This window comes from Xenopus laevis, chromosome 4L (assembly GCF_017654675.1).
Source record: "Xenopus laevis strain J_2021 chromosome 4L, Xenopus_laevis_v10.1, whole genome shotgun sequence".
In the NCBI taxonomy this organism is placed as follows: domain Eukaryota; kingdom Metazoa; phylum Chordata; class Amphibia; order Anura; family Pipidae; genus Xenopus; species Xenopus laevis.
Window position 1 is genome coordinate 20,065,903 of NC_054377.1, and position 115,666 is coordinate 20,181,568.

Here is a 115,666-nt window from a genome sequence, read left to right on the forward strand (position 1 = left end):
AGGATTTTAGTTCCTAGTCGAATATTGAGGGTTAATTATCCCTCAATATTCGACCCTTAGTGAATCGGCCCCTTAGTGTAATTCTACTAGGGAATAGTCCAAATTTGATTTGAATATAAAAAAAAATTTGAAATTCTAATTTCGAAATTTGTTATGTACTCTTTGAGAATTTGAATTCGACTATTTGTCATCCAAAACCTGCTGAATTTGTGTTTTAGCCTATGGGGGACCTCCTACAACCAATTAGGAGTCATTTGGTGAAGTTGAAAAAATTCTTCATTTTCATCATTTTCAAATTTGATTCAAATTCAATTCAAATTTGCAGCTCGATCTTATTCACTCAAAAAAATTGATTTTAAATTTTAAATTTTGATTGGTAATTTTTTTTCCGAATTTGAGTTGATGGGAGTTTTATAAACTCCCATCAACTCAAAATTCAACCCTTGATAAATAAAATAAAATACAACAAGTCCTGTTGATTTGAATTATTATTATAGATACAGCATGATCTAGGGCAGGTCCATCTTGCACCCATCAACACAATGGTAGGGTAGATCATGGTTGGTTAAGGAGTTAGTTGTATTAAAAGTACAAGATGGGGACCAAGACTATGATTTTTGGTGAGCTTGTAGTGTAGAGTGGGAATGGAGTGCCATGACGGCAGCAGAGGCATTGAGTCTTCTAATGCAGCTTATGAATGATAAAAAGACACGTGGATATGGAAGACAAACTCAAGGTACAGGATTGGGAATCCTAGGACCACATTCACAGTTATAGTAGGCTATGGTTAGCAATAGGTAGGGTAATAACATATGCTGTACATTTAGGGGCCCATTCACTAAGTTCGAGTGAAGGAATAGAGGAAAAATAGTTTGATTTTCGAATGTTTTTTTTGGCTACTTCGACCATCGAATTGGCTACTTCGACTTTTGACTTCGAATCGAACGATTCAAACTAAAAATTGTTCGACTATTCAACCATTCGATAGTCGAAGTACTGTCTCTTTAAGAAAAAACTTCAACCCCCTAGTTCGCCACCTAAAAGCTACCGAAGTCAATGTTAGCCTATGGGGAAGGTCCCCATAGGCTTTCCAAGTTTTTTCTGATCGAAGGATAATCCTTCGATCGATGGATTAAAATCCTTCGAATCGTTTTATTCGAAAGATTTAAACGATTATTCCTTCGATCGTTCCATCGAAAGAATTGCGCAAAATCCGTCGACTTCGATATTCGAAGTCGAAGGATTTTAATTCGCCAGTCGAATATCGAGGGTTAATTAACCCTCGATATTCGACCCTGAATACATCTGCCCCATCATGTTCTGTATTATTATCGGTTATTTTGAATTCCTAGCATAAAACGTAGAGTTGTTTATTTATTCTAGATCATACTTTTTGTGATTTAATTTGCTATTACTATTCAACAAAACAAACTGTGGGGTCTGTATTATAATGAGTAGGGATTTTATGGGGGCTAGGTCAGTAAAAAGGGGTGATAAGAATCTAAAAGGAGAAAACAACCTCTGGACTTGCTTAGTCATGTAGCATGTCATTATGACATGCCGTTTTCTTATCCCCGAATGTCGAAACTAGCATTAACTGTTGTTTATACACACATGACCTATCTAAGTGTGTAAGTGGAAAGGTCACATAGGTGTAAAGTTTGTTTAAGCATAGGTGTAAAAATTACAATATAGCTGTCAACACATTTTTAAGTTAAACATATATGATAAACTTGGAAATGGCAAAGAATATCAACTTTTTTGGATAGAGTGGTAAATAATTCTGACATCTCTCTTCTAAAAATGAATGTAATGATGTTTTAAAACTTGCTTCGCAGAATCATATGGCTTTAGATGACCTGTTAGCAGAGTTAGGTATAGTGTGTTTCCGAATAAAAGAAGAGTGTTGGTTATATTTACATGAATGATTTTGAATCTACAAAGGAGGTGCTTTTGGCAAAGTTATTAGAGTAAAAAAAAAAAACTTTTGATATTGCTAAAGATGGTTTTAGCCCCTTTAGATAGTTAGGTAGTATAGGAGATTGGTTGACTTTATCGTCACCTTAAAGGGATTTTGTCATGATTTTTATGGTGTAATTTTTATTACTAAATTGCACTGTGTACATTGCAATAAGTAATTCTTCTATTTAAAATTTGATTCTTGAACCAGTAAATGTATTTTTAATAAATAATGATGTGTTAGAAGCCATCTCAGGCCATGGGGCCTGATCCTGTAGTTTTAGAAATGGCCAGCCAATCATTGTGCAACTGCAGATACTGTAGCTTTTGTTTTTCTTATTTAATGTCATCCTGATGTCTTGGTTCTAGTTCTCCTGCGTAGGTGCTATTCTCATATCTACCATCAGCTTGGGGAATTTTTAGCAATGCAAACTAATGTAGGGAAGTGTTATTTGCCCTTTCCCTAACTGCATAACCCTGTGACTTTAAATCTGGAGCCACCAAAAACATGGCTGCTGCTTGCACTGCAGTGAGACAATTTTCAGCAACAGCCTGGCCAATCAGCAAAAGGATTTGCTTTTGACCTTGACCAGGAAGAAAAGAAGAAGAAAGCATGGACTCTGCACAGAACTACTGAGAGCAGCCTGAGATTTATCCTCTTTGCTCTGAGTGTTCCTGCTGATTTGTTTGAGTAGGAAGCTATATATATGGCTATGGAATCCCATAGTCAAAGTGCAGGGAGTTAGTTAACCCTTTCTATTCAGCCATCACAGTGAGTGGAACTAGTGCAGCTGCCTGAGCTATTGCTAGGGAAATAATCCCTGTAGGATACCTGTAGATAGGACTTCAGACCTGTAGTGAATTGCCAGCGTGTACTCCGGATCTGGACTGTGGATTTCCCATAAGCCTCAGTGACACTGCAGTGGAGCTCCTGAAGGAATTCAGGAAGCCTTCTCTTACTCCAGCAGTTCAGTTTGGATTAAAGCTGCCAGACTGCTCCCCTTCATCTGCTCTGCCTCAAAAGATTTATTTCTCTTTCACTACCACTGGGAGTTGGCAAGACTTTACACACCCCGGGGTGCATCAATCTGGTGTTACAGCACATAACTCTGATCATACTACTTTGGTATATCCTGCAGACCCTTAGGGGCAGATTTACTTAGGGTCGAATATCGAGGGTTAATTAACCGCAATTCGTTCGATCAAATGATCGAAGGAAAAATCAAACGATTTGAAGGATTTAAATCCATCGATCTAACGATTTTTCTTCGACCAAAAAAAAAAAGCTTAGAACCTTCCCCATAGGCTAACATTGAGGTTCGGTAGGTTTTAGGTGGCAAAGTAGGGGGTCGAAGTTTTTTTTAAAGAGACAATACTTTGACTATCGAATGGTCGAATAGTCGAACGCTTTTTAGTTCGAATCGTTACATTCGAAGTCGTAGTCGAAGTTCGAAGTAGCCAATTCGATGGTTGAAAAAACACTTCGAAATTAGAAGTTTTTTGCATTCAAATCCTTCACTCAAGCTAAGTAAATGTGCCCCTTAGTGTGCACACTCACCACTCTTAAAGTGACAGTGGACATTTTCTTACAAGGGGTGATGCTTATATTGTCTAACATTGTTGTTGTTGTTATTTAACTGTTACTATTGCATTGCATATATTACATTTCTAACATTACAAATGCTGCTTAACTGCTGAGATCCAATGTGTGGAACTTTAGTCTCCATGTTTGCTATTACCCCAGAAGGAGTTAAAATGTGGGCTCTACAAGAAGATATTAAATTGCCCTGTGCATTTGCACATGACCATATTCCCCTACACTATTTTTAATTAACATAAAGCTAAAACCTTCTCCATCCTTTTTGGGTCTGAAGTTTGACTCTTCTTATCAATTAATGTCATCTATTGGGGCATCACCCAATGTATATCAGATCACTGAATGTAAAATATATTACTTTCAGCAATCCAGTTTAATGGCTGGAAAAATACAAAAGCAGGTTTCCCCCCATGATTAAACTGGATCGACGCTCGTAAGATGTTTGTCATGTGGCAATCCAAATGTTAGTCAAGGATGAAGTATTTTTGGAGATTTGTTGCCTGCAAGAAATTGCTAATATTGTGGGCATCTGGTCTCCTCCTTAAAGGTTTTGGCACACTGCAAAGTTTGGCACTCGTAGGAAATTTGCACCAATGGGTGACAAATCTCTCAAAAATATTTTTGATGTGTGATATGCAGACAGCAGTGATGGGCAAATCTGACCCATTTCACTTCACCACAATTTCAAAAGAGAGAGAAAAATCAACCAAGATGCATTGAAGTCAATAGGTGTTTTTTTCTCGTGAAAATGTTTTAAACCGCACAACTTTTTTTGTGTGAGCTTCTCTTTTTTCATATGCATGTGGGTGACTGCAAGAAAATGAACCTTTGTGTTTTAAAGGCATGGCAGTGTAAGATGTGACCATGCATATTCCCATGACAGTAGAAATGCATCATCGTTTAATGAACCAGTTTACCTGACCTTGGTGAAGCAGCTCAGTGTACCTACTCTAGTATAAACGTGGCACATGAGTCAATGCTAACTAAATCCACATGGTTGCTTTTATAATGCGTACAATTTCTATTTGACCACAACCGAGCTGAAAAATCCTCACTGCATACTGTATGTTTGATGTCCTGGTTCAAAAAAAAAGCTCTCTGAAACCTGTATGTTTGATTTCCCGGGACTGGCTTTTATTTTTCATTCTAAGGAGAACAGAAAGGGCTGGTTCTGAAATGTTGTGAATTAACCCTGCAGCACAATTATTTCATGGCTTCTGTATAAATACATACTGTCAGTCAAAGGTAACATTCTTTTGAGGGATTTGGGGAGAACTGAGACAGCAGTAGTAATGCTTTATATATTTAGGCAAAAAAAGCCAAATTCTATTTCAGTATTGATGACCTATTGTGTTATTATTAGAAACAAAACTGTCAAAAACACTAACATTTCCTACAGTGCTGTACAGTACAATTGTGGTGCAATTAATTAGAGCTTACATAAGACAAAAAAAAATGACTTAACATTCTCTCTCTATATTGTATGGGTATTCACTCAAATGTCAAACTTTTTTATTTATTTTATTCACAGCAAATTTGTTTTGCCCACAATGTAAGTTTCAAAAGCACATAACATTTACAAAAGACAACTCAAATCAGAACGGAGTGGATCAGCAGCACACATATATAGGATCTGCTTCATAATATTGCTTAAAGGAGAACTAAAGCCTAACTAAAGATGTAAAGATGTAGCCTATGAGTAAGTGCCCCTATAGGCACGAAACGCGTTAGGTCTTCATGTCCTAATCAATTTTTCTACTTTTTACATTTGCTTTTTTATTTTTGGAGACCCTCACACCCTTTGGATACAGTGTTTTTGGTTTTTGCACCTTGGGACTGAGGTGAACTGTGAGTGTTTTCTCCTTATTATTTTTTCTACTTTATATTTTTGTACCTTTACTTATCTAATATTTATTTGTTGAGTGGTACCATAGATATATTTTTTGCTATGTGGCAGTAGCACAAACCAAAGTATTTTAACTAAAGATGTAAGCTAGAAATGTTGTCCATTATGTTTTGGGCTTCTCTACAAGCCCAAGGCAACTACAGCCCTTTAACGGGAAAGATCTGTGTCATAGTAACATAGTAACCTAGTAAGTTAGGTTGAAAAAAGGCACACGTCCATCAAGTCCAACCTTTGAACTCCATTTGAACCTGCCTAACGGCTAGTTGATCCAGAGGAAGGCAAAAAAACCCATCTGAAGGCTGAAGCCTCTCCAATTTGCCTCAGAGGGGGAAAAAATTAGCTATGAGCTAAGATTAACTAAAAAATTAACTAAAAAATTAACTATGAGCTAAGATGTCCCCAGTAGCTCCCCATCTTCTTTTCTGCTGATTCACTGCAAATGCTCTGCGTGGCTGTCACTTACTGAGCTTAGGGGATGGATCAAAACATACAATACACAAAGAAATATAAAATTAAAGGGATACTGTCATGGTAAAAAAATAATTCAAAATGAATCAGTTAATAGTGCTGCTCCATCAGAATTCTGCACTGAAATCCATTTCTCAAAAGAGCAAACAGATTTTTTTATATTCAATTTTGAAATCTGACATGGGGCTAGACATATTGTCAATTTCCCAGCTGCCCCAAGTCATGTGACTTGTGCTCTGATAAACTTCAATCACTCTTTACTGCTGTACTGCAAGTTGGAGTGATATCACCCCCCTCCCTTCCCCCCCAGCAGCCAAACAAAAGAACAATGGGAAGGTAACCAGAAAGCAGCTCCCTAACACAAGATAACAGCTGCCTGGTAGATCTAAGAACAACACTCAATAGTAAAAACCCATGTCTCACTGAGACACATTCAGTTACATTGAGAAGGAAAAACAGCAGCCTGCCAGAAAGCATTTCTCTACTAAAGTGCAGGCACAAGTCACATGACCAGGGGCAGCTGGGAAATTGACAATATGTCTAGCCCCATGTCAGATTTCAAAATTGAATATAAAAAAAATCTGTTTGCTCTTTTGAGAAATGGATTTCAGTGCAGAATTCTGCTGGAGCAGCACTATTAACTGATGTGTTTTGAAAAAAAACATGTTTTCCGATGACAGGATCCCTTTAATATTATAATAAACTACACAATAATAGGCTGTTTAATAATTAATACAGATAATTACTACATGGCATCTCATAAACCAATGCAAATAGCATCAGAATTTAATAATCAGCCCTGTAGCATCAACTTATGTTACAGGCCAACCTTATTTTCTGCTTGATAATTTTCGACAACCCAGGGGGTGCCCAATCCCCCTCGGGGCCTGCCGGAGGGTCAGTAAGTAAACTGCACATCTAGAGGGGTGGCCAGGTGTCTACTAAAGTTGCTTTGTGACTGCAAGCTGATACAATATAAACTATAGGGGCATCAGGAATCTCACATAAATATAAGACATATTGTCAACTGAATACCCTAAATAGGCAAATGACCATAAAAAAGCTAAATATTTCAAGGGATGAAAACCAAATGTTGCCTTTTTATAGGTCCCTGGTAAGGAATTACCTTGGGTTCCAGTAATTAAGAAGGATATTAATGAGCTTGATATAGTGCAGAGACGTGCAACTAAACTGACTAAAGGAAAAAAGGATTTAAACTATGAAGGTAGACAAGGTTAGCAAAGTTGAGGGTTTATTTCTAAAGAATAGGTGTTTGCCAGGAGACAAAATTACTCTTTACACGTACATTAGAGGACATTTTATGTGGATTCTGGGGGATCTTTTTTCCCATAGTTTCTGGTGTTTTTAAAGGTTTCCCACTACTAATAGGTCTGTAGTTTCCTGGCTGCACACAAGACAGCTTTTGAAATAATGGTTGGGCATAAACAAAACATTCATCTCTTTTACTGTATCATAGCATGAAAGAGTTTTTGAATTTTGTTATTTATTTGACCAACACTGAACAAGTTCTCTAAGAACAATGCCAGTAGAAGAAACCATTTGGGGGGTTATTTATCAAAATCCTAATTTTATTGATATTTTATTTAGAAAAAGTCCAACCAAACTAGAATCCACAATGTCACCTTATTTATTATTAGAAAAAGTATGATTTAATTGTCTCGGGGGCAAACTCGATAAAATCTAACGAAAACCAGAATTGTCCGTTTTTTTTAATTTTTTTCCAGAATCTGAGTTTTTGGCTTTTTTTACGAAAAGCCTAAATTTTTCTGATTTTTGCCCCAAAAGTCCAAAATAGTTGGATTTTCGGGCTAATTCCAGCACAGACCACAGAAAATTCCAAATAGGATAGGGACCTCTTACATTGACTTACAAAGTATATACAACCTCAGCAGGTCTGAGATGCCAGATTTTCGGATTCTGACTTTTTACAGCATTGGGCCTTAATAAATCCAGAAAAATTCAAGTTTTCCACTAAAAACTAGATTTTATAGTATAAAAAAACTCGGATTTTTGCCATTCAGTCTAGTAAATATCCCCCTTGGTTAAACATACCTTCAAATAGCTTATTTTCTTCTTTAATTCAGGCTTTGTTTTACTCTGTTGTAAATAATGTATCACAATAAGGACCTAATTTATATAATCCATGGAGCACCCTAATTTGCACTCTAAACCTTGAACAGTGCTGTAGGCACAAGGCAACCCTGTATCTCATACCTGACACTGGGCTACACAGAGGTCTGCACCCCATGGGTATACTAGTAGCACCTACTTGAAGCCAACTTCTAGGGGTCTGTTTACTAAAGTGCGTTAAAAATATTCGCACAATTTATAGACAGAATTTTCGCCAAATATGCTATCGCCAGTTTACTACCCTGCGGTAAATATAAATTTGCGAATTTTCTTGGCAAGAATAATTGTTCGCCAGTTATCGCATTCGCTGAAATTAACGCTACGTACACATTAACGCTTGGTTTACTAAACATCGAAATGTGCTAAAGACAAAATTAACGCCAGAATATTCGCAAACTTTTACCGCCACCTATGTAGTGGCATAAAAGTATTTTTTTCGCCAGAAAATTCTCAAGGGGCAGAAAATATCCCATAATACTGGTTTTTTTTACCCATCATTCTTTGCTGACAGGAGACAGATCTGTAGCTATTGCTGACAGGATGTTTTGGCTTCTGCTTCTATCTGGTGCAACAGCAGCAGTTTCAGCTCAGAGTCGTATTATTGGCAGCGGGCATCAAACTCCAAGCCTCTACGATTTTTTGGTTTCATTGTGATTGGCTACATTAAACTATTCTATTGGCAGAAGGGTTTATATGATGCATAAATGTTTGATTGGTGTTACTCTGGTAATGTTGTTGGATGGTATAATCATCAGTCAATAAAGTTTATAAGTTTTGAAGATGCATTTCTGGCCATAAATGTCACAGTAAAAATTTGCCATAATAACCGCCATAAAACAAGACTATTTTATAGCATAAATATTCGCAAAAACTTAATTTTACGCCAGAAAATTCGCAACTCGCTAAAATTACCGCTAACGTAAGCTGGATCCTTAACGTAGTTACCGCAAGTGATCGCAATGACTTCTGAGCGTATCGCTGTTTAGTAAACTTAATCGCTGCGAATATTCTGGTGTAAAAATATTCTCAGCGATAACATGCGGAAACTTAAAGTCAGATTTACCTCACTTTAGTAAACGTACCAGCTAGTCTTATGAATACATTACTGATAAACACAGATAGCCATGGATTCATAGAAAAGGACAGCCTTTCATTTCATTACATTTTTAGAATCAGGTACTCGCTTTCAACACTGCGTTTTGCTTAGTTCATGCTCATCATGCATGGATATTCAGTCACTTATATAATGTTGACAGTCTCATAGCATGACAAATCTATCAGTTTGAGATTAGTCATACGTGTAAATTGTGAATCTGCTTTATTTTCATATAAGTTGTGAAACTTTAAATGATCTCTTATTGCAGTGGACACCAAGGTCATTTCTATAGATCTGATAGCAAACCAGGTTGTTGTTTGTAAACCACAAAATGGAAATTAATAATTTTAGTGATTATGTGTGTCTGACTTCATTTCTTTACAAACAATCAGTATTAGACAAGTTTAACTTTTCAAACCATTTCTAGGATATTTTTTAAATAGATAAATACTGTATTGGAAGGGTGAACATTTGCTATTGTTAATAATTAACTGTGATCAAATAGTAGATAAAACTAATAAGGGTTATAGTCAGAGATACCGTGGGTCAACATATATAACCACATATTTATAAATGAAGAGAAAGCTGTAGAATACTACAAATAAAAACCTATAATCAATATTCACCCACAAATGCAAATAATATTAAAGGGGTTGTTCACCTTCCAACACTTTTTTCAGTTCAGTTGTTTTAAGATTGTTCACCAGCTTTACACTCCTTTCTCAATCCTCATTTGTTGAAAAGTATACCCACACTTGTAAATAGTGATGGGCGAATTTATTCGCCAGGCGCGAATTTGCAGCGAATTTGTGCGATTCGCCGCCAGCGAATAAATTCGCGAAACGCCCACGAAAAATTCGAAAAAACGGATGCCGGCGTCAAAAACGGGCGCCGGCGTCGTTTCGCGAATTTCGCGCGAAATTCACTAATTTTTCGGCGAAACGGTGCAAATTCACCCATCACTACTTGTAAATACCAACACTTTTAAAAGCCCATCTCCATCCTTAGCCCCACACACAACCTTAACTCCTACAACACCACACTGAATCACAATATTGACTTTTTACAAAACACAATATCCATAGTTCACAGGTAATCCTCACCACTAACAACCTCCTAATGACATACATTTACATCACATACTTATAGTATAATTAGACAAATGGTGCTAAGTCATATTCCTGATTCAAGTGTCTGCAGTGTGTGGAGCCAAATTTTTTCATGCTTCTGTATATATAAAACCCTATTACCACCTCTTCTCAGGGGATTATGGCCCCTATTAGTAAAAACCTAAAGGATGCAATAGAATGTCTACATTCATGAAAATGAGCTAGCAAAGGCAACTTTAGATAGTTAGTACAGAAGGCTAATCCTCCAATAATTATCTTTACAGTAATAGGTTGTCTTTCGTACATAAAGTAACCCACGAGGACACTTTAACAAATATATTACATATTCTGTCACGTATAGTGGCCCTTACTGGCATATTTGCGACCTGAATATGGATGTGTAAAATACGAGGTCTTAATCACATTTTAACACTGTTTGCGTTGTAAGCACGAAAACATACCATTCTGTATAGGCACCAAAACCCACTGTTGGGGGATTTCACTCAATCCCAAATCTGCCCTCACTAGAAGATCCCATACATTATTGGGTTGTCTGTGCGACATGCTCTTGACAAAAGGCCCCAGTGTTTATTAATAATATGATGTATTTTCCCATAGATGTCTGCACAATAAGTTTCTGATTAGAATCTTTCTGTTCAAAGTCAGTTAGTGGGGATACTCTATTTATCTGTCTCACTCTTTGTAATCCATCATGTAATGAGTAAATACCATAGCTGGATGAAATGTCTGCACAAATGGAATACGTTTCTAATCTTTTTTGCTTAAAGTCAGTTAGTGAGGATACTCTATCGATCTGTAATTCATCATGTAATGAGTAAACTTCTGGGCCAACTCATTCATTCTCTATTACAATTGTTCTTCCTCACTAACAATTCTCCTAACAATAAGGGGGTTATTTATTAAAGTCCGAATTCAAAAAACTTGGAAAAAAATGTTTGTTTTTTTACTATAAAATCAGAATTTTTAGTCGAAAAAAAAAGAAACCTTTTTTTGAGATTTATTATACCCCGAGGATGGAAAAAGTCAATATCTGAAAATCCTCTATCTCAGACCTGCTGAGGTTTTATGTAAGTCAATGGGAGAGGTCCCTATCCTGTTTGGAAGTTTCTGTAGTCTGTGCTGGAATTAGCACAAAAATCTGACTTTTCAGGCTTTTCAGGCGAAACATCCAAAAAATGTTGATGTTTCAGGAAAAAGGCAGGACTATCGAGATATTAGGGGGGGAAAAAAACAGGAGAAATTGTACAATTTTGATTTACACTCGATTTTATCGAGTTTGTTAATAATAAATCGTGGATTCTAGTTTGGACTTTTTTTTATTTTAATGCTTAGAAAAATTTGGATTTTGATAAATAAGGCCCAAAGATTGTGACCTAGGTAATGCATGTCTTAGGGTAGAATAAATTATTGAGGTCAGTTTCTTACACAAATAAATCTGTTAGAATCTTCCCATTTCTTACATAGTATCCAAAAACGCTATCCAAAAATGTGACTTACATGGTGCTCTATATGGGAATTCTGTTGCTCTGTTCCATATATGATCAGAACAAAAAGGAAATCAGATGACACTCACAACAGCAAAATGTGATAAATATTCTTGGTTTATATTTTTGGAGGTCTACTCCATTTCTCAAGAACACTTGAGAAAAGGGGTAGATCCCATGAAACGTTGTGTGAAGATCTCAATAAATCAAGAATATTTAGCATATTTTGCTGTGTCATCTGATTTCCTTCTTCTTCTGATTTCATATCATGTTACATAGCAAACTGTATAGAAGGCAAGTGTATATAACCTCTCTTTAAACTCAGGGATACATCATGCTCCCCCCTCCAGACCACAATAGATTGTCTATATAGTGCCACCAATATAAACAATTCTGGAATAAAGGATGTGAAAACACAAATGTTTCCTTACAGAAATTCATAAAAATATTGGCATTTGCTTGGGGCTCCATTAAATCCCATTGACGTGCCTTGTAGTTGAACATACAGTACCATTGATGTTGGAACATAAAGAAATTATTGAACAACTCTAGATTACACAAGGAAAGGGTTTTTCTTGTAGTTTATGCCTAAATTTTCACCTTCAATTGATCAGGTCATGTAGAGGTGTAATTACTAACCATAGATTATCCAGAAAAAAGCAGTAAACCCCACACTATCTGATTAGTTTTACCCAGAATTGATTTAAATCATTAAATAACCTTTAAGGTGCATGAATTAGTGGAAAAAAAGTGCAATAATGTGTAATCAATTCAGTGCTAACACCTCAAATTCAGTGTAACTAAGGCAATAAATGGATTATGAATTCATTTTAAAAACCATCACTGCTGTCCCAATTTCTCCCAATTTCTATCTTGGCCCTGGGACACAACACAAGGGAGAAGACAGGATGCTGGGGACTGTGGTCTCGATTATTAACTATGTCTCAATCAGAAGAACTACCTAAATCCACAGTGCCTTAGAGTAAAAGAGATTGGTAGAATGAATGCAGCTTCAATGTATTAATTCAAATCTTTGTACAGCTTCCAATACCGAAGCTTAATGCTAAAAGGCTTTTAAAAGTTTTTTAAAAATTTACAAAGAACAGAGGTTTGCCGACGTGCGTTTCACATACGCTTTCTCAAGGCAAATTGGGCTTGCTAGGCTTTGTATCGCGTTTTAATGGCTTCCGCATATTGCGTCATCAAGTTATCATGGGAGGTGCGCATCATCGGTTGCGTCGGCACGCAACATCATTACACGCATTTGATCTACATACATGTCACTCCCCCTTGCTAATCGATTCAGGGGAGTTGTTCACACACATTCTACCCTCCTCTTCTAAGGTGGGTAGAAGTAAGGCACCAGGGCTCGGTTTACCTGTCAACCGGTTTTGGCTGTGATAGCCACTAAGAATCTCCTGGAGGGGCCAAAACTATATTGAGGGGATTCATTATTTAATTTGGTGGTCACAGGGAGCATTAAATAAAGGCATTTATTAAAATGTTCCCATTCCTTATGCCCAAATTAATTTTCTCAATGGTCCAGAATTTTAGACCCGCTGGGTTCATGTTATGATGTTGTTTAAAATGCCATGCTACAGTAAAGAGGTTTGTGTCATTTTTCTATATTTTTCCAGCATCGCATATGGAACTGCAATGTTGCTGTAATTGTGTTTTAACCATTTGTGTTGTCATTTTGTTACAAGGGCATTCTAAGCAATAGATCACCCTCTTTGATTTACAATTAGGGGCAGATTTACTAAGGGTCGAATATCGAGGGTTAATTAACCCTCGATATTCGACTAGGAACTAAAATCGTTCGACTTCGAATATCGAAGTCGAACGATTTAGCGCTAATCCTACGATCGAACGATTAAATCCTTCGAATCGAACGATTCAAAGGATTTTAATACAACGATCGAAGGAATATCGTTCGATCAAAAAAACTCAGGCAAGCCTATGGGGACCTTCCCCATAGGCTAACATTGACTTCGGTAGCTTTTAGCTGCCGAAGTAGGGGGTCAAAGTTTTTCTTAAAGAGACAGTACTTCGATTATCGAATAGTCGAACGATTTTTAGTTCGAATCGTTCGATTCGTAGTCGTAGTCGAAGGTCGAAGTAGCCCATTCGATGGTCGAAGTAGCCCAAAAAACACTTCGAAATTCGAAGTTTTTTTAATTCGAATCCTTCACTCGAGCTTTGTAAATGTGCCCCTTAATGTAGCTGTTAACATCGTGTTTTTTGCCGAATCTATCAGTGACATTCGATATTTTGAGTATTATTTCACACATTCACACGAAACATCCCCTGTTTTTGTGGGTTTATTCTGATTTTGGAAGTGACTCCTTGATAATATGTCTTTTAGGTTCGATATCTTTTGTAGCAAACAGCAACTCTCTCCTGTAAAATGGGGCTCAGCGTTTCATCTTCTTTAAGAATTGGCCAGTGTTTATTTAGTATGTTTTGTATGTTATTACTTTGTGTATTATACAGTATGTGGTGATAAATCTCACTATAGCTTCCCCTGCAGGTTTTTCTTTTATACTTAGCAGTTTTGAACGCTTGGTACATAGGGCTCAATGGTATGCCTTCTTTATCATTTTACCCGAATATCCTCTTTGTTTTAACCTTAACTTAAGTTCCGTGGATTGCTCTTTAAAGAATCCCAGATATAGTTACGTTTTAGTGTCAGAAATTTACCAGTCTGACTGTTTTTTTTACTGAGTAAGGATGGTAACTGGAGTAGTTGAGAAAGGAATTTGTAGCTGTTTCATTTCTGCAACTTTTTGTAACAAGTTTCCCTTCTTTTTTATGAATGATCATTAAATCCAGGAAGGATACTGCGGAGTCAGAAATATTTACAGTGAGTTTTATATTGAGGTCATTGAGTTTATCTACAAACTATAGGGCTTCTTGTTTGGTACCCAGCCATAGCATATAAAGATTTGCTGGAGACATCATTAACATTTAAAATGTATGTGTATTAATTAAAATATGGGAAGTACAACTACCAGCCATCTACTCACTTCTGCAAAACACCATGCTTGTCAGTTGTTGCTTGAGCAATACATTTATACAGACATACTATGAGCCACCCTCGCCTTATAGCTTTTTTTTATTGCACTTGGCTTAAACCTTCATACCCAGCCTTTATTTACTTGTGCTATGTAGATACCAACCCCTTATTTGCACTATATAGACATAATATGCTAGAACGGACTGTCAACTTCTGGTTCCTTCTCAATTGCACTTTACACTGAACTTGTTATACGATATTATGACTGTTCGGGTTGAGTATGCAGTGCAAATGTCAAGGGACTGGTAACTGACAGGTAGCAGGACAGATGAACTTACTATGCAAGCAGTCAGGGTCTTTTTATGATGGAACAACATGTACTGTAGTGATGAGCGAAATGTTAACCAAGTTTCGCAGCAAAAATCACTCCCTTAGATTTATGATGAAGCAAAATGGCTCAGATTCACCCATCACTTTATTTCTTCTTTAAAAAGCCTTATTTAACAAAGCTTTGGCTTAGATAATGAATGCAACCTTTCAGGCCTTCTGTATCCTTCAGGATCCTTATCAGAATAATAAATATGCCAGTACAGGAACAGGTATGGGACCTGTTATCCAGAATGTTGAGGCCTGGGGTTTCCGGATAATGGATCTTTCTGTAAATTGGACCTTCATACCTTAAGTCTATAGGACCTGTTATGAAGAAAGCTTGAGACCTGGTGCTTTCAGGTGACGTACCTTTCCGTAAATCGGACCTTCATACCTTAAAGGATTTTTTTATTTTGCACCACCTATTTATTTACCCAATTTATCCAGTTCTTATTTTTACACTAAACTGTTCCTTTAAGTCTACTAGAAAATCATGTAAACATTAAATAAACCCAATAGGCTGGTTTTGCTTCCAATAAAGATTAATTTTGGATCAAGGATCAAGTACAAGGTACTGTTTTATTATTACAGAGAAAAAGACAGCCTTTTCCGTAATTCAGAGCTTTCTGGATAATGGGTTTCCGGATGACGGATCCCATACCTGTACGCGCATACTTCACAGACATATACACCTCAATTATGTAGAATTATAAACATTAATACAAGTTCAAATTCTCAACAACATGGGTTAGTCTTCCTAAGCTAAGTAGATATGTAACAGACTATACAATAAAAAGACAATTAACCACAATAACAGGGCAGTTGTTGATTGTTTAAGCAATACATTCCCCATTACCCCATTTCTAGGGCATTTTCAGCATCTCGGACCCCTTGAATTACTCTGTCTTTTATCTTAATTGGGTCTGTTACATGAATGATTGCAAAATATTATCATTCATACTTTATTTGCTAACAGAATACTTTTCTAATTGCAAATTTTTAGGATTACTTAGGTCCCGTCATCAGATGTGATATAATACAGAAGCTGAATACAGAAACTGATCTTTTAGATCCTCTTTTATGTACAAACATCATCCCATATAAGAAAACTGCTGTTAACATAAAGGAATTGACTGCCATATCAATATTCTGTTCAAGATGAAGTAACTTACAGATGGGGGCACATTTACTAAGGGTCGAATATAGAGGGTTAATTAACCCTCAAATTCGACCCTCGAAGTAAAATCCTTCGACTTCGAATATCGAAGTCGAAGGATTTACCGCAAATACTATGATCGATCGATCGAAAGAAGAATCGCTCAAATCGAATGATTCAAAGGATTTTAATCCATCAATCGAAGGATTTTCCTTCGATCAAAAAATCCTTAGAAAAGTAATGGGGAAGGTCCCCATAGGCTAACATTGTAGCTCGGTAGGTTTAAAGTGGCAAAGTATGTAGTCAAAGTTTTTTTTAAAGAGACAGTACTTCGACTATCAAATGGTCGAATAGTCAAACGATTTTTAGTTCGAAACGTTCGAATCGAAGTCGTAGTCAATGGTCGAAGCAGCATATTCGATGGTCGGAGTACCCAAAAAGAACCTTCGAAATTCGAAGTTTTTTTTACTTCGAATCCTTCACTCGAGCTTAGTAAATGTGCCCCATGGTGTCCACATTAAGGGGCCGATTCACAAAATTAACCCTCGATATTCGACTGGGAATTAAAATCCTTCGACTTTGAATATTGAAGTCGAAGGATTTTAGCGCAAATAGTGTGATCGAACGATCGAAGGATTATTCCTTCGATCGAACGATAAAATCCTTTGAATCGAACGATTCGAAGGATTTTAATCCAACGATCGAAGGAATATCCTTCAATCAAAAAAACTTAGGAAAGCCTATGGGGACCTTCCCCATAGGCTAATATTAAGTTCGGTAGCTTTTAGATGGCGAACTAGGGGGTCAAAGTTTTTTCTTAAAGAGACAGTACTTCTACTATCGAATAGTCGAACGATTTTTAGTTCAAATCCTTCGATTCAAAGTCGTAGTCGAAGGTCGAAGTAGCCCATTCGATGGTCGAAGTAGCCCAAAAAACGCTTCGAAATTCGAAGTATTTTTACTTCGAATCCTTCACTCGAAGTTAGTGAATCGGCCCCTAGATATTCAGTATATAATGTTTATACTGCTGTTGTCCAAACGACTTCTTTTCTCTTAGCTGTATTATAGTGATGGGCGAATTTGTCCCGAAAAATTTTCAAAACGAATTCAAGTCAATAGTTGTCAAAATTATTTTGATGCGCGTCAGTTTAGACACCCGTGGCAATTTTTATACGCCTTCCTATTTTTAAGTCAATGGACAATCGAATAATTTTGCGGATTTTTCACCAGTGAATTTTCTCAGCAGTTTCACAAATACATCGCCCATAACTACAGTATTATTAATATTTTTTAAGATAATATAGTTAATCAAATACCTTCTATTGTAAAATATAAGTCACAAAGGAGTTCCATGACCATAGAGAGGTCATGTAACCGATATTGTACAAAACAGGGTACTTTTATTTATTATAGTAAATAGGTTTGTTTCATGTGTTTCTTTGAGTTTCTTTTAATAAATTACATCACTAAGTACCCATTGTATATAGTGTAATATATGAATCATTTTCTTAGAAGTCCGAAAAACAAAACCACTTAGACTCTTGATGCCATCACTTGCATGCCTTGCATGACAACTTGAGAGATTCAGGTTATCTCTAGGAAAATATGCATTTACTTTGGTCTGTCAGTCCCCTTATCATCTCCTATCAACATTCTGGAAAATATAAATCTCATCCAACTCCTAGAACTCAAACATCCTGGATGTCGATTGAAAAGGATTAGCATGCATGATGAACATGTAGCATGTCGGACAACATCTAACCCAAAACTGACTCCACCTCTTGTAGGGAACATCAGTTAGAGGTAGGATCTTCCACTATAAAAGGTCAACTTAACTACAGTACATGCACCTTCAGTGAAAACCCCCCAGTTCAGTAATAAGTTACTGAACAGAGGAAAAATGGGGAAAAGCATGGGAATATGGAGCTCTATCTATTTTCTCTTGATAGTGCTTCCCTGTCTCCAGGCACAAGGTATGTATTTAATATTTTCTGTATTGTAACTATAACCCTATAAAATATTTAAAAAAAAAATAGTAATATAGTTAAAATAAGTTTACTTTTATGTTATGCTTACCTAAAACTTTTTATTAATTGTATAGAAATGAACAATGTTTCTAAATTATTCATTTATGAGTAGTCTTGCTATTATTTTGAGCACCATTACAGTTTTACCTATTGGAAAATATGGTTAATTTCATTGCTTTATCTAGGAACTCTTCATAGTCTTCAAGAGACTATGGTAAAGCATATTATATATGACATCTCAGCAAGTTTAGCTCTCTTGTGTGCTAAACAGTGCCTGAAAGGTACAAAACACCCAAGAGCAATTGTTATTAAAGAATGCTTATAGAAGGGGAACTATAAGAATTGGAAGAAAGATTAAAAACCACAGCAATTTCACCAATGTTTACATTAGCTAAGCAATGATCCAACCAAAGAGTTATTAAGCCAGCTTAATATAAGGCACACACAAGGACAGGAAATAATTAAAAATGTAAATTAAATAAAAACAGAATACTTTTTTTTCCTGGTGGGCAGTGTGACTTTGGCTTAACTGACATTACTCTTCTATTAAAGGGGTTGCTCACCTTTGAGTTAATGACTAGTAGGATGTAGACAGTTATAGAGATACATTATCCAGAAACCTATTATCCAGAAAGCTCTGAATTTCAGAAAGGCCATCTCCCATAGACTCAATTTTATCAAAATAATCCAAATATGCAATTATTTCCTTTTTCCCTGTAATTATAAAACAATACCTTGTACTTGATCCCAACTAAGATATAATTAATCCTTATTCGAAGCCAAACCAGCCTACTGGGTTTATTTATTGTTGACAACATTTTTTAGTACACTTAAGATATGACGATCCAAATTACGGGAAGATCTGTTATCCGGAAAACCCCAGGTCCCGAACATTTTGGATAACAGGTCCCATACCTGTATTCTGAGACAATCTGCAATTGGTTTTCAATCTGCAGCTCTCCAGTTTCAGCAATTTCAGCAATCTGGTTGCTAGGGTTCAAATGATATTGGATGGCCTTAATTTGAATAAGAGACTGGAATAAGAATAGGAGAGGACCTGAATAGAAAGATAAGTAATAAAAAGTAGCAATAACAATACAGAGCATTCGTTTTTAGATGGGGTATGTGACCCCCATTTGAAAGCTGGAAATAGGAGAAAAAGGGAAATAATTCAAAAGCTATAAAATATAAATAATGAAGACCAATTGAAAAGTTTCTAAGAATACGCCTTTCTATAACATACTGAATGTAAACTTAAAGGTTTCCCACCCCTATAAGTACTTTAGGGGGCACATTTACTATGGGTCGAATATCGAGGGTTAATTAACCCTCGATATTCGACCAGGAACTAAAATCGTTCGACTTCGAATATCGAAGTCGAACGATTTAGCGCTAATACTTCGATCGAACGATCGAAGGATTATTCTTCGATCGAACGATTAAATCCTTCGAATCGAACGATTCGAAGGATTTTAATCGTTCGATCGAACGAATATCCTTCGTTCAAAAAAACATAGGCAAGCCTATGGGTACCTTCCCCATAGGCTAACATTGAGTTCGGTAGCTTTTAGCTGCCGAACTAGGGGGTCAAAGTTTTTCTTAAAGAGACAGTACTTCGATTATCGAACGATCGAATAGTCGAACGATTTTTAGTTCGAATCGTTCGATTCGTAGTCGTAGTCGAAGGTCGAAGTAGCCCATTCGATGGTCGAAGTAGCCAAAAAAACACTTCGAAATTCGAAGTTTTTTTTATTCGAATCCTTCACTCGAGCTTTGTAAATGTGCCCCTAAGTGAAAGAACAAGGCCAATGTGGAAAATAATTGTATTAATGGGTGACAAATAACCACCATCAACATTATATTTGTTTAGCACATATAAAGAAAATATTTCTTGGCACTAACAATGCTGTTTTATGGGGAACATATATTAATACAACGTGGAGAGCCATGAATGAAATGCCACTTTATCTCCACTTAAGTACTCAAATGTTGGCTCTACATTTAATTGCGCTTTGATTTACTACCGGGGTATGAATCTGCTTATTATGTTAATTTTATAGAGGATGAGCTGTTAACATTTAGGGGTCTATTGATGACTGCTCAAGCCTTGTAGCTTAAACAATCTTAAAGGAAAACCTGCATGTGTTTTATTTTACTACACTGGGTTTTGGGCCAAAGGTTATTACAGAAACTGTAATGTCATTTTTTTTATACCACTAATATATGGTATGACAGGATTAAAATTCTGAAATTCTTGATATGAGGAGCTAAAAAGTTGCTGCTTCATCAGCACTAACACTGACTTTTAAAATCAAAGATTTTTTTTATACATTTGTATTTGTTTTGTTTTTCTGTTCAATACACTAAAGTATGCATTTGCTTACATTTCAGGAATATATTCCTTTATTTCACCCATCTTAAATCCCATTTTCACAAGTAAGTGACGTTACATTATTTAGCAGTTATAAAAATATATAAATGTAGATATTTTCTGTATTTACGGTAACACAAATGGATTTAAGATTAATGATCTAAGCGTTACATGTTTGATTTTTAGGCAGTTCCTCTGCCCATAATGGATACGTTTGCAGTACATGGGGGAATAACTATTTCAAGGCTTTAGATGGCGATATTTTCTACTTCCCTGGACAATGCAACTACTTGTTTGCCTCAAACTGTAAAAGCGTCACTGAGGATTTTAACATCCAAATCAGGCGTTCTATTGTGAATGGCCTACCTACAGTGAGCCACATCGGTTTGAAGATTGAAGGAGTATTTATTGAATTGACAAAAGATACCGTTAAATTCAGTGACCAAGTGTAAGTTTTTCTTTTTTCTTATCTTGCAAATTGTACCATATTGCCTGTATAGTAGTTTATGTGCTGTGAATATAGGATGAACCAATGCTTCAGAGCAGGTTCATTCAACTGGCGCAGTTCAACGTAACAGGATATGAAGCACACCATCCTCAGGCTTTGCTTTTAAAACATTTTATTTCAGCGGAATTTCACTGAAATAAAATGTTTTAAAGGCAAAGCCTGAGGATGGTGTGCTTCATATCCTGTTATTCAAAATAAGGAATTTGGAGGCAGATTGGGAGTGGATGTACCCTGAAAAAAGAAAGTGGTGTGCTGAAGAAAAATCCTATTTGGGCAGTTCAACGTAAAACAGTACATATAAACTGTGCATTGAGGTGACATGGGTCCATATTGCCTGAATTGTCTGAACTGAACATCATGCTTACATTGATTTTGGTTGAAAAATAACAATAGTCCATCAAGTTCAACTTCTCTAAGTGAATGTATATCCACATATATATTTAGTACATTTAATTGAATCACTTTGATATATATAAAAAAACAGGCCACACACCTATACTAAAGCAGCTGACTATAAATCTTGGTTGTCATGCTTGTCCAAGAAGTCATCTTAAAGGAAGATAATAAGATAACCACACCACTGTTAACAAACAGTCACAACAAAGTTTCTGGTGAGGGAGTTGTAAACATTCTAATAATAAACTATTTACCTTGCAATGAGTGTCGCAGTCTCCCTGCTTGTCCTGTTTAGCTCAAGAAATGTGAGAAACTAGTGATAGGTGAATTTGTCCCGTTTTGCCGAAAAATTAGCAAATTTCCTGCAAAACAACGAAAAATTGTGACGCCGTCGAATTTTCTCTTCAGTTTCGAAAATATTTTCAACGGCAGTGAAACATGCCTGGAGAATTTATTTGCCCATCACTAGAAATAACCAAAACATAAATTATTCTTGATGGAACAATAGGCAAAAGTTACATTAAAAGTTATATTACAACCTCTTTTTACTGAACTCAGGAAAAAGAGGGTATACTGCCACTTTAAGATGTTTTTACATTGACCAGTATGCTAATTCCATGAGGGATGTAATCTTCAATATATTGTACAATATATTTGAACATATTTTCTAAATATCTAAAGTACAGTACTGTATGTTGTTTTTAGTTAAAAGCTGAAACCTGGTTAGCAGCATTAAATTAACTCCTTTGTGTAATTTTGGTTCCAGGGTGTCTCTGCCATACAGTCTTTCAGGAATTCAGATTGATAGAATTGGAGCATATATCAGAATAATTTCCAAAGTGGGCCTGGAATTTAAGTGGAATGAAGATGATGCTGCAATGGTAATTAGTTATATGTATTTTAGAATTGTTCTATTTAGTATATATATATATATATATATATATATATATATATATATATATATATATATATATATATACATATATATATATATATATATATATATATATATATATATATATATATATATATATATATATATATATATAATATGTCCAAGGGTACCTGCACTCCAACCACTTATGCTTTCACGGGTGCTTGGTCAAAAACGTATTGTATAATGATCGAAGAATAGACCAGCACTCCAGTTCAAATAAATAACCGTGCTTTTATTTATGGGATGCACGGTGATAAATAAAAGCACTATTATTTATTTGAACTGGAGTGCTGGTCTATTCTTCGGTCATTATATAAATATATATATACACATATTCATTAAAGGAACAGTAACATCAAAAAATTAAGTTGTTTTAAAGTAATAAAAATATAATGCATTGTTGCCTTGCACTGGTAAAACTGCTGTGTTTGCTTCAGAAACACTACTATTGTTTATATAAATAAGCTGCTGTGTAACAATGGGGACAGCCATTCAAAGGAGAAAAGGATCAGGTTACACAGCAGATAAGCTCTGTAGAACATAAATATATATATAAAATCCAAAGGGCTACCAGCACTCTCGACAAAATCAATTTGTATGCCTGGGTGCAGAAACATCAATATTTACGTCATACTTCACTAGGAATCCGCACTCTCAGGACTTATAAAATAAAATAATAATTTATTAACAGAACTTCAATTTGACATTTCGGCCCTATCCAAGGCCTTTCTCAAAGTTAATAAATGATTATTTTATAAGTCCTGAGAGTGCGGATTCTTCGTGAATTATGATATATATATATACATAAGTCCAAAGCATGCCAGCACTCTCGATAAAGTTGTTAAATATGCCTGGGTGCAGTGGCAATAAATTATCTGTAACTGCTGCAAGAAGGTCCGCACTCACAGGACTTGTAAAAGGTAAAAAAAATTCTATTGCATGGGACTAACGTTTTGGCCTCCCCAAGGCCTTTCTCAAAGTAACAAACTGAACACACAACAGCCTTAAATTTACAGGGCGGGAAAAGACAGCTGGTACATGTCACGTGATCAGTATTGCAATCACTAATAGTACGTATCACTTTGAATGTTTGCATTATACAAGATCTACTTTTAAACACACATAAAAACTAGACAATATATCCCCTAGTTCATAACACTAACAATTAAAAACAAGACATTTTGTAACCGCAAGTGTTTTCTATTAAGTTACTTAGACATATGAACAATCTATATTAATAATGTTACAATAATGCCAAAACTAGAGAGTAAATAGCACAATATATCAATATACATAACTCCACTGGGTTATTGGATCCACATTTAATTTAGTTATATGTTAAAAATTCTGTGTTTCCCCATTCCTCATATCTATTCATTAAGAGCTCTCTCTAAATTGTAATACAAGAGTGCCTATGGTTAAACAATTATGTGTCACTGATTTAACACACCTAATTTAATTTAATTTATTCTTTAGGGAATGGGCCCTAACTTAATCGTAAATGGGTCTCAAATATATCTTCGGGCATAATATGCAGATAGGAGGTTGTGTTTTGGGACTATACGTAAGAAATCTACGGTCACGGTTTACTCTATTGTGAACGGGACATAGGATGGAAAAAAACGTATTATTTACATTTATCCACATGTTAGTTATATAAAGGTGCATTCCGACAAGTAAATCCAAAAGTTAATAATAAAATGGAAACCAACTATGGGAATAAAAATTCTGTGTTGAAAGTTAAATACCTCAGTGTCAATTCAGTTGATCATTATCTATGGGTAAATATAGTGTATGACAGCATGCAAAGCTTATATAAGCATTACTCAGAATAAGTAAATAAATCACCCAATACGTGAAAATAAGCCATAAATAAGCAAAAACTCAAAAAAATCTAAAAAAAACAAAAATAAAAATAGCCCTCTTGATGTTAAAAATGTCCCAATCACTTGGATGAAATCCACATCTTTATCTAAAGTTTTAGTCATTTTTTTAAGTCATTTTAGTGTCCATTCACGATCTCACCACTTGAAAAATGTAGTATCATACGAAATACTTGTGCAGTCTTATAGGCACAGATAGAAGATACGGGCCGGTGGTTACACCCCCAATGCGTCGCCACAGCAGTAACACAGTCCACGAGTGTGGATTCTTTGTAAAGTATATATATATTTATATATATATATACACACACATAAATAAAAAGACAGTGTATTTTATTTAATTATAAATGTATGGGTTCTCTTATCCAGAAACCTGATATCCAGAAAGCTCCAAATTATAAAATGGGCATCTTAGAGTCCATTGTAAGCTAACAATTTACATTTTTGTAATTTTCTCTTTATATGTAACTAAGCATCATAAATCCATATTGGTGTCCTATCCGGTTAATGTTTGCATGTTCTTTCATAAAGATCAAAAAAATCCTTTCCCGATAATAATTCTCAAATCTCATATTCTTATATCTTTACTTAAACAAAAGAATTGCTTAATGGCTTGAGCTAATGACCCAGAACAGTATCAAAACATAATGTCCATCAAGTCCAAATCAATAAGTGATATCAGAACTATAGTTGGACCTCCTAGACTGACTCTATTGGTTGTGATGAGAAGAGACTGCTTGCAATAAAGCCAACTGTCTATATCTATATAAGATAGAAGCTCAATGTCAGGCCCATTCCTATGAGACTACCAAGCAATACATTCATTAGGCCAAAGTTGCAAAATTCTCCAATTTTTATTTTAAGTAATTTCTGATTGTCCTGACGATAGTCTTGAGACTTTCCCTATTTAACCGAAGCCACTGTACAAATCCAAGCACTTAAGCACACTTTACATTGTTGGTCTGACTGTGACTGTTCTAAAGTCTTTTACTGAATAAGGCTATATACGTTCAACCTGGGGATGTAACAAAGTGATGGTGGAAGACAGGCTTTTGTAGTTGTTGAACGAGCAACCCTATTGGTAGCTATTTTGTGCAACAGAACTGTCGTGTTATACGTTTTCGCCAGAAAGGATTTAAAAAGATTTAAATTTGTTTGTACAACCAAAAATGTCTTTGGATTTTACAGATTGAGGCATTAATAAATGAAACTACAATAAAAAATCCTCTTCTTTTTTTAGTTGGAACTGGATCAGAAATATCAGAACCAAACTTGTGGTCTTTGTGGGGACTTTAATGGAGATCCAGTTTACAATGAATTCATTTTTGACAGTAAGTCATTTCTGAGCTATTGTTCATTATGGGGCATATTTATAAAGCATTGTGGAGCTTAAATATACCCCACTTTTGTCATAATAACTCAATGCTACACTGTGTAATATCAAGTGTATTTATAACACCATGTAGTGAATATGTAGCTGAGTGTACAATTCTGTGTAGAAAATGGTTTAAATCATAATAGAGTACACATCTCTATAAATGAAACTGATTTTGGCACCACTTTTTACTCAAGGATTCATCCTCACCCAGATTGACTTTAATTTGTTACACCAGCTCTGAAGTGGTTACAAATAATGGGGCACAATCAGCATACTTGATTCTGCCTGCTGATTTCAGAAATGGTGATAGACAGTGTAAAATCAGGAGAGAGGATTAATAAACAGCTTTATAAATATCTCTTTTATTTTATTCCACCTTTTCACATGACTTTATAAATGTCCTTTTGTAAACTAAGGGGCCCATTGATTAAGTTCGAGTGAAGGAATAGAAGAAAAAAAACTTTGAATTTCGAAGTGTTTTTTTGGCTACTTCGACCATTGAATGGGCTACTTCGACCTTCGACTACGACTTCGAATCGAATGATTCAAACTAAAAATCGTTCGACTATTCGACCATTCGAAGTACTGTCTCTTTAAGAAAAATCTTCGACCCCCTAGTTCGCCACCTAAAAGCTACCGAAGTCAATGTTAGCCCATGGGGAAGGTCCCCATAGGCTTGCCTGCGTTTTTTTGATCGAAGGATATTCCTTCGATCGTTGGATTAAAATCCTTCGAATCGTTCGATTCGAAGGATTTAATCGTTCGATCGAACTAACTAACTAACTAACTAACTAACTTCGTTCGATCTAATGATTATTCCTTCGATCGTTTGATTGAACTATTTGCGCATAATCCTTCGACTTTGATATTCGAAATCGAAGGATTTTAATTCCCAGTCGAATATCGAGGGTTAATTAATTGCCCCCAAATGTTTCTGATAATCAATTTGTTTGTTACAGATGTCAAGTTAACTGATAATCAGTATGGAAATCTGCAGAAGAGGAATGGTCCAACTGAAACATGTGCAGATGTGCTAGAGGTTCCTCAGAACAACTGTACTGATTTGGTTAGTATTGTACTGATCTGGTTATCACCATAATGTACAACTCTGAGTTCATTTAAAATATAAACTATAAGGTGGTCATTTACAACAATTTCATTTTCCATGAATCTCTAAAAATCTGTGGTTTTCTAATTTTGTAAGAAAGTGTAAAACCAGGAAAATCACTAATACAAAACTTTGCCAGGTAAAAGTTGTCGAGGCCCTATAGAAGTCAACGGGAGCTCTGCTGATCTTTTTGGGCCGATCTAAATCAATTCAAACTTTTAAAGGTTTTCGTATTTTTCGTCACTAGGCATTGTTAGAATTTTTAGAGGTTTTCAAGATATTCGTATTTTTTTTAATGCTTGATTATTATTACATTTTCCCGAAAATTTGCTGTGCCGTAAAAAATTCACGTTTTTGTTTTTTTGTGTGGAATTTTCACGTGAAAACTTCGGGCTATTGCACGAAACCCAGCGCACATCAAAAAATCATTGGGACTTCTCCCATTGACTTATATGCAACCTCGACAGGTTTGAGATGCAGGATTTTCAGATTCGGACTTTTCCATCCTCAGGGTTTAACATATTCTAAAAATTTTCCGTGATTTTTTGATTCAGAGTTTAGTAAATAACCCCCCTAGAGTTTGTGAGTTTATTTGTGGTCTCAAAAATTTCTAAAACCACTAAAATCTGACCTTTGATAAATCAGGCCGTAAGTGTTCCTAAAGTTTTTATTTTGTGGCTGCATTGGGACTCCAATCATCTTTGGTGCACATTATAAGTCTGAACACCTTATGAGGTGCAGAGAATGACCATTTCCCAGACACAAGTTGTTGGTAATGAACCGAAGACTTGCAATTTTGTATCTCGTAGTACTCTACTTGCTTTTGGAGCATTGTCCAATGCGTCAGATTCCAACTGTATTGCTTTGAACAGTTAAGAGGCCAGCATGGAAGGTGCAAATATTTTTCTCGAAAGTATAAGCAGCAAAGCATATTCTGTGCAAGACACTTTCCTTATCTGTATGCTTTCATTTATAAATTAAAACAAGGCCTTGCATATTGTATATTGCTGGTATTCTAAGAATTGCTTTTCTACTAAATATAATTACGTTCTTTCTTGAAAATATATTCAAGAAAAATTTAACTTTGTGTTAAAATTATTTTACAGAGCAGCATATGCCGGGTGATTTTGTCCAGTGCATCATTTTTATCCTGCAACGTCCTTGTAGATCCTGCTCCATACATAAATGCTTGTGTGCAGGATCTATGTCGATGTGCAAGAAGTTCAACTGGATTCTGCCTTTGTAATACATTTACAGAATATTCCCGTCAATGTGCTCATGCTGGAGGGTTCCCAAACAACTGGAGAACTACTGATTTGTGCCGTGAGTTTGGTTTGGATATCTTTGTTTTATTTTTGCCTCTCAAGTAAAAAATACCTTTGGATTTGATAGAATACATAGGGAATTGGTATGTAATACATTTATACATATATAATATGATGAATAACAAAATGATTTATATTTTCCTAGCTTTACAATGTAATTACAATATGGAGTACAGAGAATGTGGAACTGCTTGTCCAGACACCTGCAGCAACCCTGACCGCTCATTATCCTGTGATAGACACTGTACAGATGGATGCTTTTGTCCAGATGGTAAACTATTAAGAAGAACATTTAATAATGTAGCAATCCAGTCACATTAGTATTTGTTGAACATAGAAAGATTTTAATTAAAACAGAAATTTCATTCATTTTCACAAAATCATGGTAAATTGTATGCAAAGAGTGAAATTATATTAGTCATAGCAAAATAATTTTCATGTAGAACACGTGTGTCTTTGATAGTCCATTATTGTACTAGTAGAGTCTACAAATTGGACATAATTGCAGCATGAAATTAAAAGAAAATAGACATTACTTATATTCTACAATTGATATAATTAATAGTCTATCGATGTAAACGTGTTTACATTATTTCTTATTCTTTTAATTTTTAAGGAACTGTGTGGGATGACATTAACAACTCTGGGTGCATTCCCAGCTACAAGTGTTCCTGTGCTTATAATGGAAATGTATACAGCCCTGGAAGCTCCTATTTTGCACAGTGTCAGGCATGGTAAGCCATCTTCCGTTTTCTTATATGTTCATCTGTGTTCATAAATTTTGTAGTTGTCACAAATTTAAATTGTGCTATAAAAAACTTCTGCTCTTTTGCTATCAGACCTAAGTTCAAGTGACAATATATTTTTTGTTTTGGTGCACTGGAGGGGTCACTTTTCTAAAAATAGGCATACAACTACATGTCTGTCCTAAAAAGATATATGAAAAGAATAGTAAGTATTCTGAAATACTCCATGTGAATTAAATTCCTTATATTCCTTATTAGCACATGTTATAGAGGAAAATGGAAATGTGTTGACCGAGATTGTTCTGGATCGTGTTCAATTATTGGAGGATCTCATATAACCACCTTTGATTTCAAGCGTTACAACTTTTTCGGTGATTGTAGCTACGTCCTGACAAAGGTACATGGCAGTAATAAGAATATTTTAACATTATAAGATGCATGAGAATATATACTTTGCTTATGCTGTGGTTTTTTTTGTATTATATAGGTATATAATTCCAATAATTATGTTCCATAATGTCTTTTTCTTATTTGGAGTAAACTTAGAATCTTATACACAGTCATGCTTCATACAATTTTATCAGTAGATGCACAGCTCACATTACTATTTTTAATGGCATAATAAATACAATACTATTTATAAGTTTGTTAAAATAAAAAGGTGATCACTTTTAACACATATCCTATGTACTATATTACAAATGGAAATACATTCCTACTTGACTTGACTTGACGAAGATTTATATTTGGGCTTATCTTCTGGTATTACTTGAGTCATTTATACAGTAGATTCTAAACTGTGAGGCTGGCTCCCCAAGTAAGATGCTCAATGGATTGGATGACTTACTTCTATCAATGAAAACTGATTTTTTATTTTCTATCACAGACAACTGACAACCAGTTCAGTGTGGTGGGAGAATTGAAGAAATGCGAAATCAAAGACACTACAACTTGTTTAAAAAGTATTGTTATATCTTTAGAGTATGGAAATGAGGTAAAGCAACCAATGAAAATAAAAAAAGAAATATTAGTGGCAGATTAATTGTATTTCCTAATAATACATCCTTTTTTCACATTTGTTAGATCATTGAAATTCAGCCCATCGGCAGTGTAGATGTGAATGGAATCTTCTCCCAGCTACCAGTCTCATCAGGTATATTAGAAAACTCAAATACACCAGTCATGTCATGACAATAATATATTCTGGTTTAAAAAATGCCTTAATAACTTTTGACAATGGGTCCAATGGCAGCTTACAGCAATTTGTACATATATTATGTTTAGATTTATGCAAGAAACACATAGGGGGTTACCTATCAAAGGTTGAGTGTTAGAGTTTTTTTACCACAAATTAACTCAAATGACCTCAAAATTCGAATGGTATCTTATTTAAAGGGATACTGTCATCAGAAAACATGTTCCCAGGGCAGCTGGGAAACTGACAATATGTCTAGCCCCATGTCAGAGTTCAAAATTGAATATAAAAAAATCTGTTTGCTCTTTTGAGAAATGGATTTCAGTGCAGAATTCTGCTGGAGCAGCACTATTAACTGATTCATTTTGAAAAAAAATTTTTTCCCATGACAGTTTCCCTTTAAGAAAAAACTCAAATGGCAAAAACCCGAATGAGTTTGAGTCTGGCAACCCAAATCTCAAATTGATCAAGTTTTCGGAGGGAAAAAACTCAAATCAATTGAATCAAGTTCTTGATTCAAGTCTTTGCCCAAAACCCTCCAAAGAAAATCAAGCTTTAAGCAGGCTGTTAACCTCTTCAAGTGGTTGTAGGGACCTCTGCCATTGACTTCTACAGTACCTAAACAGGTTTTAGGTGGTGTATTTTTGGATTTAAGCTATTTCCATAATTGGGGGTATAATATATCTAGACTATTCAAGTTTTTTTTTTTAAAAAAAAAAACTCAAATCAATCAGGTTTTTTTTTAACCCGAAAATGAGTTTTGATCCAAAAAAAACCTGGAATATTTGAATTTTCATGGAAAAAAATAACTAGAACTTTAATAAATCTGCCACTTTATGTATGAGAGTTGATATTCTTAGAATTAGGTAGAATAGACGGTAAACAAAAACAATTGTTAATCTATCAGTAGTTCAAGAGGTGGTTTCAGTGATAGTTGCTTCTGGTCACTCTTTTTTGATGAAGGCTAGGTCCAAATTATGCAAGCTACTGTACAAGTAAAAACATGATTTTTTTAATATTTTATAATTTGGTCACAATTTGTTTGATTTTTTTTCTCATTTGTGCAATTTGTTTTGAGGCAGGGGTGTTTGTTGCTTTATGTTGCATGTGTTAGTGGTTCCCCGATACACCAAACTGACATACTGTAGTACTCACCTTGTAATACAGAACTTGTTGATAAGTTACAATGAGTGGGGGAGTGAATCATCTGAATATTTCGCTGAATAGTATGTTAGGTTAAAGAGCTCAGTACTAAAATTTAATGCAGTGTATGTCAAAGGAGAAAATTCCTTGGTTTGCTTTTAAATAGTTCTCACGTCATATAACATACATACATTACTGAACATTAAATACAATTTGTCCAAAAAAACCTGTATCCTAAAATGGCAGACTTTTTTTAATGCATTGTATACTAATATTTCTTAGAGTATTGAAGTAGTTGTGCTACTACTTCAGAGGTCACTGATGAAACCTCACTTTAAAAATAATAATCCATTTTGGAGACCGAAAGTTATTAATAAAAGACAAACTATCAAGATGCAGGTAACAAAAGATGATTACTGGCCTAGATAACAAAGTAAAACACGATTTATAAACACAGTTTAATAGGCATACTAGATCTTCCAACAGTTTTGTCTCAAATTCTGCGTTTTTGTACTTTAATTTTTTCATAGCAAGTGTGACCATCTTCCAGCCTTCGTCCTTCTTCATCATTGTGCAAACAGCTGTAGGACTTCAGGTGGAGATTCAGTTAGGCTCAGTAATGCAAGTGTACCTTTATCTTGAGCCAAAGTGGAGGGCACGGGTGTCTGGTAAGTAAATAGTTTGTTAACTAATATGAAATTATTGGCCTATTTATATTCTACATTCAAAAAAACCTTTCCATTGACAGGAATCTGTGGTGACTACAATAATGTTCAAATGGATGACTTTAGAGTACTTAGTGGAGTTATTGAAGGGACTGCTGCCTCTTTTGGTAATACCTGGAAGACCCAAGCAAGCTGTCCAAATGTCTTATCATACTTTGATGATCCTTGCGCACTCAGTGTTGAAAATGGTAGGTTTGCATTTTAATATTCAATTTTACAGTATTTATAGCAGACCAGCACAAAATGGTGATGCAAAATTTGCAAATCTTACAGCAAATTGGCAAACATTTGGACAAGAATTTCAAATTTATTTGTTAACTCTCCCCAAATCATATATTAAGATCACATTGAAATCTTTTAATCCTTTTACATGCATTATAGCCTATAGTAAATGTTCCCCTTCCCATAGATGCCCCATTCAATCATTTCATAGATCAAAATATTTCACTGGCTAGTTACAAACTAATACACTCTAAACCATTCACCATTTGATTTCCTCATCGGCCCAACCAAATTTTAATCCATGAATCATTAAATGGATTATTTACTAAAAGTTAAACTCATCTCCTCTTTTTATTAAACCAAACTCGACCAAACTCACATCCACCATTTTATCTTTTTTATAAATGAAATAACTAGAAATGCAAAAACCAGAATCATACACATTTTTGGGATTTGATGCACAAATTGCTAAATTATCACCTGAAAACCCAGAATTTTTTGGATTATTAGACGAAACCCATCGCAGATCATGATAACTTTAAGTTATAAAAGGGACATCTGCCATTGACTTATACATGACTTTGGCAGGTTTCTGATGGCGGATTTTCAGTTTCTAACTTTTTGCAGCTTTAAGGTATTATAAAATTTTAAAAAAAGTTTTTTTTTTCTATAAAAAATTTGAGTTTTTATTAAATAGCCCCCTAATATTCTTCTTAAAAAGGAATACTTGAAAAGTATGTACATTGAGGGGGTTATTTACTAAACTCAATTTTTTTGTGGTAAAGGTTTTTTTGGGGAAAAAAATATTTTGAGATTTATTATACCCCAAAGCTGCGAAAAGTCTGAATATGAATCCATCTCAAACCTGTCAAGGTCATGTATGTATAAGTCAATGAGAGATGTCCCTTTTACAATTTTAAGATATCATGATCTGCACTGGGTTTCATCTCATAATCCAAAAAATCTGAGTTGTCAAGTGATGATCCGAAAAAATCTAGCAAACTGGGCGTCAAATCTGAAAAATTTGTACAATTCGAGTCAGTTTTTACAGCTGAATACAGCCAAAAGAGACAATTCATTATTCAGTATCTTTCAAATATGAAGAAAAATTCTGTATGACAATTCATCCTAGTCTGATCTAAAAACATTCCGCTGAAAATGATGTTATAAAAGGCTCATAATTTGCATTCAGATTATACTCCAGTGAAGTTTAAAAACAGGTGAATATTTCACCTCTTTGTAAATCCAGCCTCATGTGTTATTTGTATCAATAATAATAATAATAATAGTAGTAGTATTATTATATATACCATATATCATATAAATAATAATATAATGTTGTACTATGGTATTTTTACAGCAAAGTATGCTCAGTTCTGGTGCTCAAAATTGACTGACCCTGCGGGACCATTCACAGCATGCCATTCTGTAGTGGATCCACTACTATACAAAACGGTATGAATATTAGTTATATTCCATATTATAGCTATAAATATCATATTTAATGGGCATAAACATTATAACATTATGGTACAGGTATGGATTATCTCCCACAGACTCCGTTTTAATCTGTTTAAGTATTTCACATTTCACTAAATGATTTCCCTTTTTCTGTGTAATAATAAAACAGTATTGAATCACAGCTAAGCAATCATTTATCATTTTTTCTGGTCGGGCTTTTTGGGGAAAAACTTGAATTTTTCGTGGAAATAAAAACTAGAATTTGTCCAGATTTATTATACCCCGATGCTGCATCTGAAAACCTAGCATCTCAAACCTGTCAAGGTCATGTATAAGTCAATGGCAGATGTCCCTATCCCAATATGAAGATATTGTGGTCTGCACTGGGTTTAGCCCAATAATCCAAAAAATTCAGGGTTTTCATGCAATAAACCAAAAAAACTAAAGAGTGAAGTGTGAAAACTTCGTACGTTTTAGGTTTTCGCTTGATTCTATCAAATTATTTTTCCAAGCCAACTTTTTTGAGTTATTTTAATAATAAATAAGGTAAAATCATGGATCGAAAAAATGGATTTTAGTAAATAACCCCCCAACTGGTATAGTGGTCCAAATTACAGAAAAATCCCTTATCTGGAAAACCACAGATCACAAACATTCTGGATAAAAGGTCCCATAACTGTACAAAAAACTTTCTCTTCATTCCTTACATTTCATGTGGCCATTGTAAGAAAGAGAAACGTCTGTTTCAGATGTGCAGCATCGTATTACAGCACTGCGTAAAAATAGTAAAAAAAAACAAAATTTAACCTCTTCCATATATTGCTTGGGTAGATGTGACTGAGGATTTTTTTTGTCCTATATCTCCAGAACTGCATGTTTGACTCTTGCAACTATGCTAATAGTGAAGACTACATGTGTGCAGCTCTCTCAGCTTACGTGCATGCTTGTGCTAGAATGGGTGTTCTCATAACAGGATGGAGAGATACTAACTGTGGTAAGTTTCTAGCATAGCACTAAGCATTCATTATTACAACAAAAAGAGTATTAGTTGCTATTGTACAACATATATACTTGTCTTTGTACTGTCCTAGAATATTAATATTTTTTTCTATAGTTTAGAAAAAAAGTTATCTCTTCTCAAAAAAGAACTTGGACATTATATATACTGTTAAGTAGAATAGCAGTTTTATTCACTTGATTTGTTATAAAATTGCTCCATGGTGCCTTCTTCATTGTGCTAGGACAGCATTGCTTGGTTTTGCACACTATGGGGCAAATTTATTAAAGAGAACATTTTCACCTTGGTAGGCCTCGCCATACGTTGCCCAACTTCGTCAGATGTTAATTCGCAGAGAAATACATGTACTGTATTGATCAAAATGCACAGTTTCTTCTTGACAAATAAATGCTGGCGTACTTTTACCAGTGAAACTTCATCTGTGTGAAACTTCACTAACATACTTACACTTACGTCAATTTAAATATGACAGGTACATATAGGTCATATATATGTCTTTATTAGTGGTTTGTGAAATTGCTGGAAGTGGCCACTCACTATTAAAAATGTCCAAGGAAGCAAAATAAAGACAAAAGAGATCTTCTATTGCCTTAGCCTTGAGCCCACCCTAAAACAAATGTGTCATGAGCGTCATATGGTAAATAAAAAAAGTAAGAATAAAAATATTTAATGGTTACAACTTTTAAACATAATTCCACATTAAAATATGGAAAAATGCCAGCGTTTTGTCTTTTTTGGCATACAGGATATGATGTCACTGACCTAAGATTGTTCAGGATGTAGCTTCATCTTATCAATATCGCCAGGTATAACCTGACGAAACAGACTCTGACGAAAAGGGTAACGGATTGGAGAGTTCACACTTTGATAAACTGCTGATGTCCCTGTGAATTATCATTTTGGCAAAATTTTGCTAGAAAAACACACTTCACCCTTTAGTAAATTTGCCCCTTTATGGGTGGAATTGAGACAAGAGACATCACTGTGGTCTCATCATTCCTATTGCCATTCAGAGCTGGAAGTCCCACTTATTCTACAACCTTTGGGCTAATAGATAGGAAGTCTGTCTTTACTTGCTATCATATTAGTATTACATATTTTTTTGTATTAAGTAAACATGCCTCATTCAGTAAATGAAATAATGTAATTTAGCTTTGGAAAATTAACAATAGTACAACTGTTTCTAAATCTATACCACTGTTTACATCAGATGCCGCCACCAAATGCCCAAGTAGTCTGAGTTACAGCTACAATGTGACAGCCTGCCAGGCTACCTGCCGTTCCCTCAGTGAGCTTGATGTCACTTGCAATGTCGACTTTGTGCCTGTGGATGGCTGTGTTTGTACAGAGGGTACCTACCTTAATGAGTATGGCAACTGTGTTCCTCGTGAACAATGTCCCTGCTATTTTAGAGGCAAAATATTGAAATCAGGAGAATCAGTTAGGGAACTTGGAGTCTTGTGGTAAGTAAACACTTTTTAAATAACAACAAACAAACTTAAACACAAGCAGAAACACAAATATTATTTTATGTTATAATAATAATGATATATTTTATTTCTACATATTTATTCGTTATTTCCAGTTTCCCAAATAGTAGAACTTCTTTCCAGGATAATTGTGACAGGTGTTAATTATTCTATTACATATTAGACCCAGTAATATACAAAATTTTAATTAAACACACGAAAACCCTTTTGTGTGATATGACAACTTAACATAATCCATTTAGAAGATCACTATATAGTGAATAAAGTATACCCTCTTGTAAAATATAAGGATATTATAAGTTACCGAGGAGTTTCATGACCATATAAAAACACGAGGCCGAAGGCCAAGTGTTTTTATACAGGTCATGGAACTCCGAGGTAACTTCTAATATCCTCATATTTTACAACTTTGGGTACTTTATTTATTATAATACACAAGTTTCAGTGAGTTTATAACTGATGACATCAGAAATCACAGTTTATAAGGATATAATTTACAAGATATTCATTGCTTTTGTGTATTATAATTTAATAAAATACAAAAGGAATGTCTAATCTGGAATACACAAGAACCCCATCAGTAATCATACAGCCCAATACTACTAAGTTTACTGGGTCCCAAATTTACTGGGTCCCAAATTGCCACCTGAGTGGTGAACCCTGTCAAGAAATAAATGGTTAATGAATTATACCAATTCCCTTCACATGATCCACCAAAACTAGAACATTCCTCTACAGGTTCCATCTCTTTCTTGGCCCACTAATTTTCCATCTCTGGGCTCCCCACTGCTGTAACCTCTGGGTAGTGGCACAAAGCTATGTACCATTTTAAATGTGATTTGTAATACATTTTCTACTTTAACTGAGAATTGAGCCTTGGGACATATATCTTCGATATATACATTTATAGTACATTGTGGGTGCCCTTGGAACTGGGGCAAGCCCCTTTGGCTCAGGCTTGATCCACAGGAATCAGTCACATAGACTCCCTATTAAGGATAAAAAATATTAGTGTCACAAAGCTCTCTAGCTCTCTTTTAACATACAGTTTTTCTTGGTGCCTGTGAAATACCACTAGTCTCTGTTGTCAGCTAGCCACATTCCCTCCATTTCTTTGCTTGACTTCTGACAAATATCATGTAATTGGATTTCTATGGGATTGGTGATACTCAAACTTGTGGTCCAGCACATGACTATGTTAGGGCAGACAGGACTAAAGAGGAAATTAAATAATAAATAATAAAATAGTAAGCTTACACATTTGCATTTCATTATATTATTCATTATACAGTTACATTATGAATTGTGTATGTGAACATCATATTTATGGGGGGGCCCTTTAAGGTTTTATTTTATGTAGTCTAGTAAGTTTGCATTTTGTTTAATATAGTACCTGCTCCCTTGGAAAACTAGACTGCATTGGACACCTTAATCTTTCCAAAGGTAAACCATTTTAATTATGGCTAGCATTAAGAAAATATTTTTTTGCATTCAATGTGATAAGGTGATTACTCTTTATTTTCATATTTTCATATTTCCATAGGTGAGCTAAAATTACAAAATTTTAATGGCGAATCCTTAGTTCAAAATGTTTCAGATTTAATATTAATAGTAGTATTTCCTTGAATGTTATAAAACTGTTATACAAATTTAAAAATGTATTAGTGTGCTTTGAATATTTTAAAAGCATTTTGTTTAGCATATAATGTGTCTTTATGGAGAAAATGCTGATAGCCAGTGGATAAAAAACTAGCTTTATGAGAGCTTTTTCAGAAAGGTTTGTTTGTACTGCAAAACAAATACAAGTCTGTTCTTGTTTCAGTTTGACAAATCTACTTAGTTGATAAAAGAAACATGTCTTCATGATTAACACATAATAAAAATAAACAGATACAGAAGAAGGAAAACAAACCTCTAGCAGGTCAACTGGCAATTCATTTCATCGTTGTAAATTGCTTCATTCTCCTAAAAATCTATTAAAAATTTATTAAACTGAGGCAAATGAGTATTGAGGGAGAAGTCAAATTCAATTTATTAATTGAAAAAAATCCTTAAAATTGTAATGAAAATCCTAAAACCATGGAAGCCTCTATAAAAGGCAATTGGATATGACTTTTCATATCCTAGCTATTTCATTATTTAAGTTTTTTAAACCAATTAATTGAAAAGTAATTGAACTAAAAACAAGGTTTTTGTCAAAATGTGATTGGATTTTTCTGATTTCGTTTTTTTTTTTTTGGAAAAATGGTAGAGATTGCAAAACAATATTGGAATTTGAAAACTAACAAGTAATTCACTGGTACTTCATTTGATAGTAAATTCTAGAGCTTTTAGAGACCCTAACACTGATCATGCGGAAACCAGTAATGTCAGAGCAGATGGTTTTATATTGACTGTTTATGTAATCATTTTTTCTTTTAGTTTGTAAGTCCCCTAAGGTCTACTTTGACTGCGCTAACCAAACTGCAAGTACCACTGGCGTTGAATGTGAGAAAAGTTGCCAGACTCTTGATATGAACTGTGTAAGTTCTATAATCGAATGAAATGTGTCAATATTGTTACATAGGCTTACATTTAAAAGAATTATATTTGGTAGCAGCTGCGATATATATAACTACAATTTCCACATGTTCCCTTGTACCATAGCTCTTTTATATTTGGGGGTAAGCTGGCATGAACTTGAATAAAGAAGAGAGCAATAGGAGTATCATTTGACTTGATACATTTTTGGCAGAAGTCAAACGTGTACCAATACATCAAAATCACCCTATGTGTTATTGTCCTAAAAGTGATATATAGGGAACCATTTTCAGTCTTTTCGAACCTTTTACTATGCATTTTAACTGTAACTAATTTTATGCTGATATAGCTGCAGTGTGTGCATTTTTATTAGCAGTCTGCTTAGTTCGTTTTGTAATGTTCCTTACAGTACAGTGCTCAGTGTGTGCCTGGCTGCATGTGCCCTGATGGATATGTAGCAAATGGAACTGACGGGTGCATTAAAGAAGATCAGTGCCCCTGCGTGTACAACAATGATGCCTATGCAGAGGGTTCTACCATTAGAGTTTCATGCAAAACATGGTAACTGTCTCATTAATGAGCAAATAACATATACAGTACATATTAAGATTATTATAATTATTTCATATTAGGAATGTGGTGCCAACTGTATACTCACAATCCTAGCTTCTTCCTTGCTTTTCAAGTAAAAAAAAGTTTTTTATTTTTATGTGTGCTCTGCTGCAATTCCAAGCCTTCTTACTACAGAAACAGGATAGGAACAAAGGCACACTCCACTCAATGTTTCTGCAAAAATGCCAAATCTTCTTTATTAAGGTGAGATCCCAGCAAACATTTCGGGACCAAGCCCCTTCATCAAGTGTAGCACTTGATGAATGGGCTTGGCCAAAAAATATTTGCTTTGATCTCACCTTAATAAAGAAGATTTGGCATTTTTTGCAGAAGCATTGAGTGGAGTGTGCCTTTGTTCCTATCTTGTTTCTATATTTCCAACTGTAAACTTTTAACTAAGTGGTCAATTTATCAAAGGTTAAAAAATGATTTTTTTTTTTTAAAAATGTATCATCTGTTATTTATATAGCACAGAAACTATGTGCAGAAACATTCAGTGCCCCTGCAACCTTTAGACACAAAAAAAATCACAACTCGTACAATTTATTGATTTCTGAATTAGACCTTCAGTGGTATATTTCTTTAATTTGAACTGTTAACGCTAGAAGGATTTCCAACAGATCATTTGTTTACTTTTTACATTTATTAACATTTTCAGGAAATGGGTCCAGTGTGTAAAAGAAATCAATAACTCTAGAAATGTGTTTTTTTTTTCTAACCAAACAATAATTATAGTTACAGTTTGATAAAATATCCCATGTAGTTTAGATCAACCACCTGGAAAATAAAATCGATGTCATCTCTTTATAGTTTTGTTAGGGGGAAACAAATCTAAGACTGGTGAATTTGAACAAGCAAATGTAAGGGGCAGTATAGCTTAAATTTGTTTAGTTGATGAAGACAATAATGGGACCATTTATTTTAAAGTGTTTGTTCTTTTTGCGGTTATCAAATATTATTATTTCCAAATTAAAATGTTTAGTGGTATCTGGTTTCGAGGTTCAGTGACATCTAATACCTAAAATGCAGGTTAATCCTTATGGTAGAGTTTTACTGAGTTTAAATTCACACCATGTTCTATTCTGTTCCCAAACTATACATCTTTTGGTTTGCCATTGAAACCATTTCCTAGTTGGGACCATAGTATTTAGATAATATATTGTGGAAGAAATTACAATTATAGCTAGAATGAAAATGCTCTATATCATTAACATATCTAAAAATGTTTTCTTTTATTTCCCTCTACTCAGCACCTGTAGAAACAGAATGTGGAGTTGCACTGGTGAGACTTGTTTGGCAACCTGCGCTGTGTATGGAGATGGCCACTATTACACATTTGATAACAACAGATATGGTTTCAGTGGAGACTGTCAATACGTCCTGGCTCAAGTAAATCCCACTTCTGTTTTATAGATGTTGAAACCCTATTATTTACACACTCACAGTTCAAAGTAGCAATGGGCGAATTTATTCGGGAAACCGCCGAGAAAATTCGCAGGGAAAATTCGCCGGCGTCATAAAAAAACCCAGTCAAAAACGAGACGCCGGCGCCATTTTGCAAATTTTTTGCTGTTTTCCAAATTTCACAGGAAACGCACCTAATTCACCCATCACTAGTTAAAAGCAACAAAGTGTTTTAATTTGTGCTTCAAGAAGATAATTGCTGGAATTGTATTATTGTATGAAAAGCACAAAAAAGATGGCAAACATAAATATCCTTTTTTTTATTATTCATCTTTTTTTTAAATAGTAACTCTTCTGCTTATTTCCAGCTTTTATGTGATCTGTGAAGCTTAATCCTTATTGTTACTTTTTAAATACTTATATTTTTGTTTAGGCCTCCTATTTTACCAGGGCAGTCAAACTACAAGGTGTTCTATAACTTACAACCTTTATTAAAGTTCGAATGCTAAAACATGAGAAAAATGAAGATTTTGATAAATAACCCCCTAAATGTAGTACTATATAAGCAAAATATTCAAGATTTATGAGAAATGATATGTTAAGTACAGTGCAATTTTATCAGTGATATTCTTCCTCACACTTTACTGTATGTTATGCTTTTCACATTAGGATTATTGTACTGATGCCAATAATGGTACCTTCCGCATCATCACTGAAAATATCCCATGTGGTAGCACAGGAACCACTTGTTCTAAATCCATTCGATTCTATCTTGGAGTAAGTCATAATTCTTATATATCTTTCATTAAATTACCAGCTGATGTCTTTGTTAAGGAATTATTTGGTGTATTTAAACAAATGCATTGGGGAACAACTTAATATCGTAAAATATGGTGATTTTGCCCAAAAACAAAATGTGAAAAAGCATTGCTGGCAAAAAAGAAGAAATGTGCACCCTAGTTGTATCCATAACTAAGCAATTTTGAGTTAAAATATAGAATTGCATTATAAACATATTTAAAGATTTTTTTAAGAAAAGAATTGTTCACATTGAACTATAATTTGGCAGAATATTACTATACTATTTAACATTCAAACACTATTCTATAGTGAGGACACTCTTTGAAATCAGAAAAGAAGGAGAACACATTCTCAGGGAAATTACATTACTGTATTTAAAATTTTTAGATAAGGAAAGAATTTTTTTTTTTAAAAAAAAGTAGTATAGTATTTTTTTATAAAAAAGCATAAATACAAAGTCCCCAAGAGGTGGCATCTCTGCACCTCCTGAACAAAGGGTAGGCAGAAGAGGTACAAGCATAGGCTGCAAACATAAAGGGGCACCAAGCATGGGTATCCCTGGCAGTTCCTGAAAAGGTTTGCTACATGGAACTCCTGCCTCCCCCTTCCGGCCCCCACAGAACTCCTGCCACTCCCTCCTGATGGGTATTACTGAAGTTACCAAGTGAGCGCCAGCACACACACATACACTGACAAGACTGCTCGCACACTCGGGGAGGCCAGCTTGGCAACACTGCTCTGCTTAGGGCACACTAATGACTTGGCCAGGCCTTGCATCTCTGATTTTGTATACTCTACCCATAGCTGTCAGTTGTCCATGTTTTCTTATCTTTTATTAATTTACTTTATTTTTTCTTATATTTTTGGCAGAATAATTTACTCATACTTTCTGAAGAAAAATTTGAAGTGCAGGATACAGGTTCTGGAACCTATGTCCCATACAAAGTGCACCAGATGGGTATATTTTTGGTGATTGAGACTCTGAATGGAATAGTTCTGGTGTGGGATAAGAAAACAAGTATTTATATTAAGCTTCAGCCAGATTTTAAGGTAAGATCAAAATATTTACATTTATTCTAAAGAATAATGATACATTAATGGTACATTAATTGATGTATTTAAATGCATAATCTATTTTTCTAAAGCATGTGATACAGCACTATACAGAAGGTTACTGAAAAAATATTGAGAAATATTGAGCTTCAACATAACATTTGTGTAAAGTCTTGGCTTGAGTATGCAGAAATATATTAATGAGATGGAAAGAGTGCAGAGATGTGCAATTAAGCTGGTAAAAAGTATGGACTATTAAAGCAGTTTTTTCCACTGGAGAAAAGTAGATTTCAAGGGGACATGATTATGCTTTCAACTACATTAGAGGACATAATAGACAGATAGTGGGGGAACTTTTTTCAAATATTAAAGAATAAAGAACATGAGACTACTCGTTTAGTCTTGAGGAACTGAACTTTTCAGTTTTGCGAATTTTCAGCAAAGGGAAAAGGCATATTTAGGCAGATTTACCCATCATTATGTATGTATATATGGGGATTATTTGGAAGACTATTGTGTTTTGATGTATCGTAAATTAACTATTTAATTATGTAATTTTACAGGGCAAAATTTGTGGATTATGCGGCAACTATGATGGAAACTCTGTAAATGACTTCACCACCAGAAGTCTATCAGTTGTTTCAGATGTACTAGAGTTTGGTGACAGCTGGAAACAATCCACAAGTTGTCCAGCTCCTATAACAATTGCGGATTCTTGTGCAGCCAACATATACAGAAAGCCATGGGCAGAGAAAAAGTGCAGCGTCATCATTGGTGCCACCTTTGCAGCGTGTCATGCCGTTGTAAGTTCAGCTACAGATTTAAAAAAATAATACAGAATTAAAAAGAATAGGGTAGCAAACTATCATAATTTTGGTTTAATTAGTCTTACTGTTGTCGAAGCGATGAGGGGCCGTATCTGAGGAGTGAGAGAGGAGGAGCATTCTGTGCTGCATGCCTGTGTAAGATCTGAGCCTGGCAGTGAGATGGGAGGGGGGCAAGAGTGGAGGTAGAGCTGAAGGGAGATGGAAGTGCCGAGCAGTAGCGGAAGTGCTGACCCAAATAAACGGCGCATACTGACGTAGGAAAGTGATGTTTATAAGCAGTGTCGGACTGGCCCACCGGGATACCAGGAAAAGTCCTGGTGGCCCAGGTGTCAGTGGGCCCCCATGCTGCTAAACTTTTGGCCTATTTCATGGCCATTCCATATCTCTATGAGAACAAAGAGGCTAAATAGCTGGAATAATACATGATAGTATGTAAAGAAAAAATACTATGAGAATATTGGTTGAGTGAGGAGAGGAAGAAAATAGTACTGAGGGTGGGCCCCATGTCCAAAAACTTTTGGTGGGCCCCTGGTCTAAGGTTTTTTGGTGGGCCCCTGGTGTCCCAGTCCGACACTGTTTATAAGGATATGATTTACAGTTGGGGTCCATAGGAAAAAGTCATACTGTAGATTATATAGTGAATAAAGTACCCCCTATTGTAAAATATAAGGATATTATAAGTTACCGAGAGTTTCATGACCATATAAAAACACGAGGCCGAAGATGTTTTTATACAGGTCATGGAACTCCGAGGTAACTTCTAATATCCTCATATTTTACAACTGGGGGTAATTTATTTATTATAATACACAAGTTTCAGTGAGTCATGTGACAGAAATGACATCAGAACTCACCGTTTATAACTGATGACATCAGAACTCACCGTTTATAAGGATATAATTTACAGGATATTCAAGGCTTTTGTGTATTATATAAATATACACACTTCAACCATACCCATTTATCATTCACAATTGCATTTTTATTCATATGGATTTGACTTAATTTATTGTAAATACTTTACAAAATGTCTTATTTCCCCCAACAAACCAGGTGAACCCAAATCCATATTATAGCACATGTATTAATGATGCTTGCGCTTGTGATACTGGTGGAGATTGTGAGTGTCTCTGTACTGCCATTGCTGCATATGCCCAAGCTTGCAGTGAGGCTGGATCATGCGTCAGCTGGAGAACCCCAGATTTCTGTCGTAAGTACATGTTTATGTAGCATAGATATCAATCTCTGGTGTGTTTGTGTATGTATAAAAAGTATAGTCATTCTTTCAATTTATACAATTGCATTCACTTATAAAATTTAATAAAATTGCATTAAATGCATTATGTTATAACATTAAGTTATTTCACAAAAGGTATTGGCCTATATGTGATTGGTCTTAGCATATCAGTTTTGCAGCAATAAAAAAAAAAATAACTGGTTACTTTATGTTTATTAAAATGCAGTTTAATTGCTTATGCCAAACCTATTGACAGATTGTATTTATCCCCAAAATAGCTTTATTCTGTGACTACTACAACCTTGAGGGACAGTGCGAATGGCACTACAAAGCATGTGGTGCACCATGCATGAAGACTTGTAGGAACCCCACTGGATTATGCTATTACAAGCTCATGGGCTTAGAAGGTACTAAATTAAAATCAACAAGCTATTAGGTTTTTACACTGCATGGGATTCGTGACCCAGTTTACTGTGCAAAACCAAAACCTTGTAACCTATTTTGTAAATGTAGCTGGAAGTTGTAGACTTGTAGTCAGGTTTTACATGATAATATCTGATTATAATGAGCATATTTTTCACACATTTGCAAACATAATTCATCTAACTGTTTGCTAGCAACATAATTACTGTATTGGTTATCTTTCTTGTTTTTCCCCAGACTGTTCATACTGTATCACCTACCAGTTTAAACAAAAACATCTTCTTGGTTGCTATGAGTTACTGCCCCAAGATAATCTTTGTGCCTTTTATTATATATGGGGATACCACTACTTTAAAATATGAGGCTATTAGAAGACATTTTACAATTCTTTAAACTGGAGCATGGAACTCTTCAGGACCATCTATATCCTTATATTTTAAAAGAGGGTGATTATTCGCTTTATGTTTAAATTGAGCTATAGGTTGGAACAAAATGGCCCATCTAAGTCATCTTTCTAGATGAAGGTGTGTGACTTTGTCATATGTGTCATCAGTAACTACCAAGCATGTACGTTAACAACTTTATACCTATATAGGTTGTTACCCAGTATGTCCACCTGACAGACCTTACTTTGATGAGGAAAGGATGAGCTGTGTGAGATCTTGCTGTTTTGATAGTAAAGGCAGAAATTTCTTGTTTGGTCAAGTGATGCCCAGAGAGCCAGAGGATGCTAACTGTACAATTTGGTAAGAAACAACTTGGTGCTTCATGTACTGTATGTATATAAAATATAGTGTTGAGCGTTAATTGAATATTGAGATATACAATCTCCAAAAATATATTTTACATTTAAGAAACATAATTACGTTTTATAAGGTAGAAATCTAATTTAGTTTAGTCAGGAAAGAAAACTTGTGGTTCTGTAGGTATGTAACTGTGAAAATGTATGGGGCAGGTAAAATTCATGTAATAAAAGGACATATGTAGTATACCACATCTTTTCTTTTTTTCTTCCTATGGATTTAGACTTTCCAGACTTTTTCCAGTTCCACTGAATTCCTTCAATCCTTGCTATTTTTACAATATTCCACTCTTTAAGTGTCCTTTGATATCATATCATTTTTTGGATTTTAAACTTTTTCTCTCGTGGTGTTCCTTTTTCTATCCTTTCTACTTTTTCTTTTAATCCTCCAGATTGATTTTTTCTGTTGTATCCCATTTTCTTTTTGTATGTTATTTCCATGTATATATCACCATCAGTTGTTAAATCTTTACCTGCTCCTAAATGTTTACCCTTCTTGTCCTGCCCATTCCCACTTCCCCAATCCCTTTAGGTTTTGGTTTATTCCTTTCACCCCCTTTGCCCTCTTTTTGAGTTACTTTAGCCATTTACCCCTGCTCCAAAGCATTCCGTTCTAAGAACTGTGAACTGATGTTTGGAAATTCAGTTTGGATTCGCTTACATATAACATAGACAGAGGGCTGTCTATAGTTAATTTAGCAACACAGGAGGCTGCTAGGGGTGAGACAAGGGACTTATTTCTGGATAGGGAATTATGTGCCAATGTATGCTTCTAGGGAGGCTTCATCACTACAAAACAATGACAGGTGAGAAAGGAGCCAGATGGATACATTTTCTAGAATTATTATTGTCTCTGAAGGTTTTCATTCATCCAGATCATGGTTTATCTAGTAGAAGTAAATCTAGAGCAACTGGACTTGCTGTGTAATGATTTAAGACATTTCATTACTCATCTGAGCAGCTCGATCTGAAGAAGCTGCTCAGATGAGCAGTGAGACGTCTTCAATAATTACACCGCAAGACCAGTTGCTCTAGAATTACTTCTACTAGATAAGAATTGTTAAAGATAGAACTATACGGTGACTTTGTGAATACTACATAGTACAATAGGATCATACATCACATTTCTTTTCTTTTTGTTTTAGTGTTTGCACCAGAGGAGGAAGACAATGCTTTGCTGATACAGGTATATTTCTGCTAAATCATCATCTAAATATATTGCAGCATGATCTCTTACATTCTCTCATCATTTTGCATTGCAAAATGTTAGGTTTCAAAAACCATCACAAAGCATTAACGTTCCCATTGCAGTTGAAGAATCATATCTATTATAATTGCTGTCTTATAATATAATTTGCATTACACTAATTATTAAAACTTGTGCGTGAGTAGAAATAATGCACTCCTTACATTATAGTATTAGTATATAAGAAGTAGTGCAGGAAATTAGTGCAGCCCAGGAAAAAGGACAAGATTAGATGAAAAGGTCAATGAGCTGTAATTAATCTGCCAACTATAACTAAATGTAATTACACAAAACACTGGACAATTTTAAACTACAATTTCCACAGGCTGTTGCGAGTATGATACAACATTGTATACAACATCACAACCAATCTACTGTACTAGTGATGGACTTGGAGGAAGTTTCCATGCCATATGTGAGAATGGAACAATCACAAGATACACTACAGATTCACCTTGCACATCAACTCCAGTGACCACCACAAGTATTACTACAGTAACATCCTTACCACCAGGTAAAATCCTGTCTATCTCTTTTAATATATGTGTAATAAATTAAGGCAAAATCAACTGTAAATACTGTATGAGGAACATCTCATACAAACTTGTTTAATATGAGCAACCACTTAGATTGATGCTACTTTGTTAATCAGAATAGTTGATCTATCTTAAGGCCAAAATGTTAATATACTATATGCATAAAAGACATATACAGTATATGCATTTATAAAATAGCATGTTATGTTCAAAAGGCAGCTCATTCTGCTCATTTTGCAGATTGTTTCTCCTACCCGACTCCATACACTTCTCCTGATGGTCACCCTGACACTTCAAATGATGCTCCTCCCTACACTAATCCTGATACTGTTCCCTCTGCAACTCCATTCTGTACGTTGACCCCATGGATTGATGTAAGCTATCCAGAAAATGGTGGAACCGGAGATGATGAATCTTTTGATAATATCAGAAGACATGGAATTTCCATTTGTAATGAGACAATGACTATTATGAGTGTTCAATGCAGAACCAAAGATTTTCTCACTACTTCATTGAGAGACTTAAAACAAACCATAACATGTAACAAAGATGTAGGTTTGATTTGCCTGAACATCAAGAACTACCCTCAATGCAACAACTATGAAATCCAAATCCAATGCTGCAGCCCAAATAGAGTATTAGAACCAACTACAAGAACACCTATAGTTTCAACTACTTGTTCAATGCGTACAACAACTACTACAAGCAGTCCAACAACAACCTCTACAACAAACCCAACAACAACAACATCTCCAACAACCACCACAAGCCAGCCAACAACGACAACAACAAGCCATTCAACAACAACCACAACTCATCCAACAACTACAACAATAACTCATCCAACAACTACAAGTCCAACAACCACAAGCCCTCCAACTACAACCACAAGCCCTCCAACTACAACCACTAGCCATTCAACAACAAGCACAACAACCCATCCAACAACTACAACAACTACTATTCCAACAACTACAAGTCCGACAACCACCACAAGCCCTCCAACTACAACCACTAGCCATTCAACAACAACAACCACAACAACCCATCCAACAACTACAACAACAACCAGTCCAACAACTACAAGTCCAACAACAACCACAAGCCCTCCAACTACAACCACTAGCCATTCAACAACAACCACAACAACCCATCCAACAACTACAACAACCCATACAACAACTACAAGTCCAACAACAACCACAAGCCCTCCAACTACAACCACTAGCCATTCAACAACAACCACAACCCATCCAACAACTACAACAACAACCAGTCCAACAACTACAAGTCCAACAACAACCACAAGCCCTCCAACTACAACCACTAGCCATTCAACAACAACAACCACAACCCATCCAACAACTACACGTCCAACAACAACAACCACAAGCCCTCCAACTACAACCACTAGCCATTCAACAACTACAACAACCCATCCAACAACTACAAGTCCAACAACAACCACAAGCCCTCCAACTACAACAACTAGCCATTCAACAACAACAACCCATCTAACAACTACAAGTCCAACAACAACCACAAGCCCTCCAACAACAACCACAACCCATCCAACAACTACAACGACAACTACAAGTCCAACAACAACCACAAGCCCTCCAACTACAACCACTAGCCATCCAACAACTACAACAACAACTCCTTCAACAACTACAAGTCCAACAACAACCACAAGCCCTCCAACTACAACCACTAGCCATTCAACAACAACCACAACCCATTCAACAACTACAAGTCCAACAACAACAACCACAAGCCCTCCAACTACAACCACTAGCCATTCAACAACTACAACAACCCATCCAACAACTACAAGTCCAACAACAACCACAAGCCCTCCAACTACAACAACTAGCCATTCAACAACAACAACCCATCTAACAACTACAAGTCCAACAACAACCACAAGCCCTCCAACAACAACCACAACCCATCCAACAACTACAACGACAACTACAAGTCCAACAACAACCACAAGCCCTCCAACTACAACCACTAGCCATTCAACAACAACCACAACCCATCCAACAACTACAACAACAACTACAAGTCCAACAACAACCACAAGCCCTTCAACTACAACAACTAGCCATTCAACAACAACCCATCCAACAACTACAACAACAACTCATCCAACAACTACAAGTCCAACAACAACAACAACAAGCCCTCCAACTACAACCACTAGCCATTCAACAACAACCACAACCCTCCCAACAACGACAACAACCCATCCAACAACTACAAGTTCAACAACAACCACAAGCTCTCCAACTACAACCACTAGCCATTCAACAACTACAACAACCCATCCAACAACTACAAGTCCAACAACAACCACAAGCCCTTCAACTACAACAACTAGCCATTCAACAACAACCCATCCAACAACTACAACAACAACTCATCCAACAACTACAAGTCCAACAACAACAACAACCACAAGCCCTCCAACTACAACCAGTAGCTATACAACAACAACAACCACAACCCTCCCAACAACGACAACAACCCATCCAACAACAACCACAAGCCCTCCAAGCACAACCACAACCCATCCAACAACTACAATAACTACAAGTCCAACAACAACCACAAGCCCTCCAACTACAACCACTGGCCATTCAACAACAACAACCCATCTAACAACTACAAGTCCAACAACAACCACAAGCCCTCCAACTACAACCACAACCCATCCAACAACTACAACAACAACTACAAGTCCAACAACAACCACAAGCCCTCCAACTACAACCACTAGCCATTCAACAACAACCACAACCCTCCCAACAACTTCAACAACCCATCCAACAACTACAAGTCCAACAACAACCACAAGCCCTCCAACTACAACCACAACCCATCCAACAACTACAACAACAACCCATCCAACAACTACAAGTCTAACAACAACCACAAGCCCTCCAACTACAACCACTAGCCATTCAACAACAACCACAACCTATCCAACAACTACAAGTCCAACAACAACCACAAGCCCAACAACTAGCCATTCAACAACAACCCATCCAACAACTACAACAACAACTCATCCAACAACTACAAGTCCAACAACAACAACAACCACAAGCCCTCCAACTACAACCACTAGCCATTCAACAACAACAACCACAACCCTCCCAACAACGACAACAACCCATCCAACAACTACAAATCCAACAACAACCACAAGCCCTCCAACTACAACCACAACCCATCCAACAACTACAACAACTACAAGTCCAACAACAACCACAAGCCCTCCAACTACAACCACTAGATATTCAACAACAACCCATCTAACAACTACAAGTCCAACAACAACCACAAGGCCTCCAACTACAACCACAACCCATCCAACAACTACAACAACAACAACTACAAGTCCAACAACAACTACAAGCCCTCCAACTACAACCACTAGCCATTCAACAACAACCACAACCCATCCAACAACTACAACAACAACAACCACAAGCCCTCCAACTACAACCACTAGCCATTCAACAACAACAACCACAACCCTCCCAACAACTTCAACTACCCATCCAACAACTACAAGTCCAACAACAACCACAAGCCCTCCAACTACAACCACAACCCATTCAACAACTACAACAACAACCCATCCAACAACTACAAGTCTAACAACAACCACAAGCCCTCCAACTACAACCACTAGCCATTCAACAACGACCACAACCTATCAAACAACTACAACTCATCCAACAACTACAACAACAACAACAACCACAAGCCCTCCAACTACAACCACTAGCCATTCAACAACAAGCACAAGCCATCCAACAACTACAGCAACCCTTTCAACAACTACAAGTCCAACAACAACCACAAGCCCTCCAACTACAACCATTAGCCATTCAACAACAACAATAACATCCACAACCCACCCAACAACTACAAGTACTAGCATTTCAACAACAACCACATCCCATCCAACAACTACAACAACAACCCATCCAACAACTACAAGTCCAACAACAACCACAAGCCCCCCAACTACAACCACAAGCCCTCCAACTACAACCACTAGCCATTCAACAACAACAAGCACAAGCCATCCAACAACTACAGCAACCCTTTCAACAACTACAAGTCCAACAACAACCACAAGCCCTCCAACTACAACCATTAGCCATTCAACAACAACAATAACATCCACAACCCACCCAACAACTACAAGTACTAGCATTTCAACAACAACCACATCCCATCCAACAACTACAACAACAACCCATCCAACAACTACAAGTCCAACAACAACCACAAGCCCCCCAACTACAACCACAAGCCCTCCAACTACAACCACTAGCCATTCTACAACAACAACCCATCCTACAACTACAACAACCCACCCAACAACTACAAGTCCAACAACAGCCACAAGCACTGCAACATCTACATCCACTACAGAGACTACAACCAGTGTTACTACAGTAACATCTACCAGAACACATGGTAAAGTCCTATAAATAATTTTAATGTGAATTTATATTGTGCTACAGTATAATATATATATATATATATATATATATATATATAAATATAAAAGTCCAAAAGTTTACACGCACACCGATGTTGATATAAATGTTACTTTATTAGGAAGTCATTAATTATATTGCATCAACGTTTCGGTTCGGAATCTAGAACCTTTCTCAAGATGCTTTTGAGAAAGGTTCTAGATTCCGAACCGAAACGTTGATGCAATATAATTAATGACTTCCTAATAAAGTAACATTTATATCAACATTGGTGTGCGTGTAAACTTTTGGACTTTTGGATTCTACGATCTACACACAGCACCCGAGTTCAGCTTTTAACGACGAGTGCGGACGAGTGTGGATATATAGTGAATAAAGTACCCCCTCTTGTAAAATATAAGGATATTATAAGTTACCGAGGAGTTTCATGACCATATAAAAACACGAGGCCGAAGGCCGAGTGTTTTTATACAGGTCATGGAACTCCGAGGTAACTTCTAATATCCTCATATTTTACAACTGGGGGTACTTTATTTATTATAATACACAAAATTTAGTGAGTCATGTGACAGAAATGACATCACTACTCACCGTTTATAACTGATGACATCACTACTCACCGTTTATAAGGATATAATTTACAGGATATTCATGGCTTTTGTGTATTATATATATATATATATATATATATATATATATATATATATATATATATATATATATATATATTTGATATTACTTACTTAAATAATGTTTTGCTATATAGTATATAATAAGGACATATTATAACATTTAAAAGATAGCATGGCATTATAAAAGCAATTCATTCTGCTTATTTTGCAGCTTGTACTACTCCTTCTCCTCGTCTTGTCCCATTCTGTACTGTGACCCCATGGATTGATGTAAGCCATCCAGAAAATGGTGGAACTGGAGATGATGAATCTTTTGATAATATCAGAAGAAATGGAATTTCCATTTGTAATGAGACCATGAATGTTGTAAGTGTTGACTGCAGAGCCAAAGCTTCCCCCAATGATTCACTGGATGATTTAAGACAAAATATAACATGCAACAAAGATATAGGTTTGATTTGCCTGAACAGCGAGAACATTAAACAATGTAACAACTATGAAATCCAAGTTCATTGCTGCAATGGTACTACTGTTATAGAAGCAAAGACAGAAACACCTTTAGAAACAACAGAAACAGTTGTAGAGACAACCACTTGTTCAATGGCAACCACAACAACCACAAGCAGTCCAACAACAACCTCAACCACAAGACCTCCAACAACTACAACAATTCCAACAACAGCAACAACCACAAGCCATCTAACAAGTTCAACAACAAGTCCAACAACTAGTTATCCAACAACCACAGCAACAACAACATCATCTACATCAACAACTCACACAACTTCCACCTATGTCACTATCACATCAACATCTGGGACAACTACTTCTACAGTGCCTACTACATCAATGACTACAACATCCACATCATCTACACCTACTACAACTACATTATCTACAACCATCTCAACTACAAGTACAGAGACCACAAAATCAGAACCCACAACATCCTTAACTCCAACAACCACAGTTTCAACAATCACCACATCAACAAGATGTTATTGCCAAGTACAGACAACCTTATATACCAGTGGTAAGTTTGTTTATATGCGTTTAATATCATAATACAATTATCATTATACAGGTATGGCACAAGTATGATTATAATGATTGGAACCCTGATGGAGGAAGTAGGTAAAAATAATAGTTTAGTATTAATTACTTGGATCTTAACTGCTTTTAATAGTGTAATAGAGAATAAACTGTACGGTAACATAACCAATAAAAATGGCCTGTTGCTCATTCAAAGTGGCCATCATAAGAGTTGCATTAGGAACAGTCCTAAAGAGCAGTTCTTAAGGATCAGGAGAACCAGATCAGGGCTGGTACAATGAACAATGGTTATACAGGTATGGAACCTGTTACTCAGAATGCTGGGGTTTTCCCGATAATGGATCTGTCTGTAATTTTGATCTACTATATAATCATGTAAACATTAAATAAACCCAATAGGCTGGTTTTGCATCCAATAAGGATATATTATATCTTAGTTTTGATCAAGTACAAGGTACTGTTTTATTGTAACAGATTAAAAGGAAATAATGTTTCGAAATTTGGATTATTATGATAAAATTCAGTCTATGGGAGACAGCCTTTACATAATTTGGATCTTTCTGTATAATGGGTTTCCGTCAAACAGATCCCATTCCTGTATTAACGCACTATCCTGCTTATTATGGCAACTTTAACTTGTACTCTTTTCTGGTGCATTTTAAACATACAGTACATTTCTAAATTTTTAGGAGAATTAGGAAATTGTAAAAAAGAATGCTAGGTCTTTAAAGACAAATTGCTGAACATTGTGTGTTTCAAATTACCACACGCTGTGCAGATAGTTTTCAAATCTTGCATCCTCTATGTTCTACACAAACAAAATGTAAAAGGGAAAGATGAATAATTTGCTTCCATTAGAAAAATACAACAGGAAAAATAAAACATGAATGGATAGTAGGCCTCCAACATTTCTTATAGTTACAGAGGTAACTGCAGAATCTGGCATAGCCTGATATATTCTATATTACTCTACTTTTATAGTTTGAAGACTGAAAAATCTAGAATACCTGGTATTATGCTCAACAATTTATTATGAGAAACTTCCAATTTTAAATACATTTTAGTATTTTTATTATTGATTTAACTAACGGAAACAATAATCTTAAATATATGTTTATCTCAGTCTGTCCTTTTCTCCAGAGATACTTTGGCTCAGTATTTATTTTTGATTAATGAGTCACTGTGGTAATTTTCTGTTTCCCAGGATGCAATTCCTAAGGGGTGCAAGTGCTCAACCAACAAGCAACTGCACCCCAGTGAAACTCTGCTACTAATGGCAGACAAATCTGTATGATTGTGTCCTATTTTTGAACTTTGAACTCTCATTTTTAATGTAAATTGCCCTTTAATGTCTGAATGCCGGCTTGTCAAAAGGTACCAATAAACTGTCTTAAGTCTACCATTGAATGCCCATAAATGGTATTCTCCATATTAGGGAAAAATAGTATAAAGAGATTCTATGTTAATATAGGCATTATAAACATTTAACCTGGAAAATATATAGTGGTTCCCAAAATAAGAATTTATCAGTATTCATTAGTTTCTCTGGCATATGTGCATTTAACAAAATGTGAGGAGGAACCATAGTACATATATAAGCCAGACATGCTTCAAACTGAAACACCCCATATATTCATGAGTTCCCTTTAGGAAATGCCCTTATCAAGGCAAGATGTATGGAAACCCCACTCAATAGAGAAGGTGAGTACATAAGAAATTTGTTATATCCTCAGTGTAGTAGAGATAAGCAACTTTTAAACAGGTTATGTTATGACTTATAAAAGGACATATTGATATTAAATGTAAACAAAATGTTAGGCATTAGAACTTGTCTGAAAACAGGTTGCACCCTTTTCAGCTAGTGATTGGCTCTGGAATTTATGGTAAGTCAACATTTGCCAAAATAACAAGTTACTTTTTATACAAATTCTGTGCTCAATCATTTATGTTACAGACAGAATGTCCTTTCCACTTGCTTTTGTTATTTTAAATAGTTGTCTTCTTTTATTGTGCATTTTAATGTAATAAATCTACTTGTCTGTACTAGATATTAATCTCTCTCTCATGATTAGCGTAGGCACCCATAGGGTTAATATTCTCTATGCCTTTTATCCTTATTGGATCAGTTCCCTTAATTGCTAGGCAAAAGGCTCTGTATCTATTTATTTAATTTGCATACAGTATATATATATATATATATGTCATTGGTACAGAGGTATGACGGCCACTTCCTATTACACTTTGATATAATACTGGGAGAAAAGTGGCACTTCCTCTTTGGCTTCCACCTAAGGAATAGGGTGAATGTTGCTGGGAGTCTGGGGCTTAGACCCCATTAAAGGAAACCCCCCAAGAGCCTTTTGTGAAGTTGGGGAGCATGACCCCATGAATACGATATTAGATAGTGGCAGGTGTAGCTCCCATACCAGTACACTATAGGAGTGTAAGTCAGTTTAGTTAGATAGACCAGTCTTGATTGCCAATGTAGGTGTGGCAGATTGGAGGTATCTATACCAGGAGATATTGACTGTAGTTTAAGGATACCAGTGGATATGAACTCAGGATAGACAATTCCTTTAGGTGATCAGGATCAGGGACTACAGGGTGTTGCAGGTAAGAATTCTGTCCTTAGAAGAAGGACAAGCCTATATACACTTATACATTTGATGTTGCCTTTAACACTCCCCTCAGAGAAACTGTACTGCGAGTAATCCATGTGGATGAGAATATAAACCTGGTACCCTTATTTTATATTAATTTATATTTTATATTTTTCTGTATAGCAGTTTGAAAGGCATAATTGCAGAGCACTTACCTTCCTCTTCCACTTAGTGAAGGCATATTCTAAGTAAGAGTCCAGTGTGACCTATGTTCTATTGATACTAGTCTTGGAAGGCACTTATTGAGCAGATAAAGAGGTTACAGTAAATTAGCATTGCCAGATGCATATTATTATCAATAGAAAATACTGAAATTGACACATTTTTACTTTTTTTTAAACTTGTGATATAGGTGAACGTCTCTATACAATCATTGACAAAGCTGGCTGTGAATATTATGCATTATGTAATGATACCTGCCAAGCACAAAGATACATTGGAAATTGTACCACTACAACTGTTAGCACAACTGTCAGCACAACAGAGACCTCAACAACAACTGCAGGTCCCACACCAACTACAACTTGTATTATGTGGATTCCAACTGAATCACACACTCCACCATCAGACTCAAAATCATCAACAGTTACATCAAATCAAGAATCATCTTCAACAGTATCAACTAGAATAGGGTCAAGCTACGCCACACCAGGTACAGGTGTATCATCTACACCTGGAAGTGATATACACTCCACAAAAATAACACTTTCAACATCATCTACACCTAATTCAAGAAAAGATATGTCTACCAGTGTTTCACTTCCACCTGATGTGTCAAGCTCCAAATCAAGTTTTGGATCATCTTCACCTGGAACAGATGACACACACTCAACAGTATCAAGCTCAGTATCCGCTACACCTGATTCAAGAAAAGATCTATCTACCAGTGTTTCATCTCCACCTGATGTGTCAAGCTCCAAATCAAGTTCTTTGTCATCGACACCTGGATCAGGTGATGCACACTCAACAGTATCAAGCTCAGTATCCTCTACACCTGATTCAAGAAAAGATCTCTCTACCAGTGTGTCATCTCCACCTGATGTGTCAAGCTCAAAATCAAGTTTTGGATCATCTACACCTGGATCAGGTGACACACACTCAACAGTATCAAGCTCAGTGTCCTCTACACCTAATTCAAGAATAGATCTATCTACCAGTGTATCATCTCCACCTGATGTGTCAAGCTCCAAATCAAGTTTTGGATCATCTACACCTGGATCAGGTGACACACACTCAACAGTATCAAGCTCAGTATCCGCTACACCTGATTCAAGAAAAGATTTATCTACCAGTGTGTCATCTCCACCTGATGTGTCAAGCTCCAAATCAAGTTTTGGATCATCTACACCTGGATCAGGTGACACACGCTCAACAGTATCAAGTTCAGTATCTGCTACACCTGATTCAAGAAAGGATTTATCTACCAGTGTGTCATCTCCACCTGATGTGTCAAGCTCCAAATCAAGTTCTGTGTCCTCAACACCTGGATCAGGTGATGCACACTCAACAGCATCAAGCTCAGTATCCTCTACACCTAATTCAAGAATAGATCTATCTACCAGTGTATCATCTCCACCTGATGTGTCAAGCTCAAAATCAAGTTTTGGATCATCTACACCTGGATCAGGTGACACACACTCAACAGTATCAAGCTCAGTATCGTCTACACCTAATTCAAGAATAGATCTATCTACCAGTGTATCATCTCCACCTGATGTGTCAAGCTCCAAATCAAGTTTTGGATCATCTACACCTGGATCAGGTGACACACACTCAACAGTATCAAGCTCAGTGTCCTCTACACCTAATTCAAGAATAGATCTATCTACCAGTGTATCATCTCCACCTGATGTGTCAAGCTCCAAATCAAGTTTTGGATCATCTACACCTGGATCAGGTGACACACACTCAACAGTATCAAGCTCAGTGTCCTCTACACCTTATTCAAGAATAGATCTATCTACCAGTGTATCATCTCCACCTGATATGTCAAGCTCCAAATCAAGTTTTGGATCATCTACACCTGGATCAGGTGACACACACTCAACAGTATCAAGCTCAGTATCCGCTACACCTGATTCAAGAAAAGATTTATCTACCAGTGTGTCATCTCCACCTGATGTGTCAAGCTCCAAATCAAGTTTTGGATCATCTACACCTGGATCAGATGACACACACTCAACAGTATCAAGTTCAGTATCTGCTACACCTGATTCAAGAAAGGATTTATCTACCAGTGTGTCATCTCCACCTGATGTGTCAAGCTCCAAATCAAGTTCTGTGTCCTCAACACCTGGATCAGGTGATGCACACTCAACAGTATCAAGCTCAGTATCCTCTACACCTAATTCAAGAATAGATCTATCTACCAGTGTATCATCTCCACCTGATGTGTCAAGCTCCAAATCAAGTTTTGGATCATCTACACCTGGATCAGGTGACACACACTCAACAGTATCAAGCTCAGTATCCGCTACACCTGATTCAAGAAAGGATTTATCTACCAGTGTGTCATCTCCACCTGATGTGTCAAGCTCCAAATCAAGTTTTGGATCATCTACTCCTGGATCAGGTGACACACGCTCAACAATATCAAGTTCAGTATCTGCTACACCTGATTTAAGAAAGGATTTATCTACCAGTGTGTCATCTCCACCTGATGTGTCAAGCTCCAAATCAAGTTCTGTGTCATCAACACCAGGATCAGGTGATGCACACTCAACAGTATCAAGCTCAGTATCCTCTACACCTAATTCAAGAATAGATCTATCTACCAGTGTATCATCTCCACCTGATGTGTCAAGCTCCAAATCAAGTTTTGGATCATCTACACCTGGATCAGGTGACACACACTCAACAGTATCAAGCTCAGTATCCGCTACACCTGATTCAAGAAAGGATTTATCTACCAGTGTGTCATCTCCACCTGATGTGTCAAGCTCCAAATCAAGTTCTGTGTCATCAACACCTGGATCAGGGGATGCACACTCAACAGTATCAAGCTCAGTATCCTCTACACCTAATTCAAGAATAGATTTATCTACCAGTGTATCATCTCCACCTGATGTGTTAAGCTCAAAATCAAGTTCTGTGTTATCTACACCTGGGTCAAGTGGCACACACTCATCTACACCCGATTCAAGACACATTTTCTCTACCATATCAGCTCCTCCATCTTTTACATCCATTCCAGTACCCGAGAGTACACGTGAGTTTAGATTTAAATACTTTTTATGATCATAAAAACTGTTAAGATTCATTACAATATTTCTATAGAGAACATAATCCTACTAAACTCAGTGGCAATTCTCATCTAGTTTTTATAGTTAGAACCTGTATTTTTGGGGTATATAGGCCAGTATTTTTGGAGTATATAGGCCAGTGAAAATTAAAACATTACAATTTTACAGATTAGTTGCCACAAATAAGCTTCCATTAACTGACACATGGCGTATGGGATGATATACAGTATCTTAGGCACTGATAGAAATGCTGGATCACTTTCTGAAGCTACACTTTCTACATCTGGTTGAACTTAGAGAATCTCTTTGGAAAAAAAAGGATAACAAAATATACTGTAGTATTTGATGTACCATATTATTTAAATGGTTGGTAAACAAGCATTTTTTTTCCTCCAAAGCAAGCGAATGTCAGTGCTTTATGCCCAACTGCTCAATAGGCTACCGTGTGGCTGCTGTGAAATCACATATTCCCTCCTGTCCTAATGTTACATGCGGTAAGTGTGTAAAACTACTGTATATATTATATGTATTCTATTTATTTAGGCTGAGCTACACACTAAAATTCAGATAATATATTTGTACCTGTTCATTTCTACTGTTTTAGACATTTGTTAGAAACATGTTATTATTTCATAAGAAACATTTTTGCGGAAATGGGTAAAGTTTTCAAAAGTCTACAAAACAATCTGTGAAGTTTCTTTAAAACAGTGCAAAACAGTTTTTGAATTTCCACAAAAGGTGCTAAAAATATGGGGAAGAGCACCATTATTTTATATATTTTCAACTCTTTAGTGATAGGTTAAGGTTCTGATTGGTTTATATACTTTGTAAGCATTAGGAACAGGATAATAGGTTGGTTTACATGCAACAGGAGAGGCATGTTTTTGAATCTTGACTTGGATAGCAAGGAATGTAATGATCTATTCACTCTAAATAGCAATATTGAAGGTAGCATTTGAGAATTGTAATACAGTTATACAATACACAAAAGGGTAAGCAACAATTTAAATATCTGGAAATATCTTTCGCCATAAATCAGTGTCTGCCAAAGGTATTTGACCATTGCTAGTCATAGCTATAATTAGTGAATCCATCAATACTTTTACAGCTGGTCATCAATTTTATTATTATTATTATTTTTTCAATCAACAGTGCCTGATGCAGTCTGTGTGTATGGAACAGAAACGTACCAGGTAAAGTTTGTGGCTATTGCTCAAACATGTCCACATAATGGTGTTTACCTTGTTAAAATTATTATCAGACAGCAGTTGCTTTTGAAATACAATAGTTATAAATTAAATTTAAAGGGATCTGGTAGATGGGGTTCTCCAACAAATGATGAGTGGGCAGCCCTCGTTCTACATGCGAATATAAGTTTGTACTGTATTACAATACTGAATTATTGAGAATTTCACCACCAATGCCAGTTCCTATTAATGTTCTAACTGAGAAATAAAATGCGTATACACTAAAATTAATTAAAAGCAGAATATGAAAAAACACTATACCTTCATTTTGAAGGAGAATTACATATTTTATATTTTTAGATGAAGATTTAGATTTAGAAAAATGTAGATTTAGAAAAATATTGCACTTTTTTTTTAGGTTGGATCAGATATCCCACAACCTGCAGATTCTTGTCAGACATGTGAATGTTCTCAAGAAATGGACTCAAGATCAGAATTCTACCTAGTAAAGTGCAAACCAACTGTGTGTGACACAACCTGTAGTACAGTAAGTTTCCCCTCTTAATTTTACAGTACATAGTAATTTTTAATTTAGCTTTGCTCAGCTTTAACAAAATACTCATATTTCTCAAATTTTTCTACTTAATTCATAAATTAATCAATAGAAGTTGTTTAGCCTTTTTGGATAAATTGTTATTGCTGAAGTATAACAATTGTATTGACTAGGTTTGAATACACAAAGTTCATCATTTTTGGACTTGTGTCAATACTGAATCCTCCATAAATGATTTTCCCAACTAACAAACAGAATCTGTACCCTAATTTCCATATCAAAATTTGAGCATAATCCAGAAAAATTACATAATCTGGAAAAAAATGAATGTTGGCTTTAGCTGTGAAGACTCTAAGGGGCATATTGATTATGCTGTGTAAAAAATAGCAGGATAATACATTACATATCGCCAGCCTTCAACGTGTAAACGTGTAAAAAGTGACGTAAAAAGTATGCATTGTTAAAGTATGCATTATGCATTTTTTTCTTAGAGTGACTTCAGCCAGAAGCAATGTAAAATAACGACAGTAAACTTGGTGTTCACATGGGTAAAATTGCACACACTATGCAATATTTTACACAGGTTTTTACAGCTTTTTTCTGGATCTGAATTTCGTTCTATACAGGATAATAAATATACCCCTAAAAGTCCCATGATATACACTTATGTAAATACAAAGGCATTTTCACTTTATTCCATAAGACCAAATTATATGTAAAGGTTTTAGAGGCTTATCTTTTTTCATAATTTATATTATTAATATAGTGATGGGCAAATCTGGCCCGTTTTGCGTTGCCAGAAATGTGCACAGTGAAATGCATTGAAGTAAACTGGCAACACATTTTTTATGCATGCATTTCGCTCATCACTAAATATTATTAAACATAATTAAACATTCTGTCTAAAAGTATGATATGTTGTTCAACTTCGAACCTGTACCTAAAATAGAGATTTATAATATCTCCTTGGCCAGTTTTAGTGCAGCTATTTGTGATATTTAAGCAAATTATGACCAGAACTGTATAGCTCAGTGGAAAATTCCTTCTTCCAGAATGTATTCTAGAAGCCAGTGGAAAATTCCTTCTTCCAGAATGTGTTCTAGAAGCCATATATAAAGTTTCATTATATATTGAAGAATAGAACATCTAATTTGCAATATTACTTTGTCAGGTTTAATATTTTATAACAAATTACACATTTTGAAAAATTTTCTCATTAGGGTTATGAATACAAGATGAAGGCAGGAGAGTGCTGTGGAGAATGTGTACGTACTCCGTTAAAATGTACCATGATGGTAAATTATGATACATATGGAAACACAGGAGGCACTGGAAATACAGGAGGCACTGGAGGTTCTGGAAGCTCTGGAGGCACAGGAGGCTCAGGAAGCACAGGAACCTCAGGAGGCTCAGAAAGCACAGGAGGCTCTGGAAGCACAGGAACCTCAGGAGGCTCAGGAAGCACAGGGTCCTCAGGAGGCTCAGGAAGCACAGGGACCTCAGGAGGCTCAGGAAGCACAGAAACCTCAGGAGGCTCAGGAAGCACAGGAACCTCAGGAGGCTCAGGAAGCACAGGAACCTCAGGAGGCTCAGGAAGCACAGGAACCTCAGACGGCTCAGGAAGCACAGACACCTCAGGAGGCTCAGGAAGGACAGGGACCTCAGGAGGCTCAGGAAGCACAGGAACATCAGGAGACTCTGGAAGCACAGGGACCTCAGGGGGCTCAGGAAGCACAGGAACATCAGGAGACTCTGGAAGCACAGGGACCTTAGGAGGCTCAGGAAGCACAGGAACATCAGGAGACTCTGGAAGCACAGGGACCTCAGGAGGCTCAGGAAGCACAGGAACATCAGGATACTCAGGAAGTGCTGGAAGTTCAGGAGTCACAGGAAGTGCAGGTGTCTCAGGAGACTCAGGAAGCTCAGGAGTTACAGGAAGTGCAGGAGACACAGGAAGTGCAGGAGGTTTAGGAGTCACAGGAAGTGCAGGTGCCTCAGGAGACACAGGAAGCATTGATGCCTCAGGAAATACAGGAGATTCAGGAGGTACAGGAGTAATTGGAGGCTCAGGAGACACAGGAAGTGCAGGAGGTTCAGGAATGACTGGAGGCTCAGGAGACACAGGAAGCACAGGAGGCTCAGGGGGCACAGGAGGTTCAGGAATGACTGGAGGCTTAGGAGACACAGGAAGCACAGGAGGCTCAGGGGGCACAGGAGGTTCAGGAATGACTGGAGGCTCAGGAGACACAGGAACCTCCGGAGGCTCAGGAGGCACAGGCAGCATGGGAGGATCAGGAACTTCTGGAGACACAGGAACATCAGGAGGAACTGGAAGCATAGTAATAGACCTAGAGGTAAACTGCTGCACAGTTTATGAGTAATGTAATTGTGAATTACAGTTCTTTAACTATGTTAGATAAGGACAGATATTCTGTCAATATGATATTGCATCCTGACAACAGAATATGTTAGAAATATTATTTTGTTATATTGGTTGGGAAACATACAGCAAAGCAGAATAACTGTGATATGAGTTTTTATTGTGTGTCCACACAGCATTTTGTTTTGGGCATCAAGGGCCCTGTTTCAAGTGTTAAACACACTTGAAAAGGGCCCTTGATCCCCGAAACATGTTGTGTGGTCGACCAATAAAAACTACTTTTGTGTTTCCCAACCAATATAACAAGTAGGATGTCGGAGATGGGGCATCCAGGGAATCACCACAAATACTATTTCCATCTAAAACAGAGGTTTACTGCCAATATGTTAGATATAGTCTGTATACCTTATACATAGGTGCTAGAGTGATTTTGGCAGGTGATGTGGTACGATTAAAGTACTGGCTCAAGAAAACATTCTTGACTGGTATATTAGTTCATGGGCAGTCATCCCTTCATCTCCTTTACTGTGTTCAATGATATATCATTATAGCATTCTACTGGGAAGCATGTTTGGTTCCAAGTAGGTGCAAATCAATAGTCTGTTCCCTCCCAATTTCTAATAGAGATAGAGATATAACAGCCTTATCATAATGAAAAACTAAAATGTTCATGCATTCATTTCCTGTCCTAGTTCCTGGAGTGAGCATAACTACACACATATATATATAATTACACATATGCACATATTACACAAGAACATCATGGATCCATGATGGTGATATCACCAATAGACGCCCAGTCAAACATTCTATTTCTGTGGTGTTGTTGTCCTGTTTAGTTATTCTAGCATGTTATATTCTTAATTGCTACCATGAACCATTTAACACATAGGTACTCTTAAATCAGAAAATATATTTTTTTCATTTATGTTAGCTTGGTGAACCAGCTTTCTTAAAATTGTTCTTTCTATAGATTGGCGAAATATTTCACATTCCTAATAACACTTGCGCCTATTACGAGTGCAGAGAAGAAAATGGTGTGGCGGTTCTCACCAGGGTGGAGAAGGTTTGTCAGCCATTGGATATCTCCCTATGTGATATGGTATGTTGATATTCATACTATTGTATATAAATGGCACATGCATTACATACAAAAGAGTAGGGCAAATAAATGTGTTTTTCTTGGTTGTTTCAGAGTACTCTCACATATGATGATGATAATTGCTGTAGGACATGCACACCTAAAAAACGTAAGTAGGATTTAGTCATCTCTCCCCACAGTTTAGCAATTGAGATGATATAATGTCCAGTTATGACATTTGTGACATTTGAAAATTTATTACAAAGCCAGAAGCAAAAAGAAAAAAAGAAACTCCTATTGCTACTGTGTTATATACTGTATAACATTAAATCCAGTTAATAAATAAGCAACTGTTCTAGTCAATGCGTATTTCCTAGTTATGGTCATGTTCAACTTATTCACTATTCAAGATATGATATAAAATGGCATCAACGCTTGGAGGGAAAAGTAAGGGAAGATTCTCAATCTTTTTCCATAGCGATGTTTTTTTCCAGCAATGTATTTTATTGTTTTTCCTCCCAGAATTTCCCCTTAGACAACTTTACAAAATGTCCCCAAAAAGTGAAAAAAAATGTCAGTGACTTTCAGAATCAAGATATTCCAAAGATCCAAAGATTTGGGAAACACCTACTCAAGATTTTAATCTCTTCAGGGATATCCTTCTTCTTAATCACTGTATATTTATACGGATACCATTTATTTCTACATTATAAAATCATACAGCGCTGCATGTCCTAGCAGCACTATATAAAAAAAGTTATAAATACTGGATATACATACATATGAGAATTCTGCTATTGGGATCAAGAAGGTTCAAGATAACAAATAAATAAATCACTAAGATAAATAATATTCATGCATCAAATAAAACTTTCTTATATTTCTCTTCTTTTAGAATTCATAGTAACACCACCCCCAACAATAGTAGAAGACTGCAGTGTACGTAAGAATGTCACAGTCCTGGAACAAGACGATTGTATACTTGAGGTAGAACTCTCTTACTGTGGTGGACCCTGCATGGGATCTTCAATGTAAGTTACTTATCCAGTGGCCAGTAATTCATTGATAGTGGTAACCAATAATGGGCAAATTTGACCTGTTTTGCTTGGCCTAAATGTTGTGAAACAGGGAGTGTATTTAAAATATTTAAGGACTTCATGTTACTGTATTAATAATAGCAAATTATTCACAACAAAGCTGTAATTGTGTTTTAGCACTGCAATGTATACTGATGATCATTTTTTTTAAGGGATTCTGTTAATGGTGCTGCTCCTGCAGACTTCTGCACTGAAATCTGTTTTTCAAAAGGGCAAATAGATTTTTTTATATTTAATTTTTAAATCTGATATGGGGCTACACATTTTGTTAGTTTCCCAGGTGCACTCAGTCATTGTTTATTGCTGTACTGCAAGTTGGAGTGATAGCAACCACTCTTCAAATTTCTTCCTATCAGCAAAAGCAATGAGAATGTAAGAAGATAGCTACCCGGTACATATGAGACTAGTACTCAATAGCAAATTCCAAGTCCCCCTATGACTCCTTCAGTTACATTGAGTTGGAGAAACAATATTGTATCTGAAAGCAGTTCTATGTGAAGTCCTGGCTCTTTCTGAAAGCATCAGATCAGGCAAAATGGCCTTTGATGGCGGCCTACACACCTATTCTATATAAATAACATGGGTAGGCACATTTATCAAGGGTCGAATTTTGAATTCATGTCCGTTTTTTTAAACTACCATAAACTCCCATAAATTCAAAATTGACCAATCCAAATTGATTAATAAAATCACGTTTTCAACTCGGATGGATTGAAACAACCCAAAAACTCGAATCAAATTCGATCGAACCTGATTCAAATTTTTTCTCCAATGTCAAGAAGGCTGCAAACATCTCCAAATTGATCCCTGGACCTTTCCGATTGACTTAAACAGCAATTCGGCAGAATTCTTACAGGGACAGCGTATGATACATCTCCAAAACCAAATGAGAGTTTTTTTAAAAAAAAACTGGAATAGAATTTGGATAACTCCCTAGTTGAATTTGCAGTTTTGACCATAAAAAATTTAAATGAAAATTTTCAATTTGACCCTTGATAAATCTGCCCCTTGTCGTTTCACAGATACAGGTTTATTATATATGGAGTGAATTATTTGCAGTGTAAACAGTGTAATTTAGAAATAAAAACTACACCATAAAATCATATCAGAATCCCTTTAAGGACTAAAAGGAGATGTTCACCCCAAAAGAGCTTGTGCATTACAAAAGAGAATGTAATTATATATAATATATACTAATTAAAAGTGTTCACAACCTGGAACCAGAGCAGAAAACAGAAATGGATGATCAAAAACTGCTTTCAAATTGCAATTGATTTTACAAATAACCAAAACAAATGAATACTTTTCATTGACATGTAAATTAAATAGATTTGACAAGTACACTTTTGGTCCTGCAAAAATTCACTAACGAGCTCATATAAGACATGTAATTGATCTGTGTATAGTTTTTTTTCTTCAATATATCTCATAAAGTTCTTTTTTTTATTCAGGTATTCAGTACAATCCAACAGTTTTGACCATATATGCTCATGTTGCAAAGAGATGGAGCTTGTAACAAAGAACGTGGAACTGTTATGTGCTGATGGAACGTATAAGAAATATGAATACACCGATGTGTTGAGTTGCGGTTGCGCTGGAGCATTTTGTACTCCCCAAGTATAAATTTCACTAAATGAATTACCAGTCTGTGGAAGCTTCAGCAGAGTTTATGCACTGCAGAATAAGATTCTCCAAAAAGAGCAGCGACTGCAACTTTGAAATAATTGTCCACATAATCAATACCTCTCTATTAGTTGTGATTTTAAAACATTAGCAAGTGCCAATCATGTAATAAAGCACAAACTCCAATATAAAATAGCCTTACCAGACTTTGCTGCTTAGAATCTTGACTGTAAGCTAGAATTTATTACACTGTCTTCTATAAATGTTGAAATAAATAAAGTTTAGATTGCAAATAACTAAAATATGTGATGTAATGTTTATTTGGGGTGTTGGGTGAATGAGTTTAGTATACAGAAAGGGGCACATTTACTATGGGTCAAAGTAAAATCCTTCGACTTCGAAAATCGAAGTCGAAGGATTTACCGCATTTCCTGCGATCGAACGATCGAAGGAAAAATCGTTCGATAGAACGATTAAATCCTTCAAATCGAACGATTCAAAGGATTTTAATCCATCGATTGAACGATTTTCCGTCGATCAGAAATTTGTTAGAAAGCCTATGGGGACCTTCTCCATAGGCTAACATTGAGGTTCGGTAGGTTTTAGGTGGCAAAGTAGTTGGACGAAGTTTTTTTAAAGAGACGGTACTTTGACTATCGAATGGTCGAATAGTCAAACGATTTTTAGTTTGAATCGTTCGATTCGAAGTTGAAGTCGTAGTCGATGGTCGAAGTGGCCAAAAAAAACATTTGAAATTCAAAGTATTTTTTCTTCTATTCCTTCACTCGAGCTAAGTAAATGTGCCCAAAAGTGTATGTATTATGAGCTTTTGAAGTGTGTAATTTTGTGTGGAAACAATGGGCTAGAACAAAGGGGTCTGCTGATTCAGAAGCTGCTGCATGTTCCAGTTGAAAAGAGGGTCTTCTGAAAAATATTTACTGTTGCTCAATTTCAAACTCAATACTTATCCCCCTAGTTTGTGTCATGGAAAGTTCCTAGTAGTTTCTAGTTGTACTTGGGAATGGTTAAAAGCTCCATGGAATAGGTTCCCCTAAATCACAGCATTTACATTAGCCATTTACACTTTACATGGTATGGCAGAAGCAGTATAGTCAGAATACTGCAAAAACCCCTTAATTAAATAAAGCTTTTCTCTTAAACAACTAGGGTGCATCCATCATGGGCACAGATCCCAAAACAAGACACCACTTAGACCCTCCAGATTTTTCTTCCTTAGAAGCTCTCTCTTGAGGAAACAATAACGTTAGTCTTCCACCTATGCAGATAATTTTGAAATCTATTCTATCTATATGTCTTCCGTGCCTGTACAGATCTTACATAAGCAGCTCTAAGCCCAATTAATCAAGTCTATATCTATATCTGGAAAACTACATTAACATTTTCCCTGAAATGGACAATCACTTCCATCTGCTTCATTACAGATTTATTGATACGTTACAGGGCACCAATTGGGTGTTTTAATCTTGGAAAGGAAGTTGTGGTTATATTCATATATTACAGAGTTGCTAGTGAATCAGATAAAAGAGTTTAGGACCCGGAATAATTTTCCATAGTTGGCAAGTTTGAATATAACATTATGGATAAACAATCGCTGCTTGTTTTATAGGGAATGTGTTTTTTTCCTTAACATAAGAATATTAGTGAGTGCGGAGAATCTTTTTTAGCTTATACACATATATAGGATCCCTTATCCAGAAAACTCTGAATTATGGAAGATGGGATGCACTAAATCCACTATTTTGGGGAACAAAATCTTCCAATACTCCTAATGGATATTAAGGGACAGATTTATCAAGGGTCGAATTTCAAAGTTGAAAATATTCGAAATTCGACCATCGAATTGAATAACTTTGACTTCGAATATCGAAGTTGAAGTTTTTTTGCATCGAATTTGGCCATTTGCGGTCGAAGGATTCAGCGATTGCTCAAACGATTTTTCTTCGACTTCAAAAAACTTAGAAAACTTCTCTAGAAGGTCCCCATAGGCTAACATAGCACTTGGGCAAGTTTAATTTGGCGAAGTATTGAATTCAAAGTTTTTTTTAAAGAGACAGTACTTTGATTATCGAATGATCGAATATTATTTTACTTTAATCGAATTCGAAGTCAAAGTCGTAGTATCCTATTCGATGGTCAAAGTATCAAAAAAATTACTTTGAATTTCAAATTTGTTTACTTCGAAAATTCCCTTGAATTCACTTCGACCCTTGATAAATCTGCCCCTAAATGATATTTTTTTTCATGATTTTACAACCTACAATAGACAGAATCAACTCTTAAGGAGTACATTAAGTATTGAGAGTAGATTGGGCACCAGTCCTAAAGATATAGAGCATGATAGAGTGAAGAGACATGCAACTGAACTGGTAATAGGAATGAAATAATGAAACTATAAGGAGTGATTAAATGATGGTGCTATTTTTCCTGAAAAATAAATCCTTATTCTACTCAGGTATTTATTGAAGAAATAAACCTTTTCTTTCCATAATATTAAGGGATAGATTTACAGTTAATCAGAATGAATTATGTTACAGCCAGCCACCTGCTGTTCAATTTCCAACAATGAAATAGTCAAGGAAGTTGTTAGGAGAGAAGAGGACTGGACTGAAGTTCTTCTGGTTAGGAAAGATGTGGGGAAAGTTGTCTTAGGGTTGTAATGTGTTTCCTAACCAGAACATCAGACTAGCCTTTGATGTTGCTCCTGGCAACGTCCTTGACTATTTCATGGTTGGAAATTGAACAGCAGGTGGGGCTGTTGTACCAAAATTCATTCCTATTGATTGTACCATGCAACTGGCAGTCCACGGGCCACATCCACCCAAGCCCCCCACAAGAAAGTTTGGCTCCTGTGACTGCTTACTTTGTGTGAGTTTAAATGGTATCAGTACTGAGAATCATTGAACCCTGAATTGTTCACACCTCATACTCAGACTGTAAGTTCTTGTATTGTTCACACTTGTAAGAGCCTGCACTGTTCCTAAATGTAAGCAAGTTGCGTTGCAATGTTCACACTTGTTCTACTCTGCCTGTGTGTGACAGCACTAAACTGCCTCTGGGAGGTGAGTCTATTAAGGGTTTGTTTGGAAATAGGGATCTCTAAGGTGTTTTTGTTATGTGCTGGGGGTTTCTTTGCTGTTCACAGGGGAGGAAAGGGTTTATGAATTTAAAGTTATAATATGACTTAAAAAAATGGTTAGAAGGAAAGTACCCTGCTTGTAGCCAAAATATCAAATATCAAAGGTCACTTAAAGGATAGTTTCTAACTACTCAGTGATTATTAGCAGTGTAATACTTGTCAATATCCCAACTTGGTAATAACACTTCTCAAAACTTGGGGTATCAAACTAAAGTGCAGTGCAATTAATCCAATTCATTCAATTCGATAGCTAATTAAAAAGATCAATCAATTGTGTTTAAAGTGCTTATTGGAAAGTAAAAAAAACATAGGTATGAATACATTCAAAATTCATCAACGAGCTTAAATAGTAAAAGTAATTCAATAGTAAACACTGTAAATTTGTTCCACTGTTCTCTTACAAAAGGGGAAGAAACATTGCAGACAAATGAGTAAAAACAGAGATATATGAGACAGATAATAGAACAAGGTTCCTAAGTACTCCAAAGTTCGGACTGTTCCCCTGTTTGGGATGTGGGAGTTGCAGTTCCATAATCAAAGGTGATACTATTACACACCCACAGAAGGGTTATAAGATCCCCATAAAAGCCTACCATACTTGCAATTCAGATTCAGTCATTTATGCACTTAAATGCCCGTGCAGAAAAATGTATATTGGTCAAACCTCAAGACAGATAAAAATAAGAATTAGGGAACATAAATACTCTATCTCTAACTATGATCCAGAGAACAAGAAGACACATACACCAGTTAGCAAACATTTTTATTTACAAAAAACACAATTCTTCTATGCTGAGGGGGTTAGTACTAGAAAAAGTACAAGTATCCCAACAAGGGGGAGATAGAAAACGCCTACTTCTACAAACAGAGGCAAGATGGATAGACAGGATGAAAACTGTGGAACCCCATGGGATGAATGAAGCTACGAGCTATAAATGTTTTTTATAACTGAACACATTTCACTGTAAAATACCAGTTAAATTCTGATGATTACTCTTCTTTCCTTTTCAGATAGATCTTGGACTAACATAATGTATTATAATACTGAATTGAATACATGTTGATACAATACTGGTAGGAGAATAGTTTATTACTTTTAAGGATACTTGTATACATAATGTAACCAGGGCAGCCATCAGGGGGACAGGGGGGATAGTTGTAGGGGGCCCTGAGGGTAAGGGGGGCCCGGCCACATCACACTTTATTGATTAGCCGGGCCCCCTGCTTTCTGAGAGCTGCTGACTTTGGGAAGGCAGGGCGGGACCACAAGGGGAGGTATCTTCTGTCCATTACTTCCCCTTATTGGTCACTGAGTTTAAGTCCCAGTTGAGCTGTTTAGGGATTGGATAGCTGAGGTTTGAACTTTTCCTCCAGCTAAACCAATCACCATGCAGCTTTACCAGGACTTGAACATCTGTGACTAATAAAGGAAGAAAATGCTGTCACTGGAAGAAGATGCAGCCACCTGTGCTCTCCTCCTCCCTTCTGTAGTTGGCAGCTCACTGACAGCAGGTGGGCCACACTAATGAAGTAAGTGTAACATGGCAGGGCCCCCCTAAAGGTAACCCTTTGTGGTCCTTGTTGTGTGGTGGGGCGCTGGGCACCAAATTTTTTATAAACTTCTGGGGGGGGGCAAGTTTTTTACATGGATGTTTAAGGGGGGCCCTGACCACCAATTTTCTTACAAGTGGGGGGGGGGGTCCTGGCCACCAATTGTTTTCCCCATGTGGGGTCCTAGCCACCATATATTTTTTAATGGAGGGCCCTAACTACAAATGTTTTTTTTTAATGGGGGGACCCTGACCACCAATATTTTTTTATTTACATGTGGGAACCATAGCCACTAATGTGTTTTTTTTAGTGTGTGGTGGGGGGTGGACCTGTGGGGTGGGGAGAGCAGACCTGTAGGTGGGACTTGTGGTGGGTGCAGCCCAGGGGGCCCAGGAAATTTTTTCGTATGGGGCCCTGCGATTTCTGATTTCGGCCCTGAATGTAACAGGATGTAACACATCATGTATTTGCTACAATACGATTGCTACCTTCTAACGGTGTTAATTTTAAGTAGGCCACTAGATGGCAGTACTCTCTTGCTTTGAATGTATGTTTATACATGGCATGACTATGGAGCGGGTGTAAAGTTGTTAGTGAGGGGTTAAATAGATTGCTACATCACTGTAGTTTATGCACCTGATGAAGGCCGATGTTGTGTAGGACTTTCTGCAAATAAAGAAATGAAATTTTAAAACAAGAAAAACGTGCTCTCCGGCTATTATCTTCTGTACTTGGAATCCTTTTGCATTCTAGCACGGGGTTTGCAGCTCGTTGAGAGGCACAAATATACACATGACTAAATGAAGGACTACCCTTATTTTGTTTGATACTATTTAAGCTAGTCGATGCATTTGATATTTGATATTTTGGCTACAAGCAGGGTACTTTCCTTCTAACCTTTTCAAATTAACTCACTCTTATGTGGGTCAGACCCCTGCAGTAACTAAATGGGTAACATTATAAATAAGTAAATAAGGGTTTCCACGCATCCATTTTCTACACATATGAGTGATGGGTGATATCCCTGCAGTGAGCAGCAAACATTTGTTCTTTTGGTGTGCTACCACCATTAATGTGGATATGGTCTTAAAATTTCATGGGAGTAGTTTAAAGTAGGTGTGGTTTAATTCCGGGCGTGGTTTCTATTGTTGGCCCTCTGCCATGTAGCCCAGAAAAAAATCCAGCCGTCTGTACCACAGAAGTTGGACAGCACAGCATATTACAATTCCTTCACTACTTCATGTGCTCCTACTTATCACATGTGAAAATGCATTCTTCACCCTAGATTTGTGCTTTGTGTAACTGATTCAGGTAACGTTTGGAGAAGAAAGTGCAAACAGCAAAGTTAGACAATCTAACCCAGGAGTCCCCAACCTTTTCTACCTGTGAGCAATATTCAGATGTAAAAGGAGTTGCGGAGCAACACAAGCATGAAAAATGTCCCTGTAGTGATGTGATTGACCATTTAGTAGCCTCCATAAAGACTGGCAGTCTACATGGGCCTCTGTTTGGGAGTACACCTAGTTTTTTGCAACCAAATCTTGCCTCCAAGCCTGAAATTCAAAAATAAGCACCTGCTTTGAGGACACTGGGAGCAACATGCAAGGGGTCGGAGAGCAACATGTTACTCACAAGCAACTGGTTGGGGACCACTGATCTAACCCATACATATTACATAGAAAGTCAGTACCCTAACAGACAAAGCCATAGGAAAATGTTCCATATATTGTTTTTTTTTCTTCGATTTCTCAAGGGCTGCTATTCTACAGGTATAGGACCTGTTATTCAGAATGCTCGGGACCCGGGATTTTCTGGATAATGGACCTTTCTGTACTTTCGCTCTCCATACCTTTAATCTACTAGACAAAAATATAAAAATTAAATAAACCCAATAGGCTGGATTTGCTTCCAAGAAACGATTACTTATATCTTAGTTTGAAGGTATTGTTTTGTTATTACAGTAAATCATTTTTAAAAATGTGGATTATTTTGATAAAATGGAGTCTATAGGAGACAGCCTTTCCGTAATTCTGGATAACAGGTTTATGGATAACAGGTCCTATACCTGTACAAGTTGTCTCACCCTGAACAGTATGAATGGAATTTACAATTACAGTAGATTCGGAATAACATGTGGAAATGAAAGCACATACAATGTTTAGCATTTTGCTCATTACAAGGTATAGGGGGAAGTCACACATTTATTCTCTTGCCCTATCATGAGGATTACAGCAACGAGTCATAAGCAGAGGCCCAAAGCATCATGCAGCGTTCTAATTTCACATGAAGCAGACATTATTGTGATTGGTTAACTTGTACCTAGTGAGGGGAGAATTTATTTGCCAGGCGCGAATTCGAATACATTTTCGAAACTGCCACTGCGTCAAAAAAATGGACGCTGCCACCCAGAACCAGACGCCGGCGTCAAAAACTAGACGCCTGGCATCAAAAACTAGAAGCCCCAAATTCGCCCATCACCACTTGTACACATGCACAAAACACATTTGGAAATATCATTGTGATCTTTATTTTGCATGAAAATAAAATAATGAGAGACATCATTTTGAAATAACAAATGATTTGCATTTTCACCGAATTAATTATATGAATTAAATAATTTTTTGTGAACAACCTTCATTTTGGGATCATGATGTATTTTAAAGGGACACTAACCCCAAATGTTTTTCTGTATGAAAAACTTAATCCCACATGGAAAACAATTCACCAATGAGAATTTGTCTGACTAAAAACTTAATTATAAATGGAAAAAAATTCACCAATGAGAATGCTGATTACCTGAACTATGTCAGGCATCTTACTGTTATATTCAATGGGGACTTTATTATACAACATTGTAATCAGACATGGGGATGTCAAACTTGTTCAGTACTAGGATAGCTGTGCTTAAAGGAAAACTATACCCCCCAAACAATTTACAGTAGGTCTCTATAAAAAGATATCACAGAGCTTCCAACTCCGCATGCAGGAACAAAGAACATGGGTCCTGATTTGAACAGATCAGCTGGGATTCTCATTGGAGGATTGTGTTGCATATTTATTCTGCTGCCTGCCCTGGAGAGATGGAAGAAAGCTTTATTGAGCAATATTGCTGTAAAGTATGGTAAAGCAGTACAGTACTGTAGGGGTTTGTCTCCCTTTAAGTTCAATGGATAGTTTTACTTTACAAATGCATTTGTGCTACAAAATTAGTGCAAATGGCACTGCATTTTTTGAAAACATTAAATATGAATATTGAATTAAGTATGTTACTGAAACCATTAAACCAATAAAACATTATGAGATATACTTTCTTTTGCTCATAATCCCATGGCATAAATCCCATTGCCATTAAAAAAAAACAAGGGATCTAGCCTTTTGTGGTCCTGGTTATAACAACCCCTGGGTAAAAATCTTTATTTTGTTATAACCAGGACCATAAAAGGCTAGATCCCTTGTTTTGTTAATGGTAATAAGATGAGTTATTTATGTCCTCCTGGACACAGCTTTCTATTATCATCTACTATTCCATTTCAGAGTGTGTTCTTGCATCCTTTAAGTGATCATACATGTTTGCCTGGAGAGCCTACTATTCAAAAAAAATCTGATAAATACAGATCACACTGGACTGGGGCTGGTATGATCCTCTTGTAGACTGAGAACAATTTATTTGTATTCTTTAGCCAACAGAAGGATCACACCATCCCCCAGCATTAACAACAAAGCTACATATATCACAAATAAATTTCATGTATCACTGTACCAAAGTGAATTGTATGAACTAGGAAGCAAACCTGTACTTTGTATCTCTAAATGATAAAAATTCCACAGGCCACATTGCTTTAAAAGGCATGTTACTCTTGGAATAAATATTTAGTGAGATGAATACAGTAGACAACTAAACAGTGGTTTCAATTACATACGTGAATAAGTGAGAGTCTGAACAGAAAGATACAGTAAGGGGTTATTTACTAAACTCTGAATGCAAAAATCACGAAGAATTTGTGATTTTTTTTAAATAAAATCAGACTTTTAAAAAAATCACGAATTTTTCGGAATTTATTAAACCCAGAGTATGGAAAAGTCAGAATCTGAAAATCCAGCATCTCAGACCTGTCAAGGTTGCATATAGGTCAATGGGGAAGTCCCAATGATTTTTTGATGTGCGCTGGGTTTTGTGCAATACCCCAAAGTTTTCAGCGAAAATCGGATGAAAAATCCGAAAAAACGTGAAAATCTTTTTCCTGCAAAGCAAATTTTTGGGAAGATTTAATAATAAATAAGTGCAAAAAACCCAGAGTGGATTTAATCAGAGTTTATAGCAGAAAATATTGAGATAAATTCTGACTTTGATAAAAAAACAAAGTACAGGTACAGGTTATGTTATCTGGAAACCCATTATCCAGAAAGCTCAGAATTAGAGAAAGGCTGTCTCCCATGGACTCCATTTTATTTATATACTCCAAATCATTTCCTTTTTTTCTGTAATAATAAAACAATACCTTGTACTTGATCCCAACTAAGATATAAATAATACTTATTGGAAGCAAAAACAGTCTAGTGGGTTTATTTAACGTTTACATGATTTTCTAGTCAACTAAGGTATGTAAATCAAAATGACAAAAAGATCCCTTATCTAGAAAACCCAATGTCCTAAGCATTCTGGATAACAGGTTCCATACCTGTAATACCATATTACAAATATAACAATAACAAGCTATCCTAAAAGTATCACTTTGGTATTGAATTATCAACAATAGTGAATAATAAAACATCTTATCTTACCTTGCTTGAAGATGACAACCTAATGAATAAGGATGTTTACCTGTCTCACATGAGGGAAATATTATTGCATGCCACAATTACTAGGTAAAGGCCCACTTAATGGGTTCTGTATGCCACTTGGCTTGCAGGATCCCTGTAAAGTTATGTAATCTGAATGGTTAAACAAAGGAAATGTGTAAGATTAAATCAACATGGATTGAATGGAATAAATAGGACATTTTTATGCTAGAGCTCAAAAAAATTTAACACATTTTGTGTTCTTACTAACCCACCCTATGTGCCTGAAACATAATTCTCAATAGCCCATTACATTCAGCTATTGGTGATATTGCTGCATTTCTGTCAACTCTTGATGTCTTCTACATGACTGTGTGCCTTATCAGTATACTTGAGTGAGTCAACAGTGTAATACCTTTCCTTAAATAAATCTTGATATACTCTGACTCCAATAATGTCATACTGGATATTTTCTGTGATTATTCTAAAGGTTCCTCTATTCTAGAAGTATCACTATAATCACAATGGTAATGCATTATTATTATTAGCAGTCAAATTAGTATTATTAGTGTAATAATAATAATAATAATAATAATCATGTAGAGGGAATTGGGCATTTGGAGGGGTTGAACTAGACAGACTATTATCTAAAATTAACTATGTAGTTATATTTTGTATATCAAAAACATACTTGTCCATTTTCACTCAATATTAATTAACTTCCATTTTGAAAAAATATTTTAATTTGTCTTTACAGAAAAAAAAGACAAATGTTGACACCAACACATATATATATATACCTTTCTCAAGGATATGGTGCAGTGTTTGTGTTACAACTTAAATACCCCCCCCCCCCACACACATCTGAATTATGGTGCCAAACTGATGTCATCAGTCCATATATAATTCATGGGTTAAAAGACCTTTTCATTCTGTTCTGTGCAATATCTCTTCACACCACCAGGTGTCAGTGACCATTCTTGGTAAGTGCATTAGTGTCCATATAAAAAAGGGAAGAAACGTAATCCATATATAGAAACAATTAAACCATGTTACTTACAGACTTGGACGTTTTTCATATCACATGCAGAGAGATACATTGCATATGTTCCTGTGGAATGAAACGATTTTGATGCTTTTGCTTTTATGTTAAATATAATCTTGTAATTTGGTTTCTGTATGTTCTACTTCAAGTTAGGAAACAGTTCAGTTGCAATTGCCTATTTAAACTTTTGGGGATAACACAATCTAATTCATAAATCCAAAATGCTTCCCCCTTTAGCATTAATATTTTATCATCACCACCCCCTTGTTGGTCTGGATATATGATCGATGGGCATGCATTTATATGTTGATAGATCATGTTTAGTGAGAGTGCGGACATTGTTGGACACTTTCACCTTTATACCACTGTTGTTATGTATCATATCAATAGTTTTACCCTATAAATGCTACTTAACAAATATATCTGACAATCATTGAGGCAGGACCATTATGGTTTCATATAAAGGTTTATGTAAAGGTTAGCATTGTATGTTAGGATACATTTTAATGTATTGAAGTTATCTGGGACAGTTGAAACTTTTATTGAGTACAGACAATAAATAATGCAATCTTAAATAGACAAGCTTAATTAAAGATTGGAAAGGGCTTTGCAGTGAATATATATTAGATATTTTGAATATATGTATATAAATTTTAAAACAAAGCAAGAAGAGTTGGCAAACTTGATATCAGAGGGAGGTAAATTGGTTGATGAGAACAAAGAAAAGGTTTTGCATTCACACAGCTGAATAGTTATTTAATAAAGGCTTCTTTTTTAATAGACCTAGTCGTTTAAGTTATAATGGCAGCTTGATTCAAGGGGTAGATGAAAAGAGACTAAAACATCTAAAAGTACTCATATGTCTAACTCTGTGACTGCCGAGAGATTGGCAAATTGCTATTGTGGTAACATTTTCAGCCTTAAATGATAGGCCTGTTAGTTCGACATTGTTGGTTAGGAAAGCTTTTGGAGGGAGTAATAAGAAATAAAATGGTTGAACATTTCAGTATACATTTACTATGTGCAGGGCATAGCTCATAGCGCACTATTTAGAAATCTGCTATGTTTACTGCACTCTGCCCTGCAACAAAGAACATTTCCACAAGTCTTACTTACTTAGTTTCAGTTATTTTCCCTGCAGAACAAGAACACATTGACCTTCCTTTACTAACATGACTAACAACTAAACATATACTATTAGTGATGGGCGAATTTATTCGGCAGGCGCGAATTTGCTACAAATTTGTGCGTTTTACCGCTGACAATTCTGACGCCATCGACAATTTCGATGCTGGCGTGAATACACAGACTCCCATTGACGTTAATGTGCGTCAAATGTCGCCAAATTTCAAAAATGTCAAAATTGTCGCCAGCGTCAATTTTGAGGCCCGCGAATAATCCGCATTTCGTGGGACAAATTCGCCCATCACTATATACTATACTATAAATATTCCACAAACATATTGCAAACATAGTGCAAATAATAATTAAATACTTATTGAGGTTTCAAATCTTAATAAGTAATAAACTGCAAAGCAAGTGTGGGAGTTGTAAAGCATGTGTTGCATGTGATTTAAGTGTTGCATGAGTAAGTGTTAAGCAGGCGTTAAAAACCAAAAGGCTTTCAAAACGAAAAAAGCGATTTACAGATTTAACTGGGTCAGTGCGTTTTAGTGGGTTAGTTCTGCAAATGTGCATTTTGTCTCATGTATCCAGTCTTGGAGGAGGGTAAATTCCCTTGTGAGAGAGGAAGGTAGGTAGAATTAAAAATAACGTCGGAAAACAAATAAAAATTAGGATGGCAGAGGGTTCTGAAGTAGATGTGTGGCTCAGAGATGGGTCTAGGTCAACCCAGAGCAAATCACAAATTTACAAGGACTTGAACACCTGGGTAATATTGACCATAATATTATTTTATGCTATAAATGAGAATTAATATGTAAAAAATGTGTGCGATTGGTATACAAATAAAAATAATTATAAAAACAAAGAATAAAACATTTTTTCAGTTCTGTTTTTGTTGTTTGTGTTACATGGTTCTTATAAAAATGTAGTAATCTCATAAACAATTTCACAACTACATTTGACTTCCGATTGTATAAAATCAAAATAATAAGATACAAATAGTGATGGTTGAACCCGTTTCACTTTGCTGAAAATTCGTAAAACTGTGAAAATTTGGCAATTTTTTTCAGCCATTGGAGTCTAAGAAGACTTGGCGAAAGATTTTGCTCAACACTAAATACAAAATTTTTGAAGATATATAAAGATGCACTCTGAATATTTAGACATTCTCACATCATCTATAGAGCACTGATTTTTCTTAAGGCAAATCGCTACTTCTTTATTTTACCACTGAAATGGTAAGACTTCTGCTTACAATTGCCTTTCATGACTTTTTAAGATTCCAATAAAGAAAATAATTTAAACACAGAGACCAAACAATGGTTGTTCATTGGCAAAATATATTTTTTTTAAAATTTGGATTTGTGCAAACAGACAAGTGCGTCTTATTAGTTCTCTGATTTAATACTAGTCTACCACAGTAGAGTATAAATATCTTGTTTCCTTTGTCAATCTTTGTCATTATCATGGGAAGACTAATAAAGTGGCTAAACAGAATTAATTTTACCTCAAATTATGTACAAAGGCACTTGAGATGGAATGCCAACAATACCCTGATCCCAGTTTTCTGGTGCCCCATGGTGTGCTTCTTGGCCATGCAATGAAAAACTACTTCTCTCAACCTTTGCCTTTTATACAAGTCACCAGGAAAATGTATGACCTCATCTTAGGCGGGACATGGAAATCTCCAATATTTACAATCAAGGTAAACATTGTGTTTTCACCCACAAGAAGTCATTGGACAGAGGACTGTGGAAAAAACATTCATTATAGTAACACTTTTCCTTTTTTCTAAAAACTAACATCTTGCTCCACTGGAAATATACATGGAACATTCTGTTAAAATACGGAATAAATCATTGTCTGACATACTCTGAATGGAAAAGTGAACAACATTCACAAATAGCCACAATATTTATCATTCAGTTCAGTGAATATGTTTTTTTCCATGAAAAAAGAGAATAGAAGATACTGTATTCTTTATACTGTAATTATAATGCTGCAATGTCCACATACAGTATGAAAAGCCCATTCATGTATGGAAAATAAATCTGTTTGTAAATCCCTGTAATAAAACATTCTCATTGAGTTTGAACACTATCAAAATACAAATTTATCTTATTATTTTCTGATTATACTCCGACCAAATCCGCATTGGGTTATTTCCCTGAAAAATTCCAATGGGGGAAAAAATTAGAAAAATCTTGAAAATCGTATGAAATTTTGAATTGTTCTAATTTTATGTATTAGAAAACTCAGATGTCTTGTATTTTTGCCAAAAACCGCAAAATCTTCAGATTTTTGCACAAAACCCAGCGCAGATGAGGATACCTTAAGGACTTCTCCCATTGACATATACAACCTCGGCAGGTCTGAGATGCTAGATTTTTGGATTCTGACTTTTTCCATCTTTGGGGTATAATAAATCCTGAAAAATTAGAGTTTTTTGTTCACAAAAAATGTATTTAAAAAACTAAATTTTTTGAGTTTTTGGCAATAGGACTTAAATAAATAACCCTCTTAATTTCTAAAACCCTCCCATGGTGTGAAGTGGGCTTGACACCTACCAATGACTTAGATTCATAAAGCTTAAATATCATAAATAATACTTAATAAGGAATAGTGAAATCATTAACCAAGGGCATTGATGTTGCAGTGGCTGGAACCTGCACATGTTTTTTTATAAAAGTTAATAACATTTACAGGTTCTACCTACTGTGACACAATACTCTTTGTTAATGGACAGTAAGAATGGACTAATAAACTCAAATTATAGCAGTAATTCCTTATTTCTGAATGATATTAATACTATTTTGAATTAAATGACTTACTGTTCAGTGCTCAGAAAATTGGGGGATTGTGGAAACACCCAAGTGGTAGGTCAAATTAAAGTATAGGGCCAAAATTGCTACACAAACAGAAAAAAATAATCAGTATAGTGCTCCTATAACTCTCCCTGATGAAAAGCTACAGCAGTAAAGAAACACCCCAAATTTGCCCATCACTACTCGTAAGCAGCATGTTGCTCTCAACCACTTGGATGTTGCTCCCAGTGGCCTCAAGTCAGGTGCTTATTTTTGAATTTCAAGTTTGGAGGCAAGTTTTGGTTGTATAAAAACCAGGTGTACTGCCAAACAGAACCTCAATGTAGGTTGACAATCCACATGGGGCTACCAAATGGCCAATCACAGCACTTATTTGGCACTCCAAGAACATTTTTCATGCTAGTGTTGCTCCCCAACTCCTTGTACTTCTGAATGTTGCTCAAGGGTTCAAAAGGTTGGGGATCCCTGCTTTATACAAAAACATTCTGCAACATGGCACCCCATATTAAGTTGTGCTCTGCTCCATGTGTGGGTTTGAAAATCCATAGCTCCTTTACAAGTGTCTAAATGCCTACAAGCCTCCCATCCCTCACTAAAAAAGCAATGAATAACACAGTCAGTGCTTTATTATTTTAGGGGCAAATGGCAGGTCTCTGACAACTGCAGTCTTTGTTTGCACTTTGCATACTGCATTCAAAATTATAAATAATGTCTATATTTTTAATGTTATGTGATCCTTAAAGGGATACTGTCATGGGAAAAAGCATTTTTTTCAAAATTAATCAGTTAATAGTGCTGCTTCAGCAGAATTCTGCACTGAAACCCATTTCTCAAAAGAGCAAACAGATTTTTTATATTCAATTTTGAAATCTGACATGGGGCTAGACATATTGTCAATTTCCCAGCTGCCCCAAGTCTGATAAACTTCAATCACTCTTTACTGCAAGTTGGAGTGATATCACCCCCCTCCCTTTCCCCCCCCAGTAGCCAAACAAAAGAATAATGGGAAGGTAACCAGATAACAGCTCCCTAACACAAGATAACAGCTGCCTGGTAGATCTAAGAACAACACTTATTAGTAAAAACCCATGTCTCACTGAGACACATTCAGTTACATTGAGAAGGAAAAACAGCAACCTGCCAGAAAGCAGTTCTCTTCTAAAGTGCAGGCACAAGTCACATGACCATGAGCAGCTGGGAAATTGACAAAATGTCTAGCCCCATGTCAGATTTCAAAATTGAATATAAAAAAATCTGTTTGCTCTTTTGAGAAATGGATTACAGTGCAGAATTCTGCTGGAGTATCACTATTAACTGATGTGTTTTGAAAAAAACATGTTTTCCGATGACAGGATCCCTTTAATAAAAGGTTCTGCCAAAGACCCTCATGTGATCTGATATATGGGCAAAGTGAGCAAGCAGACTAAGCACACCTGGTATAAAGGAACTTTCTATGTGTGGCATATTAAGGATTGATGTAATTGCAGTCATACATAGGGATGTAGCGAACCGCCGATTTGATGTTCGCGAACGCCGTTCGCGAACACCGGCAAAAAATGCGAACAGTTCGCGAACTGTTCGCGAACTTCGAACATCCGAAAATCGTTCGATTCGAACGATCGAAGGATTTTAATCGTTCGATCGAAGGATTTTCGTTCGAATCGAACGATCGAAGCCATTCGATCGAATGATTTCATTCAATCCAATGGCTTCGATCGTTCGATTCGAACGAAAATCCTTCGATTTTAGCGATCGAAGGAATCGAATGGTCGAATGGTCGAACGATTTTTGACGCGAACGCCTATTGGCGAACGTCGCGCGACGTTCGCGAACATTCGGCGGACGCGAACAGTTCGCTACATCCCTAGTCATACATATGGCTATTAATAAATTGAACATGTTTGCTTGTTTGTATAAGTTTTTTAAATTATGCTTTATTTATATACATATTTCAAAAATACCAGAGTAATGTATTCAATTTTAATTCATTTAAAAATACAGATAGTCAAGCAATGCTATCCTTTTCAAAATCCAAATTTATAAATGAATATCATACAATCCTTAAATAGTCAGTGCTGAATTCAAGCACAATTGAGCAATCAGTCATCGAGTAAATAGCACATAGGTCATAACTACTCACATATGACTCAAATGCTACAGTGATTGTGGAAATCCCCATATCTTGTGATTTCAGAAATGAATGATGGGTAAATATCTATTGTTGACACTGTGAGGAAAACAAGAAAAAAATATTTGCTTCCATTACCAAAGACATTTTTCTTTCATTTGGTTAGAAATACTAATAAATATACTACTAAGCTTCTTCTTTTTTTATACATTTTGAATTATCAATTATCTCTAAATGACCAAATACCAAGGATTTTATAATTTATGAATTGCATTTAAATACAGGTGGAAAGCTTATGCTGGTGCATTACTCCTGCTTGCAGCCCAACTAGACATTGTCACTTTTCAGGACACTATAACCTTTCAAAATCTGCTAGTATTTTTGTGTAATTCTAATTCAGGGACATGATATTGTCATCTAAATACCTATAAAAATAAAAACAAACCCATACTTTTCATAAAAGAGACATATATCAAAAGCAGATTTTTGATATATTTGATTCGATATACAAAAATGACTGATCTGGAAAAGCCTATGTCTCCCCAACCTGCCAATTCCAAATATGCAACAGTTTTTGAGTTTTTTTATTATCCCAGAATTTCCAAAGCCAACTTCAGAAATCTGGAAACTCTTGATTTCAAGCCCAAAAATTCCACTAAGTATGGGTTCATTCAGAAACAGATACTGAGTAGTGATGGGCGAATTTATTCGGCAGGTGAGAATTTGCGGCAAATTCCTGCGATTCGATGCCGGCGAATAAATTCGTGAAACCGGCACGAAAATTCGCCGGCGTCAAAGAAAAAAAAATGGACACCAGCGTCAAAAACGAGACGCCAGCGACGTTTTGTGAATTTCTCGCCGTTTCGCGAATTTCGCTGGAAATTCGCAAATTTTTCACGAAGCGAAACACCCAAATTTGCCCATCACTAATACTGAGACACCCAACTTTTTTTGTCTTTAAACTACCCAAATAATATGCTTTCCTAAAGTTGGCAGTTTATATAAAAAGTTTCTGAACATTTTGAAAAATCATCTCAAAGCTTGTAATTTACATCTCATTTCCCACAAATCTTTTTTTTCTCTGTAAAAAAGGGTGTGTTTTTATTACTCTGAAAATTTATTAAGTGTAAACACCATGAAAAACTCATTGGCGGTTCCATAGAAGTCAATGGGAGCTGTGTTGACCCTATTGGACCTATTTTAAGATATTCCAGGTGTTTAGATTTTTTTCCGCTAGCAATTGTCTGGGAAAACTCACATTTCTAGAGGTTTTCATATTTTTATTTGGATTGCTCAGTGCTTTTTTTCATTCCTACTTTTTATATTCAGATCTTTAAAGGAATACTGGGAAAACATGTCTTTTTCAAAATGCATCAGATAACAGTACTGCTCCAGTAGACTTTTGCACTGAAATCCATTTTTCAAAAGAGCAAACTGATTTCATTTTTAAATCTGACACGGATCTAGACATATTGTCAGTTTCCCAGGTGCCTCAGTAATGTGACTTTTGCTCTGATAAACTTCAGTAACTCTTTACTGCTGCACTGCAAGTTGGAGTGATATCACCCTCCTCACCCCCCCCAGCAGCCCATTAGTAGAACAATGGGAAGGTAACCAGATAACACAGGTACATACTGTATAAGACAGAACTCAATAGTAAAAACCCATGTCCCAATGCAACCCCATTCAGTTACAATGAGTAGGAGAAACAATAACCTGTTAGAAAGCAGTTCCATAGTGCAGCCAGAGGCATTTTTGATGAAGGAGCCACCTGAGTCGGCTTCTGCAATGCAGCCCCCTCTTGCTGGCTTACATGGGGGGAGGCAGGAACAGCAGTGCAGAGAGTGCAATTGTACTCTCTTGCACTATAAAGCCAAATTTCCGGTTTAAGAACCAGAAATTTGGCTCTTAAAGGAGAAGTAAAGCCTAACTAAAGAAGTAGGTAGAAATGTTGTACATTATGTTTTGTGCTTCTGTACCAACCCAAGGCAACCACAGCTTTTTAGCAGTAAAGATCTGTGTCTCTAAAGATGCCCCAGTAGCTCCCCATCTTCTTTTCTGCAGATTCACTGCACATGCTCTGTGCTGCTGTCACTTACTAAGCTTAGGGACCCACTCACAATATACAGTACACATAGAATAGAAATGTCACAATATAAGGCTGATTAGTAATTAATACAGATAATTACTACATGGCAGCACAGAACCCAGTGCAATTAGCATCAGAATTTAATAATCAGTCCTGTAACATATTCAGACAAACCTAATTTTCTGCTCGATAATTAGTTACGACCCCGAAGCTTAGTTTCTCAATAGCTGCTCAGAGCCCACTGAGCATGTGAGTGTCACAGACACTTTCCAAGATGGTGACCCCCTGTGACAAGTTTGAAGTCCTGGATCATTGCTGCTATTGACAAGCTGAAACTTTAGTATGGTGCAATAAGTTCAGTATATAAAATATGACATTTTTAGCCACATTCATTTTTTGGGTTTAGTTCTCCTTTAAAGGTACAAGGAGCGGCTTTTTTCACCCCCTGAAAAGCAATCTGTCTCTTTCTGAAAGCACATGACACAAAGCAGAAGGCAAAATTACCTGAGATGGCTGCCTACACTCCAATATTACAACAACAAAAAAATACACTTGTAGGATTAGGAATGCCATTTTATATGGTAGAGTGAATTATTTGCAGTGTAAACAGTGTAATATAGGAATAAAAACAACACCATAAGAATCAAGACAGAATCCCTTTCATGGCACTTGCGTTTTAGAGAAAATGAGTTAATACATATAGACAAATACAAGAGGTCCTCTGCACTCAACCCATTATCAATATATTTAAGACAGAGACATTTTGTGCATACTGCTCCTAAAAAATGCCTTACCCTTTAAACAAAACAGGGATTGTTTGTCCATATATTGCAATATATTTAAGCTGGCCAACTACGTCAAAGTCATCCCATATCTGGCCAGTCCTATGCTCAATTTTCATCTGATTCATTAAGAATTCTATTGCTTCATTATACATTTTACAAAGGGACTAAGTTTGACCTGCAACTTACTAGCTACTTTCAAAGTAAAACTCCCAAACTTGGCTGCCCTTTTATTAGACACCGGTGGGATCACCTGACTATAGCCTGGAAGGGTGGGAGCTACAACATGGAGCTGGTCACTGCTCCTTTATAACTATAACCAGGGCCGCCATCAGAAATCGCAGGGGCCCATACGAAAAAATTTCCTGGGCCCCCTGGGCTGCACTCACCACAAGTCCCACCTACAGGTCCACCCCCCACCACACACTAAAAAAAAACATTGGTGGCTATGGTTCCCACATGTTAATAAAAAAATATTGGTGGTCAGGGCCCCCCCATTAAAAAAAAAACATTTGTAGTCAGGGCCCTCCATTAAAAAATATTGGTGGCTAGGACCCCACATGGGGAAAACAATTGGTGGATAGGCCCCCCTCCCCACTTGTAAGAAAATTGGTGGTCAGGGCACCCCTTAAACGTCCATGTAAAAAACTTGACCCCCCCCCAGAAGTTTATAAAAAATTTGGTGCCCAGGGCCCCACCACACAACAGGGACCACAAAGGGTTACCTTAAGGGGGGCCCTGTCATGTTACACTTACTTCATTAGTGTGGCCCACCTGCTGTCAGTGAGCTGCCAACTTCAGAAGGGAGGAGGAGAGCACAGGTGGCTTCATCTTCTTCCAGTGACAGCATTTTCTTCCCTTATTGGTCACAGAATTTCAAGTCCTGGAAAAGCTGCATGGTGATTGGTTTAGCTGGAGGAGAAGTTCAAACCTCAGCTATCCAATCCCTAAACAGCTCAACCGGGACTTAAACTCAGTGACCAATAAGGGGAAGTAATGGACAGAAGATACCTCCCCTTGTGCTCCCGCCCTGCCTTCCCGAAGTCAGCAGCTCTCAGAAAGCAGGGGGGCCTGGCTAATCAAGAAAGTGCCGCGTGGACGGGCCCCCTTACCCTCAGGGCCCCCTACAACTATCCCCCCTCTCCCCCCCTGATGGTTGCCCTGACTATAACAAACAAGGGAGCACAGTGGTGGGCACAACTTTCCCTTGTTTGTTATAGAAAATGAGTTAAATTGTGGTTTCAAAAAGCTCTAATAACACTAAAGTTTGACCTTTAATAAGTGACCCCCTAAACATTATAAATATGAATGCCAAAGGTATACTGACCAGTTTGATACCCAATGTACATACCTGTAAGTTAACAAAAGTACCTGTATGTGGCATATAAAATCCCCAAATGATAACAGTGCAGATAATTATTGTGGGTTTCACTTAAACTAGTGCTAACTTACTGCCATAGAAGAAGTTTGTATACCCCAAAATTACATATATTTTTGCAAAGTACACATTTTTCCAAATTGGTAAATAAGCCTTTAAATTTTGAAAAATCAACCCAAAGCTTGCAATTAACCCCATTTCTGACAGGTTATTAGGTACTAACATCGAATATGCTATGAGTCTACTAAACAGTTTGATGCCCAATGTACATAGGTTTACCAAAGTATGAGTCAAACAAAGGACCCACAAATACTCTACTGTGCTCACTCTGTAATCCTACAGGGGACTCAATTCTGGGGTAAAACTTAGAAGGGGGAGGCAGAGAGGGGGGTCAGCTGAAGGGGGCCAGTGGAAGGGGGTCAGTAGGGACTTATCACAGTGGGGGAGTGGAAATCTCCTTTAAGGGTAGTACAGTCACAGACATCCAATCAGAGTGGTCCCATTGAACTTATTCAGTTAGTGTTGGCTAAAACACACAGATGTGTGATGTGTGAAAATGTAATCTAGTCACAATGGTACCACGAGCCTCATGGAGGCAGGTCTTAATTTACAAAAAAAAAAATGAATACCTGATAACACATGATATGATGATCATGGTATATTAAATTACTAATATGTGCACAAAATTGTTTTTTGCAATTCTAATGCACATAAAGTATGTACTATGTTTGCCCTGTTTGTCCACATCATCACTCCAAGGCTAAACCAAACAATAACATTAAAGACGTCTGTAAGCTTATTGCTCAAATTATTTAACAAAGTCAGTCAGACAATAGCAAATAAATTTGACAAACAGTGAAATAACTTAACACTGAGTTCACATAACATGGAGAACTTAATCCATCCTCAAATAACTGAAAAGCTAACAACTTACGCATTAAGAGAAGTGGTTTACGAACTTTGAATAATATAGGAGGAGCCTGGGGGAAGGGCATGTAAGCAAGGTACAGTACCTACAGTACATACAAGACTTAGATAAAAAAAGAAAAGAAAATCAAGCTGAATTAAATCATATCCAGGACTATAAGATTAAATATAGAGGCCCATTTATTAATGGTTGAAGTTTAGTGTTGATTGAGCTTTTTGAAATGAATGCCATAAAAGTTATTACAAGATCCTAATATAAAAAGTATGAATGGAAAATATGGCATTAAGTTAGCATTAGCTGAAGTGACAGCCGCAATACACACACACACACACACACACACACATTCTTGCAAATTATGTAAAAGAGAATCTACTTGTTTCTTATTTACTGTTCTTCAGAAATATGAGCTGTGAACAAACAATTTACATTAGTCTGATTTATTAAGCCGCAAATTTTTCAGATTGGGTTTATTGATGCCAAAAATCCTAATACGTTGCGAGATTTATTATGCAACACAGTCCAAATGTGAAAATATTCCAGCTAAAACACGTCAATGGCAGTTGTCCCTTACAACAACTGGAAGATCTTTCTTTGATTCATGGTTTTAGAGGTGTTCCTATATTTTTCATGCTGAATTTTGTGTGACCCGTTTTTCAGTTTGGATTTTTTAATACATCACAAACATAAAATCCACTAAAGTTAGACCACCATTAAATAGACCTCCACTGTTTTGTATTGTAGGATCTTTGCTTCCTATCTGATCAAGCTATGTCTTTGGGTTGAGATGTCCCACTTTGCCCTTCCCTCTCTATACTTCATCCTCAATCAAGTTGCAGATTACACAAATCCAACGAGAGAATGTGATGTTAGACTAGGTGAAGAGGAAAAATATGCAGTCTATTGCAAAGAGACATTGACCACAGGAATGCAGTTTCCTATCAAACACTACCCTTGTATCAACATGTCACATTTTACTATACAACTACAATTGTTACCAAACACCTGTCAGCCAGAAGTTTGGATCACAGCTAGATTATGTGCTAAACAACATACGCTTTGAAACGTACTGGGGTTTTGAAGGTAAAATTTTCATAAATTTTCATAAAATTTTCATAAAAATTTTAATAACAATAAGTACGATGTAAAGATGTAACGTAACCTATTGTTTCATTGCTTTCTATGGTCTATTCTTGTACAAAATTGTGCAGCTGCCTTTATGCTAGTTTTGGCACTAAAAGTGGGTAAATATTTTGCAAGCATATGGTTTAGCAGGGCAGCAAAATCCTATAGCCGTATGATTAAGCCCATGTATGATCGTAACACGTAAGGCTATAATTTTTCGCACAATGTGGTCTTGGAACATCTTGTGCCATCTAACATTTGTATTGTTGTTCTCCCAGAACTGAAGGTCTGGGGCATGTGGTGAGTTTTCTACACTCCTTTGTATACGAACTTCCTGCCCATGTGGGAGTTAATGTGTGGAAAGACCTGGAGGCACCCAAGGAGCTGAGGGCCAGGCCCAAGGCCAAAGGTAAATGCGATAGGCAGGAGCAGGCCAATCCGGGCTCTCAAAGCAACTCAAACACCCAGCTCTCTGCCCCTGTCTCGTGCACATGCACCGTGCGAGCACAAACCCAACCTGAAAGTTGCACATGCGCATAGGTGTCAGCACGCACACTGGCAACCCAGCGCACAGATTAAAACAGCCAAGCAGTAAAGAGACAAGCTTTACAGGACTTGGAGGATTTACTTCAAGAAAATGAAGCTGATAATATAGGTTCCGATAATTTACTAGAAGTTTGGTGTAATAAATTAAAGGTAAAATCACAATTCACCCCAGCCTCCACCTTTTGTCCAAATGTAGTGATTTTTTTAACTTCTTAAAACTTCAACCCTGCATATACAAGAGTAATATATATTTAATAGAAAGCATTGTAATTAAATAAATGCAGAAATGGGATGATGCACAGATTAAGACAAGGGAGGTAATGTGGTCATGTACCTAGAGGAAGCTCAGAGACAGCGATCCTTATCTAGCTATAAAGACATTTTGGGTGACCCGACAGAGAATTATAAACAGCCCTATGGTGAACTTGTGAATGAAGCCTATAGAGACAATATAATAAATAGAAAGATAGTTTTTAACGATTTATAATCCGAGAAAAACAACCTTTTATTTATTACCCAAGATACGAAAATATTGAAATACCACCAGGGAGGCCCATCTTTTCTGGAAATAATAATCTTACTGAAAACGCCAGCCAATATTTAGATACTAGAATTAAATCTATGGTTAACAATTTAGATTCTTATGCCTGTGACACTATGAATGCTTTAAATCAAATGAGAGAAACTCTGTTAATAACACTTAGGGGCAGATTCACTAAGGGTCGAATTTCGAAGTTAAAAATACTTCGAAATTCGACCCTCGAATTGAAATCCTTCGACTTCGAATATCGAAGTCGAAGGATTTAGCGCTAAACGTTCGTTCGATCGATCGAACGATTTTTCGTTCGATCGAACGATTAAATCCTTCGAATCGAACGATTCGAAGGATTTTAATCCAACGATCGAAGGAAAATCCTTCGATCAAAAAAAGTTAAGCAAGCCTATGGGGACCTTCCCCATAGGCTAACATTGACTTCGGTAGGTTTTATCTGCCGAAGTAGGGAGTCGAAGTTTTTTTTAAAGGGAAAGTACTTCGACTATCGAATGGTCGAATAGTCGAACGATTTTTCGTTCGATTCGTTCGATTTCGTTTGAATTCGAACGAATTTAACCAATTCGATGGTCGAAGTACCCAAAAAATACTTCGAAATTCGAATTTTTTTCATTCGAATCCTTCACTCGAGCTTAGTGAATCGGCCCCATAATGTGGAATCCCTTTATAGCTCCATATATCATGATCTAGGCCAGGAAGCTCTGATTATTAATGAAGAAATATATGGGGGAATCTAATGAAACAATTACATTCCTGGTAAAGCTCATGAGGTTTATTCTTTCTTTACTTATGAACAATGGACTCTCCAATCAGAAAACAGGGGCGTACCACTAACACCAATCAAACACTAAGCATCCCAGCCAGGAATACGCAACCTACGTACTGTCAATGCTTAATTGCCCTCACTGGCACCTATGACACAGCTTTTCAAGGGAAGGACTCGATCTGTTTCCCCTCCAATGCTCCGCACACCCAAAATGGCACTTAGGGACCAGTTCCAGCTAAAGTCATTGATAGATCAGATTCCTTAATTTCTATGTGTTTCGCACATTTGCTCTTTTTACAAGGAGACATAAATAAATACTCAATTCCTACTGTCCTCTTATACTCTACTTAAAGGACCAGTAACACTAACAGCTATAGTTCTTTTAAGAGTCACAGAAGAGCCCCATCATCTCGCTGTCATGCCTTTACTGCTCATAGCTCTAACCAAAATAAATCAGGACAGCAAGAAGTTAAGACTGCCCACACATCTCCTCTCCCCAGAACCTAGATGAAAGGAATTTAAACCAAGGAGCAGAACAATAAACAATGCAGACTAATGATTGCTTTTAGTGCTGCAGCAGCTAACTTCCAGTTTTTGGAGATACTGGGCTAAGAGATGTGGACGCACACGTAGTCTGCAGCTGAGGGCATGTTGCCATATTGCCTTATTCCAGAAGACACTGCACAACCGGAAGTATACTTTTATTATGGTATTTGTGAATAAGTTCGTTTTGTGTATGATATACATATTATTGGAAGGGGCTACAAAGAATTTGTAATATAAAAAAAAATCATGTTACTGTTCCTTTAAGTACCCATCCCTGAAAAAACGTCGGAAAACAAATGTATGCTAATTCTCCAAACCATACCAACTGAAAAAAACATTGGAGCAAAAATTATAATAAATAATAGAAGGAAGCACAAAGGAAAAGGAAGAAATCAAAACTAAAAATAGAAAAATGCATAAAATAAAAAATTCACATTCATTAAACCCAAAGGGAATCACCATGTTTAATGTATGGAACCAGTAGGTCTCTAATAACTTGCTTTGTTCCAAAGACATGCATTACCTAACTAAATCATATTTTTGTTTTATTCCAAGTAAATAAGAGGCTAGATTTGAACTGGAAAAAAACTGATTGAACATTGCTAGTGGTACTAATGTGTGGATATATATCTCCATTGTCTACGTCAGACAATGTCATCAATTTGGTTCATTAACTCTGGCAAACATTCTAATCCAAACAAAGCTATGGTTTGTGTGTGCTAATTGTATTCATTAGTTCTGTGCGTGTAGCTTACCAGTTTCTTTAGGTTTTTTTTTCCAGTATTTCTGGAAAATTATTGCAATGCCAATTGTCTACATTTTGTTTTGTAAGGCCTTGGGAGAACGGCCCTCTAATACGATGTTTTATTTTGTAACTTTTGCTTATAAGTTTTTTGTTTCATGTTTAGAATATTATTATTGTGAATTGTTCTGCAACTTGCTGGAACTGTATTAATAAATGATTATTATTTAAACTTTTATAGAGAATTGCTTATTATTTATGTCAGTCCCTGCCATTTCTAAGCTTATAGTCTTAACTTAAATTTATATTTAATGGTGAGCGCAACTTTCCCTTTTTTGCTTTAGTTTATCAAGGAGCAGTGGCCAGCTTCACATTATAGTTCCCACCCTTCCCAGCTACAGTCAGGTGATGCCAGTGGTGGTAAATAAAAGGGCAACCATTTGGAAATTTCACCCTTGAAAGCAGTAAGTTGCAGGTATTACTTAGTCCCTGTGTAAAATGTATAATGAAGCAGTAGAATTATTAATGGAACACATGATAGTGAGTGTAGGACTGTCCATACCAGGGATGCCTTCAATAAAGTTGAACAAGTTGAATATATTACAATATATGGACAACAATCCCTGTTTTGTTTAAAGGGGGCTACATTTTAATACCTTAGTGCACAAATGGGGGAATGTAATAAAAGTCGCAAAGAGCAAAACAATTAACACAAATAAGAATAAAAAGTCTAATTTCGCAATACTCTTCCTTCAACTGTTATTACATTACAAATTTTAATTACACATTGCGAATTTTGATTGCACACTGCCCACTTTTAATTTAAGTGCTTGAAGGTGTTGTAATCTTTTGGAGCAAACATAACTTTTTCATTAAGAAGTTTTATTACATTCACTGTGCACTGGCGCAAACTATAAAATTCGCAAACCTTCTTCCACTGTCGGAAGTGGTCACTAAACAGTTTCCGGATTCGCAAAAGCTATATTCAATTTGCACAAAGGAAAATTTGTTTGCAAAGAGGCCTAACTTTTCGCATTGCAAATATTTTTTCCATTACCAACTTTTATTACATTCCCCCAATAATGTCTTAAAGTACTTAATGTATTGATAATGGGTTGAGTGTCTTTGTTTGTATGAATTTTCTGGTCACACCCACGTCTAATGGTTTAAAAGTAAGTAGTGAGCACATCTTTCCCTTTTTTGTCTTTATTTCTTTCCACTTCATACTTGAAAAAATGGTCTATTAAATAGTCATGTATTAAGTTAATTCTTAAGAAGGTTATTTCTGATCTTTCAAGACTTATTCCTGACCTTTCCTGACCCCTATCCCCTTTTAATGAGGGGGAGTGGCTCAAGGCTATTTTATTAACCTTGGCAATTAAATAGATCTACTGCTGTTTTGAGCTAACTCTTATAAGAATTTGGTCTTTATCCACTGTAGCATTACTGTTGTTTCTTTTCACTCGTAGGTGCAAAACATGATTGTTTATGGTATATTAGTGGGAAGTATATGTTTAGTCTGCTGGCTATCAGTTTTGCAAAGTTTTGATCTACTTTAATAAGGGAAATCAGTCTGTAACTAAAGTAATCAGAAGAATTTTTACCAGTTTTTTTAATGGCAGTAATGTGAGCTTCTTTGAACTGAAGCAGAACCTTACTCTGTTTGTATTGGTCTTTAAAAAGTTGTAGTAATACCGTCAAGCGCTGGGCTCTTTCCTAAGAGTAAATATTTGATTACAGTTTGAAGTTCTGCTATATTGAAAGGTGGGCCTTATTCAAATATTTTTGACGTTTTAGAGTATTTTAAATTGTTGAGTAACAAATATTAAATATTGGTAGCATCCGTTAAAAAAATCTGTCAAAAATGCAGCAAACATGGTCGCTAACATTCGCAAGTGTCTTTTCCCACTTTTGAACGATTTCATAATTTTTTGTAGAACATTAAACTAGTAAGTATTAGGTAAATATATATTACAAATGGTTACTCTGACATCAAATACTGTATACAGTATATACACAATAGTCATGGAGGGCACATATAAGGCTACTCACCGCTGTGTGGAATGTCTGGTTCTGTTCGTCCCTGCAGGCAAGTAGTTGGTCGCAGTCGCCAGTGGAGACGCGCCCGTGCGCGCGTGTGCGCCTTGATGTGCGTGCGCATTGTCGCGCGCGCGTCTTGGCACGCGTGCGTACGTTCGTGCATTGCGTCGCCCTGTGTTTCTGCGCATGCGAGTTTACGCTGGGCCTATATCAACTCAGTTGACATACAAACAAATTGCTAGGTTATCTTAGTTCATTTCCAAGAGACCCCAGCATTGTATATTTGATCTCCTGTTGTTGACCCGGCTATTCCTGACTCGCTTGAACTCTGCCTGCACCCGACCTCGGCCTGATATTAACTACGAACCTGATCTGCCTGCATCTGACCTCGGCCTGCCTCCATTACAAACCTGAGCTGCCTGCATTTTACTTTATTGCATTTGGCCAAAATAGGCACCTATAACTATTGTTGGGGGAGTCAGATGCATGTCAAAATAATTTTTGACGTCCATTGACTTCAATGCATTTTCAAAAAATTTTCGCTGTTTCACTAGTCTTATTTGCTTGGTGATTACTGATCCTCCTCAAAAAACAGGAAAAGGACCACCCCTAAAACAAACAAAAACAATGTACAGTAATAGCTTGGAACCCAAATTGTCGTTTTCAGGTAAATCTTGCTGCTTATTTGTAGCAAAAGCTTCTCTGTGACATTTACCTCTTAAAGAGTTGTATCTACTGCTAATGATATTAATAGTTAATTGCAGGTAACATCCTGTTATCCAGAATGAATCCAGAATGGTTTTCTGGATAAAGGGTCTTTTTGTAATGTGGATCTCCATACTAAAAAGTAATTTATACATGAAATAAATCCAATAGCCTTGTCATACACTACCAACAAAATAACTGTATATCTTAGTCTTATCCAGGTTTCATTGGTCATTGGTAGTTGTTCACTACATAACAATGACAAAGCAATGTTATTGAAATCTGATTCCCCATGTACAACATAAGAGTTTATATTGTTTTTATTTTCTATATATATATATATGTACCATTAAGCTGATATTTTATACCCCATTTAGACACCTATCCCTAAAAGTAAAACCCTCTTTTCCTAGTATTTGCATACACACAGCTCTTATTCAGCAGCTCTCCAGTTTGCAATTCCAGCAAATCAAATTACCTTAGCGACCATGCATTGATTTAAATATGATACTGGAATATGAATAGAAAAGGACCTGATTAGAAAAATGAGTTTTCAAAAGTAGGAATACAAATAATTTTGTAGCCTTACAGAGCCCTTGTTTTTAGTTGGGGTCAGTGTTCCCCCTTTTGAAAGCTGGAAAGAGTCAGAAGAAGAAGAAGGCAAATAATTGAAAAACTTAAAAACAATAATAATAATAAATGCCAATTGAAAATTTGCTTAGAATTGGCCATTCTATAACCTACTAACAGTTAACTTAAAGGTGAACCATCCACCAACATTATTAAGCACAGTTATTCAGAAAGCTCACAATTAAGCCATCTCCCATATACTCCATTATAATGAAATAATTCACATCTTTAAAAATAATTTCCTTTATCTCTATAATAATAAAACAGTACATTGTACTTGATCCTAACAGAGAAACAAATTAATTCTTAATTGGAGGCAAAACTCTCCTTTTAATGGATTACAAGATTTTTTAGTAGCTTTTTTTTCTAGATAACAGGTCCCATACCTACTCTATATACACTTTCACAAGTATAAATCCAGAATAGCACAATATTCATATCAGTATTTTCAATTCAAAGATTGGGCCTTATAAGGCAATTAAAGTACCAGAATTACTTGTTTCAGTCCTCTGTAACAAAAATATGACTTACATTCTCCCCCAAGAGCTTGCAAGATATGCATAATTGATTGAACATTATTATTATTGTTGTTGTTGTTGTTGTTGTTGTTATTATTATTATTATTATTATTTGAACCAAGGCTAATCCCCATTTAAGGTTTTGCTTCCAACTGCAGGCAATCATTGTTTATGCCTGTGGGTCATTCTTCTCTCACATTTGGGGGTAAATTTACTAAAGGGCGAAGTGAGAATTCGCCAGCATGACGTCATTTTGCCACTTCGCACCCTTACACCAGGCGAAGTTGCGCTATGGCGTATTAACTAGGCTAATACAATTTTCGTGAACGTTACCTCTTGCGCCAGACTTTACTTCGCCACCTCAGACCGGGTGAAGTGGAATAGAGTAAATAGGACTTGCTTAAAAAAAATTAACATTTTTTCTAAGTCCCAAAAAACTCTGGCTTCTTTTACTTTTTAAAGGGTGATAGGCTGAAAAAGATCGTAAATTTTTTTGGGGGTAACCTCCTTCCCCCCTACATTTCCTAACATATAGCACCTAAACTTTACAGTGGGCACATGTATAGGGCAAAATAACAACTCTATCTTATTTTATGAAGGTTTCCCAGGCTTGTGTAGTTTAATGTATTTGCTGCTGCATATACGGCCATTGTACTTTAACTGCACGCCGTATGCAAATTTGCGAAAGCTAGCGTAATTTCGAACCGATGTTTGTAACATCGCTAGCGCAACTTCGCAAATGATCGGTAACTTTGGATCTTCATGAATTTGCGCAGCCCTGGCAAATCTATGCCTGGCGAAGTGCAGTGAAGTCAACGCTGGCGCAACTTTGGAGGTAAGTGAATTTGCCCCTAGGTGTGGGCACAAGACTAACCAAGAACAGGAGTCATATTTGTATTTTAAAAGTTAGTAGACACATGTTTTATATACAGTATAAGAGTAAGGATTATGACATCTGGAGTTCATTAAGCAAAACTTTTAGATAAATTGTCTTTGAACTTGCTATAACTCTTGTTCCAGTTGTTTTCTGATACTGATTCAATGTTTAAAATACCACCAATATACTATAAGCTCTGTTTCTGTATGAGAGATTCACCAATGAGAGATTAACCACCTCACATATTGCTCCTCGGGTTTCTCCCTGGTGAATATGGTCACCTCTGATGTCAGTTTACATGTTAACCAAAAGCTCATTCTAGATAGGTACAAACTCACCAGACCACCATAGGTATCATACAAAACTTCTAGCTAAAAAACATGCTTGACTTATATTGTGAATTGACTGAGACTTCAAGTGGAGATTCGGAGCATGAGCACCTGAACCACAGTTTAAACTTGGTGTGCAATATTAAATGACCTGCAGCATTTATGAGACAATATGTACATTTTAACCAACCTGGATGAAGCCTATTTGACAGAGAAGCAACAACAGTCAATGTGTATATTAGGAGGACCTTGAACCTTGTAAGATTGATGTAAGAACCATAAAAATCCAAGTCCAAGGAGGAGAAATGTACACAGGGCAAAGGTTGACTTGGCATATAGGTCTTATCTTGTTAATGCTGTGGAGACAGATTGGAAATATGGGGGGTGGTTGTTCCTATTGGATAGTGATAGAGAAATGAGGATCAGATAATATGCTTTGAAGCATATTAGATCATATCAAGCTGACACCTGAGGGAACTGCTATCACATTTTTGTTTAAAAAAACAGACTATCAAATTCAACATGCCTATGATTAAGGGAGTGATTCCCGAAACGCGTAGGGCGTTGGATCCTTGTTTCAAACTGGAATAAAAGTATATTCCATGCATCGGAGTGCCGTCCTTTTCTTTTCGAGGTCTATGTGACTATCAAATTCAACCCCTCCAGATAACCCCCAGTGAACAAATGTATATCTCTACTTAACTAACTGTAGATGATTTTATCTCTCACAGATCATTAAGTACCAACATAAAACATCCTTAAAGGTACAGTTCAGTGTGAAAATAAAAACAGGCTAAATAGATAGATTGTGTAAAATAAAAAATGTTTCTAATATAGTTAGTTGGCCAAAAATGTAATATATAAAAGCTGGAGTGACTGGATGTCTAATATAATAGCCAGAACACTACTTCCTGCTTTTCAGCTCTATAACTCTGAGCTAGTCAGCGACTTGAAGGGGGGCCACTTGGGTCATATCTGTTCAGTGAGTTTGCAATTGATCCTCAGCATTCAGCTCAGATTCAGAAGCAACAGATATGACCCATGTGCCCCCCCAATTCTCTGATTGGTTACTGCCAGGCAACCAGGGTAACCAGTCAGTGTAAACCAAGAGAGCTGAAAAGCAGGAAGTAGTGTTGTGGCTATTATTTTTACACTGAACAATTCCTTTAATACGCATTCCAAGGGTCTCATGAACTTTAAAGTCCAATGTGGATAGATTTACCAAAGTAAGTGCTTGCAGATTCACTTTTTCTACTGCAATATCAACACATTTATTGCATTTTATGTGGAACAAAGCCAATGCTTGTCTTTCCATGTCCAATGCCGTCAGCACTTACTTGGTATACTTGGTCACACCCCACTACTCCCATCAGAAGGACCCACCTCAAAGTATTAAAAGCCCAACCCCATGCTCAGTCGATTGACTTTTTTTTCCCTTCTGCTTCTGCTCCCATTAGAAGCCAGTTTTCTCTTTAGTCTTGGGAAAGTATTAGGACTGCCAACAAGGTATCTTATCAACGGGGGTCTTGATTCTCTAGATTTTTTTACCGCCCCCTTCCCAAGCATATTTGTTTAGAGTCCTTTGTGCTTTGTCTTCTGGATCACTTTGAAATTATAGCCAATATAACTTGTTTGTCTTTGATCTATATTCTCATGAGGCCTTCAAGTGCTGGTTCCCCATGTGTTGTTTCTTATAGGTCTGCCTTCAAAGCCTCCGGGAACAGTGGTGTATGTGTCCCTAAGTCCTTCATGAGAAGGAGGTGGCAGTAAGCTGTTGTCGACCTATTAGTTTTACAGGTTTCCAGCTGGGATGGATTGTTATTATGGTGTAGAGTTAGTAGACATATCTATAGTGAGTGATATATAGTGCCCCCAATACTGGGACATTATTTTTTTATTTAAATGGAAGAATTTAGGGTACATATTTTTAATTAAAAAACAGCTCTTTACCTTTGATCTGTTAGCTCACAGTTAATAACCACTTAAATCAAGATATGTGTGTGAGCACAGCTTTTAGCTGTAGGTAATGGGAAGATTCCCCCCACTCCCTTCTTTAGCAGCTCAGAATGACGATCTAGGAGTTTCAGGTAAGATTCTCTGTGTTAAACATATGATATGTTAGAGTACAGGGTTTCTAGATTCAAACTGACTTTTACTTCAGAATGCTTATCTCACCTGTAACCCTGCTTGTTTTAAAGGCTAGGGACTGAAAACCATACAGAATGTTGACAGCATTTCTCAGTGTTACAACCAAATTGAAAAAGGAATTTTTGCCTTCCTCTGGATCAACTAGCAGTTAGGTATGTTACAATAGTTGAAAGTTGAACTTGATAGACATGTGTCTTTTTCAACCTAACTTACAATGTTACTACACCACAATCTAGCGCCGATTTTGACACCTGCGAATTGATGCCGGCATCAAAATTTCGTGACAAATGTATATGTATATGTTAAACTTTTCAGTAACTCTGAGACTGTGTTTTTGGATGCAGAAAGCAGTATCCAAACTCTGTTAATGGTTTGTTCTGCGATGGATCATGTTTGATTATACAGCTTCTAAGTTTGCATATGTAAGCGTATATAAAACATTTCACTGATCCAGAAGCCCCGTGTTATACGTGTATCCAGTCTTGGTGCTGGCAGCGTATTATTATTATGTTATTAATATAGCACCAACAAATTCCTGCAGAGTTTAATACAGATAAGTCTTTAATTACATCAGTCCCTGCCCCAGCTGACTTTATTATTTAACCCTCAAAATTCTTTAGAAAATTGTCTTTTTAACATAACCTTGTTACACTGTACATTTTCATGATATTTCCCCTTTAAGCAAGTGTATAATACATATACTGTATGCAGCTTGGCTGCTGTATTCAAGGATATGTATAATACATACATACAGTTTACAGTTTTTAATGTTGGACGCAACTGGAGCACCCTGAAGAAACCCGCACACACAGAGGGAGAACTTACAAACACCTTGCAGATTGTAACCAAGCAGGAATAAAACGCAGAAAGACACCAGTTCTGCACATTGCTATCAACTGAGTCACCTTACTCGGTAAGATTATAGTCACGAACTTTACATTTTGGCATCTACCTCCAAGTCTACCAGCCAGTAGAGGGAGTAGATAAAGAAACAAATGGTAGCTCTTCTCTTATTATGGGCTGCAGGTTTCCACTTAAGTTATCGCTTTATCTAAATTGCAAAAAAAAAAAAAAACACTTTCTAAGCAACTCTTCACTCACTCCAGTGCTTCTTCTAGGATAACTGAATTTATATGCTAGCATTTATTTGCCTGTCACACTGGAAAATGCAACCTAATCAATGTAACCTAGGGGAAGTTGTGCTCACTGCTAAGTAGTGATGGACAAATTTGGGGCGTTTCGCTTTGCCGAAAATTCGCAAATTTCCAGCGAAACTGTGAAAAATTCACAAAAAGGCACCGGTGTCTCGTTTTGGCGCATTTTTGCTGCAGTTTTGCGAATTTATTCTCCAGCAGCGAATCGCAGGAATTTGCCACGAATTCGCGCCTGGCAGGCGAATAAATTTGCCCATCACTACTGCTAAGTCATTAGGCGGGGCTGTAATAAGGCTGTGACCATAAAATTCATATAGACAAATCCAAGAAGTCCTCTGCACCCATTATCAATATATCAAGGACGTTGATACATTTTGTGCATATATAGTGATGGGTGAATTTGTTCCCGTGAAATTTGCGAAATGGCAAAAGGCATTGAAGTTAATGGGCGTCAAAATTATTTTGATGCACGCGTCAATTTTTATACGTGTGCCTATTTTGTCCAAATGCATTAAAGATTTTTCTCTGCCGAATTTTGAGAATTTATTCGCTGGCGGGGAAATGCAGAAATTTGCCGCTTATTCGCGCCTAGCGAATTTATTTGCCCCTCACTAGTTACTAAAAAGCCCTCCCCTTTAAACAAAAAAGATTGTGTTTCCATATATTGCAATATTTTAAAGATGGTCACTACCTCAGAGTCATCCCCATAGTCATCACTGGCCAGACCTACACAGTGTCGGACTGGGAAGCTAGGGGCCAACCAGAAAACCTTAGGTTAAGGGCCCACTTTCCAAACAATTAGGGCTGAACTCCACAGCGCTTCAAGGAGCGACCCATCATCGACGAGCTGGTTGCACAGAAGATAAAGGAAGTGAAGGAGAAATCAAAGGTAAAAACTACATATATCCGACTGAAACTGCTGCACACTGCGACACAAAAAGCTGTATAATAAAAATCCTTTTCAAATTAAACATGAAATCCAATTTCTATTTTTTTATTAAAGCATTAATAGCTGTTGTAAGCTCGTTTAAAATTTTCAGCTGTCGATCGAATATTGTCTGCCCCTCCTCTGTGCCTTAGGGATAGAGGCGGGGCAGACAATTACTTTTACTTTCCATTCAGCACTTCCAACATGTCACTGCTCTCCCCACATTCCCCCGTTCTCGTCACCATTTAATTGTGTAGCCAGTGCATGGGGATGGACATCAGGTCCCCCTTTCTGGTGCACAAACAAGATTCTGAGATGGTGCAAGACTTGTCTTAATAACAGTGTGCACAAAATGACTCCTGCCTGCTTGCTATGATTCTGAATTCCCAGACTGAACTATGTCAAGAGGCACAGTTAGAAGCAAGAGGCCCACTGGGATTTTTCAAATTTTACAAGTTTTTATAAACTGCATATTATACCTAATGGTACTAAAGAGGCCACGGGTCTCCATAACTGTGTACTTGTATAATGAAAACATATCAACATATCAACTGAAGAGAACTTAATATCCAAAATACGAATCAACAAATGAAACTGGAACTAACACATTTCTAGAATCTCTTTAAAACACACTTTTGACCTAGTTTGTGTAGTTGAATTTGCCTGGTTTATATGTTTTATAGCTTTTTGGAGGACTTTATTATTAACATGTGTTGTTAGCGTGCAGAAAAATTCAGATGCCTCTATTGATTATTAGCAAGGTTTTTCAGGTATTCAATTTTAGCAATGCTTCTGAAATTCAGCATATGTTCTATATTTATGAATAGGATATATCACTGGGGGGAAAAACCTAAATTCACCAAATTAGGATATATTCAGGACTTCGCCAATTGACTTCTACATGAACTCGGCAGTAGTGATGGTCGAATTTGCGTCGTTTCGCTTCGCCGGAAAATTCGCAAATTTTGCGTGAAACGGCGAAAAATTCCCGAAACGGCGCCAGCGTCTCGTTTTTGACGCCGGCGCCCGTTTTTTTGCCGCAAATTTTCGCGGGCGATTCGCGAATTTATTCACTGGCGGCGAATTGCGCAAATTTGCCGCGAATTCGCGCCTTGCGAATAAATTTGCCCATCACTACTCGGCAGGTCTGAGTTGGAGTACTTTTTTTATTTGAACTTTTAACACCCATCGGGGTTTAATACATTCTGAAAAATTTGAGGTTTTTTTCCACTATTTGGATTTTATAGTAAAAAAACTGGAATTTCTAGAGTTTTTGGCATTCAGACTTTAATAAATAACCCGGTAAACAATGAGAATACCGATTACCTGCAACCATCTTGCTTTCATCTTCTACAGATTATTGTGCCATTTTACATTGTAATCACACATGGGGATAAAGGACAAACTTGTTCAGTGCTGGGTAATTATTAAAGATATTTCACTACTCATCAAAGCAGCTTTTTCAGTGCGACTGACTAATATGGGAAGTCCTCAGCATTTAACCCTTTAAGTGCCAGCAGAATTTCACATTTTGGTTACGCGAAATGCCAGCCGTTTTTGAAACATTTTGTGCTCTCACTTTAGGGGCATTTTCTGAGGGGAAACCTATAGTTTACCTAGGAAAACTATAAATTGTTTTTTTTCGGTAAAAACTGAGCTTTCTAAATCTGCCTGAGTTTTCATGTATTTCCACCTGTGCAAAAAAATTTATAGTGCTAAATACCAAAAAAAATGAAAAATTACCATTTTTCATAGTATATCAATTTATACCAGAAAAATATTTAATTTTACGGATGAAAATACAACTGATTTGGAAAGCCTTATGTCTCTCGAACGTGCCAATACCAGATATGTATAGTTTTAGGGAGATTTAGGATTTCTGTACAGCAAAAACTCCCTGCAGTATATTACCGAATTTTGAAAGCACTAAGGCAGAAAACGGCATGCTTTAGATTCCAAGGCAAAAAATCCTGAAACCATAGGTTTACCCCAGAAAACCATACATTTTTGAAAAGTACACATTCTGCTGATTCATAAATGGGTAACTATGTCTTTCTACTCCTAACTACCAAACATAAAAGCTTGTCTGAACATAGCGGTTTTTCTAAAAAAAAATTAAAAATTCTGAAAAATCACTTCAAAGGTTTTATTTTGCTGCTCCGCATATCCCAAACTATATTAGGTACCAAGAAAAAGCACCTGAAATATGATTGCCAGGGGTCCACTGAACAGTTTGATGCCCATTATGCATAGGTTTACCAAAGTATCTGGCATTTAGAGACACCAATATGAAGTTAGCACATCCAAATTGTTCAGGACTTTACTTCAGCTACTGAAAAATCACATTGGGGCAAATTCACTAAGATTCATAGTTGCGCCAGGCGCAACTTTGCCGCGCTTCGCTGCACTTCGCCAGTAGTTTCGCCAGCGCTCCGCAAATTCACTAAAATCCGAAGTTGCGCACAGGGGTAGCGTAAGATTGCGAAGTTGCGCTAGCGTTGATTCGCTAAGTGAAGCGAAGTTACGCTAGCGAAGGTTAATTTGCATACGGCACCAAATTCAAATTTTAATGGAGGAATACGTATCAGCATTACAAATGCCTAGAAAACCTTCAAAACATCAAATAAAATTTTTATTTTGCCCTACACATGTGCCCACTGTCTAGGTAAGTTGCCATGAGTTAGGAAATGTAGGGGGGAAGGAGGGGAGCCCCAAAAAAATTTTTCGATCTTTTTCAGCCTATCACCCATAATGTAGAAAACACGCCAGCGTGTTTTGGGACTTAGAAAATTTTTTGACTTTTTTTGAAACAATCCCTATCTACTCTATTGCGCTTCGCCTGGTCTGAGGTGGCGAAGGAAGTCTAGCATAAAAGGTAGCGTTCAGTACACTGCGCGTTAGTGAATTTGCGTAGTTACGTCCGTATCGAAAATTCGCCAGGCATAAGGGTGCGAAGTAACACTAGCGAATCTACGCCAGCATTCGTTAGTGAATTTGCGCAGTAACGAAAATGCCAAACACTAGCGAAGTAACGCTAGCGTTCGGCGCTTCGGCGCTTAGTGAATTTGCCCCATTGACTGCATATCACCCATGTATCATTACGTACCAAGAAAAAGCACCCTAAATATGATTGCAAGGGAGGGTTCCTCTGAATATTTTGGTGGCCATTGTTTGTAGGTTTACCAAAGTATCTAGCATTTAGAGGCCCCAAAATGAAGTTAGCGCATACAAATAGTCCAGTGGGTAACTACAGCTAATGAAAAATCAACACATTGACTGCATTTTTGTGGGGTAAAAACACAGAAATATATGTTTACCCCCCCAAACCCATATATTTTTGGAAAGTACACATTCTACTGAATCTAAAATGGGTACCCATGCCTTTCTGCTCCAAACTACTAAGTCGCAAGGCTTTCCCAAAATTGTCGGTTTTGGTGAAATATCTGAAAATTGCCTCAAAGCTTCAACTTCCCAGCACCATATCACCCATGTATCATTACGCACCAAGAAAAAGCACCCTAAATATGATTGCCAGGGTTCCTCCAAACAGTTTGGTGGCCATTGTTCATAGATTTACTAAAGTATCTGGCATTTAGAGGCCCCAAAATGAAGTTAGCGCATACGCATAGTCCTGTGGGTAACTTCAGCAAATGAAAAATCAACACATTGACTGCATTTTTGTGGGGTAAAAAACAGAAATATATGTTTACCCCCAAAACCCATATGTTTTCGGAAAGTACACATTCTACTGAATCTAAAATGGGTACCCATGCCTTTCTGCTCTTTTGGTGAAATATCTGAAAATTGCCTCAAAGCTTCAACTTTCCAGCATCGTATTGTCCATGTATCATTACAAGCATAAAGCATCCTAAATATAAACACAGGGGTCTACTAAACAGTTTGATGCCCAATATGCATAGATATACCAAACTATGTGGCGCACAGAGACCCCCAAATGACAATAGTGTATATACATTTTCACAGCTGACGAGCTGGCTGCTGCAATATAAGCACCTGGTGTGTGTATTATGCGACATTAGACCCCCCTAACAGTACAGAGACCCCAGAAAACCATATATTTTCAGAAAGTACACATTCTGACGAATCCAATATGGGTAAATAAGTGTTTCTACTGCAAACTGCCAACCTGCAAAGCAATGCTGAACGTAACGTTTATTATCAAATTTCTGAAAATCGTCACAAAGCTTGAATTTTACCCCATTATATGCCCCACATTTCATAATGTATCAGCATAAAACATCCTAAATATGAACGCCAGGGGTCTACTGAACACTTTGATGCCCAATATGCATAGTTATACCAAACTATGTGGCGCACAGAGACCCCCAAATGTATATATAGTAGTTAAAATTTACAAGGCAAAACAAAATAAGGCAGTAAAGAGTGAAATGCAAAAAAATCCAATAAAACCACAAAAATCAATGTTTTTTTTCCAGACTAATGTAATCGGCCGTCAGAATCACAGTTTGAATATTTTAGCTGGGCCAAATATGTTATACGGCTAGAAACAAGTGAACACAACATATGCAGAGCTGAAAATGCAATAACATGGCTAAAAATTCAATAAAATGGCTAAAAATGCACCAAAATACCCAAAATTGCAATATAATCACCGAAATAACATACAAAAGGTATTGCACAGCACGGTTAGTGAATACGCTATTCGTAATTATAAATAAAACATTTTTTCAGCCAAAAAAAGAGACGATACAATAAGAAAAAAAAAAGCCACAATGCCATGTATGTGCGTGTGTACAATTGGTAAATTACATGTTATGTGTGTGTGTGTGCGTGTGCATGTGTGTGTGAGTGCAGTGAGTGTAAGTGACCCCCCCAATCCCCAAAAATGTATGTGTAAGTTTGTGTAAGTGTGAATCTAAGTGTGTATTACTGTAATAAGTGTGTGTTGGTGTGTTTGTGGGTGTAATTATTGCACTTACCTGAAAAAGTTGCTGGAGATTGTTGCAGACGATCTGGAAGGGCCCCAGGAAGAGATCTGTGACGTGATTCCTGTCCCTGTGCTGTGGGGGCGGAGCTGATCGGCGCAGTGCAGGCTGCAGCAGCAGGACACATAAGTGACACGTGCCTGCTACTGCTTTGGGGCCCCTTGGCGATCGCGCCCCAGGGGCCACTCGATCCCCTGCTCTGCTTGTTGCCTAGGGGCAAGGGATCGAAGTGGAATGGAGCGAGCTGCTCTAACAGCCGCTCCTCCGCTCCAGAACCCGGAAGTGCTGCAGAACGTAGAATCTACGTTCTGTGGCATTTCAAGTTACTTTTCCACAGAATGTAGATTCTACGTTCTGTGGCACTTAAAGGGTTAAACTCTTCCAATAATCTGATCACAATGTTGTAATTAAACTAATTCAGAGATGTAACAACTGAAACTCACAGAGGGTATGAATGCCATGAGATTAATTGTGGTAGAATAACATTGGCGTCATGCAAATTAGTTGAAGGCTTGTTAAGGGATCACATTCAAAATGTTGAATGGCTGTTAAGGTAATTTGGATGCTAACAATCAGATTACTGAAATTGCAAACTGGAGAGCTGCTGAATAGAAAGCGAAATAACTCAAAACCCAAAAATAATAAAGAATTAAAACCAATTACTCAGAATGCCACTCTATACATCATACTAAAAGTTAACAACCCCTTTAAATCAGCCCAAAATGTTTTATGCAAATAGCTATATAAAGCATTGGGACATTTTAAAACTAAAACATCTTTTTAATAAGTAATTTTAAACATTTTCTTAGTTGGAGTAACAACTGTTTTTTTTTTTATCCTATCCTACCAGTGAATATATATTTTCTACAGTATATAAATTACACTAATTCTTTTCCAAGTGGTACATAAAAGCTATATACAGTCCCCAGGTTTACGTAAAAGATAGGGTCTGTGGGTATGTTCTTAAGTTGAATTTGTATGTAAATTGGAACAGATACATTTACCTATTAAATGCAACAGATATTTGTCTTAAAGTATTTATTTTTATCTTTCTGTGCATTCTGCATACCATTCCTAAAAAATGCTCTGAAAGATGCGCATGAAGGCTGCTTTCAAAAAAATTTAAGAAAAAGTCCTTTGCAACAAGGTGCAACTTGTTCTGGAGTGATGATTCTATGCCACACATACTGTAGGGGCAGATTTATCAAGGTTTGAAGTAAAAATTCAAAGTTAAAAAATTTGAATTTTGAGCTATTTTTGTGTACTTTGACTGGGGAATAGTCTTAATTCGATTTGAATTTGAAAAAAAATTGAATATCGAATTTTGTCACGTACTGTCTCTTTAAAACTTCAACCATTCGCCATCCAAAACCTGCTGAATTGCTGTTTTAGCCTATGGGGGACCTCCTAAAAACCCATTGGTGGATTTTGAAAAATCAAAGTTTTGCAAATACTTCGAAACCGAATTCGATCGAATTCGATCTTACTACGATTTGAACGATCGAATACAGCCTGTTCACCCGCAAAAAAACCCTTTATTTTAATAAATTGTGGTTGGACTTTTTTTCTAATTTCGAAGTTATGGGAGTTAAAAAAAAACTCCCATTACTTCGAAATTCGACCCTTGATAAATCTACCCCATACTGTAGATGGAAGGAATAAGCCATGAGCAGGATGACCCTCTGTTGTATTTTTTTTTTATTGGACTATGGAAATATATTCTGTATGTCAGGTAGTAGTAAGTTTATAACAATTTATGATGTAAATATCTGTTATAGAATGTCATGTGGTTTTTACTAAACTTATAACCCAATGGCCAGTATTTAGTCAATAAAAAGTTTACATTTCAAAAACAGTCTATGAAGGTTTTCAGTAACCTAGAGTAAAACTGCCAGTACAAGTGCGAGGGATGTGCATTTATTATGTCATCATGTAAAGTTTCAGAGACAGAGGCACTTCTCTTTGTCAGACATATCACTCATCAATGTCCACAGACAGTCCAAACAATCATTTTTTATATAAATCCCAAGATCTTATCCTTTTCTTTACCTTCATTTAATTTGAGTCCATCATTTTTCAACAATGAACAACTTAGAATGTATTACCCTGCCCATTATTAAAAAAAAACATGCCTGAGCCCTGTAAGAAAGCAGGGAAACACACTGTCACAATCATGGACACAGCAAGGCCACCATCCCATCTACAATACAACTGGCAGTTATTACTAGATATCCCTGGAAGCATTTGTAGATTTGTGCATTTGTAGATTTGTATAACCTTATGGAGAATACAGTGTAACGCAAAATGCACTAGATATTAGTAGATACCAAACAATCTGCTTGCAGTGGGATGAGAAACTCACAATCAGGTAACAAGGTGCATATTTCTCATACAGCAGCCATCCTGCAATAGACCATGTGCTCTGCAGGGCTTCACTATAAACTTCAGTTAATCTGCAGTGGAAAATCAGTAAAGTTATTGCACAACACACAGTAACTACAGCAAAGCACATATAACATATTGCAGAGCCACACAGATGGCTGCTGTGGAATAGACACCTTATGCATTTCTTGACCACTCCTTCATTTCACAGAAGCCATCTGTGTTCTTTTAATGGATCAATAAACAGTGTTTTTATTTTATGAGGCACTGTGCTCTACATTTCTACATTTTTTCCTCTTTTTGTTTCCATTACAGAGATAAAGCCTGTTATATATTCTCTGCTGATCTAGTCTAGGATATGAAGCAATGAGGTTTAACTTTTGTCAGAAAACTTGTAACCTGCTTATCTTCTAATAAACAGTAACATTAACAAGTTTTTTATTGAAAATCCTGGTAAGTGTGTTGGTAAAGCCCAAATATTTTCCTTCCTATTATTCTTTAACCTTTAACAAACCAGAGATATTTGGTGAAGTTTCATATGCATAAATTCACTGTGTTATAAACAGTGCAAAACAACTCTCCTGTGTAGGATGTGTAGGATAATGTAGCATCTACAGTTACCAATGAAGTCCTACATCTAGCAAGTTTTAAAAATCTTTTGTGCTGTAATACTTATCTTACCCTGTGGTGCTACAGCCCTTGCAGAGCCCTGGCCTCCTCCACAGTGCTTCTCCACTCTTCCTAATCCAACGAACAAAGATGCCAGTTAAATACTCTCATTGTTCTCAAATCACCCTCCACATTGTTCGGCCATCTCTTTCTAAGGCATCTCATGAGTCACCGACCCTCCGGCCTTTGACAGTAGACATCCCTCGGGGTTCTGTTCTCTCCCATACATTCCAGATGGCCGGCCCAGTGTAGACTTCTGTTCTTTATGATGGAGGTTATGCAGGAGTCCCCATAGACGTCATAAAACTCTGTGTTGGTGCAGATTCACCCTCTCTGAACTTGTATCGGGTCATATATCCTCCTCAACACCTTAACCACCGGCCTGATAATGGTCTTGTAGAGCATTCTCTTTGTTTATCATGTCAGGAGCCATGACTTCAACAGGTGCTGAAGGCTGAAGCAGCATCTGCCATCTGCATTAATTGTGGCCTTCATTTCTAAGTTGGTTTCGTTCCTCTATGTATTCTGGGATCCAGATACTTCAACATAGGTGGCCAGTCATAGCTGTAGTTCCCTAACTGAAGCCCAAACACCTCCTCTAGTAGGTCAGTAGTGAATCTGCCAGAATGAAAACCACACTGGTAGTCTCAAAGGAAGGTCTCTACCAATGGCTCCATCCTGTTAGCCAGGACCTGGTGAGCACCTTGTATCCCACAATTAGCAATGATATACCCCTATAGTTATTGCAAACAGGTGCCACTTCCCATTCTTTAGATATCATCTCTACTTTCCAGATGCTTACAATAAGCTCATGGGGCATCTTCCACCTTCCTCTTTTCCCACTCTCTTCTCTTTCTTTCTTTTCTACCTCTTTTGCCCTGGTTCTGACTCTGATTAACTCTCTAGAATTTGCTTTGGTTAACTAGTCTTTCGATATTATATATTGCCTTTACTCTGGCTTGTTCATTCTGCAGCAGAGGTATTTGTGTGCAGTACACACATGGTCCATGTCTACATCCACCCCTCTGCACAACTTTACATCCATTACATCCGAGCCATGCCTCTTGTCAATCAATATGTGGTCACTTTGATTTCTTGTGGACCCATCTGGTGACTTCCAGGTCTGTTTATGTTGAATGAGCCAGATCCCAAATTACCACAGGGTTGCCCTGCCATGACCCCTATCTTTCATTGAGGCACAAACACCACATTGATGCAATGGCTAAGACAGGATCTTAATTAAAAATGTGATATATGTAAAATTACAGATATACGGTAATATGCAAAAAGTAAGCTTGTGTAAAAATGAGTGGTTCTAAAGCTGTATTAGTCCTTAACATGTAGTTGATGCTTTATATCACTGTCTTTTCTAAATATGAATTAAAACAATCTTGTTTAAAAGCAGAAATTCCCATTGGATACAGTAGAACAGTTCGCCCAGTCAATCCTTTAATTTCAGCCTTGACATTTTTTCCCCTTTACAAGGTGGAAACTACAACAGTAAACATTAAGACATTTGTATAACACCAAACAGCATGACAGTACAGTATCTCAATATTTTTACATACTCTTAGAGGAGCCTTCATACGTGTCCTCGTGTTCCTGGCATTATTGCTGAACCATGTAGCAAGAACAAAAGAAAGAAAAGAGTCATAATGCAACTTCCACCTGCCTCACAGGAGGCAATCTCATTGGTGTGCAAGAAGCAGAACATTATACAAATGAAAAAAAAATACCAGATTCAAAAATTTGATGTAACAATAGCTCTGATGTGGTTCAGCACCACTAGAGTACTATGTAACAATAGGTGAAAAAGATAAAAGCATGATAGAAAACATAACATTTATTTGCAAACTTTAAAAAAATATTTAGGATGCAATAAGTCCTTAAAACATAAATTCAAAAAAGGAGTGGCAAATGCTAAATAAAGTAAACTAGCCCTGCCTATGGCAGGATTGGGTACATGGATCGTAAGCCCTGCCTCTCTAATTAAGCTAATGAAATAAACTCCCAACAGTCAGTGTAATAATTAAACCATTATAAGGAATGACCAAAAGCTCCTTAAATTTAGGGTCCCATTTACTTTCATTCAGATTTTGTTTTTTCCCAACAAATTGTATTTTTTTTATTATTTGTAATTGTACAAAAAACGTTTATTTTTTCGATCAGCATTTTTTTCTCATTGTACTTTTTATATTTGGATATTTTAATAACTTTTATGGCATTCATGGTTTTAAACAAATAGAGTTTAATCTTGGTTTCAAAAAGCTCCAATACCACTACAATTTGACCTTCAATAAATGGGCCTCTTAGTGCCACTTCACCGAGAATAAATGACTAAAAATTTGAAAAGCTCCATGTGTCTGACCATGTACCAAGCATGCTACAGTATCATCTCAGTATCTATTAAACAAGACAATAATTTAGCTAAAGAATTCATATATATATATATATATATATATATATATATATATATATATATATATATATATATATATATATATATATATATATATATATATGTTTTTATGGATTGTACATTTTTCATATAAATCCTACCTATGCCATAATTGTTGTATATTTATTAGGGATGAACCAAATACAGTATTTTTGGATTTTGCTGAATCTTTCACAAATGATTCGGGATTCAGCCAAATACCGAACCAAATCTGAACCTAAATTTGCATATGTAAATTAGGGGAACAAGGGGAAAGAAATTAAAGAAAAGAGTAAAACATTTTTGAATTCCTTGTTTGTGTGATGAAAAGTCACATGGTTTTTTGAATCGGGATTCGGTTCAGCCAGGCACTTTGATTCAGCTGAATCCTTTTGAAGAAGGCAGAAGGTTTGCCAATCCTGATCTGAATCCTGGATTGTTGCATCCATAATATTTATTTGTCTCACTGATCTCTAGATTTGCTTTTCTAGATTTTTTTTATTGCACCTACTTCTAAGGAAAAACTTAATAGATTTACTAAGTTTGAGTTATTTCTCAGGTTTTTTTCAACAAAGGTATGTGCATTCTCGATTTTCTGAAATCTTAAGGACAGAGTTAGAATACTCTATTTTTTTACACAGCAGTAATGAAACTGAATGCTCCATTTAAAGTTATTAACTATATTCAGCAATACTTCTTGCTTGAAATTTGCAACAGGAATGATTTAGAGGATGATCAGGTCTACTACTGAGCAGAGTAGTATCGTATAAAATAAAACTGTGCTCAACTGATTAAAATAGCATGCTTAGTGCAGCTCCATTGAAGAATGACAATTAATTAAAACAAGTTCCTGACCATTCCTAATGGAAATTGATCATAAGAAAAATGCTGATGAATGAGACAAATATGAACTTGAATTTTCTACTCAGAATACATTGGAGTCTATGGACATCTTATAACCACATTTTTCCAAAGTGCAATTATTGCATCAAAGTTTGTGGCAGTTTATAATTTATAATTGGCAAAATATGGAATTTCACAGTGACCGCATTTCTAAAAATGTTGCTTATTATTATAGACAGACATGCAATTTTTAACATGGGTTCATTGTCCTGTTCTTCTTTTACAGCAAACATTGTTTTTTACACCGGTGCTCTGCTATGTCCTGAATAGAGTTGTGTTAAAGTTTTGACCATATTGTTAATAATCTAACCTGAAATAAATTAATGTATCTTCTGCAGAGAACAAATGTAAACATGACATTCTGACAAATTGTAATGGGCAACTACTATTTTACCTAACACATGTAACAAATTTGAAAAATAAATAATACATACATGCGGCATGTTCAAAATTGTGGTCATTCTTCTTGCTGGTTCACTAGTGTTATTTTTGATTCATTAACTTGATTCTATTTAATTGATTCTGAAGGCCTTAATCTAAATTGATCAAGTGATGTTAAATAATAAAAAAATCTCGTAAACCCCTCTGGATTGGGTTGTTTCACTTTTTGTGTTTTTTAGTAATATACTTCTATTTCACCCATTCTAGCATTTATACTACACTGTAAGTTTATGGTAAAATTACTTTTTTTTTATTCTGATTTTTTAATAACTGTCATGACATTTATAGTTTTACAGTTTGTGAGTTTAGTCGTGGTTTCAAAAACCACTAAAACCACGACAATGTGACTGTTGATAAATAGGCCCCATGGGTATCATATGCCAAAAACTGCATTGGTCTGCCTAAAGTATAAAAAAAATGAAGAGAATAAATGGTTTTACATGGAGTACAAGTACTGTAAGATAATTGGTACATAAAACATAAAAACAGCAACAAAATATTAACATTTTTATAGAAAAAATATTTTTTTCAGTTACTTTCACATTCAACATTTATCAATTACTGTTTTATCATAAAAAATGGGTTATTTACTAATAATTTGTCAGAAAAAAACATGTTTTTTCATATCGTTAATTTCAAGATTTATTAATGTGTTTTCAACACACTATGATAATTTTGGGTTTTCGGGAGGGATTTCCTGAAAAACAAGTGTTTTG

The 115,666-nt window shown here is 36.4% G+C and overlaps 2 protein-coding genes and 1 long non-coding RNA gene across 3 annotated transcripts; 2 read left to right on the forward strand and 1 right to left on the reverse strand.

The window, feature by feature from the left end:
* The first annotated feature begins 18,195 nt into the window (after positions 1-18,195).
* Positions 18,196-27,816, forward strand: LOC121402873 (mucin-5B-like). The gene is made up of 7 exons (XM_041589596.1): positions 18,196-18,305; positions 20,751-20,795; positions 20,917-21,178; positions 22,401-22,515; positions 25,695-25,785; positions 26,792-26,898; positions 27,682-27,816. Exons 1-7 carry the CDS (start codon positions 18,233-18,235, stop codon positions 27,814-27,816), a joined length of 828 nt encoding a protein of 275 aa, XP_041445530.1. The 5' UTR covers positions 18,196-18,232.
* A 365-nt stretch (positions 27,817-28,181) lies between these two features.
* On the forward strand, positions 28,182-68,056 carry LOC108704984 (mucin-5AC-like). The gene is made up of 34 exons (XM_041589597.1): positions 28,182-28,263; positions 28,411-28,536; positions 28,882-28,999; positions 29,270-29,408; positions 29,898-30,005; positions 30,095-30,164; positions 31,880-32,017; positions 32,098-32,262; positions 33,657-33,751; positions 34,625-34,751; positions 35,986-36,238; positions 37,656-37,708; positions 38,687-38,787; positions 39,195-39,346; positions 40,648-40,786; positions 41,471-41,578; positions 42,473-42,652; positions 43,219-43,458; positions 44,536-44,692; positions 44,998-45,126; positions 45,738-45,888; positions 47,090-47,130; positions 47,516-47,704; positions 47,967-52,229; positions 53,096-53,917; positions 56,950-59,805; positions 60,238-60,333; positions 60,992-61,032; positions 61,445-61,573; positions 62,800-63,933; positions 64,933-65,061; positions 65,155-65,209; positions 65,936-66,071; positions 67,589-68,056. Exons 2-34 carry the CDS (start codon positions 28,431-28,433, stop codon positions 67,758-67,760), a joined length of 12,792 nt encoding a protein of 4,263 aa, XP_041445531.1. The 5' UTR covers positions 28,182-28,263; positions 28,411-28,430; the 3' UTR covers positions 67,761-68,056.
* A 7,379-nt stretch (positions 68,057-75,435) lies between these two features.
* On the reverse strand, positions 75,436-81,010 carry LOC121402952. Its single transcript, XR_005966890.1, has 3 exons — positions 80,925-81,010; positions 77,251-78,358; positions 75,436-75,540 (listed from the first exon to the last, which is right to left on the reverse strand). It is a non-coding gene; the product is annotated as an uncharacterized LOC121402952 (long non-coding RNA).
* Between the last annotated feature and the right edge of the window lie 34,656 nt (positions 81,011-115,666).

Excerpts from the sequence above, each read along its gene's own strand:
- LOC121402873 (XM_041589596.1), top strand. The coding sequence starts at position 18,233 with ATGGGGAAAAGCATGGGAATATGGAGCTCTATCTATTTTCTCTTGATA. Across the intron at positions 22,516-25,694 it reads ATGAAGATGATGCTGCAATG|TTGGAACTGGATCAGAAATA; the intron begins GTAATTAGTTAT and ends TTCTTTTTTTAG. Across the intron at positions 25,786-26,791 it reads CAATGAATTCATTTTTGACA|ATGTCAAGTTAACTGATAAT; the intron begins GTAAGTCATTTC and ends TGTTTGTTACAG.
- LOC108704984 (XM_041589597.1), top strand. The coding sequence starts at position 28,431 with ATGGAGTACAGAGAATGTGGAACTGCTTGTCCAGACACCTGCAGCAAC. Across the intron at positions 39,347-40,647 it reads AGAGTTTCATGCAAAACATG|CACCTGTAGAAACAGAATGT; the intron begins GTAACTGTCTCA and ends CCCTCTACTCAG. Across the intron at positions 47,131-47,515 it reads ACAATGCTTTGCTGATACAG|GCTGTTGCGAGTATGATACA; the intron begins GTATATTTCTGC and ends CAATTTCCACAG.